This window comes from Eubalaena glacialis, chromosome 19 (assembly GCF_028564815.1).
Source record: "Eubalaena glacialis isolate mEubGla1 chromosome 19, mEubGla1.1.hap2.+ XY, whole genome shotgun sequence".
Lineage (NCBI taxonomy): Eukaryota > Metazoa > Chordata > Mammalia > Artiodactyla > Balaenidae > Eubalaena > Eubalaena glacialis.
The window spans coordinates 8,237,030-8,378,752 of record NC_083734.1 but is presented as its reverse complement, the minus strand read 5'-3'; the positions used below and the strand labels follow the sequence as shown (position 1 = coordinate 8,378,752).

At 47.3% G+C, this 141,723-nt stretch overlaps 5 protein-coding genes across 7 annotated transcripts in view; 2 read left to right on the top strand and 3 right to left on the bottom strand.

Moving 5' to 3' along the window:
- Positions 1–23,183, top strand: part of USP43 (ubiquitin specific peptidase 43) — a 61,494-nt gene extending 38,311 nt beyond the window's left edge. The window contains exons 9-15 of one of the 2 annotated variants that reach the window (XM_061175063.1): positions 1,550–1,653; positions 2,774–2,851; positions 3,646–3,772; positions 3,885–4,221; positions 6,343–6,501; positions 7,462–7,626; positions 21,498–23,183. In XM_061175063.1, coding sequence (XP_061031046.1) covers positions 1,550–1,653; positions 2,774–2,851; positions 3,646–3,772; positions 3,885–4,221; positions 6,343–6,501; positions 7,462–7,626; positions 21,498–22,543 — 2,016 coding nt within the window. In that variant the 3' untranslated portion in view covers positions 22,544–23,183. Of the gene's footprint in view, positions 1–1,549; positions 1,654–2,773; positions 2,852–3,645; positions 3,773–3,884; positions 4,237–6,342; positions 6,502–7,461; positions 7,627–21,497 lie in introns of both variants that reach the window. The other variant, XM_061175062.1, reaches the window with a different exon arrangement.
- A 6,732-nt stretch (positions 23,184–29,915) lies between these two features.
- Positions 29,916–47,149, bottom strand: DHRS7C (dehydrogenase/reductase 7C). 2 transcript variants are annotated; one of them, XM_061175064.1, is made up of 6 exons: positions 46,996–47,149; positions 38,387–38,499; positions 35,971–36,184; positions 34,206–34,298; positions 31,125–31,280; positions 29,916–30,124 (listed from the first exon to the last, which is right to left on the bottom strand). In XM_061175064.1, exons 1-6 carry the CDS (start codon positions 47,147–47,149, stop codon positions 29,916–29,918), a joined length of 939 nt encoding a protein of 312 aa, XP_061031047.1. The 2 variants fall into 2 exon arrangements, with proteins under 2 accessions (XP_061031047.1, XP_061031048.1); XM_061175065.1 differs by having other exon boundaries at positions 35,971–36,181.
- Positions 47,150–53,374: 6,225 nt separating this feature from the next.
- On the bottom strand, positions 53,375–69,183 carry GSG1L2 (GSG1 like 2). The gene is made up of 5 exons (XM_061175197.1): positions 68,889–69,183; positions 59,555–59,602; positions 58,372–58,524; positions 56,495–56,606; positions 53,375–53,633 (listed from the first exon to the last, which is right to left on the bottom strand). Exons 1-5 carry the CDS (start codon positions 69,181–69,183, stop codon positions 53,375–53,377), a joined length of 867 nt encoding a protein of 288 aa, XP_061031180.1.
- Positions 69,184–72,863: 3,680 nt separating this feature from the next.
- GLP2R (glucagon like peptide 2 receptor) lies at positions 72,864–120,132 on the top strand. Its single transcript, XM_061175925.1, has 13 exons — positions 72,864–73,057; positions 79,439–79,526; positions 81,475–81,579; positions 84,130–84,251; positions 89,379–89,485; positions 91,686–91,839; positions 93,856–94,015; positions 95,052–95,112; positions 97,720–97,789; positions 107,250–107,338; positions 114,482–114,620; positions 118,733–118,774; positions 119,797–120,132. The coding sequence occupies exons 1-13, from the start codon at positions 72,869–72,871 to the stop codon at positions 120,130–120,132; spliced, it is 1,662 nt and encodes a 553-aa protein (XP_061031908.1). The 5' UTR covers positions 72,864–72,868.
- Positions 120,133–126,615: 6,483 nt separating this feature from the next.
- RCVRN (recoverin) lies at positions 126,616–133,061 on the bottom strand. Its single transcript, XM_061174901.1, has 3 exons — positions 132,681–133,061; positions 129,707–129,818; positions 126,616–126,731 (listed from the first exon to the last, which is right to left on the bottom strand). The coding sequence occupies exons 1-3, from the start codon at positions 133,059–133,061 to the stop codon at positions 126,616–126,618; spliced, it is 609 nt and encodes a 202-aa protein (XP_061030884.1).
- Positions 133,062–141,723: the final 8,662 nt, after the last annotated feature.

Sequence of the window (141,723 nt, the reverse complement as noted above, 5' to 3'; positions counted from 1 at the left end):
TGTAGGTGCCTTATTATGTTGCCATCCAAACAGCAAAGCTCCGTTAGGGGTGCCAGGAAAAAGAGCTTTCCCCCCTAGATTTAACTAACTTCTCCTTGGGAAGTACACCCTCGCATGGCCAGCCCTGAATCCAAGCCCCTGAAGTCAGCTTGCTTCCAGCCATCAGTTTTGTGTTTGTTGAAGCGGCAGGTCAGTTAGAGTATAGGTATAGTCCAGTGAGGCGTCCACACTCCCCAAATGTCACACTTATTGCCCCTCTCCCCGTCAGCTGCCACAGCCCAGGAGTCGGCTCACAGCTCCCTGAGTATGTTTTGGGTCACACTGTCTTTGCCCTATTCCTGTTTCTTTGAATTATAATGTTTTCCCTCTCTTCTGCCTGAATTCAACCTACATTTCATCACTGTTTTTTAAGTAGAGATTTCTGCCACTTATCTTTGCCAGAGTTTGTAAGAACATTTCATTTTTTTCTAGTCGTGGCCAGGGTCATCAGTGACAGTTTTAAGAACTGCATTTCCATTGCTTGAAGAGACCATTGATTTTTTTTTTTTTAGACATTATGGTAAAATGTGTGTAATGTGTATTGTAACCGTTCACAAATGTACATGAATTATATTCACCATGCTGCATAACCATCACCACTATACTCCCCAGATTTTTCACCATACCCACAAAAATTATACCCATTAAATAACAACTCCCTGTTGCCCCAGCCCCTAGCCCGTGAGAACCTCCATTCTACTTTCTGTCTCTATGAATTTGGCTACTCTAGGGACCTCATATAAACAGAATCATACAATATTTGCCCTCCTGTGTCTGGCTTATTTCACTAAGCAAAATATTTTCAAGGTCCATCCATGTTGTAGCATGCATCTGAATTTTCTTCCTTTTGAAGGTTGAGTAATATTCCATTGTGCGTATATACCACATTTTGTTTATCCATCCATCTGTTGATGGATACTTGGGTTGCTTCTACCTGTTGACTATTGTGAATAAGGCTGTTTAAGGCTCACTTCAATTTCAGAAAAGTTAAAATATGAAAAAAATGTCCATCTTAGAATAACAACATAGGTGGTATTTCTTTTATGCAGCTTATTTTGACATGTATAAGTACTTATTTAGCATTTGAGACATAAAATGTACACTAACTTGCTTTTAGATAATTGCCTCATTTTGGTAATCTGGTGACGATAATAATCATCTTAATAAAGTAAATTAGCTGTTAATAATTAATGAACAGAATTGGTTTAATTCCCCATTAACTGTGCCAACATTTGCCCCAATTAAACCTGTGTTATTTTAAATCACAATGTTCACTGTTTTGGAGAATTTAACGTGTAACACAGTATTAGATCACTATGTTAAAAGGTATAGGGTGTATCTTCTAAAAAAACTGAAGCCTTTATATCTCTGGATTTGGAATAATTATTAAGGGCATATTCAAAATACACTATAAGCAAAATGTTACATTTTCTGAGTAACTTCTTTGCACTTAACCGTCTGATTCGCACCAACATGTGTGATGACCTGCTTCCTGTTCTCGGCCTGGCAGAACCTGGGGTCACTGTTCTCCATCCGGGTTGTGGGGCTGTCCCTGGCCTGCAGCTACTTGTCCCCAAAGGACAGCCAGCCCCTCCATCACTGGGCAGTTGACAGGTAAGGGGATGCTCCAGACGTGGTAAGAGAATGCATACGTTCCCACCTGACTAGACTCCTTCAAGGCTGTGTATCAGTAAGACTGATGACAATCTTAGCTGCCCTTGGTCTTCAGCACCAGCGCCTGGGTTAGGTCCTTATACACATTCTGTGCTTTCAACCCTCATGTCTAGAGCGGGACCGACGGCCACTTCAGAGATGGGGAGACACTGAGGTTCCCAATGATTAGTGAATTTACGCACATTCACGCGTCTGGTTAAGGACTGTGTACCTTCTGTGAGCTCAAAACCTGTTTTTGAATCATCCTGGTGACAGTTAGGGACGCATGTGACATCTCCACTTTTTTCTTGCAATACATTCAAAACCTTCTTTTAGGTGCAGACCCTCCTGTCTGTCACTTGTATATATGCGTCTTGGTTGTTTTTTGTTGTTTTTTGGCCACGCTGCGCGGCTTGCAGGATCTTAGTTCCCTGACCTGGGATCGAACCCATGCCCCATGCACTGGAAGCATGGAGCCCTAACCACTGGACCGCCAGGGAAGTCCCCATATGTGTCCTGTTGATTTCACATCTTCCACTCCCTCCTTGTCCTGTCTCTTCCGCATTAAGGCCAGACAACCTCTTCTGAAATGGGCTGAGCCCAAAAAGCTGGAGAGAGCGATGGGTTGATTCACGCTGAGATTTTCTGGGCATGGGAGGGTCTGGAAGGGGAAGCCCTTTTAGGTCGTGGAGGCGGAGCGGCAGCTGCTCCTTTCACTGTGCAGTGGAGGAAAACCTAGCAGCTCCTTTGAGGCGCCGGCAGAACTGGGTATTTGCTGAGGACGTTCAAGCAGAACGGCCCCCTCGACACTGAGAAGATGGCTGGGGCTGCAGTGGGAGGGCTGAGTCGTGGCCTTGCAGCCACCAAATCCTCGGAGCTCACCAGCTCCCAGGGGAGCAAGGACAGAGGCTTCAGGGGTAGATTAAGGACCAAGTCTTCTGCAGACAGCACCTCCCCAGACCCCCGACCTCGGTTTCCATGCAGCTTTGGACATTTCTGTTGGGAACATCAGTCCTGGGGGTGGAGGAGAGAGTGGGAAGCAGGCTGCACGCCTTTGATGGGCTCCCTGTTCTCTCATCAGGGCTCTGCACCTCAGGAGGCCGGGAGGCCCCCCGCACATCAAACTGGCCGTGGAGTGGGACAGTGGCACCAAAGAGCAGTGAGTCCAGCAGAGCCCAGCTCTGGCAGAGGAGACGGGGCTGTCCGTGCACACGGACCTTCCTGCGCCAGTTCCCCTGATGCGACAGTGGGGTGTACGATGCCCCCCGGATGCCGTGTGGCCCATTCCTCAGAGAAGCCCCAATGGCAATTGTCTGTATATAAACAACAGCGACAGGAGTAGTAATAACGGTGGCTGTGGGTGGTGTGAGTGGTGGTAACAGTCACAGTTGGAAATGGTGAGGTGACACTTACCCACTCACCCCGTGCCAGCCACTGCTCCGAGCACATTACATCCATGCAGTTTATTTCATGCATCAGTTCCTGTGCGGTAGGTCCGACCCGAATCCACATCGTCAGATGTGGAAACTGAGGCACAGAGAGGTTAAACGGTTGCTCAGTGTCACACAGCCCCTGCCTGGCAGAGCCGGGCTTTGAACCCAGACTGTCGCCTCAAGTCCATGCTCTTAATCACTCAGCGTGGCTGCTTCTCTAACACCGAGTGCATCTGCCCGACTTCGGGAAACGACACTGTTCAGCCCGGCGAGTGTTTATTAATCTCCTACTAGGTGCCAGGCCCTGCAACACGACATGAAACAAAAATGAGTAAGCCAAGGGCTCGGTCCCTCTCTGGGTCCGTGGGGGGACTGAGAAGTCCAGTAAAAGCGAGTGGGTGCCCCGGGAGCCCTGGAAAGGGGGCCTTTGCCTCCCGGGCAGATGCTTTGCACCCCGTTAGCTGGGAGTAGGGCCCCCTCAGGGGTGAGACCCCGCATGACCTGTGTCTGCTCCCTGCAGCCTGTTCGGGAGCATCCAGGAGGAGCGGGTCCAGGACGCGGACAGCGTGTGGCGGCAGCAGCAAGCCCACCAGCAGCAAAGCTGCACCCTGGACGAGTGTTTCCAGTTCTACACCAAGGAGGAGCAGGTCCCGCCCTGGGGGTCCCCGCCCCATCCGGCCCGGCATCCGGGGCCTGTCAGTGGGTGGGTCACGACCTCGGGAGGGGTGTGGCTTACGGTGCCGGTGGCTTCCCTTCCAGCTGGCCCAGGACGATGCGTGGCGGTGTCCCCACTGCCGGGCCCTGCAGCAGGGCGTGGTGAAGCTGAGCCTGTGGACCCTGCCCGACATCCTTATCATCCACCTCAAACGGTTCTGCCAGGTGGGCGAGAGGAGAAACAAGCTCTCCACGCTGGTGAAGTTCCCGCTCGCCGGACTCGACATGGCTCCCCATGTGGCCCAGAGAAGCACGGGCCCCAAGGCCGCCCCGGGCCCCTGGCCTCCTTCCTGGAAGCAGCCGGTCTGCCTGCCCACCAGTTACCCGCCAGACTTCCTGTACGACCTATACGCGGTCTGCAACCACCACGGCAGTTTGCAAGGTGGGCATTACACAGGTGAGCCTGCCTCGCGGCCCGTGGCTGCGGCCCGGGCCTCCAGATGCTCGGGGAAGGGGCACCCCTGGGATGCCGAGCTCGCTCGGGCACTCGGCACCAGCTGAGCCCTGACCCGCTGCACACCGGGCACCTGCCGGGGGTGGGGTGGTGGCGTCTGGTCCAAGCGTCGAGCGGAGTTCCGTGGGGGGTTGGAATAGAAAGTTAGTTACAGCCCGAGTTTTTGACCGTGTCGGATACCAGAGGGTAGCTGTTGGAGCCCAGAGAGTGCCATTTATCCTCGTCTGTGATTCAACGCAGGGACTCCTACTTACCAGATTCGGTATTTTTTATTTCTACGGGGTACCTTTAATTGTTAATCCCCCGGAGGAACTTGGAGAGAATGAAGGCTGGAAGGACAGAAACAAAGAGCTTGGCAGCTCGTTCGGTTGTTCATAATCGTGTACCTTGGTCTCTTCTAGAATAATATAAAGTATTTCATTTTTGAAAAAATGCTTGAAAATATTTCATTTTTTTGAAAAATGCTCTGTTCCTAGTGTACTAATGAACCTGCAATTTGGAAAGCACCAGACTATAAAAATTCAGGATCATCACTCATTCATTCATTGAACAAATATTTATGAAGTCCCCATTCTATGCCAAACCCTGGGCTAGGTGCTGGAGTCTCGGTGATGAACAAGACAGATAGAAGTCCCGCCCTCATGGGACTAATTTCAGACACAGACAATAAAAAGGTGCTTGTCCCTTTAGTACTTTCCCTACTTGGTATCATGAAAAGGTGATAGGTTGATGTGTCTGAGATACAGATAAGGCCTCCCTGAGGATGTTACCTTTAGGTCAAGATCTGAAGGATGAGGTGGAACTAGCTGTGTGAATAAGGGGAGGAAAACATGGGTAGAGCTACTAGCCTGTGTGAAGGCCCTGAGGCAGAGTTCGTGTGTTTAAGAATTGATGAAAGCCTGTTGTGGCTGAAGGGGAAAGTGACATACGATGGGGCTGGGTCCGAAGGCCCCGTGGGCCACGGACAAGAGTTTGCACTTTTTTCAGAGGGTGATGGGAAACCATTAAAAGGTTTTAGGCAGAGGAATAAAGACATAATCTAGTTCACAAACTGAGGTCTTAGCTCGAGCAGAGAATTGGGCGGAGCAAGAGTGGAAGTGGGAATTCCAGTTAGGAGGAAGTTTCTGGGGCTCAAGTGAGAGATGGTGTTGGCTGGGACTTGGGTGATGACAGGGTATTCAAGACATATTTTGGAAAGGGGATCAGTGAGACTGGCTTTTGGACTCAGCGTGGGGTGGGAGAGAAAAGAAGGAGCAGAGACGAACTTCTCCGTGCCTGCCTTGGGCTGGTGCAGGAGCCAGCAAAGTGTGGCTTGTGGGCCACATCCAGTCTGGCACCCGCATTTGTACAGCCCATGAGTTAAAAATGGTTTTTACATTTTAAAAAGTGGTTTTAAAAAACCCCACCAAAACAACAAGAATACATGGCAGAGACCGTACGTGGCCATCGGAGACCTGCAGAACCTAAAACATTGTCTATTTGGCCCATTACAGAAAAAAGTTGGCTGACTTCCAAATTAGTAGGTCATGGAGCCATTTACTGAGGTGTGGAGGGAAAGGAGAGGACTATTTCTCGTACTTGTTTAGAAGGTGGTGAGAATCTTATTTATGAACATTTTCTTAAATGTTTGACTGCAGTTCTTAGGTAGGAAAGAAGTGTACCATAATCCCAACTGCTTATTTTCCTTGCATACTGAATCAGAGACATGCATTTTGAAGGTCCTCAAAAGAACGGGGGTGAACATTGGTCTTATTGCCTGGGTACTCCCATAAATATTATAAATCGGGACTCCCTCTTATTGGAGATTTTGCCTGAACAAGCTCTACCACGTAAGGATTCAGCTTGTGTGGTAACAGATCAGTTGATCAGTGAGCATCTGGGTGTGTAACTGGTTATCCTTGCTGACTCTGCCAGATTCATTTCTAGCTAAAAATGGTCCAACGTTTCTCATTCTATTACAAACGTCCGTTTTTCAGCCATGCCCGTGGGAAATGTCTTTCTGCTTTGGGGGGCTCCAATAATGGGGACTTGGGCTTTGGACCTTCGCAGCCTACTGCCGGAACTCTCTGGATGGCCAGTGGTACAGTTACGACGACAGCACGGTGGAACCGCTTCTAGAAGATGAGGTCAGTACGCGAGGGGCTTACATCCTGTTTTATCAGAAGAGAAACAGCATCCCTCCCTGGTCAGCCAGCAGCTCCATGAGAGGTAGGTTTTGCGGCTCCTTACAGGAGAGGGGAGGATTGGGAAAGGGGAGGATGCTGTGTCAAACATCGAGGACCTGGAGAGGTCCGCAAGGATCTGAAAGAGGAAGCTTTGCTGCTGCAGAGCGTGTAGGGCCCTACAGACTAGTGTCCCATTTGCAAGGACGTGGGAGGGACATACTGAAATCCAAGAACAGGAAAAGGAATAATATTTTGTATCTGTGGCAGGTGGCTCTTGGGAGCATGGGATTCCATATTTCCGCTGTCACCCATATTGAGCCAGATCTTCATTAAGCTTGTGCAGTATAACCCTGCATTAGTCCAGGTAGAAAGGGAAGGGCGGTTATACGGGATGAGGGACCTTAATAGGAAATAGCTACTTAACCACACCCCAGAGATACGTTTATTAGACAACCTCAAACTTGCTTAGCAGTCTGGAGATGGAAAAGAAGGGTCAAAACGGACCTTTTTGTGTGACAGATTTCACTCTGCGAACTAGCCATCCTTACTTTGGAGTGAAAGAACATTTTTTAAAAAATGACTCAGATTTTCTGCGCCCAGATTGTTGGAAAATGGCCAAGTAAAACCAAGATGCCCCAGCAGGTCTAAACCCACCGTAATGCAAAGTCTGCCTTCTCTTCACAGAAGGTAGACATGACGAGAGTGAAAAACATGCCATATTTAGAAAACTGGACTTGGCGACCAGTAATTTCACGAAAAGCCTTTCAGTTCTCATCAACATTCTGTCCTTTCTGTGCCCGAGTGCCTTCCCCTAAATGTGTCAGCTTGGTCTCATGGTTCGTCAGTTACAGGCTCTCCTCCAGCGAGTCACTCTCGTTTCTGTAATTCTACTCTGGTTCTGTAGCTCCGGGCTCGGGGATGGGACTCTGGCCGTGAGAGGCGCCCGGGGGGCCCCGAAGGATGGAGTTGGGTCCAGCCTGCCCTCTCTGTGCTCCGTCTACAGGTTCCACCAGCTCCTCCTTGTCCGATCACTGGCTCCTCCGGCTCGGGAGCAGTGATGGTAGCACGAGGGGCAGCCTGCTGTCCTGGAGCTCCACCCCCGGCCCTGCCCGGCCCCAGCTGCCTGGGCCTGCCTTCTGCACCAAGAGCCTCCCCAGCCAAGAAAAGGGTACGTTCGATCACGCTGGTTAAACTTGCTGATCTTCCTTTCATTTTCTGTAACGACCGTCACTCCTCAACTTTATGAAGCACTTCATGGCTCGGAGTGTATAGAGTCCCTCGGTATGAGAGGTTTATTTATTTCCCAAATCAGAGCTCTCAGGACCTGGTCCGCCCCCTGCCCACTACCCTCTGGCTGCAGGTACCTTCCTTCTGTGCTCCCTGGAGCTGACCATCTAAAGGGGGCCGACAACACATCAACGAGTGAATGAATTTCATGACGGGATGTAAAGCAGGGATAAGGGCGAAGAGGTAAATCATCAAAGGAAGAAGGTATCTAGGCCAGGGGTGGGGGAGAAGGGATGCAGAGGGCCCGTTAGGCAGGGCGGGTGGGTAAGGCCTTTCCGAGGAGGTGAGTTTGGAGCAGAGGCCTGAGTGTGAGTGAGTCATGTAAAGTCTGGGCATGTGCTCCGCACTATCAGGGTGAGGGCTGTGAGGTGGGAGTGAGTGTGGGATGGCGGGTAGGGAGGTGCAGGAGAGACCAGAGCTGCGGCCAGAGCACAGTGAATGAGGAGGAGAGTGATAGGAGGTAGTTGGGAGCGTGCCTTTGGCACACGGTACCAAGTTTGCATTGTATTCCAATTGCGGGGGTGGGTGGGAGCTACTGGGAAATTTGAGCAGCAAGTAATCAATCTGATACTTTTACAAAGCCTACTTTGGCTGCTGTGTGAGTGCATCACAGGAAGGGTAAGAAGCCAGAAGGCCAGCTGGGAGGTCTGGCTGCGGTTTTCCAGGCGAGAGCGGGTGGTGGCTTGGATTAGTGTGTTAGGTACGAGGTGGTCAGATTCGGGGTATATTTGTCCTTGATTTTTTTTTTTTTTTTAATAAATTTATTTTATTTTATTTATTTATTTATTTATTTTTTGGCTGTGTTGGGTCTCCGTTTCTGTGCGAGGGCTTTCTCTAGTTGCGGCGAGCGGGGGCCACTCTTCATCGCAGTGCGCGGGCCTCTCACTATCGCGGCCTCTCTTGTTGCGGAGCACAGGCTCCAGACGCGCAGGCTCAGTAGTTGTGGCTCACGGGCTTAGTTGCTCCGCGGCATGTGGGATCTTCCCAGACCAGGGCTCGAACCCGTGTCCCCTGCATTGGCAGGCAGACTCTCAACCACTGTGCCACCAGGGAAGCCCAGATTCGGGGTATATTTGAAGATAGAGCTAACAGGATTTGCTGGTTTGGGGTGTGAGGGAGAGAGGAACCAAGGAGGACTCTTTGCTTGGTGTCTACATAACTAGGTGACCAGTAGTAGTACAGTTCATGAGATGGGAAGGGCTTGGTTGGCTAGGATGCAGGGTCAATTTTAGAGGGAAATCAAATGTTTGACATGGTCATTTTGAGACTCCGGTAAGACATCCAAATCAAGATGATAAGTAAGGAGTGGAGAAAAATATTTGAGGGTCATCAGCACACGGATGGACTTTAAAGCCACGGGGCTGGCTGAGCTCTCGTAGGGAAATTATACAGATAGAAACAAGTAAAGACCTAAGACCAACCCTGGAGCTCTCCTGCATCTAGAGGTTGAGCAAAGGCAGAGAGAACAGCAAAGAAACAGAGAAGGAGTGGCCTGTGAAATAGGAAGAAAACTGGGCAAACATGGGTCACAGATGCAACAAAAAGGGGAATCTTTCAAGGAGGAAGAAGCCAACTGTGTCACATACTGTTGAGAGGCTGAGTAGGATGAAGATGGGTAAGTGACCATCGGGCTGGAAGGTCACCAATGACTTGCCAAGAGCATCTATCATGGTTTGGAAAGAATGGAAGCTGTCAAGTAACAGGTGGAAAAGATACTGGGTTAAAGAATTGACAGTGGATATGGGTTCCATCAAAGACTGTGATTAAAGAGGCAGTAGCTGCAGAGGAATGTGGGCTGACAGCACTTCGGGGTTTTCTTTGCCAAATAAGAAATAATAGAGCATGTTAGCATTCAGATGATCCCAACTAGAGGGAAAATGTGATGATCATGCAGGAGGGAGAGGCAATAACTACAGAAACAAACGTTTTCATAAAAACACGTGTGTGTCTGTCTGTCTGTGTATCTTTAGCCTGTGTTCCTTCCATCAGAAAGTGGCAGCACATTCTAATTACTTTTAGTTTCCATGTTTCCTATTAGCTCCTGATTTAGTTTTTTAAATAAAAATTTTTTAATTGAAGTACCACGTATATACAGTAAAGTGTACTGATCACAAGTGTACATCTGATGAATTATCATACCCATGTAACTATCACTGAGATTAATCAGTAGAAAGTTCTAGGTCATCTCTATCTCCCCACACCCCGCCCTCATATCCTTCTCAATCTTTACTGTTCCCCTCCTTTCCAGCAGGAAGTATTATTCTGACTTCTAACACATTGATTAGTTTTGCCTCTTTGGAAACTTTATATAAATGGAGTCACACATTCTTTTTTCTTTGACTTCTTTTGTTCAACATTATGTTGGTGGGATGTATATTTGTGGTATGTATCAGTGCTTTTTTCATTTTATTCCATTTGTCAGAAACAAAAAACAAAAAAACACAAACCAACCCAAAACAGCTCAGACACATAAAGTTTGTTACCAAGTCCAAGCTTGTACTGCTCACCGCATGACAGGCCAATAAATCAAGAGACATAGTGTTGGCGCAAGGAGTAGCGACTTTATTTGGAAAGCCAGCAGGCCGAGAAGATGGTGGGTTCGTGCCCAAAAGAACCATCTACCCAAGGTAGAATTCAAGCTTTCCTTATACTAAAAGGGGAGGGGGTTTGGCTAGTCCTTGCAGACTTCTTGGGGCAGGAATCCTTTGTTCTTGCAGCTGCCCAGATAGGTCTGGTCACAGTGTTCCTATAAACCTCCAACAAGAGAATTGTCATTCTCTGTTCTGCAATGTTTTATCTCTACATGAATGGGAAAGTGTTATACCTTTAAAGGTCAGAGCCTTGAAAATGGGCTATCACGTATATTTCAGGCTCTAGGCAACATTCTTTTACAAAAGGTGCAGAGCCAGCATGACTGAGATAGGCAACAGAGCACAAGGGATACGGCTAAAGAAATAGATCCAACATGGAGTCATGTTTGTTCTCTGTTACAGGTTCTCTGCACGGAAGTTTAATTGTACATATGAGAGAGAGAGAAAAAGAGAGATTGTTGTCTGTTGACTGTTGACCATTGTCAATAAAAAAGCAAAAGCAGGCATTTGGAAAAGAAATAATGATGGGTAGGGTGGGGAGAGCCACCTTATTTCCGAGGGGTTCACGGATGGGCTGGATTTGATCTCAGAGGCTGACCTGGAGAAGTTTGGCTTGATCGTCAGGGGAAGCACTTTGAGTTGTTATAGATTTCCGGATTCTTGAGTTATTTGTGGATTCTCCAAAAATCCACACAAGTTTTGTGGTGAAGACATGTGATGGATTGTCTCTGGGAAACGTCTGCTGGGGTCCTTCTGCACCCTGATGGGATGCTCCACTTCCCTCATCAAAACCTCCCACATTGCAGGAATAGATTACATTTTGCTTATTTATTCTATTGTGGTTGGTTGGATATTGGGGTTGTTTCCGTTTGGGGCTATTACTAGTAGTACGGCTATGACCATTTTTGTTCATGCCTTTCTGTGGTACGTATGTCTGCATTTCTGTTGGCTATTTACCTGGGAGTGAAATTGCTGGGGTGTTTGTGTGTTTATTCGTCAGCTACTTATTTCTTTATCCTTTAAGTTACTGTTCTATCAAAGTAGCTAACACAGTTCCTGGTGTGTCCCAGGCTCTTGTTACATATTTGGGAGGGAATAAATATGATGATATAATTTTTTTTTAATAAATTTATTTATTTTTGGCTGCATTGGATCTTCATTGCTACGGGCAGGCTTTCTCTAGTTGCGGCGAGCGGGAGCTACTCTTCGTTGCGGTGCGCAGGCTTCTCACTGCGGTGGCTTCTCTTGTTGCGGAACACGGGCTCTAGGCGCGTGGGCTTCAGTAGTTGTGGCACGCAGGCTCAGTAGTTGTGGCGCACGGGCTTAGTTGCTCCACGGCATGTGGGATCTTCCCAGACCAGGGCTCGAACCCGTGTCCCCTGCACTGGCAGGCAGATTCTTAACCACTGCGCCACCAGGGAAGCCCCCTGATGATAGAATTTTAAAGCGGCAGGTGGTTTTAGATTGTCATGGACACCAACCCTCTGGTTATTATGGTTTATGTATCAAATTTTGGTGAATTATTCCTCCATGTTCAGCATTTTGGCTCCCAACATCTCACTATTAGACAGAATGCTGATTGCACCACCGCCCCCTGCAAATCACAGTGTCTGATTTCCTTAGAATCCGCTCTGTGTTGGCGTACTGTTTCATGCATTATATTCTGACTCACCCTGTCTGGGCGTTTCTTTTCCCTTCACATTTTTATGACTGCACATTAAGGGTAGTGTCTGGTGAACAAAAAAAAGGCATTCCTTCCCCAGCTTGTCCATCCCCCCTCAGCATGAGCCACTGACAAGCTCATAAATTCATCCCAGTTCTGTCCAGAGGCATAGGACCTTGGGCCATTTCTCAGTTCTCCCAAGAAGAAATGTGTTTCACACCCCTTAAGGAGGCAACTTGAAAAGATGGCCAACTTTTCAACAGGGTACTCAGACAGGCGTCAGGCATAGCTCCAGAAAACTCCCCAGAGAGACAGAGAGGGCTGGGATGGGAGGAGAAGTAATATTGCAGAATAACTGTCCTCCAGACCCTTGCAGGCATGTTACTTATCTCATCTCCTCATTCAGAACTCTGGGAGAGGTGAAATGATAGCCCTTTTACCAAGGAGAAAGCTGAGCCTCGGACGTAACCAGTCACAAGCTCACCTGGGAAGTAACCGGGCTGCAAATAGACCCGCTCCCTCTGGCTGCCAGAGTCCTGGCTCTGTGGCTCTTAGATGTAAATTCCAAATTCAAGGCTATTCCTTTCGGACATTGCCAGAGCCTCCCTTCCAAAGGGAGCATTCCCTCTTGGAGTCTGAATATAATGGTGATAGATTTGAAACCTGTTTGAGAAGCTCTGAAATGGTTGAAAATCCAGCTTTATTTTAATGTTAATACTAAGCCCGGGGCAAGATCAAAACCAGCACAGAGGCTTTCAACAATGATTGGTACTAACTCCTCTCTTCACGAGTATGTGGGAGACGTTTTTTTTTACTGTCAAAATGAGTAGAGGGCATGACTGGCATTTAGTCCCCAGGGAGCAGGGATGCTAAATGTCTTGCAATGCCCAGGGATGGTACCATGCGGTACAGACCTGTCCTTCCCAAATGCCAGCAGTCCCCTGTAGAGAAACACTGATAGCTTGGCAACTTCATCCGTCTGGTAGCTCTGGTTATGGGACCTCATAATAACGAAGGCATTTTAAAACGAAAATGAACAGATCCAAGTTTTGTGGGGTATGCAACTTAAATAATTGGGGACGGGTATTGGGAGAGGCTCTATAAGAAAAGGGACGAAGAAATACCTTACTTTTGCAATTGTTATAAAAACATGACCATGTGAAAAAATTGCTAAAGTCCTTTGCAGAGGAGGGGCCCTGGGACTAAAGCGTTTCAGTGTCGGTGCTCCTGGTGGTAAATTTCCTCTATGGCTTTATTGAGCCTCAAAGGTTTTGTTTTTCTTCTTCAGTGCTTTCCAAATAGTATGTTATTTCAGTTTTGATTTCTTCTTTGATCTAAAGGTTATCTGGGTGTCAAGTATTTAAGAGTTTTTGGTCACCCTTTTATTCTTTATGTCTAATTTTATGGATTGTGATCCAAAAATGTGGTTTTCAAAAATGATTCCCTTTTTGTGATCAAGTAAGTACATGATGATTATTTTGTCAGTGTTCTGTGTATACACAAAATAATGTACATTGTCTTTTGAGGAATGTGAGCTTTATTAAATTAGGTGAGTTGATTGTTGTATTCAATTTCCCCATGTCTTTTTTTTTAAATTGAAGTATAGTTGATTTATAATGTTGTGTTAGTTTCTGGTGTACAGCAAAGTGATTCAGTTTTATATATACATATATATATGTTCTTTTTTATATTCTTTTCCATTATTGAATATAGAATAAGATACTGAATATAGTTCCCTGTGCTATAAAGTAGGACCTTGTTGTTTATTTTATATATAGTAGTTTGTATCTGCTAATCCCACACTCCTAATTTATCCCCACCCCTTTCCCTTTGGTAGCCATAAGTTTGTATTCTATGTCTGTGAGTCTGTTTCTGTTTTGTAAATAAGTTCATTTGTGTCATATTTTAGATTCTACATATAAGTGATATCATATGATAGTTGTCTTTGTCTGACTTACTTCACTTAATATGATAATCTCTGGGTTCATCCATGTTGCTGCAAATGGCATTATTTCATTCTTTTTTATGACTGAGTAGTATTCCATTGTATATATGTACCACGTCTTCTTTATCCATTCATCTGTTGATGGACATTTAGGTTGTTTCCATGTCTTGACTATTGTAAATAGTGCTGCTGTGAACATAAGGGTGCATGTATCTTTTCAAATTAGCTTTTTCTCAGGGTATATGCCCAGGAGTGGAATTGCTGGATCATATGGTAGTTCTGTTTTTAGTTTTTAAAGGAACCTCCATACTTTTCTCCATAGTGGCTGCACCAATTTACATTCCCGCCAACAGTGAAGGAGGGTTCCCTTTTCTCCACACCCTCTCCAGCATTTATTAACTTTTTAACGATGGCCATTCTGACCAGCGTGAGATGATACCTCACTGTAGTTTTGATTTGCATTTCTCTGATTATTAGCGATGTCGAGCATCTTTTCATGTGCCTCTTGGCCATCTGTATTCCCCATGTCTTTAAATTGACTTTATTTAGGGCCGCCTGGTTACAAAGGAGGTATATGGAGACCTTCCTGTATAGCTGTATTTTTAATCAAGTACTCCCAGAACGTTAATAATATTTGCTTTATATTGTTAGCCGTTTTGTTAATAGGTGTCTGTAAGCTGATGACCGTTCGATCTTCTTTATAAATGGGGTCTTTTCTCATTATACTGTTTCTCTTTATCCTGCTTAATGCTTTTAATCATAAATTCTACTTTGTTTGAGATGAATAATTCCACCCTTTCTTTCTTTTTTCTTGCTTGCATTTGCCTGGTATCATTTTGCCCTTCTCTTTTACTTTATAAACCTCTCTTTTCGAGTTAGTTTTAAGTGGTTTCTGAGAAACAGTATGTTGCTGTGTTTTGTTTTGTTTTGTTTTTTAAATGTAAAAAATTCAAAGCCTGTCCTACAAAGGGAAAGTTCAGTCCATTCATACTTAAAATCAACTACCAAACTTGATTTCATGTCATTTTATATTTTTTTGTGTATTTTCTCATAGAGATATTTTTTATTGAAGTATAGTTGATTTACGATATTGTGTTAGTTTCAGGTATACACAGCACAGTGATTCAGTTATATATATATTCTTTTTTAAAATAAATTTATTTATTTATTTGGTTGCGTTGGGTCTTCGTTGCTGCGGGTGGGTTTTCTCTAGTTGCAGTGAGCGGGGGCTACTCTTCGTTGCGGTGCGTGGGCTTCTCATTGCGGTGGCTTCTCTTGTTGCGGAGCACGAGCTCTAGGCACGCGGGCTTCAGTAGTTGTGGCACGTGGGCTCAGTAGTTATGGCTCGTGAGCTCTAGAGCCCAGGCTCAGTAGTTGTGATGCACGGGCTTAGTCGCTCTGCGGCATATGGGGATCTTCCTGGACCAGGGCTCGAACCTGTGTCCCCTGCATTGGCAGGCGGATTCTTAACCACTGCGCCACCAGGGAAGTCTTATATATATATATTCTTTTTTTTTTTTTTTTTTTAATATTTTATTTATTTATTTATTTATTTATGGCTGTGTTGGGTCTTCGTTTCTGTGTGAGGGCTTTCTCTAGTTGCGGCAAGTGGGGGCCATTCTTCATCGCGGTGCGCGGGCCTCTCACTATCGCGGCCTCTCTTGTTGCGGAGCACAGGCTCCAGACGCGCAGGCTCAGTAATTGTGGCTCACGGGCCCAGTCGCTCCGCGGCATGTGGGATCTTCCCAGACCAGGGCTCGAACCCGTGTCTCCTGCATTGGCAGGCAGACTCTCAACCACTGCGCCACCAGGAAAGCCCTATATATATTCTTCTTTAGATTCTTTTCCCTTGTAGGTTATTACGAAATATTGATATAGTTCCCTGTGCTATACAGTAGGGCCTTGTTGGTTATCTATTTTATATATAGTAGTGTGTATACATTCATTTCATTAAAAAAGAAATTTCTATCACTGATTCTTTTTTCTTACTTTTACTGATTTGATCATGTTGCTGTGTGTTCCCTTTTTTCCCCTTGTTCACTGGGAAATGCTGTTCTTTTCCATCTTGTTAATTCTTACCTTATGCTTCCCTATATTTAAAATCAAAGGCATTTTCCTACTATTTTATGGATACGAGAAGCCTGCTATTTCCTGCGAGTCATTCTGTTTGATCACTGCCTTCTCTCTTTCCCCTGATGAGACCTTTTAATGCTTCCGTGTCATTCCCCCCAAATGAGAGCTTTGGGATGCTTTCCCAGGTTCTCTCTGGTCTGTTTCAACAGCACCCCCTCGTCAGTCCCCAGTTCTTAGATTTTGCTGAGATGGTTTCCTACTCTGTTCCAGACTGTAATCAGAATTACTCTTGCTGTCCCTTTCCTGTCCCAAACACACCAACTTAACTTCATGTGACACATCCTAAGACCATCTGTCCCCTGTGAGGGTGGATGGTACACGATTGCACTGGACACCGCTGTCTGTCTTCTTTTCTTCACCTTCTATCTTCAGGTCTCGGTGCTGATTTTTAGTGTTTGGTCAGAATTCTTTTCAGGTATGCATAACATGCTCTTCCTCTGCAGAGCCAGAAATATTTTCTTTTCCCGGGGAGTGAATGGCAGCTTGACTGGTGAAGGGCTCTTGGGTTGCAATCCTTTTCTCTCAGGCATCTGTGGATGTTTTCCCACGGTCTACGAGGCCCCAGGGTTGCAGGTGAGAAGTTCTTCTTTTTCACATGAGAGTCACTTGTTCTTTCCGGCTGGAAGCTTTTAAAATTCTGTCTTTGACCTTGGAGTTTAGAAATTCTACCAGAATATGCCTGGGTCTGTGTTTTTTCATCAACCCTGCCTGGGACTTGTGGAGGCCTCTCCTTCTACAGATGCAGACTTTTCTTTAGGGAAATGCTGTTTTTGTTTAATTATTGTCTTGCCTACTTTTAGATTCCTATTATTTGCCTCTTGGGCCTCTTAGATCTGTTCTCCAAGTCTCCTAGCTTTTCCCTGTGATTTCTATCGCTTTGTCATTTTGCTCTATGGCATGAAACATTGCTTTCACAATTATAAAATTTGTGAAATTTACCAAATGTCTTAAATTTCAAGATCATTTCAGGCCACTAATTTGGGTCTTAACAGTGACCCTGCATACCTTCAATTCATTTACTGAATTTTAAAACCTGAAAGTCACATTCTTCAGTCTCCTGTTGTTCTACACTTGAATCTCCTTGACCGTTTTATTTTGTTAGTTTTTCTTTAATGGCTCAAAAGGGCCTGTTCTGATGGTTCTGTTTATTCTTATTCTCTGACTGCCAGACCCCCTTAGGTGTGTTTTTATTTTTCTGTTTCTGCTTATCGGGGCTTCCTTCCATCCTCTCCTGAGTGGCGGTGGTTCTTGGAATGATGGACGGGGCAGTGGCCTTGGCTCCTGAGGCAACCTTTCCCCTCGCCAGCCTTGTCCTGCCAGCTCAGTCACAGAAGTGGACAAGCCTCAGCTGATCTGTGCAGCTTCTCCTTACTTTCTGGGGGACCCGAGAAAAGTTTAGGGGTCAGTCTTACTCCAGGTTGCACTGTGCAACCAGAGACAGAGATGTCTCCAAATACAGGTTGGGGCTTAGAAGATGAAGGCCCCTAGTTAGGGCCCTTTTCTCCCTTGGTTACAGCCCTGGAGGTCTCTTTGCTGCTGCCCTGACCCGCCGAGCTTGCCTGTGCCTCAGGGCCTTTGCACTTGCTGCTCCCTCTGCCTGGAACCTGTTATCCCCAGATCTCCACGCGGCTTCCTCCCTTCTCTCAGGTCTCTCCTCACTGAGGACCCTCTATTTCCCCCTTGCCCTGCCTTCTTCATCCTAGCTCTTATCTCTACATCCCATGGGATGTAGTTTTGCTTTTTTGTCAAGCCCAATAAGGAATAGGCACATTGTACTTTATCCACAGCTGTATCCCCAGCACTGCAAACAGTCCTCGGCACCCAGTAGGCTCTCATTAAATATTTATTGAGTGCATAAGTCGGGGACACCCTTGACGGGACGAGGAAAAGTCTTGTCCTGTTGCAGGTGGGCTGAGGATGGCGAGAAGAGCCCCCACCCCCTGCTCACAGCACACGTAGTGAGGCCGGTGCCCGATTTCATTAGCCCAGGAGAAAAAGGCACAGAGGAGCAGATGTGGCATTTCTCAGCGCAGCGTCCACCGGCTCCAGGGCCCCTGTGTGGTGGGGTCTGTGCCCCCAGGCTGCCCCGGAGCCATCTGTGTGAGCAGGGCTCTGGGGGACCTGGGAAGCTCCTATGTATGCCCTGGGGCTTATACAACCTCAGGAAGCACTTAACCATTCATGTCCTCAATGTGGCTTCAGATTCTAGGCCCTTCCGCGTTCTCAAGCCAGACTGGGGGTGAGCAAGGCCACGGATTCCATGGTGGGAAAGGCAGCATAGCTCAGGGGTCTCTGAACACCACCTCTGCCTCTAGCTCCCAGCATCGCTGGAGGTCTGGCTCCCCAGGGGAAGGGCAGTGGGGCTTACCATCCCCCACCCTCCTCCTCCCCCAGAAGCAAGATACTTGGTGAACAGTAAGTGCTGCAACTGCTTGGGTGCTTTCCCATTCATTTCTCCTCTTAGCCAAAGCTCTCGCTCCCTCTCAGATCCAACAAACAGAATGAAATAAAATCATGATGGCCAAGGTGCTTTCTCACTGCATCTTGAGAAAGAGGAGCCGGGCGCTGCTGGGCACCTGTGTTTCCCGTGACATGAGCTGCTGCCCGGTGCTGGGTGCCCGGACCCCTCCACCCTGGGAAGAAGGATGGAGAGTGGGTTAAGGCCATGGCCAAGTCATCTGCCACCTGCCAGGGCTGCAGGCTTGTCCTCCCGTTTTTTTTTTTTTTTTTTTTTTTTTAATGGCTATATGGGTGCTTTCCCTAGATATCCTTTTTTTTTTTTTTTAACTTTGGGTTTATTTATTTATTTATTTATTTATTTTTGGCTGTGTTGGGTCTTCGTTTCTGTGCGAGGGCTTTCTCTAGTTGCGGCAAGCGGGGGCCACTCTTCATCGCGGTGCGCGGGCCTCTCACTATCGCGGCCTCTCTTGTTGCGGAGCACAGGCTCCAGACGCGCAGGCTCAGTAGTTGTGGCTCATGGGCCTAGTCACTCCGTGGCATGTGGGATCCTCCCAGACCAGGAGGATCCCCCGCATTGGCAGGCAGACTCTCAACCACTGCGCCACCAGGGAAGCCCCTGTCCTCCCGTTTTGCAAGGCTGAAAGTCACCGCTTTGTGACTCCTAATACAAAGCTCCTCTTTCTGCCCTTCCCAGGGCTGTGGACCAGGAACAAAACCTTCCCACATGTCTCCGCCCCCAGAACAGTTTTGTTTTGTTTTTTTTCCTTCCGAGGTGTGGGAATTTAATGATGGAGCAACAACGTCAATCGGGACTGGAATTACAAAGTATTTGGGGTGAGACTGTGTCTATTGATGGCTAATCTGAAGAAGTACTTTAAAGAAAAAGAAAAATACCAAAGATTATCTGTGAAAAACCTGAAAGGCAAGATCCGCGGAACCTCAGAGATGCTATCAGACGCCTCGTGGAGTTGATGGGCTTTCTGCGCCCACGCCTTCTTGGCACCTCTACTGGCTGACGTCTGTGCGCTTTCCCTGCCAGCGCCTTGGGGACCCCTTGTACCTGCTCCTTTGACCTCCTGAGCCCCCCGCCTGTGCCTCCGAGGACCGCGGTCCCTCTCCATACAGCTCAGAGGTTGGCTTTGGTGGTTGTGGTCGTGGCTCATTTTGGAAGCTGACTTGTGCTCCGTGATGAGAGTGGAGAGGCTGGTGCCCTTGACCCAGGCTGACTGTCCTTGTGCCACGTGGGCTTCAGCTGAAGATTTCTTTCTCTGTGGTGGCAGGCATCTCATAAATCAAGTGTCTTAATGGTACAGTGGCCAGTGACTTTTTAACTTTTTTTTTTCTTTTTAATTGTGTTAAAATACACATAACAGAGAATTCCCTGGCGGTCCAGTGGTTAGGACTCTGCTCTTTCATTGCTGATGTTCCCGGGTTCAATGCCTGGTCGGGGAACTAAGATCCCACAAGGCAGGGGGGAAAAAAAAAAAAACCAAAAACACATAACAGACTTTGTTTGCCATCTTAACCATCTTTAAGTGTACAGTTCAGTGGTCTGAAGTACATTCACGTTGTCGTGTGGCCTATGAGCACCACCATCCCTATAACTCTTTTCATCTGTAAATCTGAAACTCTATCATACCTGTTAAACACCAACTCCCTATTCCCTCCTTCCCCAACCACCTTTGTACTTTCTGTCTCTCTGATTTTAGCTGCTCAGAATACTTCATAGCGTGGAATCATATAGTATGTGTCTTTTTGGTGACTGGCTATTCAGGGTCCCTTGAGATTCCATATGAATTTTAGGATGGGTTTTTCTATTTCTGTTCAAAACCTTACGGCGATTTTCATAGGGATTGCATCGAATCCATAGATCGCTTTAGGTAACATTGGCATTTTAACAATATTAAATCTTCCAATCCACGAACACAGGATGTGCTTCCATTTATTTACATCGTCTTTCATTTCTTTTGGCAATGTTTTCTAGTTTTCAGTGTACAAGTCACCTCCTTGGTTAAGTTAATGCCTAAGTATTTTATTCTTTTTGATGCTATTGTAAATAGAATTTTTTGGGGTAACTGATTGACTGTGTCTTAAAAAAAAAATACACAACCTGGGTATATGTCTGTTCCCTTTAGAAATGTTGAGATTTAGGAAAGAATTGAGAAGAAAATCAGAAATACACAGCACCCCCATGGTTCCCTCTACACCTTCTCATTTTATTTATTTAAGTATGGAGTATTTATTTCTCCATACTTCTTTGTATGTTTTCACATGCACACATCATGCACATACACACACATCTACACATATACGTGTGTATATATTTTTGCAAGTTGGATTACTCTGTGTTTTTCTAGACTCTATTTCGCTCTTAGCAATATATATCAAAAACATCTTTCTAACTATATACGGGTGTTGCAAAACACACAATGGAGGTATAGCTGGCAGTTCTGATGGAATGAAACACACAAGACTTTTCTTTTTCTCGTCTTTCCTTTTTCTCATTTTTAGCCCAAGGTAGAATATCTGAGACTTGTGCATTGGAAAAAGTACAAGCACCTAATTTGACCTGAAAAAGCAGGGACTTTTGCTGAGCATTCTGTTTCATGGCCATATATAAAGATGAATGAAAATGATGTTGAATCTTAGGCTAGCTGCCTCAGAGACTGAGTTTTCTCGGGAGTCTGCACTGCCTGGCATGCAGCTACCTTCGTTGGCACTGGCTTGCCCTGTGGCTTCAAATATATAAATGGATTCCATGGAACTGTGGGTGAAAACAGTGATGCTCCCGAGGGCAGGAACCATAATGTCTTGTTCACTGCTGTGTCTCCAGCACCCAGGACAGTGCCTGATCCATCAGACATGCATGGTCAGTGCTTGTTAGACGGACTGGCCTTGCAGCTACTCTTACTGCAGCCGGAGGGATACTCGGGCACTGATGCTCTTGGTGTCTCTTTCAGGAGGCTTGGAGTCCAGGCCTTTGGCACGGGGTGTCCAAGGCCGCAGCATCAGCATGAAGGTGCCCACCCCTTCCCGAGCCAAGCAGGGGACCTTCAAGACCATGCCCCTCCGGTGGTCTTTTGGCCCCAGGGAGAAACCCCTGGGTGCATCCATCGAGCTGGTAGAGTACTTGGAGTCCAGACGGAGACCTCGGTCCACGAGCCAGTCCATCGTGCCGCTGCTGACGGGCACTGCTGGTGGGGATGAGAAGGCAAACGCCACCCTCTCTGCTAAGGGTGAAGATAGCGGGCGAGCCGACGACAGAGAGCTGGCCGAAGCGCCCTGCCCCTCGGCCCACCCCGGCCGCTGCACGGTCCCTGGCAACTCAGATGGCCCGAACGCAGCAAGGAAGCTCAAGGAAAACGCAAGTCAGGATATCACGCTGCCCAAACAGTCTGACCTGCCCGTCACAGTGATGTCCTCAATGGAGGGCGGGAAACGAGCCCGGCCGGAGGGCCAGAGGACCACAAGCTCTAAGGGAAGTGGCTTGGCGGGGAGCAGTGGCCAAACACCCTCTCCCAAGGAGGCTTCCGGCGCTGCGACGTTATCTAGAAACAGCGCAGACAGTTGCCCAAATACCTTTGGCAAGATGAGGGCTAATGTGGAGAGAAGGGACCCCGAGGCAGACAGATGCCCACAGGGAACCCTCACCTTTCTGAGGTCTGTGTTTTGGAAGAGGGAGAGCAGGAAGAGTGACAGGGCAGAGGCGGTGAGTGGCAGGCAGAGCCCAGCTGTGGCTGAGCAGGCCCGAGGCTCGTCTCCATCCCTCAGGATCCGAGAGAGCCTGGCCAGGGGCCCCGCCAGCCCCCTGGAGAGGGATGTCCGGTCAGCGCCCAGCTCTCTGCGCCTCCCTCGCAAGGCCGGCAGGCTCCCGAGGGCCACTGCCCTTGGCACATCACAGAGGAGTGTCCCCGGGGAGCAGACGTCTTTCGGCACCTTGCCAAAGGTGAAGTACCACACGCTCTCCTTAGGTCGGAAGAAAACGTTGCCCGAGTCCAGCTTCTGATGGTGTGTGTTCCAGTGACGTGTGGAGCTGGCATCCTCGTGACTCTGCACTGAGCACCTGTAGGCAGCCTGTGTTGAGAGTGAGATTTGGGGAAGACAGTTGTCTTGTGACCCCTGAAAATAAACATTTTTTGGTCTCCGCATCTAGATTTCCAACACCTAATTCCAAAAATACCTTGTTGGCTGCTTTTATGCCACCAGACCACAAGAGGGCGCTGGTGGGTCAGCATAACCATTTCGAGGCAAGAACTGCTGTTTCGTTTAAATTTCAGGGCCTGAGTACTTTTACTAGGGAATGATTGGATGTGGGCAAAACATAGAGCATAACTCTGTGAGGAAGCCTCGTTAATAAGAATCTTCAGTATCAAATCAAATATTGTCATTGGTTTCTCCTATTTAAACTTTTTTTTTTTTTGGGAAATAGCAGACTTAACAGGAAAATCTTCTTTTCCTCTTGATGCTTCTCTGGGATAAAGCATTAAGGATGCCAAAAAAAAAAAGTGATAGTGACACTAAAGCAGGATTCTAGGATAATGAGGTGGGAGAGAAATGATTGAGATTTTAGGAGAGTATTTAATATATAACAAAATAATTGTATTAAAGTTTTTCAAGGTATTTAAAAAAGATAACTATTTTGATACTGGGGAAAAAGGAAGTTCTTTTTTAAAAAAAATTAACTATGAGATCTATGTACAATTTTAATAAAAGCTCATCTGTGAAACATGCAAATGACTGTCTGAATTATTCAGGTTAGACAAATCTTGTTTTGTTTCTGCTGCATAAACTTAGCTCATTGCTTTTTTTTTTTTTTTTTTTACCATTTAACCACTTTTTAACATTGAAGTATAGTTGATTTACAATGTCATGTTAGCTTCAGGTGTACAGCACAATGATTCAGTTATACAGATAGATAGATGATAGATAGATGGATAGATAGATAGGTATATTCTTTTTCAGATTCTTTCCCCTTATAGGTTACTACAAAATACTGAGTATAGTTCCCTGTATATACAGTAGGTCCTTGTTTGTTATCTAAACTCGTTGCTGTTGATATCAGAAAGCCATTGATTGAGTTGTCTCTGAAAATTTTAAGTGCTTTTAATTAAAATGATTTGCTGTTCTCTAAGGAAATAGAAGTCTCCCCAGGTCTCTGGAGGGCATGTACTTTCAAGGACTAGAGAGTCTGAGTCTGTATCAATGGACCATCACTTTGTTACCGACTAGGGTCCTTGGACTCCTTAATCAATAGAAATTGATGAGAGGCTGGAGGAGGAATTCAGGCAAGGCTTTATTGGGGCTCGTGCAGCATCAGGAGGGAGCGAAAACAAGCAACAGATGCCCTTGCTCACTCTCCGAGGAGGGTGGGCTGGTCCCTTAAATGGGGTGAGGGTGGGGACGGATCAGTGGGTCAGGCCGGAGCGGTGGCTCAGGTGGTCTGCCCACCCCCTTTGGTGGTGGCGTGTGCAGGGGTCATGCACAGGACCCTGCTTTTCCTCCCCGCCCCTCAGAAGTGGCAGTTGGGTTTTGACCTTTTTGTATCTTCTTGTTCATAATTTGCGTAAACTGCGCATGCGTGCAGGTATTTTTAGCCCCTTATAGTTTCTTTGTATTCTGTTGCTGGAGGAGACGTTTGTCCAGGTGCAAGCACTGCAGTAGAGGGTCCCGGGTCCCAGCCTGTCCCAAGTTGACTGTCCTCTGTTTCCTAGCGCTTTGCACACTTTTCAGTAGCTCTTCTAACAAATATCCCCTCACTTCTTACAGGGAAGCTGCTAAAGCTGATCCCAATCCTGGGGCTCGACAGGTGAGGTTACTGGTGAGTCTGTAGTTCAACAGTCCATTTTCTAGAAATACTTCCTTTCTGATAGGAACCATTTGTTTAAGACACCCGACTCCAAAAATTAAGTTTTTCCTCATATACACAGCATGACTCATTGCTGGGTCTCTGCTACTGTTCTTTTCTTAAGAAGGAAGAATGAGGTTCTTTTTTATTCCCCATGAGAAAGGCTACGTAATTTTGAGCAACAGTTCCAAGATAGAAGGAACCGAGATGACAGAAGGAGAAAGCACGGGGACCTGCCACCTGACCCCAGAGGGCAATGTGTGTATCAGCAGACCCACGTGCTTGCATTTCAAAAGAAGTCCGTGTTTTCTTCAAGTTGTTTTTTTTTTTAATTATTTGCTTTATTATTTTTTTTTAATTTTATTTATTTATTTATTTTTGGCTGTGTTGGGTCTTCGTTTCTGTGTGAGGGCTTCCTCTAGTTGCGGCAAGTGGGGGCCACTCTTCATCGTGGTGCGTGGGCCTCTCACTATCGCGGCCTCTCTTGTTGTGGAGCACAGGCTCCAGACGCGCAGGCTCAGCAATTGTGGCTCACGGGCCTAATCGCTCCGCGACATGTGGGATCTTCCTAGACCAGGGCTCGAACCCGTGTCCTCTGCATTGGCAGGCAGATTCTCAACCACTGCGCCACCAGGGAAGCCCAAGTCTTAACTGATGCTGGGGAAGACGTAGCTGTCCGTGCCCTCTTGGGTGATGGGAGTCTAGGAGTCCTCCTGCTGTATTTGGTTCTTTTTCCTCTGTTGACACTCATTTGTCATCTTTCACTCCCATGCTCTTCTTAAGCCTAGCCTCACTTTCTTTGTCCCCTAAGGGATTGGGTTGTGACTCAGATGTGCATCCCCAGGCTTCTCCCTTTCGAATACCCTTGGATATCATGAGCAGGTCCCAACTGTTAGCAGCTTTCTCTGTAATACACCACAGATTGGAGCATTTGCCCTAGGCTATGAATTTGGAATAGAAAGAGGCAATTACACATAGACGCTGGTAGTTATATCTGCCATCCCACATCTTCAACAAGGATGCCTGAAGTTCCTTGGTAACCCTTTCCCTGAGGTTGCTTCCCCGTCTAGAGGGACCTGGTAGGGAAGGCTGGGAGAACACAGCATGGGAAAAGATTGGGTTAGATTTCTGCCCAGATTGGAGGCATGGTTCCAACCTTGACCGTGCATCTGAGTGTACGCTGTGGCCACCTGGTCAAGGGATGTTTCGGGAGGAAGCATGGCAGAAATACTTGGATGCTTTTCTCAAACTACAGAGCTGCTCTTGGACATTTGTAAATTGGAGTTTGAGGCAGGTTGAAAGCCACTGAGTCAGATATAAGCATGGCCAGCGATTGAGTTAGCTCAGCGTGGCAGAAATGGTCTCCCATCCTCCTCTGGAAGCCCAGGTACCCTGCCTGGACCTTTCCCTGCTCCTGAGGCATGGACCCTGGTCTGGTGGTGATAACTCCCTCCTGACTCCCAGCGTGTCCTCCAGGTCTGGGACTGCTTTGCTTTATCCTCCACTCCACTCTCTTCCACTAGCGGAAGGAAGGGTTTGCAAGTCCAGAATCTTGGGCTGGGAAGTCATACTGGGGGTGTCAGAAGCTCCAAGGGCCAGAGGAGAAAGAACATCTAGTGGAGAGGAGATCGTAATCTATACAGGTTACAGAATTACAGTTCTGGGAACAAACAGAGGTATATGCTAGCTCCATCCTGCTTTCCAGATCCTGTCAGCAGGACACCACCTGTCGTGAACAGACACAGGGATGGTGAGTTAACCGAGCTCCTGCTGACTTGATTACATCTTTTACTGCAAACAATAACATGTAATAGTTGCAGCTAACGAACATTTCGATAGCACTTGCTGTGTGTGCAAAACACTTCTTCTAAGGTGCTTCAGATTTGTCCTCCGAAGTGTGAGAGGTTGGGTCATTGCCCACCAACTCCTGTCCCCTGCTGGGTGAACAATGCCCCCGGAGGGACATTAACTCTTGTGCAATTCAGGACTGCACCTGCAAGGGTTGAAGGGACCCTCAGGCTTTAGAGAAAGCCCCGCAGGGCAGAGAAGTGGAGAGGTGAGCTGGAATGCTGTCGGCAGGTGTGGGAGCCTTTCGTCATAGCTACCGCTGACACTGGGGACAGGGGGTGGGGGGATGGGTCACAGGGCACCAAAAGCATCTGCTAAATCCTCCAGATTCCTCTACTGTTTATATACTTGGACATTTCCCTTTTGGGCAACAGAGCACCAGCCAATCCAGACCAAACTTCCCCACTGTACCTCAGCCTTTGTAATGGAAACTCCTTGACTGACTTTGCAACCCAGAGTTCCCCCAATACCACTGTTGACCAGGGTACACCAGGAAGGTGGGGGTGATCTGACCCTACATTTGGAAACCTCACCCAGTTCTAAGATGAAAGGGACTGATAGGTTATTGGTCATCTTCAGCTGCAAGGGCTCCAGCCATCTCCACCCACATCCCAGCTCTGCCATTGACCAGCTCTGTGATTTGGGCTTGATTACCTACCCAGCTTTCTGAGCCTGTTTTCTTCACCAGTAGAAATGGAACCATTAATGTTGGTCTTGGAGGCTTGCTGGGAGCATTGCATAAGGTGACGTGTTAAAGTTCCTCGTAAGGTAGCAGGTAGGTGGTAAATGCTTAGAAGTTCCCTTGTCTTCTCCAGAGATGAGCGTTTACAAAGAAAGGCTTGTTTTGCCTGTAAGTGTGTTCTCCCTTTCTTCTTGTAAGAGCATCTTAATTTTCTCTTGGGAAATCACTCCCTCCCCACTCTGTCCATCAGACAGAGCTGCCCCACCTCTCCAGCCCTGGAATGGGCACGTGGCCCGGGCTTGAGCAATCAGACACACGTGGTGGTTTCAAGATGGCTACATGACCAGGTGGGTGTTGGAACTAGGGGGAAAGAGGAATCTTTTGCTATCTGGCTTCTAAGTCTATAGGATGTGAGCCTGGAGGTATTGGTGTCCATCTTGTCGTGAAGATGGGGAGAGCCTGTTGAGAATGAAGCCCACCCAGTAGAATATGTTGTTGAGAGATGGCAAAACAAAACAAAGAACAAACAAAACAAACAAAAACCCTGAATCCTGGTGGCATCCTTTGGACGCCTAGATCTAACTATACCTGAAATAGGACTTTCTTTACTTGGGTGAATCAGTGTTTTGGTTCACTCTGTGGTCTGGGGTGGTCACTGGCCTCTGAGGTCCAGTCCTTCTGTGTCCCAAGGGGCTAACCAACCGCCTTCAGGCTGCCCTCGTTCTGCCAAGAGTGTCCCACAGAGCATGACCACCCTCATTTTTCTCATCCGTGAAATAGATTTGTCGGCTGTTCCAGTGACTCAGGGTTGATGTGAAGACCATATGGGATCTTGGAGGGGAATGCTCGTTGGAGATGATGAATTGCATGCAATTTTGTGGGCTTGTTACTGCTCTGCTGTGCTGGATTTCTGTTCAGAGGAGGAAGCTATAAAATAGGTTTGGAGCCACAGTGACACCTGGTGGCCATTCCTCTTATTGCATGATGCTTTTCCCCCCACAACTTAAAAAAAATTTCCCATATGTTTCAGCCTAAGGGTTGTAGGTTTTCTCATTTGCTAGGCTGGTGAGATGCCCCATCCTGAGAGGGCAGCAGGCCTATGTGGACACAGGGACATCCTAAAGGCAATAGGGGGTATCCAGTCAGAGGGAGACCAAAGTCCACGGACAGGAAATTAAACTTAAGGGAGTTTGGGGGGGCCAGCCACTCAGTCCTGCTGTGGCTGCGTCCACCTGCAGGTCTCTGACCCTGTTTGGCTGCAGGGACAGCGGAGCAGACCCACTGACACGAAGGTCCTTCTTCCTGAGCCATCATTCAACGTGGCTTTTTTTGGGGAATCCCAGGGGTCTGAGGTCTTCCCCCACCTTGGAGTCTTCCAGTCTTCGCTTTCGCAGAATTCGGCTTGGTGGCCGTGTGGATGCTTCCCAGAGGCAGTCCCTCTCGGCCCGTCCACCCCTACTCCCACCACCAAAGGATGGTCCCCTCAGCCCCACTCCAACCTGAGAGGAGGCAGAGCCCCAAAGAGAGTGGGTCAGGACCCCAGGCCTGGGGCTGGGGTGTGGTGAAGCTAGACCTGGAGCCCAGCCCTGGTGCGACCCCAGGACTGGCTGCCTGCGGCCCTGGCTCCAGCCATTCTTGCCCCAAAGCTGCCGTCTCTGTCTCTGGCCACCTATCACATTTCAGTCGTTTTCCCGATGCTGTTGTCTGTCCCCCACCTCCCAGCCCCTACCGACCCTCCATCATTCTGGCCTAAGCACCTCTAGGATCCCAACACCCAACAGCAGTAATAACATAGAAGGTCATCTTGCTGACCCTAGGCCTGCCCTGCCTCAGCTGTCCCTCCTAAATTCTGGTGACGCATCCCAACCAGCAGCCTTATCCTGAGGTAGCCTGGGTTCCCTGGTGATCACGCGATCCTGGACATTTTGCTTTTTAAATTCAGGGATATATATATATATATATATATATATATATATATATATGCAGACGTGTACCGCGTGTGTTAATTTTGTAAATGGCTTGGGTTCAGGGAGGAAATTTGAGCCCTCTTTCATCTGTAAATATTAGAAAAGTTTGAATCAGTAGGTACAATTACTAGTGCAAACAATGTACCCTACACTTTCCAAGATTTGAAGAATCATTAACTCTTTTGTTTAAGAAACACTAAGAGAAACACCCACCAACAACAAGGATGGCAGTTTTAAATGAATTTTGCTTTGAGAATGTAAGAAGAGGCTTGAATGAGCTGGATGCCCTGGGGCAGAAGTTCTCAAGATTTGTTGCACCTTAAGCAGCTGTGCCTGGGCTCCTCTTTGGACCAATTAAGTCCAGGGAAAGGGCTGATTCTGATATGCTGCCAGGACCGAGGATTACAGCTCTGCTGTGTTGCCAAGCTGGGAACCGCTAGCCCCATGCAGCTATTTAAAGCTAAATTAATTCAAATTAAATAAAATTGAAAATTCTGTTTCTCTGTTGCACAGGCCACATTTCAGGTATTCAACAGCCATACGTGGCTGGTGGTTGCCATACTGGACACTGCAGATGACAGACTATTTCCATCATTCCAGAAAGTTCAGTTTCACAGGGCTGCCCTAAGGAGTTGCCAAGTTCAGCTTCTGTGGTTGGGGGCAGAGTGGGCAGGTCACCCTTGTGTAAAATGGAGGTGGTTTTCTGAGGTCCTGGGCAGGCTGATGGCCACAGTGGGAGTGCGAGTATTTGGGAGTTGGACCCGTTATGGTTCCTGTTTTTCTGCCGGGTTGTCACTCTATAGGGTCGAGAAGCTTCTGGAAGTGTGTCCTGGGAAAGTCACGTGGGAGACACCCAGGGGCCCAGGGCGACTGGGCTGAACGCCAGGCCATCCTCACTGGGATGGTGAACAACTCCCACAGGTGGTGCGCAGGTTGGGGAACTGTTTGGGGCCCCAAGTGCTGAGAGAATGGAGGATCCCGCAACTGCCCGTGAAGCCTTTATTCCCCGCGGGGTGACCCTTTTGGCCCCCTGCAGTTAACCCTCCTCTGGGACGTTGAGTTTCTCCTTCACCCCACAGGCCACCACGGCAAAAAAAACCTCAGGGAAGAAGGTGCGGATGTACACGGCGGCCTTGGGGATGGGGTTGGCCAGGAAGACCTCTTGCTTCTTGCGTCTCACGGTGTGCATCACCTCCTCCGCCACGTCCACGGGGTGCACCCCGTAGGTCAGCCTCCTGAAAAAGACTGAGAAGCCACCAGGAGGGGGCAGGGCTTATAGCCTCGGGAGGAGGGGTGTGGTCAGAGCCCCGCCCCCCACCGCCCCCCCGGGGTGGGGACGGGTGTGCGCTTCTGGAGTCCCAGTCTCGGGACCAACCCTGCCGTCTGCTGGCCGTGCGCCTTGGGGAGGCACTTTACCCGCTGCGCCTCAGCTTCCACATCTGTAAAGTAGGCGCAGTTTCCTGCCCCGTTAACATCCCAGGATGGTTATGAGCCGTCGGAGGGGATGAGAAAGAGCTTAGAAGATAGGAAGGTGCCGGATGTATGAAGGGGCTGTTGTTTACAATTGTTGCGAAGCTGTGTTTGTCCAGAGCCTCCTGGAACCTCTTGCCCACGTCTTGATTCATCTTGATTCCCTAATGTAGATAGAGCCTCCGGCAGGGGATAGCTGCTCTGTGTAGAGCATTCTAGAATACTGATCATAGGTGCCTTTACAGACCACTCAGGATTCTATGAGCTGCAACTTTCAGTCTTGCCTGTGAGTCTACAAGTTAGGTATCACCATCAGCCCTCATTTTCCAAAGGGGAAACGGAGGCAGAGAGATGAAGGGAGTTGCTTAATATGTGACTGAGGCGAACTTCACATGCAGGCAGTCAGGGCCAGACTCTTGAGTTTCTCTGTGCTGCCTTCTAGGGCAAGGGGAACAGGAAGTTCTCGAAGACCAAATCCTGGCTATTCCACATGGGAAACAGGCCCAGAGGCGGGCAGTCCCAGTGGCCAAGGTCACAGAGCCTGTGATTGACGGAGCCCAACCTGGCTTCGGTCTGCTGATTGCAGGTTAGGATTCCATCTACCTGGTGCCTCAGGACCTACGTTTTGGGGTCCCTCCCCACTGTTAGCTGGGTGCAGGGGCCCCACCGTCCCCAGTCTCATGCTTCAGGAGCGCCCCCCTGGACCCCGCCCCCCCCCCCCCCCCCCGGAGCCTTCCGCGGCCCCTGTCCCTCTGGCTTCGCTCTGAAAGCTCACATTTCCAGATGGAGGCCTCCCAGTTTCCTTGGCCTGGATGAACGTGGTAGGAGCGGATGAAAGCGGGGCTCACGGTGCTGACGACGACGTCGTATTCCTCCACCTCGGCCCGCAGGCAGTCGAAGAAGCCGAGCGCCGCGTGCTTGGCGGCGGCGTCTGGAAGAGAAACCAGCGAGGGGTGGGTGTGGGTCCCGCTGTGCTTCCCAGGAGGGGCCTTGGGGACACACATCCCTGCAAGCTCCGTTGGGAGAGGCCTCAAGTCACCTGCCCCTCGCTTCATAGATGAGGACAGAGAGCCCTTGTGAAGCAGTGGACAGATGCAGTGATGAGACGGAATCCAACTTAGCCACTTGCCCGCTGTGTGACTTTGGGCAAGTGACTCATTTTTACCTGAAGAGGCTCAGTTTTCTTATCTTTAAAATGGGCATAATACACAGGGAACTATATTCAATATCCTGCGATAAACCATAATGGAAAAGTATATGAAAAAGAGGATGTATGTGTGTAACCGAGTCACTTTTTGGTACAGCAGAAACTAACACAACGTTGTAAATCAACTATACTTCAGTAAAATTAAAAACCGATAAAATGGGCTAAATAAATAAATAAATAAATAAATAAAGTGGGGATAATATCACCCTATCCAAGTGAGAAAATATATATAAAACATTTCAGCCGGGAAGGCTGATTCCCTGAGAGAGTGATTTCTCCAAGGTCCTGAGGCCATCAGGGTTAAGAATGCAGGAGCTAGGACTTCCCTGGTGGCGCAGTGGTTAAGAATCTGCCTGCCAATTCAGGGGACACGGGTTCGAGCCCTGGTCCGGGAAGATCCCACGTGCCTCGGAACAACTAAGCCCGTGTGCCACAACTACTGAGCCTGCGCTCTAGAGCCCACGAGCCACAACTACTGAAGCCCGCACAGTGAGAAGCCCATGCATCACAACCAGGCATAGCCCCCGCTCTCCGCAACTAGAGAAAGCCTGTGGGCAGCAATGAAGACCCAACGCAACCAAAAATAAATTAATTAATTAAAAAAAAAAGAAAGAAAGAAAGAAAGGTTCCAAGGAAACCAGTGCATTGGGTTCCATGTTGGTTGGAGGCCAAAGGGCCAGTTCTGTTGCCTGCGCCACATTGTATCATGTCACTGCTGTCTGTGTCCCCAGCACCTGGTTCTAGGCATTCGATTGCTGTTTGTTGAATGAATGAAGGCAGCGAGCAAGTGGAAAGTAATCCACCTGCTGAAAATGACATGTATGTTTGTGAGTAGGAGGAATAGCGGTGAGGTTCTAGATGGGCTGGGGCAGAGAGGGAATGAGGTACGTGGCAAAGACTGCCCTGTGCGGACCCAGCTCTATGCTTCTCCCCATCCTGGGCCCACAGGCGGACTGCAATTCCCAGCATCCCTTGCAGCGAGGGGGTAAGCATGTGACTGGCTTCTCGACAACAGGATGTGAGCAGGGCTGTAGGGGCAGGATGCTCTCTTCTTGCCAGCAGGAACCCACGTGGGATGGGAACTAGCTTTGACCACGTGGAAAATGATGGCAAAGCTGTGACTTGGCACGACTCTGGGCCCCCGAGTGACCGTGAGGAGCAGTGATGCCTGCTGAGCTGGGCCATCCCATTTAGACAGTTATATGGAGGAGGAATAAAGGTCTTTATGGCACCGTCGGCTTAACCTAACTAATGCAAACGAGAAAAGGAAAGTAAAACACTATGAGGGGGATATGATGGGCTGAATTGTATCCCACCCCCAAATTCAGATGTTGAAGTCCTAACCCCAGTATCTCAGATTGTGGCTGTATTTTGAGATAAGGGCCTTTAAAAGGTAATTAAGTTAAAATGAGGCTGTTAGGGTGGTGCCCTAATCCAATCGGACTGGTGTCCTTATAAGAAGAGCAGGAGACGGCAGGGGTGCCCACACACAAAGACCATGTGAGGACCTGGGGAGCAGGCCATCAGCAAGCCAAGGAGAGAGGCCTCGGGAAACATCAAGCCTGCCCACACTTTGATCTTGGACTTCCAGCCTGCAGAGCTGTGAGAAAATACATTTCTGTTGTTTAAGCCACCTGGTCTTTTTTTTTTTTTTTTTTAATATTTATTTATTTATTTGGTTGCACCAGGTCTTAGTTGTGGCAGGTGGGCTCCTTAGTTGCAGCTCTCCGACTCCTTAGTTATGGCATGCGAACCCTTAGTTGTGTCATGCATGTGGGATCTAGTTCCCTGACCAGGGATTGAACCCGGGCCCCCTGCATTGGGAGTGGGGAGTCTTAACCACGGTGCCACCAGGGAAGTCCCTGTGGTATTTTGTTGTGGTGGCCCCAGAAGACTACATCAGGCCACCCCACCCACCCTTTCTTCATTCCTCTCTCCCTCTCACCTTTCTACCCACCAGACACTTACTTACCCAGCCCCGGTTTTGTGCATGGTACTTCGGGCCATAAGGAAACGTATGAGACATGTTCCCCCGCCCTCCCACATCCTACCTCACGGGAGGTGGGAATGTCTCCAGAATTCTCCCAGTTGGGTCCCAGGAACATACACCGAGTAGTCCCTCTCCTCCTTGGACTTTTTAGAGGAGTCTCACCTTTGGAATTCTCTCTCTCGCCTCCCCTGGAATTGTGTCCCTTTCCTTTTCTCATTCCTCCTTCCTCAGAACCTCTCCATCTCTCTCCCCTTTTGGGATGTGCACCCCTCCTTTCTTTCCCAGTTGTAATCGTTCCTGTCTCTCCAGGGGCATCTTTACAGAGCAGGGGGCATCTGAGCTGGGGCTGTGCACCCATGTCAGGAGCGTGACCTTGATCTGGCATTGATCGTGTCCAGCCAGGACGTGTCCTGACCGCCTGTGAGATGTGAGCTTCTGGGTGCTGAGGGAAGGGCTTATCTTTATCTCCCATAGTCACCTGTGTGCTGTAGATGGTCAAAAATAGGAGCTGAAGGGATGAAAGAAAAGCCAACAGATGCTTTCATCTCTGGACCCTCTTCCTCTTCCCCAGTGTAACCCCATGCCTAGTCCTAGACACACATCTCTTGTCTTATAAGACACATAACATAGGACGAAACACGTTTGTCTTAGCAACTTACAGGCTGTACGGAACGGGATTCCAAGCTTCCCTTGGATGTTATTCACTAACACAATTTGTCCGGTCCTCCGGGAGATCATGCTGGGGAGCAGGGCTGGGAAGCACAGGACAAAGAACCACGGTTACAAATCTGAGGCTGAGTCAGGCAACATCAGGCAGAGCCCTTCCCCTCATCAAGGAGGGCTCCTCTACCTCCCTGACAGTTAGGTTACAGTGGGACACAGTTGGAATGGACCCTGGTTACCACTTATCCAGTGTTTCCTAAGAGTGGGCTGGGCTCGACTGGGGAATTGCTGGGTTATTTTATTTTATTTTATTATTTAATTTTTTTGGCCTCGCTGCACGTGGCATGCAGGATCTTAGTTCCCTGACCAGGGATCGAACCCAGGCCCCCTTCAGTGGAAGTGCAGAGTCCTAACCGCTGGACCCCCAGGGGAGTCCCTGGGTGATTTTAAATGACCCATCCATGTGCATGGAGTGACACTGATTTCAATAGTGAGAAAGGTAATCCCTTTTCAATTGTCCTATTGCTTCCAGTAGGAAAGTTGGTTCCAATGGGTCTTTAATACTTCTCTGGCATGTGCTAATCTTTTTTAAAAAAAGAGAGGAAAGACCTCAGCCCTTTGTTTTGGGAGAACTTACTACTTTGTTCTGATTTCAGGTTTTCTTGTACTGATGGAGAGGGAAAGGGGTTTTTAATTTATGGTAAAGATTTCCTCCTGAATTGAATTAATTTACCAATGAGGAAATTTAGAAAAAGATATGGAGTAATAATAGCACAGATTGAATAGGGAGATGGCAAAAAATATCAGAAGACTTAAGTTTGCATTCCTCACCGTGGTGCCAGGGAACCTGAGCTCTCAGAGGTTGAGTGAAGGACACACCTTGGCTGGCCTGCTTGGTGTGTCCACAGTGACTGGGCTGGAGGAAACTGTGATCTCTGGGGCATCGTCTTAGAAGCTCTGGGGAGTCATCTTTCTGCTCCCAGCACTTCTTTCCCTTCAGCTATCACAGCTCTCAGAATCCCATTATCATGGAGATTCTGGCCGTAGAGAAGGCAGCTCTAAGATCATGCTTTCTCAGCCTTTGCCAAACACACTACTCCCTCCATGTAGACATTCTCCATGCTTATATTCTCCCTTTTGTGCTTCAGCTTCGATAAACTTTATTTGGGGTGGGAGGAGGGCTTCAACTCTTGCTTCTATTCCATGTCATCTCTAGCAACACCCCTAACCCCAGCTTCAGATCTGCATTTGAACTTGACCCTTAGAAATCTCCACACAGGAACCACCATTTTACCTTTAAAAGGGAGATGTCCTCCTGCCTTCCTGTTTCTGCAAAGGGATTGACAGTATTCTGGGTCTCTTGCAGATAAACTCTTTTTCCACCTTGGACCAACTGTCCTGATTAGGAGCAGATCAACCACAAGGTCGATATAGTAAAAGATTTGCAGGGGATGAAGACCATGGTCCAGAGATGTGGAGTGGGATTGGAGGGGAGCCATGGATATGAGTAAGAAAAGAGGAGAAAAGGGCAGGGCTTGGGGAGGGGGCTTAATGGAGAGGCAGGTTGGAATATACCAGTCAGAGACTTTCACAATCCCTTTTCTTTCATCAACATTTACAGTCAGATGCTAAAAGCTTTCACCAAATAAGCAGGGATTTTTCTGAAAGAGGGGCTGGAGGCTCCATCCAGAATTGGGTGACTGTCTGGAAATATAACAGAGCCCTTTCTAGCAGCCAGTGGGAAGGTCAAACTCACGAGACCTTTGGTCAGTGTGATGGGTCCAAAGTAATTGGCATCCATGATCTTTTTGTCGAGTTCCAGAGAAATGTTATGGGCAGGCCCCTTCACCTTCATGCTGGCATTGTTGATGAGGATGTCCACGCAGCCATAGCAATCCAGGACCTCTTTGGCCACATCCTGGACACAGCTGATGTCCGAGAGATCCAAGAGGACCAGCTTTGGGGTGAAAGTCTGCTGGATCAATGAGAGAGTCAAGGCACATGTGGGTACATCCCCGCAGACCTTGGGACCCTTCAATCTAAGAGCCACCCCTTTTGAAACTCAGAGCTCATGGAATGACTACAAACAAATGATGAGGAAGAAGCAGAGATGACTCTGGGAGGAAGGAAATTGATGGAGAAAATGCATCCTTGGGGACCAGAGCAACAACAACATTCCCAACACACAAACATGCAGTCATAAGTCTGAACTTCTGGTCAAGGGGCCAGACCTGAGAAATCCAAGTGGAGGCCATGCATCGATTCTGCTGGTGATGTCATTTCTTATAACACTTCTGAGCTCCTTTTTGGAAATTGCTTTCAGACTGGCTTCCAAGCCACAAGAGAATCTGCCCAGTACTTTGTAGCCACATTTAATTTTTGGCCAAAATCACACACTCAACACAATTTTTTTGGAGCACCATCTATGTGCCAGGCATTTGTGTTCAGCCCTAAACATTTGATATCGTCAAGATTCTCATGGGTTAGAAGGGATACAGATGGAAAAATTGATGTTACCATATGGTAAATGCAATGCCGGTGTTTGACAAGCACTAGCCCTGAGATACAGCCTTAAAAAAAGGTTCCCTGGTCAAATTTGCTTAGGAAATACAGACTATTATATGTTCTTCTTGGAGATAACACAATGCAGATTTGCATAGCAAAGGCTCTGAAAAGTTCTGCAGTAAAGAAATTAGTCAGACAAGCTTGGCCTAACTCAGTATTTCCCACACAATTGACTTCAGAACCTCGTTTTTACTACTTAATAACCAATACCTAATAAGATCCCAAGAAACATACCTTGGAGTACGTTGTGTTATCCTGGTTGCTCCAGCTCCTCAAATACCAGAGTTAGTTCTGAATGATTTTTGGCTATTTCCAAAATCAAATTCAACATCAAGGGAAAAGATTTTAAAAAAAAAATCCTGAAGAGAACTCTCTGAAGGCAATGTCTTTTTCTTTTTTTCAAATAAATTTACTTATTTATTTTTGGCTGCATTGGGTCTTCATTGCTGCGCACAGGCTTTCTCTAGTTGCGGCGAGCAGGGGCTACTCTTCGTTGCGGTGCATGGGCTTCTCATTGCCTTGGCTTCTCTTGTTGCGGAGCACCAGCTCTAGGCGTGTGAGCTTCAGTAGTTGTGGCACGTGGGCTCAGTAGTTGTGGCACACGGGATTCGTTGCTCCACGGCATGTGGGATCTTCCCGGACCAGGGCTCGAACCCGTGTCCCCTGCATCGGCAGGCGGATTCTTAACCACTGCACCACCAGGGAAGCCCCTGAAAGCAATTTCTTAAACAATGCTCCAGAAATGCTTTGAAAACCCCAGCTGCATTGAAATGTGTTCACCTCCTGTGTAACTTCATGGAAGGGGACTTCACTTCCCTGATTTCTTTGAAGGAAATTTTTTTTTTTTTTTGGCTTGCGGGATCTTAGTTCCCTGACCAGGGATTGAACCTGGGCCATGGCAGTGAAAGCGCCAAGTCCTAACCACCGGACTGCCAGGGAACTCCCTCTTTGAAGGAAATATTATTTGAAGTATTATTTAAAAAATCAGCCATGAGTGTTTATAAACAGAGCCCATATCTGTGACATACCATACTTTCTGGATCCTCTTTGAGTCTGACTTAAGTAGAATGGGGGGTGGGGAGGATCAGAGGCTAGAGGCACGATGAGGAGTCAAAATGAGCCAACCCCCAAGTGGGCAGACTTACCTGTGTCAAGATTACATTTCCCCAGGACTTCCCTGGTGGCGCAGTGGTTAAGAATCCACCTGCCAGTGCAGGGGACACGGGTTCAATCCCTGATCCAGGAAGATCCCACATGCCTCGGAGCAACTAAGCCCCTGCGCCACAACTACTGAGCCCACGCGCCACAACTACTGAAGCCCGCGCGCCTAGAGCCTGTGCTCCGCAACCAGAGAAGCCACTGCAATGAGAAGACCGCACACCGCAACGAAGAGTAGCCCCTGCTCGCCGCAACTAGAGAAAGCCCGTGCAGAAACGAAGACCCAACACAGCCAAAAATAAATAAAATTAAAAATTTAAAAGTACATTTTAAAAAATTACATTTTCCCAAAGCAAAATTTCACCCAAATTTCACCGAAAGAGCTGCTCTGTAACAAGCAATGAACGCTAAGGGTGTCCAGGGGTTGCCCATGCCGGCTGCCAGAAGGCCTTACCTTGCTGGGGTCAGCCACGCTGATCAGGGCATCGTATAGACTCTGAAGCCTCTCCCAGCTCTTTCCGCACAGCACCAGCCTGGCCCCGCCGGTATGGAACACCCGAGCACACTCTGAGGGGAAGAAGGAAGGAGGACAGGACACACTGTGGGTGAAACCACTGATGGGGAGCCCCTCTTTCTTACAGATTCAAGGATTCAAAGAATTCAAAAGCCTTAGAGCCATGAGTTCCTTTAGAGGTCATTGCATTCAACTGCCTCTGGAATTTCTTCTTGTTTCCAGCCTCAGCATGGTTGCCTCCTGTGAAGGGCATCTCACAGGGGTGTGAAATAACCCCTCCTCCATTGGGTAGTTCTGATTATTAGGACATTCTTTCTTAAACTGGACAGAAAGATGACTCCATCAAACAAGACCCCCAGAAGCACAGCTCTAAATATATGTCAATCTGAAGATATTGGAGACAGCTGCCACGTTTTTTCAGACCAAATGTCACTAGTTTCCTCCACATTTTCTCTGTGGGTCGATACTCCAACCAGGGTTCTTTTTATTAAGAAAGGAAACCTGCCTGCTGTCTAGTAACTTTTACTCTGGACGAATTTCTGACTCACCCAATGTCCCAGTGTTCTTTTTTTTTTCTTTTTTTGGCCATACCGCTCAGCATGCAGGATCTTAGTTCCCCAACCAGGGATTGAACCTGTGCCCCCTACAGTGGAAGTGTGGAGTCTCAACCACTGGCCTGCCAGGGAAGTCCCTCACCCAATGTTCTTAACTGGGAAGTAGTTGGTAGATACAAGTATTCTTATGTGGCAATAACAGTGATATTTAAGAACAATAAAAGCTAACAGATTTTGACAGTTTACTTGCTTGAGGAGCTATTGAAAGGGATTTACATATATTAGCTCATTTAATTCTCACAGTCATCCCATGCAGCAGTTTCTTAGGTTGGGTTCCCTAAAAGCAGAATCTAAGACAGGGATTCAGGTGGCCAGGATTAATTCAGGGAGCGCTCTTCAGAGAAAATCTGTCAGGGATTAAGGGCATGGCATAGGTGAAGGGGAAGGATGTGGTCTCAGGTAAAGTCTAGCTTTGGCTGGACCCAAGGAAGGCTCTGGACTGTAAACCCAGCTGCAAGGCTGTCCCACCTGGATGCAAGGGGACTGTCTTTTGTACACGTGTGTCAACCAGTCACTGATGGTGTGCTGCCTCCCTCCGGGGGTGGGTACAAAGGGTGTCCACTGGCAGAGGGCAAGTCTATGAGCCATGGCCACCAACACTCATAGGACCTGGGGATGGATGAACTGGCCAGGTACAGGAATCTAGGAGGGGCACCAACAACACCTACTACAGGGGAGTAGCTATTACTGTCCCATTTTTACACCAAGCACTGGTGACCCGGGCTGCCTGGGGATGCCAAAGGGTAGTTGGGCAGCACTGGGTGCCCACTAGAGGCTGGAAATCCTGTGTGCCATGGCTCTAAGTGATCTTATGTTTGTGTGATTTTCTCCTGCAAGTCTGAACAACTGGAGCAGGTGGAGAGAAGGGGGCCAGCTGGACAGGACAGTTGGCAGGGGTTTGATAAGTAGGCATTGTGGGCAGGGGAATTGTGGTATTGGAGAGGGAGCAATTGATGTGCTGGACCATTCAGCCTAAGCCAGATGGGAGCAGGAGTGAAGGCAGGAGGGGCTGATAGAGAAGGAAAGGAGAAGGCTCTAGGGAGGGGAGGTCTCAGTGAGGTCTAGAAACAGATGTGGTTGGGGGAAGCTGCGGTCAGTTCTGCTGACAAAGGGAAACTTGAATCAAGAAATAACTGTGTGGGGCTTCCCTGGTGGTGCAGTGGTTAAGAATCCGCCTGCCAATGCAGGTTCGACCTCGGGTTCGAGCCCTAGTCCTGGAAGATCCCACATGCCATGGAGCAACTAAGCCCGTGCGCCACGACTACTGAGCCTGCGCTCTAGAGCCCGCGAGCCACAACTACTGAAGCCCGCGTGCCTAGAGCCCGTGCTCTGCAACAAGAGAAGCCACCGCAATGAGAAGCCCGCTCACTGCAACGAAGAGTAGCCCCCTCTCACCACAACTAGAGAAAAGCCCGCGCACAGCAACGAAGACCCAACGCAGCCATAAATAAATAAATAAAATTTATAAAAAAGAAATAACTGTGTGAACAATGTCACCTTGAATTGTTAGGATCATAGAGAATGGAAGATTTCTCTAAATGTAGGTGTTTTATTGAGAAAAGGGCTGTCCCTGACGATTGTGGCTGGCAAAATTCAATACAGATGTCAATCCATCTCCAAGTGAATTTGATGCAGTAAATCAAGATCCCAGCATGTCTTGGAAAATGACAGAAAGATCCTAAACTTTATTTGGAATAACTTACAAACTTTACTTGGAATAATAAATATGCAAGAAAACCAAACAACATTTTGATAAACAATACTGGGAGTGGACTATCAGTTATTAAAATATATTACAGAGCGGCAGAGATGAAAGCGTTGTTAGTGTTTCCAGTATAGATAGAAATATGGATTAAAAATAGAGCCGAGTGGGCTTCCCTGGTGGTGCAGTGGTTAAGAATCCACCTGCCAATGCAGGGGACACGGGTACAAGCCCTGGTCCGGGAAGATCCCACATGCCGTGGAGCAACTAAGCCCGTGCGCCACAACTACTGAGCCTGTGCTCTAGAGCCCATGTGCCACAACTACTGAAGCCCGTGCACCTAGAGCCCGTGCTCTGCAACAAGAGAAGCCACCGCAATGAGAAGCCCGCGCACCGCAACAAGAGTAGCCCCCGCTCGCCGCAACTAGAGAAAGCCCGCGCGCAGCAACGAAGACCCAAAACAGCCAAAAATAAATAAATAAATAAATAAATTTATAAAAAAAAAATAGAGCCGAGTATTCATAAGAATTTAGCATATGGTAAAGTTAGCACGTGGAATCAGTGGGAAAAGAGCATATTATTTAAAAGAAGTTTTTGGCCCACTGGATAACTATTTGAGAGGGAAAAAATCTAGGTACAATATACCAAATGTATTAAATAACTAAACGTAAAAATAGAACCATAAAAGACCTAGAAGAAAACAGAGATATATTGCTTTGGGGAAAGATCTTTTAAGCACAGCACTGAAGGAAGAAATAATACAAATTATTTACAGGTTTTTATCCTTAAAAAAAAAAAAAACCTTCCTTACAGAAGAAAACATAAATAAAAATTAAGAGGGAGATAAATTGAGGAAACCTATTTATAATACATATGTCAGAAAAGGGGTTAATTTATTTAATCCACAAAGAACTCTTGTAAATCAATAAAGGCCCTAATAAAGAAATTGGCTAGTGAGATGTGTAAGCAATTCACAAAAACACAAAGAGCTAATACACAGAAGATAGAAGTTCAATGCCAATAATAAAGAAGTGCAAATTAAAAGATGACAATCAAAACAAAATTGGTAATAATCACATATTCACTGCTGGTTGTAGTGTAAATTGCTACAGTCTTTCGGAAGAAAAATTAAAAGAATCCTTAAAAGTAAGCATGGCCCAGTTATTTTATTTATGGGCATTTATTCTAAGGAGATAATTAAGAATGTCTGCATGGAATAGTTAAAATATTATTTATCTCAATATCATAATAATAAAGAGTTGGAGATGTTGGTTAGGTAGATGATGGTGTATCTATATATCAGTTATTTCAAAGGCTTTAAAACTGATGTTGCAACTACCAAATGTAAAATAGATAACTAGTGGGAAGCAGCCGCATAGCACAGGGAGATCAGCTCGGTGCTTTGTGACCACCTAGAGGGGTGGGATAGGGAGGGTGGGAGGGAGGGAGATGCAAGAGGGAAGAGATATGGCAACATATGTATATGTGTAACTGATTCACTTTGTTGTAAAGCAGAGGCTAGCACACCGTTGTAAAGCAATTATACTTCAATAAAGATGTTTAAAAAAAAAAAAAAAAAAAAAAAAACTGATGTTGCAGAAATGGGTCTACCGACATGGAAATCTCACAATATAGTAAGTTTTTTTAAAAAGACTCAAACAGTGTGTCTAACACAGTGCCATAACACTTGACTCTGTGTGTGTGTGTTATTGGATGTTAAATTGCACCCATGATTATGTAACAAGATTTAAAATTGGAATTTCCAAGATCAGATATAAAATTCCAAAGTGACAGTCCAAGATGCAGATATTCAAAGAAAATGACTGAAACCCTGTTTCATGAATACCCTTTACTCCTAATAGGATGCAAACGGATAAGGCAGAGGAGAGAGGGGACTTGGAAAGAGGATGTTTGTGGAGAGAACACTGTTAGGTGAGTTTTTGCCCCTTATCTCCATCCTACAGAGAAGAGATGGACCATTTGAACACACACTGTGAGTTGCCCAAAGCCGGGAGCCCAGAGTGATGTCTGAGTTGCACCTGGGAAATCTCATGGGCGTCGCCAACTATCCCAGAGCAGGGGGAGGAGAGCTGGGGCTGCCCCAGAGGTTGGTCTCTTTATTGAAGAACCCTCCCATCCACCACAACCACTTGGACCAGAGGCAGATCATGAGCTGGCTGGGAGCTCTTTTGAATTCTGCCCAAGAAGACCTCTGAGAAGGGCAGTGGGAATGTAACACAGGGCGTAGGTGCAGCAGACTGCCCCAAACCAGGAGTGGCGTGGGGACTGCGCGAGGGGAGTGCACCTGCCCCACGGCAAGTGCAGGTGAATATCCCAGGGAGCGCCTCTGAAGGACCCACGGTAGAGCCCGTGGGAGAAAGAATCCACTCGGTTTTAAATGTGTGCCAGGCATGGAGCTCGAAGCCAGCTTCTAAGAAAGTCAGGTGAGAATTTTTCCTGTCTTCCTTCTCTCCTCTCCTTCCTGCCCCTCCACCCCCAGAGGGGTCAAAGAGCAGCAAACTGGCTGGCGACTCGCCCTAGGTGGGCTGGGGGCAGCTACGGGAAGGGAGAAGGAAACTTGAACTTCAATGAAAACGGACACGTTTATCAATGTATTGGACTGGGCACTGCAGTTTCTGAATCAAAGCTATGTTAGGGAATTTATCATGACCAAAGGGTTTGGTATAATCTAATAGTGATCAGAAAAGCTACGAGACTATCTGATTTTTTTTTTTTTTAAATCAAGATGCAAAGGAAGACTTTCCCTTCTGCATGAATTTGAGAGACCGGGGTGGGCTGTCTCCCTATACCCCTCCCCCCCCATGTGTGCTTGCCCCCTGATGGTTATACATCTCAGCATCATAAAGTTGCTGGAAGGAAATAGGATGAAGAGTTCCCGAGTGGGTGGGGTTCTGGGTGTGCTTTCGGTTCTTTTTTCTTGAAAAATCCTCTTTAATATATGTGGTTCCTATAATGACAGAATTCGCTAAAAGAAACTTCACCTGGAGGGAGAATGCCTAGCCTCCCCGCGTTTGGGCTGTAATTCTGAGTGGCGGCTGCAGCTGCGCTGGGTGTGGGCATTCGTGGAGGTCATGTTTCACAAACCAGAGGGGCGTGGTTCAGTGAGCGGAGCGGAGTCACCCACACCCCACCGCTGGTGAGTGGTGAAGCCAGGAGGGACCCCAAGTGGTGACATTCCTGTTGGGTCCCTTGTTCCGCTGCTGACAAAGGAGCAGGTTGGGGCTGTACTGTCCCTGATGACGGGCACTCTTACAGGCTGGCCACTGGGGCAGGGTGAGGGTCTGTGGCCAGGAGCCAGACCAAACCCCTGGCCTTGACCTCCTTAGGAGAGGCAGCCATGGGTATTTGTTACCATCACCCATTTCCCCCCCTTCTCTGCTGACACCTCACCTTTGCCAGGTGGACCCGGGAGGCTGGAGCCCAGTGGTGCATCACTGCTTTGGTGCAGCCCAAAGGCACACACCCAAATGGGTCCTTTCTGCCAAGGCCAGGCATTAGGTATAATACCCAGGTGTTCTTATTTTATTCTTTATCAGCTCAGCACAACCTATGTCTTGTATCAAGCACGTGGGCACCAGGCTTGTTCTTTTTCACTTAGCAAACATATTAATACATGGAGCCCTTACTTCCATAGTTCCTCAAACCTAAGATGCCACCCGCCTGCAAGAGGCTTTCTGATTTCAGAGATATTAAAATGCACAAGGATGGCCCGTGACAATTGTAAGATGCCGTTGACTGAGAGACAATTAGCTCAATTTCAGAAACGTTTAAAGGGGAAAAACCGTGCATCTTAGAGGTGATGAAACATAGGCAGGGTCTGTGGTCTCTGAAGCAGTTCAAGTACAGTGGTTAAGTATTTTGAGAGTCACTCTCACTGCAGACACAGTGGGTCCAAGGTGACCGCATCCCTGACTTGGCCGAATTGTGTGGGTTTGGGGTGAGGGTTAGCAGTCCTGATCTCTATCTGTCTGGTTTCCCTAGGAGACAGCTTGGAACTGGGCTCCTTGATGCTGTCCAGAGCTACCCACTGAGTTCAGTCAGGTTCTGTGGGACTGGGCATGTACTGTGGGCTGTTGTAGCCTACATCATCCGCTTGGTGCCCCCCACTTTTTTCTTGCCTTGGACCTGAGAAACGGAGCACTTTGAACCCAGAATCGCTGTGGTCAGCAGCATGTTCTGGCTAAGCGTTTATTTAAGGTCACCCGTGCCCAGCTTCTCAAGTTACTTCTAAATACTCGGACTTTATTTTCTTCTGCTTTGCATTTCTTTCTAGGGTGAGTCCGTAAGAGACAGTGAAAAAGAGCAGTGACATTAGTCATGACAGAGACTAGACCGTATTCCTCTGAAAATGCCGTTGTGCTCCTGAGATATATTTCCTGGGCACCTGATTTGTACAATGTTTGCTTATAGTAGAATGAGACTTTTAAAAATAAATAAACAAGACTACTAAACCAAATATACATCTCTCAGCAATAGATAGAAGTCCTGTCCAGTAAGACAGAAAATCAGGACAGTTGTAGAACAGCCTTCTCAACCAACAAGGTCTAATCGACGTTTGTAATTCACTTCATTCATGAGCATAAGAATGCACATGCCTTTCACACACCCGTGCATCATTCACCAAGAGCGTCCGTGCCCTGGACCAACTGAGAAATACCCAGATACGCCACTAACGGTAGCATATTTCTGTGAGGAGCCATGGAACCCAGAAACCAGCACCTTAGGGACCATCCAAAAGGAAGGAGCAATCGAGGTGCCAGGGAATGAAGGCGATGAAGGGGTCTCGGGTTGGCAGCTGTCCTGATGCTAGACGGGCGTGTTCTGATTGAAGAACGGTCTTCCCCAAAGACTGACTGCATGTCTCTGGGTGGGTGTCTCTGCTCCATTTCCCCAGGGCACCCACTACTCCCTGTTGTCTTGTGTCTGGTCTGGCTGGCAAACGTGTGTGCCTGGTTTGTCCCTGTGGAAGATGGAATTTGTGTCCCTTGTGAGTATTGAGTCTAGTGATGTTGGATATCCTCCTTGGGAACTGCTTCTGGGACCCACGTAGGGGCCACATAAGAACCTAGTTTTACTGCCTTACTCTTTGTTTTTTATCTCATGTGGTGAACCCAGGTCGATCACCCACTGAAATGGAACCCATTCTTGAAGGATGCAGATGGGCTGCTGTTGGGGATGCCCAGGGGAAGGAGAATCCGAGAGAATTCCCGGATGGGAGGTTACAAATGTTCTCATAATGGTAGCACCATGGGAGTGGGTGCCCAGCCCACCAGCGGGCCTCTTTGGAAGGGGCAGTGCTCATTTCAGGATGTAGAGGACTCAACAGATACTGGTTGAGTGACCTAATGAGTGTTTGGCTAGTGGGTTCAACATTTGATTAGAAATAACAAAAACAACAGCAAAAATGATACCCAAACTATGGGACACATGGGGCTGCACTACCATTGTTAGGGATGAGAGAGGATCTTAAAAACCTAAGGGCATTTACTGTCTCTTATGTCACACATGCCACCAGCAGAAGGGCCCTCTGAGACCATCTAATTCAGGAGTTGCAAACGTAAATGCCTTCAAGGCCAGGAGGTGATGTGGTTGAGAGAATCAGGCCGAGTGTGAGACAATAGGGATTAGTGGGGTGTGTGGCACACTGGTGTTTGCACGTTCTGCATAATTATCACCGTTGCTGACACTTGAGGGGTGCCCACTCTAGTTCCAGGCACTGTTCTAAGTGCTTTCCATCTATTAATTCGTTTATTCATCACAACAGCATTATGAGGCAGAAAGTATTAGTATCCTTGCTTTCAGATGAGAAACCCAAGGCTGAGCAGTGCATCACCAGCTGGTTAGTGGTGGAGCCAAGACTTCAACCCCACCCCCAAGTTTGGCCTCTTCACCAGTTCACTGCCCCAGCTGAGGGCTTTGCATTTCAAAATTTCTAGAAACCCCCCTGGAGGCTAAACAAATCATGTCTGCAGACCGATGTTGGCCCTTAGACTGTGAGTTTGCAACCCCAGATATTCCAGTCCCCTCATTTCTCAGGCAAGAAAGCTGCAGCCTCCAAGAAAGAAGACACTTGCTGGTTAATGACAGCTGCTGGGAGAGAACACAGCCTCGATCCACCCCCGTCCTGCCCAGCGGGCTCACCCACACGCCACCCTGTTGCCTCTCATCCTCCAGGGCAGGAGTGGGCACGAGAGGGGGCAGAGCTCGCTTACCCTTGCCCAGTCCTGAGATGGCATCAGTGATGACCACCACCTTGTTCTGCACGGCTGACTTGGACCACAGCCTGGACACCTCCTGGTAGATGAAAAGGAGACCGCTGATCCCCAGGAGCAGCAAGGGCAGCATGAGCACAGCTAGGACCCCCATCTCGTGCTGGGGGAAAACGGGAAGAAGGAATCCGCTTCGCAAAGAGGCTCTGATCGGGACACGGGGCAGGGGGAGGCCTGAGGCTGCCGGGTGCGCTCGTGCCCCAAGCCCGGGGCCCGCTGTCCAGGGAGCCGGGCTCTGTGCAGACTCCCAGAGGGCTGCTTCCTAGAACACCTGGCCGGCACGCTAATCCCCAGATGGTCAAGGAAGAGAAAATTACTCACCGTGTCTCCAGAAGCAAATGGAATCCGGCCTGCCCTCCCAAAGGTTAATTACAAATTTAATTAAAATGGGTCTGCATTTTTGGAAGGAAAGCCATGTGTTAAGGCCACCTGCTTGGGCCCTAATGGCTATTTATAGCTGTCTGTGCACTAAAGGGCTTTCGGGGTAAATATAGTGTCTCTTCTGATATTCAGGGACACATGCTGGCCGGGTCTGATTTCAGAGTTCCTGCCAAGCCTTTTAAAGCTCTCCCGGCTGCCTCACCATTAGAGATTCCTCTGCAGTTTGGGGCTGGGCGTTAGGGATTGGGACCTGGGATTTCAGCACGAACACCCTTGCCTTCTCTTCCTATAACCCTCCTATCAGGTAGCTTCCATGTAGCTCAGACCCGTGTGGCAGTGAGCCATCTGGCCTTCCCTTTCCGGTTGGGGGTGAAAAGCACAGAAAATCTGTTAAACGGAATGGAGCCTGTTGCAGAATGAAACACTTGGAAGTGTGACGTGAACTATGAGAAAGAGCAGTTTGGAGCTGTTCCTCTTTAGTCAAGGGCTTCCACATTCCTGAGCCTTAGCCTCCTTATCTCTAAAATGGGCACAACAGTTCTCATCTTGCAGGATGGGAGAACAAAATAATATATTGCATCTCGACAACAGACTCTGAGAGGATCACTCTTGTTATCTTTAGTGATTGAGAATACTAAGAATGTATCCCAAACCTCAAATATTTTAATGACTTAAGGAAACTCAGTAGGATTATAAATGGAGAGAGATAGTAGCTACTATGGAAAACAGTACGGAGGTTCCTTAAAAAACTAAAAATAGAGCTGCCATATGATCCAGCAATCCCACTCCTGGGTATATTTCTAGAAAAAAATGAAAACACTAGTTCGAAAAGATACATGCACCCCAAGATTCATAGCAGCACTATTTACAATAGCCAAGACATGGAAACAAGCCAAGTGCCCATTAACAGGCGATTGGCTTAAGAAGATGTGATATATATAGAGAGAGAAATATTGCCATTTGCAGCAACACGGCTGGACCTAGAGATTATTATGCTTAGTGAAATAAGTCAGACAAAGACCCATACCATATGATACCGCTTATATGTGGAATTTAAAAATAATACAAATGAATGTGTATACAATACAGATTTACAATCCTGGAAAACAAACTTGTGATTACCAAAGGAGGGGGGGAGGGACAAATTAGGAGTATGAGATTAACAGATACAAACTACCATACATAAAATAGATAAGCAACGAGGATTTACTGCATAGCACAGGGAATTATATTCGATATCTTGTAACAACCTATAATGAAATAGAATCTGAAAAAAAAACCCAAAAAACCCACAACTGAATCACTGTGCTGTATACCTGAAACTAATGCAATATTGTAAATCATCTATATTAAAAAAACAAAAGAAGAAATGGAGAGACATAAATAGCCAAAATTCAGTTCAAGTACTCAAACCATCAAAAACCAGAAGACAGATCATAACAATGTCCTATTTTGTGTGGTAAGGACCAGGAGGTGGGGCAAGGAACAGTACACTGGAGGTGGGGACAGAGAAACTGCATTTCTTCCTTGGAAATGAAAATGTCCAGGAACATTTTTAAACACCCAACTTTTTTTTTTTTTTTTAAATAGACACTATTTTCTTTTTCTTTTTCTTTTTCTTTTTTTTAAAAATTATTTATTTATTTATTTATTTATTTATGGCTGTGTTGGGTCTTCATTTCTGTGCGAGGGCTTTCTCCAGTTGCGGCAAGTGGGGGCCACTGTTCATCGCGGTGCGCAGGCCTCTCACTATCGCGGCCTCTCTTGTTGCGGAGCACAGGCTCCAGACACGCAGGCTCAGGAGTTGTGGCTCACGGTCCTAGTTGCTCCACGGCATGTGGGATCTTCCCAGACCAGGGCTCGAACCCGTGTCCCCTGCATTGGCAGGCGGATTCTCAACCACTGTGCCACCAGGGAAGCCCAACACCCAACTTTTTAAATGACACCTGATATACATATAGAAGTATGTATATATCCTAAGTGTAGAGTTTCCTGGATCTCAAACTGAGCACATCCCTGTAACCAGCACCCAGATCAAGAAACAAAGCATTGCCAACATCCCCCCATTGTTCCTCTTTCCAGTCTTAAGGGTGACTACTTTCTAACTTTTGATAGCATATATGGTTGACCCTTGAACAACACAGGTTTGAACTGTGTGGGTCCACTTATTTTCAACAAATACTGCAGTACTTCATGATCCGAAGTTAGTTGAATCTGTGAATGTGTAACCGTGCATACAGAGAGCCAACTTTGAAATTATGTTGGGATTTTCCACTGAAAATTGGCAGCCCTGGGCTTCCTTGGTGGCGCAGTGGTTTAGAATCCGCCTGTCAATGCAGGGGACACGGGTTCGAGCCCTGGTCCAGGAAGATCCCACATGCCGCGGAGCAACTAAGCCCGTGCGCCACAACTACTGAGCCTGCGCTCTAGAGCCCACGAGCCACAACTACTGAGCCTGCACGCCTAGAGCCTGTGCTCCGCAACAAGAGAAGCCACCGCAATGAGAAGCCCGCGCACCGCAACGAAGGGTAGCCCCCGCTCGCCGCAGCTAGAGAAAGCCTGCGGGCAGCAACAAAGACCCAGTGCAGCCAAAAATAAATAAATAAATTAAGTTAATTTAAAAAAAAAAAGAAAATTGGCAGCCCTAACCCCTGTGTTGTTCAAGGGTATTAGCAATGTGGAGTCACTGGTGCTATTGACCGGAATGTCTGTGTGAAGGTTACCATGAGGATTCAGTTCTCCTTCAAACTTACTGTCATTGGTTCTGTAATGAGCAACCCTGCAATGTGGTCCATGATCCACCCAACTCTGATACTTTGAAAGCACAACCTTCTCTCCACCTTGATCTTGGACGACAGCCTCGCCAAATCCGGAAGATGCTTGAAGCCACCAGCCTACAAGATCCTCAGAGCTTCGTTGAATAACGTCAGGCAGCTTCAACTTTGCCCCATGGCCCTGGTAATGAGGAAGAGGCAGGACAGGGCGTGGGTTCTCTGGAGCAGAATTAAGTTTGGACTCAAAGTTCTCACGGGAGCTTCAGTTGTACCTGCAAGGGTGTACCTGTATCCACTAAGGGTGGTCGGAGTTTCCTTTTCTTTCAACTTAATTGCCACAGACAAGGAATATTCCAACCCAAACACAATCTTTAGTCTACAAAGAGATTCTTGCTCCAAATCCCTGTCTACTTTACTGCCCCACTTAAGAAAGATGCCTGAAGCTTCACCTAACCCTGAAATAATGGTATTTTCTAGTCTAAGAATTGAGAACTAAGACCAGTATGAATGCATTTATGGGGTCGGGGACCATTCTGGGAAACCTGGGATGTGAAAGTCACAGTCTAGATCAGAGCTAGTCCCAGCCTGCCTTCACTTCTGGGGCCTCTTCAGTCTCCTCGGTTCGAAGTAGAAGCCACACTTGGAACAACATCTAGTTTCAAGCCGAGTGTAGCTTGCACTCACCCTAATCGATCTGTGAATCAGAGAAGAGGGCTCCCTCCATGGCTTCATCCCAACGTTTACAACCCCTTTACTCCTCCATAAAATGCCCCAGCGCCCTGCCCTCTGACAGCCTCACTTAGGGAGGGAGAAGGGGAGAAAAGAATTTGGCTCCCACTACGCCTCCAGAAAGGCAGCATGATGGGTTTGAAGTTGGACAGCCCTGAGTCTGAACCTCAGTTCTGCTTCTGACTTGCGTGCAGCCTCAGGCACACACGTAAACCTTCTGAATGTCATGGCCATCATCTGGAAATGAGGATACTAATGCTATTCTCTTCCTTGCTGCACCGCTGTGTAGAGTTAGACTATAAGAGGTGACGTGTGTATAACACCCAGAATGGGTCTGTTCCGTTGCTGTGCCTCATGGTTTCGGTTTCTCTCTTCTTTCTGACAATTTTTTCCTAGTCTGTGTTGGTTTTCCTTGTTGCCTTTCCTTAATGCATATCAAGACCCATTCCTGAGGACTCTGGACAGGATTCAGAGGTGAAGGATGCCAGGGCTAAGTCAGGTAATGTGTGTGCACATACTTGTATAAACATACATGTGTATGTATACACATACATATACACATATGTGTGTTGGGGGTTCTATTTGCCGACGATCGTTTTAGATGCTGGAATGTACAGAGGACAGTTCATATTGCAAAGAAATAATTTATAATTCATAAGAGGGGAACAGACCTGTAAACAGATTATTTCAATATATGGAGGAATTAAAATCCACCCGAATTTGTTTTATAATAGCAAAGATAGATGGAAGTGAGACGCCTTGAACTGAGGGGTGGTTACACAGCTGTGTTCATTATCTAAAAGTTCCTTAAGCTGTACACTTAGGGTTTGGGTACTTTTCTGTATATATGTTGTACTTGAATAAAATCAACACAAAAAATATAAAAGGAGATATGGGGATATATGTATATGTATAGCTGATTCACTTTGTTATAAAGCAGAAACTAACACACCATTGTAAAGCAATTATACTCCAATAAAGATGTTAAAAAACTATATCTATAAAAGGAAGCAGAGGGCCTTGGAAACTCAGAGAATGTAGCAAAGAATCGGTTTTGACCTGAGCTTTGGGAACCAAGCGCCTCCTGCCCTGCCCGGGGTCTAGTTGATCACTGACTCCCCCCACCCCAGACATCAGCGACACAGGATTTACCTCCATAGACACCCAGGGGTGACAAATCATAGAACATGTACACTGTGGAGGGCAGGGGTCACTGGGTACAAACCCTTCTACTCCAGAGGATCTCAGCACGGCTTCTCTGCATTGGGCTCATTCCAGTGAAAATCCGTTTAATACCACTTCAGATATGTGTGATTCAACAAAACACAAAATTCCATGGGACCATCATTCATTAGGCAGGTACTCATCTGGAGCCCCAAACATGAAGAAGTTAGCTGAACTGTCCCTTATTCTATGACAATATAAATGTTACAGTTCAGCATAAGGAGATGGAGTGATTTTATTTGAAACATTCAGGGGTTTTTTTCTTCAGAAATGATATATTCACTAAACATAAATACATTTTTGAAAAATGAGTCTAAGCTAGGATGCATTTAGGGTTGTTAGAATATGACAGTCCTTTTTTTTTCAACAACCCAAATTATGTGTCTAACAACCTGTGGCCTCAATAACATGTTAGTTTAAAATACAAGATAAATTTATATAAAATTGTAACTGACCAAGTTAGGAAACATGCAGCACACCACTGTTTCACACAAGACTTGCATGTTTCACAATGTTTATTTTTAGAAGCAGAAGTGCCTGGCAATTTAATTTAAGCACACCAATTCAAACATTTGTTCCACTTAACTGTGACAAGATGTCATTCCATTCAACCGTTCTCATTTTGTTTTATCATTTGATTATCCTTCCAAACTGATTTTCCTGTAGGTGGAAATTAGAAAGTTTAGAAGAAAATACGTTTTAAAAGTAACACAAAACTAATTTTTAAATTCATTTCTTCTGGATTAAAACAAAAAAGAAAATATGGGATAGTCACACATACTATCAATTTGTGTGTGTCAGTTAAGGAAAAAACTTTCTGGACTCTTCTATCAACAAAACTGTGTGGGCAACAAATTTACATCCTTTGTAGTCAAAGCCTGTTTTCCCTTTTCTTCAGCTTCTCTTACTCTTAGCACCCACATGCTCCCTCTTTTTTTTTTGTCACCCTTATTAAACTGTCAGGAAAGCGTGAGATGCTCATTTATACTAGAGTGTCAATGGTTGATATAGTCTATAAATATTATCTCACTTAAAGATACCGACATTTTAACAGGAATCAGAAACTGAAGCCAAAGGTGTTTAGTGAAGGGTAAGATGGCAGGTGGAAGGTTTACTTGGACCACAGCTTTGTGAAGCCCACTCCAAAGATGTTCATTGTGGACATAAGTGCCTGGCTTGTCTGCCTGTGCAGATCTGGCAGCCATGAACCCTGGCTAGCACATGGACACCTTGCCTTCGGCATCTGATGGCAGGTGCTCAGATATATTGATGAGGGCACACCCAGCAGGGCTGGGAGCAGCTTCTGTTTCCCAAACACTTTCTGAAGACTTGGGTTCCTGGAAGTTGTGTTGAGAGAGCTGACTGCCCTTCCGTACGCTTTTCTTCTCTGCCAATTCCAGGCGGGCTGCCGTGTATCTGCTCGTGGCCGTGACTGATGCAACCATGCACAGGGCAAAAGAACCCCACGCGAGGCTGTCAACAAAAGGCACAGTTAGGAAAGGGTGTAGGGCTCTGATTCCAGGGCTTGCTGCTGGGGTGGAACATTAGCTGCTGATTCTACCCAATTTGGACCTGGGTTTTGCGGCACAGATCTCAGAGAGCAACCAATGTGTTGTTGTAGGCAACGTGTTGATGGTTAAGAGAACAGGTTCTGGAGTCATTGTGCTGAGTTTGCACTGTGGGTTTGTACCCATCTCTTATTAACTGTGTGACCTTGAAGTGGTGACTTCATCTTTCTGGATCAGTTTCCTCATCTGCAAAGCTGGAATGATAGCAATGCTGCACACCAGATGGTTGTGAGGAATTCACATGGGCATGGGAAGTACCCAGCATAGTATCTGCTAACATATGTATTACTTTTTGTTGTTGTCTCTAACCCAGGACACTGGCACTGAGCATGGTTATTTTTATATCCCTATCCTCTGGAAGCCTATTGCATTCTGAGCTGATAGTCTACACTTTTCATCTTTCACAGAACCCAGAAGAGTGGGTGCTGAGAAAGAACCTTTACAAACTGACATGTGTGTATGTTTTCATGGGGTGGAATTCCCAGGTAAAATAAATGGCTCCATATCCAATCAGCTACAAAAACCCTACCAGTTATTAAGTTCCAACCCCACTCCAGGGTTTCCAATCATCCTTAAATATGACTTGACAATCAAGGATACCAAGATCTAGGAGAAAGGCCCAACAACAAACAGAAAAGAAAGGAATCTGGGGACTTCCCTTGTGGTCCCGGGGTTAACTCTCTGTGCTTCCAATGCAGGGGACGCAGGGTTCGATCCCTGGCTGGGGAACTAAGATCCCACATGCCATGGGGCACGGCCAAATAAAAAACAAATTCCCCCCCAAAAAAGAAAGAAAGGAATCTGAAGGAAAAAGATAACACAAGGAACAGAAGAAAACAGCAACAAAAAGAAAACTCTTTGATTAATATCCTCAGAGAAATATGAGAAGATATTGCATCAATAAAGCGATATCAGGGTATATGAAAAAGGAACAACTGGAAAACCAGGAAAATCTTGGAAAGTCAAATAAGATTCAAAATAAGAATTCAATAGAAAAGTTGGAGACAAATAGAAAATTTTCAGAAATACCAAAAGGAGAAAGAGATAGAAAATATAAGGGGTGCAACAACATCTAGATAATTAATCCAATAGACGCGATATCTAACTCATAGAAATTCTCTGATAAGAGAGCAGAAGACTGAGGAATGGAAAAAATCAAAGACATAATACAAGAAAAATTCTCAGAATTCTAGGACGTGAATATTCAAATTTAAGGGCTCACCAAGCACATGAAAGAAGAATGAATGTGAAGGAAAGAAGATCCCCTTCAAGGTACATTATCATGACATTTCAGAACTCCAGAAATAAAGAGTAGAAAACAACAGATTACCTATAATAGAACATGAATCAGAATGGTGTTGGACTCTTGATGGAAACAATACATTCTAGAAGGAAACAGAGACATCTTCAAAATTCTAAGGGAGAATGACTTTCAACAAAGATTTTACATGCCACCAAACTATCAATCAAGATGGAGCATTGAAAAAAATACATTTCCAGACATGCAAGGAATAAAATAATTTATCTCTCATTGAACCCTTTCTTCAAAAGCTACTGGAGGATGTGCTCCCACAAAAAGTGGATGTAAACTAACTAGGATAATGATACAGGACCTAGGACACAAGGAAACAAGGGACTAGCAAAGGGAAATCTCCACTCGACAGCTCCATTCCAGAGCGGAGCAGGAAGACAGAGGGTTTTGGTGGGTTGGAAGAGTAGAGCAGGGAGAGATGGGACTGAGAGATTGTTATGTTTAGTACCGTTTGATTTTTAAAAACTAGTTGTATGTATTTCTTTTATTGAAATTAAGAAATTGAAAGCAATAGGAAACAAAATGATATTGGAAACAAACAGACCATTTTTCAAACTCCTATGATGTTTGGGATTTGCTTACATCCACAGCAGTAGGACCTCAATATAAATTGGCCACAGATCCTGACCCACCTGACATCCCTCTCAGCTCTAGAGGAGCTGGACTCCTGACTGTGTGCAGTGCTGGTGAGGTCACCTCAGGACCAATGGCACCTGCTCAGAGGGAGACAACTCAAGTGACAGACAAGTGGAGGAAATGGTGTAAAGAGAAACATTTGTAAAAATTAACTTCTTCAGATTTCGAAGATGAAGAAGAGTTCAAAATCTAATAAATCATGAAGTTTATGGATAGTCATAACATAGACGTATTTGCCAAACCCTGGTATAGTAGGATGAGGGAGTGAGCCCTGAACATGCCACTTGTTTTACAAAGAGAAAGTAACACAAGAGGTTGTTATAGAGGAGGAAAATGTAAGTATATGTATATATATATTTTAAGATGCAGCCAGGATTCGGAGGTCCACATCAAAGAGAACCCCTGTGGTCTTGTGTGACATGGTCGAGTCTTTCTAGTAGAGCTAGAACTTCTATGTCATGGCCTGTCTTTCCATTAGAATCAGGGGCTGGGTCTCTCCTCATTGAAATATTTATTAGGAATTATTGCAGGACTTTTCCCCTTAAGCTGTGTTTAAGAAAGTAACAGCACTATCTCTATTTCTTGAGCACTTTACTCTGTGCCAAGAATTTTATAAACATAACCTCTTTATAGTCCCATAAACACAACTGAGACAGGTATCATCATTTTACAGATGAGGAAATTGGGCTACAGAAAGATTACGAAAGTAATCCAAGAGTAGCAGGTGGCAGAACCATGACCAAGGTCAGTGGTCCTACAAAACCTGTGTGCCTCCCTGCTGGTCCTTCGGGACTTGAGCACCATGGCCAGCAACTCACCAGTATGACCAGCCATAGTCCCACGTCTGAGGCTTCCAATCTTCTGGTCCAATGTTCACGGTGATTTGAAAAACGGTTGTGTACATCATGTGGGCCACCATGGCTAGGAGCCCTGCACAAGGAAAGCTTGTGAGCCACAGTGAAGAATGTCGTTTCTCTACGGTACATGAGTTGGATGTCCAGAGCCCACTAGCATCCTCCTTGAGCCCTTCCAAGCAGCCTTCATGTTTTACATGTACACTAATTTCTTAGAGTCACTGATGTACACAGTGGTATAGGTTCCTTTGCCATGTCATCCCTCCCAAGATCACATCTTTCTATTTTATCATGTCCCTGTGTCACTATGCTCAGAGGCATCAATTTTCTATCCTCTCTTTCCCAGCACATAGGGGAGGTCCTTGAGCTACATTTGGCCTTAAGCCATACTTTACTAAGTTCTGTCACGTTATTCTTTAGAATGTGGATTGTTTGCTAACACATAAAAACTTTGCATAAAAATCTGAATATATTCTGGCCATAGTAGACTTACATGGCAAATAATTAGTGGGAACCGAAGTCAGTTGCCAATGTGGTTTTCTGTCCTTTGTAGGTGAATTAGTCTTTTTGCCTGGAGATCCAGAGGATTTTTTTTCCTTTAACAGTTTTAGTGGGATATGTCTAGGACTTGAATGTACTGTGTAATTTTCTCAGGTATTTGGAGGGAGTTTTCTGTATACAGATTTTGGTCTTTGGTTCAGAAAATGTCCTTGAATTTTGCTTTTAAATATTAGTTGTCTTATTGTTTTGTCTTTCTTTTTCAGGGACTCCCATTACATCTATGTTTTTATTTAATAAATGTATGGCAGGCAGGCATAATAAATGTATGACCAACTGGGGATCATCTTCAGTGGTCCAAATAGAAACTAGTTTTAACTGGTGGGGCCAGATATTTATAAGTCCTTATGATGTATCTGCATTTATAAATCCTTAAACATTCCACCTGAGGTCACATGCACACAGATGAAACTAAAGAGATATCCAGAAAGAGGCATACTCATGATTGGGTGATTTGGAGGATGCTAGGACCTGGGGAGAAATCTCCAAGGCTCTTTGCTATGAAGATCCAGAAACTGGATTCTATCATCTTATTCACTAATAATGATAAGAGTTGGGAAAGATGCGTTATACAAACACAGAAGTGATCTACAAACTGGGCTGATACACTATGAACTTAACAGTGTTTTATGTATCCAGCCAGAGAAATGAAGGAAGTTATTTGTTCAGGGTTCTTTCCTTGGTGGAAAGGCCCACTTAGGGGACCAAATTAAGTTGCTCTAAAAGTTGCTTGGAGAACACAGAAGTAAGACCAAAAAGAGGAGTTCTTTATTCCTATGGGATATTGACCCCAAACTTGGATAATAATTTTTAACAAGCTACCATTTTTTTTGAGTACTTACTATATGCTATGTGCCTTCTTATTTAGTCATCACCATAGCCTTCTGAGGTAGCTAGCTTGGAGAAGTTATGCCACTTGCCCAGGGTCACACAGCCATTAAGTAAGAGAGATCTGAACGCAGGGAGGATTTCTCCACAGACTCATGCTTAACCACTGTACTAAACAAAGCGATCTCTGTTCTCAGAGCCAGTAGACCCCCTTCCCAGGGTTGTGACAAAGACATACTGATAAATTTTATTCTCCATTTGTGCCTATCCCCCTTTTTTTCCATCAGTCACCCATTGCTTCCACCAGTGGGATTAATTCAGTAGCTTCTCCCGTGGACCAGATGTCCTGCTGAATGGACTAGCGACAGGAAGAGCCAGCCTGGAGCTTTGCCTGTTCCCTCTGGGGCAGGCTGTGGGGAATTTGCCTGTTCTCATGATGCTCCTGGGAAAAGTACCTGCAAGCACCATGAGGATGGCTACAGAGGCATCCACCTTGAGCCAGTGGAATCCAGAGCTGTGATAACTCACTCTGGAGCCCAGGAGGATAGCACTGGTCAATGTCAGAAGGATATTCAGGACCTCAGCCCCAATGCACAGCCACAAAACACCTGCAAAATATAAGGATGACAGAGACGCTGGGAACTTAGAAGTACTAGGATATTTAATCCTTTGATTTAGTTCACTTCTAAAACAAAAAATAAAAAACCGGCACCGCAGGGTGAAAAACCACAGATACCCCTGCAGAGTCTTGGAAAGCTGACAATGAAAGGGGGGGTCCTGGGGCTTGAAAGAGAAGTTTGTAAAGATTGTCGTTAGCTGGAAGGGAAAAAGCACTAAGCAAAGTTCTGATGTGGGGACCTGAGGGATACTGGAGGTCCCATGGCCTAGTTCAAAAGTTAAAGTGTTATTTTGATTCCACCAGAAGACATATCTTTGTCTTTTAAAGGAGAGGATCAACTTAACCAGGTGGGCAAAGGAATCTGAGCATTGAAGAGCCCTGATTCGAGATACCAAAATCTCATTTGTTTCTGTGTGAGCCTATGATTTACCCTTTGGGTGGGACTTCATCTGCAGCTTCAAGAAACTGGGTTGGATGTGGAAGGGAGTGAACAAAGGGGGCAGGGAGAGAAACTATTATTTGCAAAAGGCCTCCTATAAGGTAGTTAGGTACTGTGTAGACACAGCAATGAATGAAACAGATGTGGTCCATGCCATCACAAAAGCTATATTCCAGCTGGGAAAACAGATACTAAGAAAGTAAGTACAAATTTGATGAGTGTTAGAGAGAAGAAAAAACGCTATAGGAAGTGACGAGCTAGACTCATCTTTTCCCTGTTCTGTGGTCACCTCACATCGATAGCTTGAAATCGGCCATGGTGGGAGCATTTACACCCTGGAAAGTTGCAAACACTACTGATCAGGGCTTCCCCTCTCCTCCACAAAGTGAGTGGTTTAACATTTTCTAGCATTACTGACTACAGGGCACATGAAAAGAGCCAGTGGTTCTGGCTTTTGGACTCGACTTCATAGAAAAACCATAAATAACTCTTTCCTCTTTTCCCCCAACCCAGCCAAAACCATAGAAATTGTCCAAAGTGCGAGGAGGGCTGGTGGACAGAACGTGAGGAAGGTATTTACCTTGTTCTTCAGCTGGTATTATACTCTGGAAACTCCTACACTTTTCACCTAGAAGGAAAAGAGGACAGAAGCCCAAGTAGGGTGAACCTTGACCATTAGGGGCAAACTGTGTTTCTAGATCCCTTGAGTGTATCCAGGTCATTTTGAACAAGGATTGGGGAGTGTGGCTTTCTTGCTCCCCAACAGGTGGTGTCCCTCCCTGGGGGATCATGATACAGTCCTACCCCAGTGAATCCAGGCTAGGCAATGTGCCTTTCTTTGGCCAAGAACTGGGAGTGGAAATGGGGGGAGGAGGTCACTTCTGGTCAGAAGCTTTAAGAGCCAGTGTTTTGTCTAAAGGTTCTCATCTTCTTGCTTCCGTGATCACAGAAGCACAAGTCCAGATGGAGTCTCTGTCCGCCTAGATCCCTGAGTGGCTCCAGTCAGGAGACACTGCTTGCCGACCTGAAAAGTACAAATAGCAAGAGCTAGAAATGAATTTGTTGGCTTAAACTGCTGGGACTTGTGGGTTGTCTGTTATTATAGCATAACTTAGCCCATCTGGACTGATGCTGCAAGCCTTAGACCAGGGGTACTTGACTTCCCAAACAGCATCCATGATGATGTGAGTCTCAAATAATTTCTTTCTGGGTAGAGGGAAAGTGACAATGTTTGTAATCATTAGAAAAGATGAATTAGAGCAGATACCAGAACTATCTCTGCTACCGAGTGAGGCAATTATTCGTACTCCATTTTGCTTTCTGGAAGGGAAAGGAAAGGAAGGAGTTATTATGTGTGTACCAGGTATGGGGCAGAACCCACCACCAGACTTATTCTGTGCCCTGGGGGGTGTGCTTTGCCTGTATCATCTGTCACGTTGCACATATTGGCTAGAAAACCTTGCGTTGCTACTTCTGATGTGTAGTCCCTTTGAAGGAGCTAAGTCCTTAAATATCTACTGAGTGGACGGATGTCACCAAATTCTGGGTTGGGGGTGAGTGACAGATGGATGATTGAGACCACAGCAAATCACCTTCTGGGATCCTGTCCCAGGTGGGTGCCCCAATTCCTCCATACTTCAGCCCCGAAATGAATCATGGATGGCGGAGTGGGAGGAGCCCGGGAAATTGCCTGATTCTTCTCTGCACAGTTAGGAAGAGTGGGTCCAAGGACATCGGAGAGGAAAGAATGGTAAAGAAGACACAGGTAGAGGCATTTTCAGCATTAGAACTGGGCTTGCAGGGGCCCCGCCTATGCGGTCCAGCCATATCACTGATTTAATGCAACGCAGCCGGCTGTAGCGGAGATGCGTCCTCTGCTCCCAGTCTGGGCTGGTTGGAGCTAAAAGAGGCGAAGTTAGGGGCATAGATCATTAACTCTTCAAAGGAATGGCTTTCCTATTTCTAAAATCTGTTCGACAGTCCCCACACTAGCCTTGCTTTGAAGATTAAATGAGATACTAGGTAGGAAGGCTGCTCTCCTGGTTACCGTGCACTTAAACCTGAATGGAATAAAATGAGTTCTGGGACTTCCTTGGTGGCGCAGTGGTTAAGAATCCGCCTGCCAATGCAGGGGACACGGGTTCGAGCCCTGGTCCGGGAAGATCCCACATGCTGCGGAGCAACTAAGCCCGTGTGCCACAACTACTGAGCCTGCGCTCTAGAGCCCGCGAGCCACAGCTACTGAGCCCACGTGCCACAACTACTGAAGCCCGCGTGCCTAAAGCCCCTGATCCGCAACAAGAGAAGCCACCGCAATGAGAAGCCCTCTCACCACATCGGGAAGAGCAGCCCCCGCTCGCCGCAACTAGAGAAAGCCCGCGTGCAGCAATGAAGACCCAATGCAGCCAAAAATAAATAAGTTAGTTAATTAAAAAAATGAGTTCTAATGAGGCCTTTTTGCATATGGTTAGCATAAATCATTATTTACTACTAGACTGTAAGCACCCTTGAGGGCAAAGATCACGTCAACTACCTTTTCTGGAAGTTTTCAGGGAGAGAAGTAACTTTGAGGAGCATCTTTAGACTTTAGAAAATATATTTTCTCTTATAGAAGAGAAAATTCCAGATCACTTTCCTATTCAAGAATTCATACAGCCTCCCCCCATTCCTCCAGCCTCACGTCTAAATCTCTCTTCTTCTTTCATGTCCTCTCTCCAGCAAGCTGACTTCCCAATGCAGAACCCATTTTTTGCTTCCTTAGCACAAGCCAGCATTCACCTTCTGCTTCATCAAGGATGCTATGTATGGCCAGGTGCATGCTTTTGAAGGTACAGATGCCCAAAGGCCATAAACCTTGAGATTTGCCATGCTCGACCTCCAAGTACCCTTGGGCCTCATTCCTTCATGCTTCTGCGTTGCCCCTCTGCTGGGCTATAGGAAGAAGAGAAATATAGTTTGCGTTTATGATACCGCCATTTGGCTGAGCTGCCCTGCTGGGATACTCTCTGGCTTGATTCGGAAGCAGGGATTCATCTGTCACCTAACTGTCCACAACAAGTGGCCCGAGGGAGCGTATTTACACCGCCTGGGACCAAGAGCCACAGGATCAGGGAGCTATCTGCTAATCTACAGCCACAGTGGCCTCTGCAGCCTTCTAATTAAGTCCATTTTGGATTGTGCAATGGGACATTTTTCCTGGTTGATTCTCTGCTTTTGGCGGCAGCAGTGGTGTGGACAAAGAATGTCACTTGCCGTATCAGTCAACAAAGGATGTTGCGGAAAACTGGGATACTGGCCCTAGATAGTGAAGATGCATATCAAAGGAAGAATTTCATTAAGCCCAGACTCTTGCATCTTCCCATACATAGAAAAGTGCTGCACTCATTTTCTTGAGATGCCTGGTTTTTCTTTAATTAGCAGTAATCTTTTGATGTTTGGTTACCTGGTTTTTTGCAAAAACTCCTATATATCCTGGCTGCCCCCTTACCTCCTTGGAATGGTCCCTCGGAGCTATCTGAGAGGCTGTCTCCCAGGCTTAAGTCCTCAGTAAAGCCCCAGATAAAACATAATTCTCACCTTTTAGGTTGTGCTTTTTTTTTTCCCGGTTGACAGCAGTGTTATGGCCATGGTAGCTCAACATTCATCCTGGTCGCCCCAGTTCTACTAGGGAGGTCCACAGCCTTGGGAAAATCTCAACACTCGCACCTGCTCTCTTGCAAGGCACTTTGGGGCTGATGGGGGTCCTTTTTTCACATCATCTCATTAGCTCCTCACTAGAACCCTGTGAGCCAGGCTGGGAGTGAGAGTAGCAGATGGACATCATGGACAGAATGCAGCCTTTAAATCCAACAGGACTGGCTTCTATGCCAGTTCTGCCCCAGTCAGGAATCATAGGAAGTTCCTTGACTTCTCTGTGCCTCGCTTTCTTCATCTGCAAAATGGGTATTATCAAAGTCCTCCAATGAGGAAGTTATGAAAGTATTTTGAGAACAGCCTTCCACTTTTTGGTGTGTTTAATTATTGATAAAGGCAAGTACAGATATCCACAGTTTACAGGTTTGGAGGCCAGGCTCAAACAGGTTGGTAGAATCAGGAGTTGAAACTGGATTTTCTCACCTAGGACCCAGTCCCTTTTTCAACATCACCAACTGCTGTCTTTATGCTTAATGCACGGAGGCCTAAGGGTCTATCTTGTCTTCTGAAGAGGGCTGCCTTATCTCAACAGGAGTAAAGAGGAGGCCAGGTACAGAGCCAGGGGCAGGGCAAAGTGAAAACGGAGGCCGGCCAAGGAGATTAAGAGAATTCCCAATAGCTTAGGAGGGTGAGTTTAGCCTGGGCGAAGGGTCAGACCACAGTGACCCCTTGATTAATATGAATCCTCAGAAATGATGTTCCTTTTGAATAAGCCCAGCAGGATTAAAAGGAAAAATCTTTATAAATCCCACAAAGCCAGACAGGCAGGTGTTACATAGCTGGACAGAAGTTTACCAGCCAAGCCGTACGGCCAGCCAGCCTAGGAAACGGTGTCGTAGTCCTGGGGACAGACTCTGGAAACCTGTCTGCTGTTCTCCCTAAGCCCCCACCCACTATGAGGTGCCCAGGTCCCTCTGTCCTTGAACTTTCTGAGTTTAGCAGAACAGCATAGTATTGGAAATCAACACATCTTGTTGACTAATTCATTCGTGCAAGAAAAAGAACATTTAGTCGAGGCGCTGCCCAAACCAGGAGTTTTTGTTTTAAATCTTCATTTCGGAGGGTGCTGTCTCTCTTTAAAGGCATTAGGAAGAAGGTGCAGAGCTATTCGGTGTGACTTAACAGAGGATGACCTGAAATAGCACTCCAGGTAGGGGATTCCCCGGGAGGGTCAACTTTTAGGGGGAGGGAGATGGAGCTGATTCAGAAGGAAAATATCCAGGAAGCCTCACGGGGCAGCAGAGCTGGGGGTGGCCGGACAGCCCGAGGCTCCTCTCCTATGCTTGTTCAGGGCCAAGGAGCATCCTCCCCAGGCTGGAGTCCTTACGGCCAGGTCTACTCAGCCCCCCTCGCCTCTCCTGACCCTCTCTCTAAAGCCCCAGGTGGGTGCCTTCCATCCACCTCCAGTTGCAGTCTTTTCCTTTGTTATGCCCCCAACGCTCCCAGGCACTTGTGCTAAATTAGACTAAATAGCAGATGTTTGTACGGAGTAATCTCCCCGAGGGGGCCCCAGGCTGCGGTCTGCTGCAGGCATGCTTTCTTGGGCCTGGGCAATGTGTTTTCACATGGAAAGCCAGATAGCTTGCTTCCCTTGAACAACCAGAGGAGCTGATGACACTGAGCTCATAAGCCCACAAGCCCGTAAGGCTGAGCTGAGCAAGACGTGCCCCCTTCAGCTAAGGCTGAGGCTTCAAGGTCACTGGCATTCCCCGCTAGCCCTTACCACCTTCTGTAGGCATTTGTTTGCAACCTAATGTAGGCCTTTTGCTTTATTTCCTTATACGTTTGCTACTATTTTAGTTATTATCTAGTAAAAATTTAATTCTAACCTTTTTTGATTTAGGGGCATCTTGTAGCACGGTGATCACGTTTCTGGGGGGGGAAGGCGTTCTGAGGACAACGTCCTCCTTTCTTCCTTCTTAATAAAGTGATGACAATATTTAAAGACCTCGGTTTACCTGGATGACCTTATTATATTAAGAAATATATAGGATGTGAGGGCGATCTGGCTGCAACATCTGTCACCCCATTGATCACCAGGGCTGATTCAGCTGATCTGGCTGGCTAGGCGGGTGTCCCCTTCCTCCCTCACCGCTCCATGTGTGTCCCTCCCGAAGCTGCACGCTCTGTCGAAGAGGACGACCTTCCCCGATAGAGGAGGACCATCCTTCGGTCAAGGGTATACGAGTAGCTGTGCTCCCCTGCTAGAACCTCCAAACAAGCTCTCAAGGTCCATTTGTAGGAGAACGCAGGGTAGTCAAGCTTCCAAGACTCCAGACACATCCAAATGAGGCGCTGCACGTGGCAGTCTGCCTTTAAAAAAAAAAAGAAAGAAAAAGAAAAAACCCCCAATATATAAAAGTGTGAGTGGAGTATTATTTTTAGATTGATGGGCACAAACTTATTCATTGACAATTATAAGACCATTGCCCTTCAGTTAAGTTTTGGGTATTGTGGGTTTGTAGGGAAAGTCTGGGGTCAGGGTTAAGAAGTTTGAGTTGCGTGTGTAGCTCTATCAGAATCTAGCTATACAATCCTCAGTGGGGCCCGTCTACCTCTAGAACTAAGTTTTCCCATCTGTGAAATGAGTCTGATGTTCTAGATCAGCCTTTTCCAAAGAGTGTTCCACTCAACACTAGTCTCACAGGATATTAATCCTTATTCTACACAGACATTTTTTTTTTACTACTTCAGCTAATTTTAGGAAACACTGGGATATGTAAGATTAAACAGGTTTCTTTATTGAGATTTTAATGTGCTGATGTGCATTGTGAATTTCCAAGAAGGAAAGGTAATCTATGATATTTTCCAAATTTGTTTGACTATCAAAACATTTTATTTAATTTTACAAAGAGTACCTTAAAAGGCATCTCTGTGGAGTAATCTTTGAGGAAACCCAGCGAAGCCCTTGATAAAGCCTCCTTCTGGTTTGACATCAAGTATATAAGATAAACATAAATCAGAAAAGGGTCAAGAAATACATTCTTTACTTTTCCTTGGCTTTGTCCATGAATCACTGAAAACATCAACCCTCCTTAGAATTCAGCATGTGTTCCTGATCATATACGAAAAACCTTTCAGTCCTGTGACCCGTGAGAAGATGGGTGTGTGTGTAGTAAACACTCTGTGTGTTGACAAAAGTGCCAAGGGTTCTCCTGGTCTCTAGCGGTCCCCACACATTCCCTTAACTGTGCTTCCAGCCCCTGTTTTAGGTTGAGAAGGCCCCCCTCCCTGACTTGCATAACACTTTTTTTATCAGAAAGCCGGGGGATGATTTACATCATCTGTCTCCGTAGTGTTGCGTGAATATGTGAGGCACACACCATATGCAGGTAGACAGTTTACAGCTGCTCTGGTCCTCCCTGAATCTTGTAGCTTTGACATTGTTGAAGAGATGAGGTTTCCAGTCCCACCCTTTTCTCAAGCCCAGCTCATGCGAAGTCCTTTCTCCTGGTCCCCTGGTCCCTGGGGAAGCAGCTCCCTTCCACCTAATTTTCTAACTCTTGTCCTCAAGTTCAGGTTCTACTATAGCCCCACCTCCCTGACATTACAAATAGTAAAGCTTCTAATTTTCTCCAGTTAGGCCTTTTCTTTCTAGGGAATGCTGTCCTGCTCAGTTTCTTGTCCTGGAGTGACCATGACCTTGTGTTGCAGGGGAGAAGAAGCTGCCTCAGGTGATGTCGAAGGGCTTTATGAGTTAAGTTCTTCTGTAATGAAGCTTCCTCATCTCCCCTGTCTTGTGTTCTGATGCAAATACCTGGACCATCCTGCCTCAGACCTTTGCTCACTCAGTTCTGTCTGCCTGGAGTATCCTCAGCCCCAATCTCCATCTACTAAAATCATAGCCCTGCTTTGAGGCCTGGCACAATGGCCGCATCCTTTACAAAACCTTCCCATGCCCAGAGCTGTTAATAGCCTCTTCCTCCTTTCCAATTCTATATCACATTGAGTCTTTGTTATATCATTATCACAGTTTTCCTTGTTTTAATTTTATCTCTGTTCTCACCACTGTGGCTCACTCACCTTTGCACCCACCCCTGCTCTCGTTCTCCTAGTCCTGTGCCTGACACAGAAATGGTTTTAGTGAATTCATTCCATACTTTCCCCTTTTTCCAGATGGCTTTGCTGTACCCTGGGGCATTTTGGTGTGTGGTGTAATCATCAGGGGAGCTTATTAAAAATACAGATAACACCAGATAGAAAAGAGAATTGAGGAGAATAAAAAAACAAATGTTATGAGGATGGGGAAATAAAAGGCAATTAGAAACTACAGGAAAAGCAAAAAGCTGTATAAGAAGTTTAAGGTAATGATAGCACCCTTCTTGATTCTGTGATGAACAATATGTATATAGTGTAAATAAATTATTGGTTTATTGATTTAAATAAAACAGCACTATAACTATATTAGAAGGATGGCAGATATGGGATGTGGTGGTGAGAGAAACTTATCCTTGTCTATGATGACAGGAAGTCAATAGATACTATCTAACATGAAGATAGCGGTATCAGCATATTTTTTAGAAATGCAGAGGCAAATACCAGAAGAAACAACTAAGCTAAGAGTGGTTTCCCCTGGATGTAGGACTAGGTTATGGAGTAGGAAGGGGCAGGAGACTGTTAGTTTTTCTTATAAGCCTTTCAAAATGATTTGATCTCTTATCTATGTGTAAATATTACCTTGGTTAAATATTTTTTTAAAAGGAATGCAGGTTTATAGACCCCATCCCAGATCTGCTGAATCAGAAACTCCAGGGCTGGGTATCTGGATTTTTACAAACTCCCTGGGTGATTGTGATGTGCACCATTTGATAGCTGGTGTGATGCTTTATACGCAACTGTGGAAATAGAAATAGGCGACCCTCAGATGGGGACTTGGAAAGGGACTGGTAATTCTCAAGCAATTTGCCTATGGGTATGATGATTGTATTTTCCAAACCACAAACCTGAGACTATCTTGAGGACCCTTTGGGATGCAGGGTCATGAGCCTCCTGTGTCTGTCCGTGAGGGTAGAGAGAGTGGACTGATAGGAAGATAGTGCACTTCCCAGAGGAGAGGGGTGGGGAAAGCCCCTCCAGTAGCCTTAGCTCCTTGTACTGCTGCAGTGTCCTCACCACACTTAGAGCAAAGACCACAGGCACTGGCCTGTATACATGGGAGAGCAAGGCTTGGCACTGCCCCTCTTCAGTGACCACTGGGGCAGGGATGGGGAGGGGCACACAGCATCTTAGAGGGTTCCTTCTTGTTGCCTTTTACTTAGACCTCAGGAATAAACTACTAATGCTACGGGTATGGGAAAAGAAAAGGCAATTAGAAACTCCAGGAAAAGCAAAAAACTGTACAAGAATGTAATGTAATAAGCCTGAGGTCAGAATGGGCATGTTGGGGGGTGAGGGTCCTCTCCTTTCCACCTTGAGGGCTGTGTTCTCCCAGCAGGAAGGGAAGAGCATCCTGGCCCCGAGCATGGGGTTGGGTTTGCAGCCAGGCTGCCGAATTCCTCCTTCCTCGGTTGCTCACGAGGTAAAAACACTGTTTTCTGAAATACGTCCTCCAAATTATAACTTTCTCTTCCCTCTCTCTGTCCTCTTCCTTCACCATTTCCCTCACCACCGCCCTGTCAAGCCCGTTGAAGTTCAAAAGACATCAACGAATCAGGGTTGAGTAATGGTGGTGGCGGAGGGCTTGCTGCTATGTAGCTTGAAACTCAGTTTCCTTATTTGTGAGCTGAGAAAACAATGTTTACTTTGCTGGGTTATTTCAAGGTTGCCTGAGATAAAGGTCTGACTTGTTCATGGTTTTACTTCTGGTATGTGCTCCATAAAGGGGATTCCCTCCCCACCAATGATGATAAGAGTTTGTTTTCTAAGAGAACCTTCTGTTCCAAGACCCCTTAAACGTGCGGGGATGCAGTTTAGGGTTGGGTGGGGGGGCCACTTTAGATTCACCAGAGACTGAATGACACTAGGAAATGGTAAAAGCTAATGTGTAGTAAACGCTTACCCTGTATCTGGTGCTGTGTTTTAGGGAATTCGGTCATTTCATCTTTGTGGTAACTCTAGAGATGGGTACAGCTATTGTTCTTGTTTTATAGATGAGAAAATTGAGGCTCAGAGTGGTGGAGAGCCTTGCTCGAGGACACACAGGTAGCCAGAGGCAGAGCTGGGGCTCAAACCCTAGTGGCCATCCCACACCTGTCCCCCCGGGCGCCCCAGGCCATGCTCACCTGCGCTGCCGAGGCTCTCCTCGCATGACTGCCAGAGCCCCAGGTGGAACCTGCGCCAGATGAACTTGTCGTCTCCCATTTCCCAAATGTACTGGACGGCCTGGGTCCCGTTGTCCCTGCTGCCACTGCTGTAGTGGATGCAGTGCAGCACCCCTGGATGGTCCTGGCACAGCGGCTTTGCCACCCGCCGGGTCCCCTCACACCAGTAGCTGCTGCCCACGGCCGTGAGGGAGAAGGCGAGGGCGAGGCAGACGGGGAGGAGGGCCAGCACCCGCTGTCGCCTGGCCCGGTCCATGGCCGAATGCGGGGTGCAGAGGCAGGATGAGCAGTGGGGCCCCCCTCCCCTGCCTTGTCATGGTACCTGCCCCTCCTCAGCCCGCCATCTGGCATTCTTACATCTTCCCTCACATCCCCCTGGGAAACCGGTGCTCTCCAGCGTGTAGCATCCTCTGAGCACCTGTGCCCTGAGGAGGCAAAGAGCTGGGACGCGCCCTCTTCAACAGTGTCAGCCCTTCTGTCTTCCCCACGATGGGAGAGGTGCTGGAGGCGCCAGTTTTCTGTTTTTGTTCAACTGTGGTGAAATGCACATAACATAGAATTTACCATGTTAACCATTTTTAAGTGCACACTTAAGTACATTCGCGTTCCGCCACCAATCTCCAGAACTCTTTTCATCTCACAAAACTGAAATTCTGTCCCCATTAAATGCTAACTCCCCATTCCTCCACCCCCAGCCCCTGGCAACACCCATGATACTCTCTACGAATTTGGTCACTCTAGCTATACGTGGAATTTGTCTTTTGTAACTGGCTTTTTTCATGTAGCATAATGTCCTCAAGGTTCATCGTGTTGTAGCAGGTATCAGAATCTCCTTCCTTTTAAAGACGGAATAATGTCCCATTGTGTGGATACACCGCAATTTGTTTATCCATTCATCCACTGATGGATAGATACTTGACTTGCTTCCACTTTGTGGCTGTTACAAAGGACGTTGGGTTCTGACGGAAGTCCAGGGTGGTTTGGGTGAGTGTCTGGGTGAGACTGCCCCACCCTTGCCTTTTGCTTTGGGCCTGGTCCTCAGGCTGAGGCCTGCCCAGCTCTACAGAGGAAGAGACTGCCGCTGAGGACAACTTCTGGCCCAGGGACTCTGAGAGGCTCAGGTCTAGGCAGCCTGCTTCAGGGCCTGAGTGCTACGCAGAGGGGAGGGGGGCATGCACCCCACATGGGTGCATTCAGCACCACCCTGGGGCCTCCAAAGCTGGCAGGCAGAGGCCCTGGCATATTGTTGTAGGAGAAGGGCGGGGGCGGGGGGGAGGCGAGAGAATGGTCACATCCCAGGTCTCAGGGGAGTCCCAGGGATGGGCGGCCAAGTTAGGGTCCTTGGCTTCGCACAGGAAAGAATTCGAGAGCAAGACATAGTGAAATGAAAGCAGGTTTAGGTTTATTTAGAGGGATACACATACCATAGGCAGAATGCGGACCTTCTCAGAACGTGAGAGGGCCTTGGGCTGTGGGGTGGTTAGTTTTTATGGGTTGGGTAATTTCTTATGCTAATGAGTGGGAGGAATATTCTAACTATCTTGGAGAAGGGGTGGGGATTCCCCCCCCCCCCGCATTGGGGCACCGCCCACTTTTTGGCTTCTTATGGTCTGCCTCGGAACTGTCATGGCGCCAGTGGGCGTGTCATTAACATGCTAATATATTATAATAAGCATATAATAAGGCTCAAAGTCTGCGGGAAGTAAAATCTTCCACCATCTTGGTCCTAACCAGTTTTTGTCGTATGCTCAACGGCTGTGTCATTCTTTTAACGGTTGTGCCCTGCCCCCTTCCCTCCTGTCTCATTATCACTCATGCCCTTGCCCAGGGGGCACTGCAGGAGCGGTGATGCCGAGGAGACTTAAGCTGCTTCTTGGGCAGAGGACACTGATGAAACAGTGAGGGCCAGAGGAGGGTAGCAGAAGTTTCCACATGGCATCTGGAGCACACAGGTTCTCCATCCCATGTTAGACACCTCCAAAGACCCCCAGATATAATGGAGAATATGCCAGCCTGGGCAGGTAGGAGAAAAAGGCCAGTGTCATTTGGGTCCATATTACTCTGTCTGGACTTTCCTGCTGGCAAAGACCGAGGACTGTGGTCTGTGCTGTGGGTAGCCTGTGAGCTGTGTCTTGTTTGTCCTGGTTGCCAGCCAGTCTTGTGGGAAGAGGAGTTACCTCGTTTTATCACTAGATGGCATCCATCCAACAGGTTGGGAAGTCGTGTGCAGTCCCCCAACCCCTGTCCCTTCAGAAAAAGGATGTTTTTGAGAAAAAGTTCAAAGAGGTTAGATAGAATATCCTTATCAAACAGGCACTGTCTTTGCCAGCAGGCAACTTGGGGGATAGTCTGTAAAGTGCATCGTAGACTAGCTTTACAGCCCCACACAGGATCAGAGCTATCACGTGAGCAGTTTTCCTCCTCTCGGTCACTTCATCCCTCTCTCTGCTGTCCCAAAGAGATGAACACATGGATGCCAGAGGTCACATCATTATATGAGTCCATCTGGCGGGGAGTGGTGTCTATGTTCATTATGAGTGTTTTACTTCTGGCATTTAGAGTCTTGCCACTTTTTTTTTTTTTTAAGATTTCCAAGGATTTCCATTAAGTGACGCTCACCTGTTTTTCTCCAACTGTTCAGAATTCACTCACTTGGGTAAGTTAACCAGGTTAAGCTCCTCTGGTTCAACTTATTGGGGGGAAAAAAAAAACCCTAAATGGAAACATGGTCTTCCTGTCTCTTGCTGACCAGCGTTTCATCCAGTCAGGACATCTTCTGCTGCGACTCCAGTTCAGGAGGCTGGAAAGACTTGGAAGCGGCTGCCGGGAGCTAGACAGGGAGGGGAGGGAGAGAAGGGCCAAGCAGAGCCTCTCAGAGACACAGTGCTGAGCCTACTAGAGAAAAGGAACTCACCTAGAGGGTTAGGGTCAGATATGGCACCTTACCAAGTAGCTGTGGTCAGGTGACTGGTCAGAAGACCTGGGTATCCTGGCTCTGCCATTTACTTGCTGTGTGGCCTTGGGCAAGCCACCTAACCTCTCTGAAACTCAATGTTGCAGCTGTCAAGTGGAGAAATAATCATACCCTCACAGGGTTATCGTGAGGATGAATGAAATAGGATGCCAGGCGAAAAGATTTTATATATATGAGGTGTGGTGAGAAAGTACACACACGTTAGTTGGCAATAGTGGATCATGGGTTCTGACAAAGGATCTGCCAGGTGGACTGAGCAACCTTTGCTCGCAACAAGTAGGGGCAATCCAGAGGCGTGCACATTTTTGAATTTTTAGGATGTTGTTTGGCTGTTGTGTAGCAGGAACTCGAGGTGCTGAGTGAGGTTTTGCTTCAGGCCCTGGGTCAGGAGCTGCTATCTCCTGGGCTGGGCAGCTGTCTTTCTGGAAGTCTTGGCATAAACAGGGCCCAGAGGAGACTCTGCCTTTGTGGCTGGGCTCAGCCCAACCTGGACAAACTTAAAGCCTTAGCAAGAATTGTCCCCCTCACAAAGCTGCCCACCTCAGAACTGGCTAGGGGCCCATCCTCCCTGCCACTGGTCCTCAGCAGCTGGAACCCAAGCCGGTCCCACCCTGGTCCTGTGCACAGAGTGGGGCTTCGGGGGTGGAACCCACTGACCGCTTTGCCTTTTCTCCTGAGCGGCCTCTGTCCAGGAAGTCCTAGGAGTACAGCTGACTTGGGGGAGGTCTGGGAAAAATCTCCTTGCCTTTTGGGGGGGCCAGGGCGGGGGATGAGTCGTCACAGATGAGAAACTTTGGAGATTTGGTAGATGGCTCTAGACTGGGGCAGACGCTCTTGGGGCGGCGTCCAGAGCGTTTGTGCAAACATTTTTTCGCCGTAGGAAGAGGAATGCAAGAGGAGGCCGCCTGTGGTACATCTTGGACCGTTCAAGCAATGTGCCAGCACTTGTGACTGCACAACGAGGAAGATGAGGCCGGAACTGAGCCGGGCAGGGCCCAGGAGTAGGAGAGTGGGACCCCTGCCCGCAGCCCACACACTGCCCACGGGCATCCCTGCCACCCGGGGGGCCAGGCCTCCCCCCTCCCCTGGGAAGCGGGCTCTCTGGACCCCTGCGAGGCCCTTCCTGGCCCTGCTGCTTCTGGTTTCCATCAAGCAAGTAAGAGCCGTTTGTATTATTATTGTTACTGTTATTATTATCAGTTGTATGTATTTTCTGACTGTAGAAGCACTTCAGGCCTCTTGTAGGCAATTTGGAAAATGTGAAACAGTATTAAGACAATAACGATCAACCATAATCCAAGCATTCAGAGGTAATCACTGTTCATATTTTGGCATATGTTCCTCAAATCCTTTTTCTGTGCTTTTTTTTTTTTTACACTGCTGGAATTAGGATGCAGAAAACATTTTGTATCCTGGTCTCCCCTTTACATCATGTTATAAGCATTTTCCCATGTCAGCGTAAACTCTGCAAAGAGCATTTAGAACTCCTGCATGTTTCCTTCTTTCCACTTTCATCATTCTTTCAGGTTTGAGTTATTTAAATTGAATGGGTGAATTTTTTTTCCCCTTCCTTCCTTCCTTTCTTCCTTCCATTTCTTCCTTCCTTCCTTCCTATTATAAAAATACAGAATGCTCATTTTTTACAAAAATAAACTTACCGAATCCAGAGAAGCATAAATACAAACTACACATCACTGTAATCCCACCATCCAGAGATCACCCTCATTCACATTTTTTGACTCATACTTAAGACATTTTTCTACCATTTATTTACATATAGTTTTTTAAAACAAACATAGACTCATCCTATAAATATTTTCTTGCAATATGCTTTTTTTCTTAACAAAATACACTAATATCACAAACTAACACTTTCATGAAACAGTTACTATGCCCCAGGTCTGGTGCCAGGTCTGGGGCCCTTATTATCTCATTTCATGCTCTCAGCAACCCTGGGAGGGAGGGTCTCCTGTTAACCCCATTTTACAGATGAGAAAACTGAGTCTCAAGGAGGTTGAACTTTTTTACTACATCAGAAAATGTAGCTCCATGGCATGATGTTTAAGGTCGTTAGGGATGTATCATAATGTATGTAACTATCTTCTTTAGTTGGGCATTCTTGGTAGCTTGTTTTATTCTTATCCAAGGAGACGAGACCTTTGCCCCTTCCCTTTTAGAGGTTCCTTTTTTATACCGGGCCACGATGTGAAGGAAATTCAGTTCCATTCACCTGAGTAAGGAAGTGTCTTGAGAAATGCTTCTCTTCTTCCTTTGGTCCATGGACAGAGTTAGTCTCTGTTTGCAGCCTCGGAATTCTGAATGTCTGCTGCTCCCATGGAGGGAGGGCTGGGTGCCGGCTCTCATAAGTGTTCACCTTATCAGACTTTCTTTGGTGCTGGTCCAGAACCAGACAGGCAGAAAACCCCTACCAAATTCTCTATATCCAAGTCCTCCCAGAGGCTGGCTTCAAACCCTCACAAATGGTAGATGTGAGCGCAGACCATGGTTTCATGGGATTCTTGCCATGGTGGCTGCCTCTCGTGAGTGACCAGAACATTCCTGAGGGGACGTGGCCTGGCCTGCCACCTGCCCCGGGACTTACTTAGTGGCAGGGCCGTTGTTGGGAGAGTTGATACAGGTCTCTCACCCTTGCTTCAATTCTCTATCTCATATTCAAACGGAGTATATTCAGCTAATTGCCTGGTTTTGTTCACCTCCTATCCACAACCATGTGTCAACTATTAGGTACCAAGCTCTCCTGCAGCACTTGGCATTTTATCCTAAATCATCTTGCCCAAACCCGCACAATGAGCCTATGAACCCATTTCACAGATGGGGAAATTAAGACTCACAGGAGTTACACAATCACCTGCAATGGTATAGCTTGTGAGCAGTGGAGCCGTCGCACCTACCCCCATCTATTTGCAGTCCTGTGTTCTTTCATCCCCAGCATTCCTTGGAAGCTGTTGACATACGAATATTTCTATGTGACAACAGCAGAATCTGCAGTGCCTCAGGCTGGCTTATGACGCTGACCAAGCCACACCTTGGTATTTTCATAATTGATAACGTGCCTGTGAGCAGTGTCCCCTCCCCGCCTCTGCCACCCCGTCTGTTTTCAGAACCTCTTCCCTCTGTCTGTCCTGTGGTGTGTGTATATAATCCTGAAGACCCTCCTCTTGGTTACCCATCTTAAAACCCATCTTTCTCCAGATGTTTATGTTACAAGGCTTTGCATAGATTGCCACGATGAGTTTTGCTCATCGACGCTGGCCCTGCATGGATATAAATGACCGCGATGTATTTTTTTGGCTGGAAGTCTTCATAAAATTCACTTAATGAGAAATTCTCAGGGATAGTTTAGTTTCTAAATTCGAGCTGGGAAACGGTGCTATCTTCTCACTTCTCCTCCCCCTCCCCACAACTCAGTTAATTAGCAGTTGCTTTGGCATCAAAAAATATAAACTCTCTAAGGCTGTTTAAGAAGTGAATGTGTGGCTCTTTCATACTTTGCTGATGAGAGTGTAAAAAGGTGAATATTTTTAAATAAAAATTATTTTTTTGGCTAGGATAGATAGTTTGGCAGTACATTGTCAAAACCTTTTAAGAATGTGTAGTCTATGACCCAGAAATTCCAATTCAGAGAATTTTTCCTAAGAAAACAAAGATGTGCTCAAATTTTTAGCTGAGAATATTTTCATTACAGCATCATTTATATTACCAAACATCTAAAACAATGTAGATGTTCAATGCTAGAGGATTTAAAAAATAAATTATATCACATTCATCCATAGAAAATTATGGAGCTCTTAAAATGGTGTTTTAGAAGTGTAGTTCTTGAAATGGAAATGTAGTCACAATATATCTTCTAGTGGGAAGAAAGCCTACAAAACAGTATGATTTCCTTTTGGGTTAAAATGAAAAAGAAAAGAAAGAAGAAAGAAAAAGGATGTATGTGAGTGCAGAGAAAAGAGTCTGGAAGGAGATGGTTATTTCTGACTAAAAAGATTAAGATTCCATCTTCTCCCCTTTTTGCTTGTCCGTTCATTTTTATTTTATTTACAGTGAAGTCTATTCCTTCAGTAACAAAGAATAATAGAAGTTTTATTTTTTTTTAATTTTTATTTATTTATATTTTATTTTTGGCTGTGTTGGGTCTTCGTTTCTGTGCGAGGGCTTTCTCTAGTTGCGGCGAGCAGGGGCCACTCTTCATCGCGGTGCGCGGGCCTCTCACTATCGCGGCCTCTCCTGTTGCGGAGCACAGGCTCCAGACGCGCAGGCTCAGTAGTTGTGGCTCACGGGCCCAGTTGCTCCGTGGCATGTGGGATCTTCCCAGACCAGGGCTCGAACCCGTGTCCCCTGCATTGGCAGGCAGATTCTCAACCACTGCGCCACCAGGGAAGCCCTAGAAGTTTTATTTAAAGCAAGTCAGCAGCGGCTTTTCCCCCCTTTTCCTTACTCCCTTCTCAGCAAAGTGTGTTGTGATGCTGGTTGCCCATGCAAGGAAGAGAGGAATCGAGATCAAGCTGAACTTTTCCAGTTAGAAAACATCCACTCGTCATTACTTTATTTGGATTTGGCTGTGATTGAACTTGGATTTGCCGCCTGTGTTTTTGGTGTCGTTAGAACAAATACCTGGGAAGACAGTCTGAGTCTGTCCAGCTCTTCTAGACTGACCGGATTCAGGGCTTCTTAGGTTTTATTTTTTTCTTTTGACCATGGCTATTAGTCATGGCAAAGAGCAGGGGGACAGGAGAATGTTAGTCCAGGGACAGCTCACTATACAATTGATTTTATTATCTCTTCCTCTGCCGGGTCCTGGTGGATATAAACAGCACTTTATCCAAGAAAGGGTCTTTCTTTGGTGACGTGGAGGAATGTGGAAGCTGATGATTTGGTTATCAACATCTCTGCTGAATTTGTAAAAATAATATAGTCAGTTATGGTCCCATTAGGATGTGTATTTCTTTAAACAATGTGTTCTTATGTTCCATTGTGCCTCTTGGGCCATAACTGAGAGAGAGATTATTACTGGAGATTTAAAACTCACTGGAAACTGAAACCAAGGGATAAATGCCAATTATTTCAGCATCATTATCATCATGATGACTACTTATTGGCTAATCCCATGGTTCCCAAATTGTGTGCTAAGGTGCCCCAGGGCACCGCTGTGAACTCGCAGGGGTGCTGTTAGATATTTTAATTTTTTGAGGGAAGCAGCGCTTCATTATTATTATCCATTCCTTTGGATGATATTGTATCTTTGCAAAGCTGGGCTTCTTTGCAGTTGCTGTGATAAAAAGCAAGCACTGCACAAAAATCAGTGTGGGACAGGAGCACAGGTGGTGATGGCCAATCTGATTCTCAGGTCTGAGACGTTTTACAATCCCCAGCAGACACTAAGTTTGTTCGGGCCTACCTACTTAATTAGTGGAACTTTAGATATTTCTTTTGGCCTGGGGATGCTGTGGAAAAATTATCGAGACACGAAAGGCACCGAGAGCTGAGAAAGTTTGGGCACCTCTTGTCCAATGATGGCCATACTAGCTCTTCTTCAGAAAGTTGGCTGTGTGATTCTCTGGAAAAATTACAAAGCAGCTACTCACAGACCCTAATGTGAATGCCATGAGATTGGGCAGGGGGGCATGGTGGGCAGAGGAGGGAGGGGGTAGACAGGACTAATTACTCAGGAGGTAAAAACTAGCTATCTGTGGGGCTCATAGATGGTTTTTGTTTGTTTGTTTCGTTCTCTCTGTGTGTGTGTGTGTGTGTGTGTGTGTGTGTGTGTGTGTGTCTGAATGCCTTTTGGTGGACTATCTCCCCAATTTACAATAGCCCCACCATCACCTGTCCCACCTCATTCTTTCAGGTTACCTACCTGGCCCAGAAAAGCACTGAGTTTGTTACCCCTTGTGAGAGGAGACAAAGCCACAAAGCTGACTGATTTGCTGGGTGATCTTAGCCCAGATCACATATTTAACCCCTGCCGGGTTCCTCCCAGCCCCCTCCTCGCTCCATCTCTGAGCCTCTGTTTCTCTAGCTGGACAATGAGGGAGAAAGAGGACAGTAGCCCCTGTGCTAAGGGCTGGTGTTCAGAGATGAAGGGCTAGCTCGGCCCTCCAGGAACATACGGGGTGGTGAGCGAGATGAACGTGTGACCCGCCGATGCCAGTACAAAGTGATGGGTTGTGTGTGGGGTCCTGGGGCACCGCGGAGGGTTACTAGCTCCAGGCTTCAGTGAGAGATGTGGCCGAACGGGACCAGCGGCCATGAGCTTGAGTTGAGCATTGACACATGAACAGGGAGTGAGCCAGGGGAAGCGAGTGTGGAAGGGAGGTGCCGACGGGAAGGGCAAAGATCCCAAGTCATGGGAGAACAGGATGGGGGTTGAGAGACTTGGGACGGGTGTGGCTGAGAAGTTCAGTCTTGAGTCAAGGGGTCCTGAGGGGAAGACTAGGCAGGGGAGCCCCCGTTCTCAGGTCAGCCCTGGGGACCAGTCCCCCTAGAACAGCATGGAGGGGGGACGTGGCACCAGTGAGGAGGTGAAGGGAATGGGAGGCCGGCTTGGAGAGGAGAGAAACGCAGGAGGACAGACTCCGGTGCATAGGTGGATGTGGTGGGGGGGGGGAGGGGAGGAGTGGGGGACGACTCCTGGCTTCTGGTTTGTGGCTGAGAGGACGATGGTGCCAGAACTGAGCCACTAGGGTAGGGGCCTGTTTGGAAGCAGAGGATGACAGGGTGAGACTGTCACCCGACTTAGGCCAGCTGCTTGTATAATCACCTTATCTTTAGCAGACGCTGAGTCCTTTAGGGCAGAGACTGTGTCTTGCCCATCTTTGTACCCCCTTAATTCCTTCCTAATGGAAAGCCTGGCACACAGTTCTCAATTAAAATGAGTAAATTGAAGAAGGGAAAGCCCCTTTAAAACCAAAACCAATGGTTCAGCTACACAATTAGAAGTTGTTAGACAACCCAATTATCTGGAAAGCCCCCCAAAATGTATGCTGTATATCCAAGGTTCTATGGGATGTTGGAAAGAAAAAAGATCCCGAAGCCTCGGTACAGTAGCAGAGCATCTGTGACCCAATGTCTTCAACTCTGGACCCACAGCCACCTGGGCGGGACAGCACAGGCCCTGCAATTGTTCTGGCTCTTCTCTGACCACCGTCGAGCCCTCTTAGTGCACTGCTCCCCTCTTTGAGATCCACAGAGTCTTAGAAGCATGCAGCTATTCTTCTGGCTGGTTGTGAAACGTCAGGATGGGCACATTGCGTCCTCTTGAAATGTCAAGCTCATTGAAGATTTTGAAAAAAATCTTTTGTGTTTGTTTCAAACCCAATATGATTAGATTATGGAGTGCATGTAAAATGTGTATGTATCTTGAAGATAAGACATAAGTTACCAAAGAAATTGTTTCGAGGTGCAGGCCATTATGGACTCATCAGTGGGAAGGTTTGAGAATCATGGTGTGAGATGATAACAAGGCCGCCTCTGTGCTTGCTGCTAACTGGGGGTCACCATGGTTTTCTCTGCTCAGGTTACGGGATCTCTCCTTGAGGAGACAACTCGGAAGTGGGCTCAGTACAAAGAGAAGTGTCTGAGAGACTTACTCAAGGAAACTTCTGGTAAGTACATGTATCAGTTATCTATGGCTGTATAACAAATAGCCCCAAAGCTTAGTGGCTTAAAACAGTAATAACAATGATTTATTATCTCTCACAGTTTCTGTGGGTCAGGAATTCAGACAGAGCACACTGAAGATGGCTTATGTCTGCTCTACAATGTCTGGAGTTTAGCTGGAAGGCTCAAAGGCCAGGGGTTGGATTCATCTGAAGCCTGGTTCACACCCATGTGTGCTGGTTGATGCTGGGAATCAAGCTGGGGCTGTTGGCCGGAACACTTCCATGTGGTCTCTCCATATGGCCTGGGCTTCCTCACAGCATGGTGGCTGGGTTGCAAGGACAAGCATGACCAGAGGCCACGTTACCTTTTGTGACCTTGCCTTGGAAGTCACTTCTGCCATGTTCAGTTGGGTCAGACAGTTAGAAAGGCTACCTGCCTCCATTGTAAAAGATCATGCGAGATGGGATATATATGTGTGTGGCCATCTTTGATAAAAGCCATCTGTCACAGCACACTGACCACCTAATCACATGACGTGAGCCACTGTTGTAGATTAACCCAGGAATCTACTGTGTGTTGAGGGGGGTGTCCTTCAGTCTCCCATGGTGTTAACACTTCTCTTATCCTGGTCTACGTTAGGTTTAGAGCATTCTAGCTAATAGGTTAATAGTTTGGTCAGCCCACAGCCTCTCCTGCCTACATGCTGACTCTTTGGATACATCCAGATTCTATTTTTCTTTTTTTTTTTAAAGAAAAGAAAGGAATAAGGAGCCTTGGCCCACTGCCTCTGAGACTGGGGACTGTGGATGAAAGTTGCCTCCTCCTTGTTCTCCTGGCTTCTTTCAGATCATTTCATTCAGGGACCCGGAGGTTGACAGGACACTATAAACTCTCTCTGCCTTTTCCTGACCTGAAGGCAGTCCCAGCCTCCAAGCTATGCCCTCCTCCCTCTAAATAGTCCTTCAGCCAGGTGGGTGGCCACCAAGGCTTGATTCATTACAGGAACCACTCCCACCTAGAGGAATATTGCTTTCTGAGGTCAAAATAGGGCAGGTCCTCCTGATCAGGTGCCACGCTTTGGGCAGCTCAGCCAGGTGAGTGCCCACACACTGGGTGCTGACACTTGGCAACCAGATCCATAGGGTGCCCCGAGCCAGCCCAGAATCCAGCAGATCTGCGCTTGCAGGGTCCCGATACCAGCAACCTGGCTCTTCACCCTGAATGGCCCCCAAGTTCTAGCTTAATAGGGAGCCAATGGTAGGAAATGATGCTTGGTAACCAGGAGTGAGGAGCTTGCAATACGGATGTTTGGGGACCAGCCTGAAACCCCTCATTTGACTCTGGGGGCCCATAAGGGTGGGGCTAATGTCTGTAGCATCTCATTGCCAAGTGCCAGGGTGTAAATCATACCCTGAGCTTGAGGTGCCCAAATATTTCATAATGATCATTGGATTAGTCTTCAAACAGAGAAGTCTGACCAGGTAGTGCTTGCGTCAGGTACACATGACCAAGAACCTGGGTCCTGCAAATCCCCTTATAGCCACTGGTCATTTTGCACATTTCATATTAAGGGTGTTCCAGGATCTAACTGGTGAAGGTTTGACAATTATTTAGTTAATTATGGGACAGAAGATGCTGGCTGAACATCCAAGTGTCCTCCTGACCCTGAGTTTCTGTGAGAGTTCAGCTCATGTAAAGTAAACCAAAATCAGTGTGACGTGCACATTGACATAAAAGACTGGACCACCGCCAGGGGTCAAGTTGGGTAGACAGAGCCACAGTGCGGGGCTGCATAAAGGATTCCTGTCCTCTCCACGTGGTTCCTCATCCTTGACCCGTCTGGAGAGTGCGACGCCCCTTGCTGGTCCCTATGCAGCCTACACCAGCTTCTGATGCCAGGGAGGTGGGTTCTGGGCTCCATCAGTTTATTTTGTCCTCTTCTTTCTGCAGGCACGGTTTGTAACGGGACCTTTGATCAGTATGTGTGCTGGCCTCATTCCACTGCAGGAAATGTCTCTGTTCCCTGCCCTTCATACTTACCTTGGTGGCGCAAAGGTAATAAGTCTTATTTTACCAATTTCTAACGCTTCCTTTATGGCTGGTCCCTCCTGGGCAGACCAGCCAAGGGGCGGTTAGCAGAAGGCTCCAACCAGGTTCTTTTCTCCAGCCCTCTTCTCCCACGAAAGGTCTCCTTCTAAGCTGTCAGTAACACATCTTCCTTTTCCTCTCTGCTTCTTCTCTTGTCTTCCTGCAAGTCTTCTGTGTCTGGAGGTTCTGTTTATATCAGAGCCCTCTTTTCTTTGAAGAGCTGAGAGTCCAAGTCTGGCTACCACAGACTTTGCTGCAGTGAGAGTAAGAGTTATCACCGTCATGGAGAGGAGAAAGAGATGCGGAGCAAGGCTGGGATGCTGACATCCATGCGGTTTTTGCTTCTCAGAGGGAGAGGAAGGCCATCAAGACTACCCTTGCAATAGCGTTGGGACGAATTGGTGCTTTTCAGCCCCATGGGACTTGGATGGGGAATTTTACCCTTAGCTTGCTCTGAAGTGACCCTTACTTAGAACCCACCTCCACCTGCCCCAGCAGCCCAGCCTCCTGGTTGTGTGCTTTTGGACGGGTGGGGAGTGAAACAATTCAAATCTAAGAACAGACCGCTATTCTCAAGGAACATCAGTGATTACAAAGTTCCAGGCCAAACAAAATGAGAATGGGTTTCTTTCTTTCTTTTTTTTTTTTTTTTTTTGGCCACACCGCGCGGCTTGCAGGATCTTAGTTCCCCGACCAGGGATCAAACCCAGGCCCTCTGCAGTGAGAGCATGGAGTCCTAACCATTGGACCGCCAGGGAATTCCCGAGAATGGGTTTTTGAGAAGGCGAGATGGTGATATTTTGTACTTAATTTCAGCCCAAGAAATCATCACATCAGTTAAAATTTGGTTTCAATATTTTGATGCCTTCAGTGCAAAGAGAGAGAATTTCGAAGGAAGATGCATTTCTGGATGGGAGCAGTAGTGACATATTCTATGGAACCGTCATCTGGGGAAATTCAGTGGGAATTAGCCCAGAAGGCCTGAGGATGTGAAGCTGAAGGGAAGATACTAGAGAGTTTGCTGGACCAGCGGGGTCAGTTCAGTGGGGGAGGAAAGAGCTTGCTGAAGTCAGAAGCCCTAAGGGAGGGCTTTATACTCTGAGACTTTGGGAAAGTTCCCAGAGCCCTCTAAGCTGTGGTTTCCTTGTAAAGTGAAGTGAATAACAGCCGATTCTTAAGGGCATTTTGAGGCATGAATGGGAAGGCACACATTGGGTCCACCACACAGTAGGTGCTTCGTAAGTGGGAGATGAGGCCGAGCCCCACCAAGGCCCCACACCCCTTGGATTCCTTCAGGGCTTTAAGGACCCGAAAGTCTGCGACTCCTTGAGGGCACATGGAACAGATCAGCATCGCCCAGCTCTACCGTCTACCTGTTCCTTCCCAAGAGCTAAAAACACAGGTCGATTCCACTTTAAGAGAAAAAGTGATCAAAAATCCAAACTTACAAAGAAGTTGAGTTAAAGGCCTTTTAAAAAAAATTTGGGTTCTGGGCTCCTGAAATGTACTCAAGGGAGTGTGAGTCCCAAAAGGTAGGAAGTTACTCTTCCCCTCGACATCGTGTGCATCGAATTTTTAGAATCCAAATGGGGTGCCTGATGTCAAAGGAGGACGTGGCACGAGTGGAGGGATTTGGAGAAGAAAGGATGGAGCAGAGTTCTTGCGGATGAGATTAGAGGAAGGAGCATTAGAATATGAGAAGGGAGAGAATATACAGGCACAGAAGACTGACCACGAGGCTGGGACCTGATCGCGAAGCAAACTGTGCTTTATGCTACAGGCTTTAAACTCCCCTCTGTAGAGAAAGATTATGTGGAGCCAGTGAAGGTGTTAAGGCATGAGAAGGACATCGTAGCGTTTGTGGTTTGGGGAGATGAGGCTGGTAGCCTGTGGTTGATGAACTGAGGGATGGAGGGGGATCGGAGAGGCGAGTTTGGAAGCTCCTGCAGTGGTCCAGAAAAAGAGAGGATGAGGATGTGGATACAGGTAGAGGCAAGAGGTTGGGAAGAAGAAGAAAGAGTAAAGAAAAATATTGGAGGTAGGATAGTCAAGACTTGTCATCAGAAGCAGGAATTGAGGGACAGAGAGGGGTAAGGCGCTGCCCAAGGCCACAGAGCTCATAGGTGGCAGAGCTGGCTCGGTCCAGCGCCCTGTCTTCTTCATGGCACACGGCCTCTTGGGCATCAGGAAGCCCCAGGTCTGCATCTCCCAGCTGGGCCACACCTTGGAGGGCTGTCACATCTCTGAGTCACGAGGGACCGTTCCAGCTCCGGGGACTTTGGGTAAACACAGCAGACATTAACGGAACATGGTTTGTTATGAGATGTAGAGGCTTCCGTGTTTTTCTTTCCATCCTAAATAAACAGCAAGGATGCTATGAGCCCCCAGAAGGGGAAGTGAAAATTCCTTTTCCCTGGGATTTTCCACAGCTTTGCGGTGAGGATGAGGGCCTTCCCACGTGCTCGGGGAACGGGCTGCATGTTCTGACCTTTCCCCCAGAGCTGTGTTTACTTTCAGAGAACTCCGCAAGGGCCTACAGATACTGCCTTTCTCAGGGCACTTGGCAGACGCTGGAGAACTCCACAGATATTTGGCAGGACAACTCCGAATGCGCTGAGGACCACAGCTTCAAACAAAAAGTGAGTCAGCTGGGCTCGGTGAGGACGGGCCCTGGGGCCCAAACCAACCTCTGCCGGGGTCCCCGCAATAGGGGCCACACAAAGAGCCCGCCCCCAGTGCGCCTGCCCCAGACTCACCTGGGAAGGTCCTCCGTCACCCAAAACAGCAACCCGGACGGCAGCCACAGAATCTCTTCTGCTGCTGGGATGACATGTGAACCTCTCAAGGAAGGCGCCCCAGCCTCTGTGCTTGCTGTTCCTTCCGCCTGGAACACTTTCCCCAGCTCTTCTGTGGCTTCTCCTTCCCATCAGTCACATTTCAAGCTCAATGTCTCCTTCCAAATGAAGTCTTCCAAGGCCACCCCATGGAGAATGGTCTCCATGGTCACTTTCTACCATTCCCCCCAGCCTTTACAGCACCTGTCACTCTCTGACATTCTCTGGCATCTGCCCCCTCGTAGAATGTAGACTTGGTGGTGGCAGGAGACAGTGTGTCCTGAGGGACACACACCTAGCAGCCGGGGTACAAGCTCAAGGCCAAGGGCCTGGCAGCCCGACTTCACGTCCAGAGTCTTTGCTCCCTAGCTGTTTATACCCCACCCTTCACTGCTCTGTGCCTCTGCTTCCCCGTCCATCCCCAACAGAGTGTGTTTATTGCATGTACCGTGTGAGGGTTGAAAGAGTTGACAGACATACAGTTCTCTGGAGAGAGCCTGACCCCTCGTCACCACGACGTAAGTAAGAGTGCTGGCTCCGTCACCAGGATCCAGCCTGTTTGCTGGGCAGTAAATCATCATATCATGTCTGTGGTTCCTTCCCAGTAGGAACTGGCCCATCCTTGGCTCTCTTGTCTATCACATCTTCCCATGAGGCATGAAGAACCTTCCATCAGATCCTCTACCTCCGCAGGGAATTTTTTCTCAACCTCTTTTTAACTTTATTACTTGAGTTGGCAGAAGTCCGTGTTCCCTAGACCATGTGACAGGTCACACCTCTTAAAGGTATTAAAATCATACCTGTGGTTGGGTTGGATTCAGCTTATCTCAAGGATTTGCCTGACTTTTCTCACAACACCAAACTCATGCTAACTGCGTGCTGTGAACTGGGCACTTTGTATATATTTCTTATCTTCCCTCCTGGACGAAGCTGCTTGAGAACAATGACAAAGTCAGAGTTATATCAGAATACCTGCCACCCCTGGCCTAGTGCTGCTAAAGGTGCACAAAAGCCTTTACATACAGTGGGCACTTAGTAAATATTGAATGAATGATTTCACAGATTCTGAGTCAGTGGGCGTGTGGTGGGGGTCTAGGTGTCAGTACTGGTGGGAAAGCTCCGCAGGTGACTCTAAAGAGACGGGAAACAGAGGTGGTGACAAGGAATTCACCAGCAGGTGTGAGATGCCTGCTGCTTGCTCTGGGCTGAGGTCTGCCGACAGGGACAGCAAAGCAAGATGGGAAAACTGCACTTTCCAAGACAGGAAGTAAAGTTTTCTCTCTTTAGAGCAGTGAGAACACGGGCATTGCCTCCCCCTCTCTGCAAATGGCCATATTTCCAAGAAATCAAATACTTAAAAAAAAAAGTTTCTGGCCATGTTTACCTGTGTTTCTAGTAGAGGGTTGAATTTTTGCCCAAAAAAGGCTAGTGTTATTAAATCTATGCCCTTTGGAGTTTTGGCAAACAAGATATGTTATGTTCTTCCAACTGACAACTCACTGGGGGTCCTTATGCATGTTAACTGGTGCTTTTTTAAGGAGATTGTGTGTGTGTGTGTGTGTCTGTGTGTGTGTGTCTCTGTCTTTCAAAATTGTACACACTTACTGTCTTTTCCATCTTCACTGTGCGTTCATCATGCACTGTGGCCGTAACTTTTGCAGTTTGAAGTGTGACAAGACTAGCACGCTTCTCTAAAATTTCACAGGTAGAAGATTGATTCTTACTGTAGATCTTAGCAACCTCGGCATATGATTTTTTTTTCTTTCCTTATTAAGTTGAGAGCTTTCATCTTTTCACTTAAAGGAAGCACTTCGTGGCTTCTCTTTGGCACATCCGAATTGCCAGCATCACTACTCTTTGGGGCCATTATTAAGTAAAATAAGGGTCACTTGAACACAAACACTGCTGTACCAAGACAGTCTAGCTAATAACCAAGAGAGGTACTAAGTGACTGACGGGCAGGATATGCTGGACAGAGGGATGATTCATGGCTCAGGAAGGACAGAGCGGGGCGGTGTGAGATTTCACCACGCTACTTAGAATGGCACACAATTTATTTATTTATTTATTTATTTATTTATTTATTTATATTTTTAAAAATTATTTATTTATTTATTTATTTATTTATTTATGGCTGTGTTGGGTCTTCGTTTCTGTGCGAGGGCTTTCTGTAGTTGCAGCAAGCGGGGGCCACTCTTCATCGCGGTGCGGGGCCTCTCACCATCGCGGCCTCTCTTGTTGCGGAGCACAGGCTCCAGACGCGCAGGCTCAGCAATTGTGGCTCACGGGCCTAGTCGCTCTGCGGCATGTGGGATCTTCCCGGACCAGGGCTCGAACCCGTGTCCCCTGCATTGTCAGGCAGACTCTCAACCACTGCGCCACCAGGGAAGCCCAGAATGGCGCACAATTTAAAATTCATGAATTGTTTGTTTTTGAAATTTTCCATTTAATATTTTTGGACCGAAGGTTGACAGCAGGTAACTGAAACCACAGAGAGCAAAACTGCAGATAACGGGAAACGACTGTAAAAGAAAAAGTTGATAAATTGGACTTTATCAAAATTAAAAACTTATGCTCTGTTAAAGACACTGTTAAAAAAATAAAAAGGCAAGCCAGAAAATGAGAGAAAATACTGGCAAAACATGTATCTGACAGATTTATATCTAGAATATATAAAGAAGATTTACAATTCAAAATTAAGACCAACAATCCAATTTAAAAGGTGGCCGAATATTTCAACAGATACTTTACTAAATAAAATATACAGATGGCAAATATGCACACGGAGTGATTCTCAAATCATTAATCATTAGAGAAGTGCAAATAAAGCCACCATAAGGTACTACTACACACCCCTCAGAATGATTAAAATTTAGAAGACTGATTGTAGGAAATGGTAGTAGACCCTCAAGCAGCTGGCACTCTGGTGGGAATGTAAATTGATACAACTTATTTAGAAAACAGTTTGGCAGTTTCTTGAGAAGTTAAAACGTACACCATGCTACCACATCATTCTATTTCTAGATGTTTATCTGAGAGAAATGAAAACCCATGTCCACATAAAAAGTTGTACAGAAATTCTCCAAGCAACTTTATATGTGAGAGCCAAACCCTGAAAACAATCCAAATGTCCATCAGTGGGTGAGTGCATAAATAAATTGCGGTGTATTCACAATGGAATACTGCTCAGCAATAAAAAAGGAATAAACTATTAAATTTTTAAAAATTTTAGATTTACTCTTTATTGAGGTAATATTGGTCTACAGCATTATTTAAGTTTCATGTAGACAACATTCTATTGCTACTTCTGTATACCCTACAGCGTGCTCACTACCAAAAATTTACTTTCCATCCACTGCCATATAGTTGATCCCCTGTACTCTTTTCACCATCCCCCTGCCCCTCCCCCTCTGGTAACCACTACTCTGTATATACGTGTTTGGTTTTGTTTGGTTTGATCGTTTATTTTGTTTTTTGTTTTTGTTCATTTTTTTATATTCCACATATGAGTGAAATCATACAGTATTTGTCTTTCTCTGTCTGACTTATTTCACTCACGATAATACCCTCAAGTTTCATCCATGTTTTTGCAAATGGCAAGATTTCATCTTTTTTAATGGCCGAGTAGTATTCTTGTATATATTTACCATATCTTCTTTAGCCACTCAACTGTTGCTGGGCACTTTGGGTGTTTCCATATCTTGGCTGTTGTAAGTAATGAACATAAGAGTGTATATATCTTTTTGAATTAGTGTTTTTGTATTCTTTGGATCAATATCAAGAAGTGGGATAGCTGGATCAAATGGTAGTTCTAGTCTTAATTTTTGGAAGGAATCTCCATACTGTTTTCCATAGTGGCTGCACCAGTTTGCATTCCCATCAACAGTGTAGGAGGGCTTGCTTTTCTCCACATTCTCACCAACACTTGTTATTTCTTGCCTTTTTGACAATAGCCAAGGAATGAACTATTGGTATATGCTATGACATGGATGAATCTCTAAATAATTATTCTGAGGGAAATAAGCCTGACAAAAAATAGAATATTATAAGATTCCATTTATATAACATTTTAGAAAATGCAAACTACTCTCTAAAGGCAAGGGATAGTGAGAGGGGATGAATTCCAAGGGGTCACAAGGAAACTTTCAGGAGGTGATGGAAATGTTCATGGTCTTGAATGTGGTGATGAAATGTGGTGATGAAATCACAGATATATTCATGTTCAAATTCACCAAGGTTTATACTTTAAATGTGTGCAGCGTATTGTACCCCAATTATACTTCAGTAAAGCTGATGAAAGAGTTATGCAGAGAAGTTTAGGCATAACCTAGCAGGTAATACGTATTTACTGTGGGTTCTTGTGCAAAAATTTATTCAGAAACATAATCTTGATGGCTATATGCACAGTGGATTGAGTGAAAAGATGGGATTTCCTTTGGAAAATCACACTTAATAACAGAATTGCCAGTAAACTAACCTCTGTTCACAATCAGGGTATCCTGGGACTCAGGGAAAATATTCCAGTGTTTAAGTGGGTCTTTGTTGAAGAGATCATCTGTGAAAAGTTACTTTAGGAAGGAGACATCCAGATGGAAACCCGGCCCTGTCTTCCAGAGACAGGGACCCCGATGCTCTAGGGACAGCACGTTTGGGGGCAAAGAACCTGTCCTCATTCCCAAGATGTCCTCTTGTCCTGGGCACGATGCTCCTATGATATTGTGAATCTCAGTGCATCACTGCTGGGCAGTGGGACCAGCCATGGAGGTGAGACCCCCCCCAGTGGGCTCTTCACTCATGAAGGTTTCTCGAACTCTGAGATGTGCCAGAGAGCTGTGGTATAAACAGGTCTACTAGGGTTCGAGGCATGGAGAGGGGGTTGGACACCATAGCTGCCTGGCTTGGCGGTCACACCTGCTCTTTCTCTGCGTTCAGGTGGAACACCGCGCCTTGCTGTCGACCTTGCAGCTGTTGTACACTGTGGGGTACTCCCTCTCCATCGTCTCCCTCTTCCTGGCTCTCACCCTCCTCTTGTTTCTTCGGTGAGTGGAACTTCTGCTGTCACATGTTCAGACAGGTACCCAGGCATGTGCTCGTTGGCTCCCTTTAGAAGGCAGGAGACTGGGCTGGATGATTTCATGGCTCCTCAGAGCTGGAAGGGATCCGAGAGATCCGTCCCATTTTGTAGGCAAAGGAAAGGGATCTCAGAGGTCCAGAGAAAGACACTGGGTCACCCCAGGTCGCAAAGCACAGCTAGGACTGGAATCTGGGACTCCTAACTCTGCTTTTGCCCCTTTTGGATTAGATGACCTCTGCCCAGCCCTGGTCTAAATTCCTAGTTACACCCATTACTACCACAGCCCCTTCTCACCACAACTCTACCAGATGCATTATTTTTATGGACAAGATTAAGAAACTTCCCCGAAACGAATTAGTGAGTGGGAGAGCTGGGGTTTTAATCCAGGGCCCTCGGACTCCAATTAGCCATCAGTCATTTGAGTGCTTCCTTGGTGCCAGGCACTGTTCTAAGCACGTTACCTGCATTAAGTCATTTAAGTCTCTTTCTAATCAGAATTAGGATGAATTCCAATCCTAGGAGATTAGCCTTATTATTACCCCATTTTATAAGTGAGTTAACTGAAATATGGAGAGATGACGTGACTTGCTCACAATCACACAGCTGGCAAGTGATGGAGCCAGGATCACACCGGGCGGTCCAGAGCCTGAGCATTTTCACTCCCTTCTACCGTCTTTCAGAATCCAAAACCTGGATGCATTTTACGAAATCACGTTTTTAGAAACGACCCGAGTGAGATATTTATAGACCCCCTAGGGAGCCCTCCAAGGCTGTCTCCTGGTCTCGGTCCATTCAGGAACATGGCGTCCTGGTCTCGGTCCATTCAGGAACACGGCGTCCTGGTCTCGGTCCATTCAGGAACATGGCGTCCTGGTCTCGGTCCATTCAGGAACATGGCGTCCTGGTCTCGGTCCATTCAGGAACATGGCGTCCTGGTCTCGGTCCATTCAGGAACATGGCGTCCTGGTCTTGGTCCATTCAGGAACACAGCGGAGTGTAATGTGGCAGAGTGAGCATTCGACGCAGCTGTGGAGACCTGGATGGGGACCCTGGAGACCTGGATGGGGACCCTGGAGACCTGGATGCTAACTCCAGAGCAGCTCCCACCTGGGCTCTGTGAGGCCCAGGGCTGGCCCCACCTCACCCCTCAATCCCACGATGTTCTTGAGGTCCTAGAGCAGAGAGCAGAGTCATGACCACTTACCCGACTGGGAGAACAATGACTGAACAATGGGAGAGAATTCCACAGCCTGTGCCCTCTGCTATCTGTGCCCTCCTCCACGCACCTTCCCAAAGTCCCAGAACCAGGCCAGGAGAAAATAACCGCCTGGCCCTGGAGGAAGTAACTTTAGCAGAGCCTGGGTCGACCACGTGTCCATTTTGTCTCTGGCTCTGGGCCCAGTCTAGGGAGAAGGATGCATAAATAGTAAAACACAAAGACCCGCTCAAATCTTTTTGGAAACTAACAAAGTAATACTAGCTCTAAAGCAAGGCAGGACTGGACGGACATATGCTGCACAGGGGCATAGGCAGGGCTCTGACAGCACAGTGATGGAAAAGGGTCCTTTCGCTAGAGAGACCGAGGATGCAGTTTTACATCAGCCGGCACAGGAGGCTCCAGCTGGGTGAGGGAGGTCATGAGAGCTGATATTTTCCAGGCACTTAAGTGCCAGGTACTGTGTGAGCACTTTTCACCCATTAACTGGTTGAATCCTCCTGCAGCCCTCTGTGGTGAGTGCCCTTGTTCTTACAGGGAGTAGAGTCTCGGAGAGCCATATATTGACCTCAGAGTTTCTGGGTCTAAATCTCAGCTCTGCCGCTTACTGCTCTGGGACTTTGGACTTAAGCTTTCTGCCTCAATTCCCCCATTTGTAATGTTGGGAGCTGTAAGGAGTAAGGATACCCATAAGTACCCACAGGCAAACAGCTTGGAACATAGCCTGGCATGTTGAGCATTCTATAGATGATAGCTGTTATTCTCTCCATCTTACACATGAGGAAAATGAGGCACAGAGAGGAAAGATCCTTTAAGTCAGCTATCCAGCTCTGGAGACTACACTCTGAACCTGTGCCCTTCAGTGACAGATACACAGGTTTCAGGCACACACCTGTTGGTCTGAGCCATTCTTTTCTGAGGGAAGACACTCGGTTTTCTCCTTGCACAGAAAACTCCACTGCACACGCAACTATATCCACATGAACTTGTTTGCTTCTTTCATCCTGAGAGCCCTGGCTGTGCTGGTGAAAGACGTCATCTTCTACAACTCTTACTCTAAGAGGCCCGACAGTGAGAAAGAGTGGATGTCCTACGTGTCAGAGGTATGTCCTTCCTTACCGTTGGCCTCGACCTGGTGCATCAATACTGGGAACTGCAAGAAGGTGAGGCTGGGGAGGAGAAGAGAGAGAGAAAGCGGTGTCAGTCTCTCTGGTTAGAGATGCATCACCTAACTTTAAAAACTCAACTTCCCGAGAACGGGGCAGGTAAAGGAAATCAGTAGCGGAAAATTTCACTGAGAGGCTGCTTTATACCCAATGGGTGGAAAATTTCTTCACCTGTAGACAAAAGAAATGGACCAGATCAACCTTTTAAAATTATTACTGTGCTTTACAACAGTAAAGCATTTCTACATCTGTTGAGATGGTTTTTCCTTTATCCTGTTAATAATGAATGCAGTAACCTCTCAAACTACCTTGCACTCCTGGAAGAAATCCAACTAGGTCCTGATATAGTCATCTCTCTCCCCTCCTGCTGGACTGTTTGCTAACACTGTGTTTTGTTTAGCAGTTCCTCATCTACATTCAGGAATAATTTTCTTTTCTTGTACAGGCATACCTTGGAGATACTGTGGTTTGGTTCCGGACCACTATAGTAAAGCAAATATCGCAATAAGGCAACTCACATGAATTTTTTGGTTTCCCAGTGCATATAAAAGTTATGCGTACACTATACTATAGTCTGTTAAGTGTGCAATAGCATTGTGTCTAAAAAAATAATGTACATACCTTAATTTAAAAATACTTCATTGCTAAAAAATGCTAGCCATCATCTGACAACATGGGGTTGCCACAAACCTTCAGTTTGTAAAAAACACAGTATCTGAGCAGCCCAATAAGGCAAAGTACAATATACGAGGTATGTTTGTACTGCCTTTATCAGGTTTTATCAGGTACTGCCTTTATCAGCATAAAGTTTATGCTGACTTCTCAAGACAAATTATCTCTTTCTCACTTCTCTGGAAGAATTTGTTTAAGATGGGTATTATTTCTTCCTTAAATGTTTGATAGATTACCCTAGTGAAGCCATTTGGGCCCAGAGTTTTCTTTATTGCAAGGCTTTTAATTATGGATTAATTAGGACTATTACATTCAGATTTTCTGTTTCTTCTGGTGTCAGCTGTAGTAATGTGTTTTTCTAGGAATTTGTCTACTTCATCTAGCTTTTCAAATTTATCGGCATATTGTTTATATTCCCTTAAGATCTTTTTAAGGTCTGTTACATCTATCGTGGTATTCCTTTTTTCGTTCCTAATATTGATTATTTGTACCCTCACTCTCTTTTCTCCCCCCTTGATAATCCTTGCTAAAGTTTCTCAATTTTACTGGACTTTTCAAAGAACAAACTTTTGGCATTGTTGATTCTCTTTATTTTATGTCCTCTATTTCATTGATTTCTGCTATTATCTTTATTATTTCCTCCCACGTACTTTCTTTGGCTTTATTTTGCTGTTCTTTTTCTAACATTTTTGACATATTTAAGGTAAGTGACTTTCAGCCTTTTTCTTTCTTAATAAATGCATTTGAGTTTGTAAATTTCATTCTAGTTGTAAAATTCATCCTAGCTGCATGCCCCAAGTTTTGATATGCAGTATTCTCCATACATTCAGTTCAGAAATAATTTCTAATTTCTATTATCATTTCTTTTTTGATTCATGAATTATTTAGAAGTCTATGTCCTCATTTCTAGTTATATGAATATTTTTAAATTATTGGTACCTTGCTTAATTTAACTGAGATCAGAAGACATACCTTTCAGTGCTTTCTTTTTTTAATTTTTAAAAAATTTTTTCAGTGCTTTCTTTATGGAAATTGCTGATGATGAATTCTCCTTGTATTTGTCTAAAAATGTCTAGGATGTCAAGAAGCTGGGCTTTAAAACCTACATGAAGCCCCCATATTTTTATATTGTTGCCAACCACTCTGAGATGGTCAGCAAGGGTTTGGGAGAGAGGGGAGCTCAGAGGGAGGGGCTGTGCATGTGGAGGCCCTTCTCCACCCTGGTGGGGTCCAGATGCTGAGGGAGCCTGGACTCACCCCCATGTGCTCTGTCCTCTGCAGGTGTCCACTTCCTGCCGCTCGGCCCAGGTTCTCCTGCACTACTTCGTGGGTGCCAATTACTCATGGCTGCTGGTTGAAGGCCTTTACCTCCACACGCTCCTGGAGCCCATCGTGCTTTCAGAAAGGCGGCTGTGGCCCAGATACCTGCTGGTGGGTTGGGGTGAGTGACCTGAACCCCCAGCCACTTCTCCTGGGGACCTATCAGAACGTGGGAGCCCAATAGAGCTTTTGGTTGGAGTTAGGGACCAACTGGAGTGAGGTTTCTGGGACAGATAACCCCTCAATCACAAGAGACTCTGAAAAGAGGGGTGTGTGTGTGTGAGTGTGCACACACTCCCATGCACACGTGTACATGCATGTAGACATAAGTGCTGTAGACCCAATGCGCATGTTCGAAACTTGGGAAGGTTTTGGTAGAATCAGATGACATTCCTCCTACCCTGTCCCCAACTGTATTCATCTACTAGGGCTGCCGTAACAAAATGCCATAGTCTCTGTGGCTTGAAACACAGATGTTTATTTCTGGAGGCTGGGAACTGTGAGATCACAGTGCCAGGATGGTTGAGTTCTGATGAAGGTCCTCTTCCTGGCTTGCAGACAGCTGCCTTCTTGCTGTAGCCTCACATCATGGCGGGGGGAGAGAGAGCGAGAGAGAGAAAGAGAGCTCTCTGGTCTCCTCTTATATGGACACTTATCCTATCACGATGACCACCCCCTACACACACCTCATCTCAACCTAATTACCTCCAAAGGTCTCATCTCCAAATGTCATCACGTTGGGGGTTAGGGCTTCAACATATGAATTTGGAGGGGACACAGACATTCAGTCCATGTGTCAACTAAGTCTCCAAGATGAGGTCTGGAACCCCTGTTGTCACAAACTCTTGGGGAAGTTGAGGCTGCAGCATTCAGAGGGCATAACTTTGGCCGGTGATTCAGGAGGTTTGATAATTGTCTTTGGATTTACTCTAAGCTGCTCTGTGACGTGTGGCAAGTCTGTCCTCCTCTCTGCTTCCTGGTTTCTCAGTCAACGGCCCTGTGCCACTGTAGGCCTCTCCAGCTCTCACTGTCCCCAATTCTATGATGTTTGGGTTTTTATAAGTTTCAACCAGTTGTGCTTGGCCCATCAGGGTAGTGTAGGCAGTAGGCAAGTGTGGTCAGCCAGCCCTTGACTCCATTTCCGTGTTTTCTCCCAGCCTTCCCAGTGCTCTTCGTTGTACCCTGGAGCATCGCCCGTGCTCAGCTGGAGAACACAGGGTAGGTAATTCACCTCTTTTTACATTTCCATGAGCTAGCCATTCCCAGATAGGCCCCAATATAAGGAAATATACTATTTTCCCAAAGAGAATATCCACTCCCTTCCATTTTGGCCATCTAGAATATACTTAAGTATGTAGATAAAAGAATCAAATACCTTTCTTGTAGAAATTAGTCTATTAATTTAGTTACACATGCAAATAAGCACAAAATTAGCACAAATTAGTACAAAAATTGGCTGCTTAGGTTAGCAGCGACCCTGGGTATATACAAATATAGGTACAAGAATGGTTATTGCATTCACAGTGGGGGAAAAAAGGCAAAACCAATCAAACAAAAAAAAAAAACCCTGAACATCCATCAGTAGGGGAATCATCAAACAAATTGTGGCATACCTATATAGTGGACTATTATAAAACTACTGAAAGAACAAGTTAGTTCTGTACCTTTTGGCTTTTAGGGACTAAACCTCAACAGCGTGTTGTTAAGCTTGTAGCTGAATAATGTGTGTCAGTAATTCCATTTCTTTCCCTCCAAATAGTTACCACCAAAAATCCCCTACACAGACATACCTTGGAGATATTGTGGGTTCAGTTCAGGCCACCATAATAAAGTGAATATCTCAATAAAGCGAGTCACGTGAATGTTTTGGTTTCCCAGTACATGTGAAAGCTATGTTTATACTATACTGTGTATTTGTTAAATATTTGTTAACTATTTGTTAAATAGTAAGACTTGAAAGTAGCAATTACTCCTTGATCCATGGGCTACTGTATACTATTAAGTGTGCAGTAGCATTATGTCTTAAAAAAATCTTAATTAAAAATACTTTATTGCTAAAAAAATGCTAACCGTCATCTGAGGCTTCAGTGAGTCATAATCTTTATGTTGGTGGAGGGTCTGGATGGCTGCTGACTGATCAGAGTGGTGGTTGCTATAGGTTGGAGTGTCTGCAGCAATTTCTTAAAATAAGACAAAATAATGACATTTGCCACATCTATTTTTCCTTTTATGAACGATTTCTCTGTAGCATGCATGCTATCTGATAGCATCTTATCCACAGAAGAACTTCTTTCAAGATTGGAGTCAATCCTTTCAAACCCTGCTGCTACTTTATCAACTTATTTTATGTAATATTCTAAATCCTTTGTTGTCTTTCCAACAATCTTCACAACGTCTTCACCAGGAGTAGATTCCATCTCAGAAAACCACTTCCTTTGCTCATCGATAAGAAGCAAGTCCTCATTGGTTTAGTTTTATGATAAGATGGCAGCAATTCAGTCACACCTTCAGGATCCAGTTCTAATTCTAGCTCTCTTGCTATTTCCACCACATTTGCAGTTAGTTCATCCACTGAAGTCTCGAACCCCTCAAAGTCATCCATCAAGGTTGGAGTCAACCTCTTCCACAGTCCTGTTAATGTTTCTTTTTGACCTCTTCCCATGAATCATGAATGTTCTTAATAGCGTCTAGAATGGTGAATCTTTTCCTGAAGGTTTTCAACTTACTTTACCCAGATCCATCAGAGGAGTCAGCATCTACAGCAGCTATAGCCTTACAAAATGTATTTGTTAAATAGTAAGACTTGAAAGTAACAATTACTCCTTGATCCATGGGCTACAGAATGAATGTTGTGTTAGCAGGCATGAAAACAACATTAATCTCATTGTAGCTCTCCATCAGAGCTCTTGGGTGACCAGGTGCATTGCCAATGAGCAGTCATATTTTTGAAAGGAATCTTTTTTTTTCTGAGCAGTTGGTCCCAACAGTGAGCTAAAAATATTCAAGAACTGTTTGGTGCAAGAACCCTAGCTTTCAGCTAATCTCGGCTTTCGACATGCCTTCCTCACTAAGCTTAATCATTTCTAACATTTGATTTAAAATGAGGGATGTGTCACTCTTCCTTTCACTTGAACACTTAGAGGCCTTTGTAGGGTTACTAATTGGCCTAATTTCGATATTTCTGTGTCTCGGGGAATTAGGGAGGCCTGAGGAGAGGGACAGAGATAGGGGAACGGCCGGTTGGTGGAGCAGTCAGAACACACACATTTATTAAGTTCACCATCTCATATGGGCACAGATCATGGCACCCCAAAACAATTACCATAGTAACATCAAAGATCACTGATCACAGGTTGCCATAACAAATCTAATAACAATGAAAAGCTTTAAAATGTTGCAAGAATTACCAAAATGTGACACAGAGACACGAAGTGAGCAAATGCCGTTGGAAGAGAGTGCCTACAGACTTGCCCGACGCAGGGTTGCACAAACCTTCAATTTGTAAGAAAACGCAATATCTGCGAAGTGCAATAAAGTGAAGCACAGTAAAATGAGGTGTGCCTGTAGAATTAAGAATTCATGTTTGTATGAACACGGAGAAAAATGTGGAAGGATACACACCAAGCTATTAGCACGAAGACCACTTTCCTGGTTAAAAAAAAAAAAAAAAAAGTCCACAGTATCAACCTAATAGGAAGGGACTTGGGCCCTCCCTCCCCCCTCCCAAGTGAGTCTTGAGTGTGAGCATCCTTCTTCCAGAGGGTACTTTACCTTCAGCCTTGTCTCAAACGCAAGTCTTCTTTTACTGCTTGCTCTTTGCCATAGGTGCTGGGGAACCAACAGGAATAAGAATATCTGGTGGATCATCCGAGGACCCATGCTGCTTTGTGTAACGGTGAGGACCATCCCACCCACCCTTTTTCCTCTCTCTGAGCTCAGCAGCTGTGGAGGACCCTGTCCCCTCCTCTGCCACCCACCAGATTCTCTGGCTCAGAGTGAACCTGGGCCAGATCCCTTGAGATGGAGACGCTGAGCTGTGAGTAGGATCTGTTGAACGAGAAGAAGCAAGTAAGAAACTCCTCCTCGGTGTCATGTCATGGCAGAAGTAAGTGTGCCATATTATCCCCCCTACCCCCCAAAAAGAAACTTCTCCTTGTTCTGGTTCAGTACCTAAATCCAGGCTTACACTATAAGCCTCCTTCTTTCTGGGTTTTCGAACTATGTAGAGAAACCCGTAATCAGCTCAGTGACCTCATGTCAACTGGCTGTGATGTGCACAAACCCTGGGGATGCAGGTGCCTTCGGTCATGGACGAGCCCGGGGACAGCAAAGCTATGGGCTTGGATTTACCACCATCAGCAGGAGGGAGGGGAGACTAAGGAAGCGTCTTTTAGAGGAGGAAAGCATGCGATCGCTATTAACCCAAAGCTGTGATGGGGGTTCGAGTCAGGAGGTGATGCTGAGACCTTGTGGAAGAAGGCCCTTTATTCCTTAAGGCCCAGAATTTGGGGGGTGCAGAGGGACTGTTCAAGCCGGAGTCCTAAAGCTCCTTTAGATGGTAGCATGTGAGGAAGACATCTGCCAAAGAAGTTCGGGGGAGGGGCAGGGAGCTAGCAGACAGTTGGAAGGTTGAGCAAGATCCCAGAGGAGGCGGGAGGTCTTCCTGCCTGGACGCAGGGCCAGCAGCCCTGGGCGCCCACCAGCCAGGCACCGCCCACCAGCCAGGCACCGCCCACCAGCCAGGCACCGCCCACCAGCCAGGCACCGCCCACTCTCTTCTCCAAGGGGTTGCCGGGCATTCCGTTTTTGCCATTTTATAGAAATAACCTGGCATTTGTGGTTTCGTGAGAGCAAAAAGGCTTATTTTTAGAGAAGAATGTCAATATTTGTCAATAATTGAAGGGCACTCTCCGCCCAGACCTGAGTGTGCCTGGGAGGGGAAGATGTTTGTAGAAAGGGCAGGAAAACCGAGAGTGTGGAGACGCTCTAAGCGGTGGCCTGGATGCTATTGGTGATGTCCCCTCCTGTCCTTCCACACGCAGCTGAGAACGGATGCTCAAAATGACCCCTGACCACGCCCACTGCAAGCGCGGCCTCCTGCCCTGCCTCACCCACCCCGCTCCTCCCTTCCCCACATCCTCTCCTCTCCAGCCACGCTGCCCTGCTGCGGTCCCAGCCGCAGCTCCTGGCTGGCCACCTCCACCTCCAATGGCCGGCTGACATTTATTGAGTGCCTCCTACCTACCTACTCTTCTAAGCGCTCTGTGCATATTAACTCATCTCATCTTCCCAACAAACCCATGAGGTAGGCGCTACTAATATGTTTCTTTTATTGGTGAGGATGCTGAGGATTGGTCTGAAGTCACAGAGTTCGTCAGTGGGGGCCAGATCTCGGTCCGATCGGGTGACACCAGCACTTGTAACCACAGCATCGTGCAGCTGCCCCCAAACACTTATTGCCTCCAGCCCCCATGCCTGGAGGACTGTGGGCTTTTCACGTGTTAGTACCTTGCTTTGGACCCTCCTCAGGTTGGAGCCGCCTCCCTCCGCCATCTTATCCACCTGGACACCCACCCCACAAAGTAGAGATGGTCACACCCTCCTCTGTGTCCTTCCCAGATCCTGTACCAACTTCTGCTATGACCCCAGCAATGTTTTATTGCAAGTATTTGTCTAAAGCCTGTGTGCTGTCACTATAAGCCCTGTGTTTTATTCATCCTGGTGGCCAGCCCAAGCATACAGCAGGCTCTGCAGAAACTTAGTAAATGCTTGTGACCCACACTCCTGGGCCCTGGAAGGTTCTCATGAACCAGGCAGAATGAAGCAGGATGGTCTTCCCTAGGATGGAGTTCAGACTCGCTCCAGCTGGATCCCTGGTGCTTACCCTGCGTGCAGTCTTCCAGAGGCTACATCACTGGTTCTCCATCTTGGTTGCTCTTGGGAGCACCTGGGTATCTTGAAAAATTCTTCTTGCACGAGATTTGTGTTTCATTTATCTCAGATGTGGCTTAGGGATTCTAAGGAGAAGCTCGGGTGTGGTCTCCTGAGTGCTTGTTCTGAATGCAGGTTCCCAGGCCCCACCCCGGACCTGCAGGATCAGAATCTTCATTGTAACAGGATTCCTGGGCAATGGGTGCACAATCATGTTTGTGAAGCTCTGTGCCCACACACCAGCGGTTCTCAAAACTGGCTGTGCATTAGGAACATCGTGGTGGCTCATACCCCAGAGGATTTCATCCGAAATTCTGGAGGTGGTACCCGGGCAGTGATTCTAATCCGTGGCCAGGGCTGGAACAATTGCTCTGGACCTCGCTGCTTGGTTGTCCATGGCTGGCTGAACTGTGTGCTGGTTTCTCCAGGTGCTTCCTAGTTCCTAGAGCCACCTTTTCTCCTGCCGGGACCAGAGAATGTGCTCTGTCTTTTCATCTTGGATGAAATGACCTTCACATGCTGTTGCTTCTACAACTCCAGTCGTGGCCAGCTCCACAGAAATGGCCAGAATCACCTTAGCTCACAGTGGTTCCTTGTCCTCCCATCCACACGCCCTCTTCCTCCTGTTCACCCCACAGTGAATGACACCACCATCCATCTACCAGGCACCCAAGCCGGAAACCTGGGCGCCCTCCTAGCTTCTATCTCCTGCCTCACTACAGCCTCCAGCCAGACTTCAAGTCTTGTCAGTTCTTCCTCTGAAGGTCACTCCAAGCTTTCTCCTTCTCCTCAATCCATTGTCATTGTTCTTCTTCAGCCCCTTGGGGTTTCTCATGCAGACCTTTGCAAAAGCCTTCTATTTGGTCTCCCTTCCTCATTCCTGCCCCTGGCAATGCATCCTCTTTATTGCAGCCAGAGTGGTCTTTCTTGAGCAAAATTTGGCTATGTTTCTCTTCTACGTGTGACTTTTTAATGGCTCATTACTGCCCTTGGACGTGGTTCCAAACTCCTTCATATGGTACGTATTGTCATTCCCATCCAACCACAAGCACCCCGTGCTCCATTTATATGGAGAAATGCACAGTTCCCCCAAATCCATCCTGAAGTTCATGCCTCCCGTGCCTTTGCACACGCTGCCTCTCTGCCTGCAATGCCCACCTGATGGCCCTACATCTGCCTGGTGAGCTCTTCCTCCTTGCAGACTGAACCCTTTATTAAGGCTAAGTGCATGTGCCCTTCAGCAGGGCTCTTGGGGATGGAGGGTTTTAACCCAAAGGAGTAGCTCTAATATAGGTATTTTCGTCTATATAGCGGGCCAGGGGAGGAGGGGCTTGGGGGGAGATGGAGGAGTTAGGGGTACACGAGACCTACCTCTGAGTCCCCACCGTGCTGGCAACCACCTCTGCCAACTTGTAGACCCAGATATGAGCATGGCAGCTGGGGTGGTGCCAAAGAAATGTCCCCAAGAATGGTACATCTGATCATATGCATTCTGTATCATCTAGGACCTGAAAAGGAGCCTTACATGGTTGGGGTCCTAAGTGCCCCACATCTGGTCACAGAATCCAAGAGGAGTTGGCTGGGTTCTTTAAAAATTTCCAACGCTTGCGCGGAACGAGGATTTTTGTACCTTTTTCTAATCACCTTTCTGCGCACTTCCCAGTCCTCAGACTGCCCTGCTTCCTTATTGGTTATCCTGTATAAATACCCCAAGCTTCTTGCCTTGGGGAGGTGGATTTGAGATGTGTTCTCCTGTCTCCTTGCTTGGCTGCCTTGCAAATAAACCCTCTGTTTGCTGCAAAAAAAAAAAAAAAATTTCCTCCTTCAGCCCCTTTCCTGCTGGTACACAAGTCATGAACAGCCCCATCCAAATGTGATTGCCGACCCCTGTCTTCTGGGGCACCTGGATGGATGGAGGTTCTGTGGTCCACCAGGCTGGTGTTTCATTCCATGGCAGTGAAGAAGTGCTTCCTCCATATAGCCCAGTGGTTGATGCCCATTTTCTCTTGTCTGGTCTCTGGAAGACACAAAGAACAGTGAATCAACACGCTTCTCATCACAAGCCTTCATTTCCTAGGAGACAGTCCTGGTTGAAATTAATTTACTGAAATATGTGCCTTTCCCGTGTTAGGCTTGCTTTGTAAGAAAAACGCCTGTGTTCAACAAGTCGCTAAGCCAAGGACACAACGTTTTCTCTTTGTGATGAAAAACAGATATCCCATTAAATGGGATAAATTACTTGGTTACACTTAGTTTGTATTTAAGTGTTCTGTTACTAAATATTTTTGGCTGGGGATCTCCATTATCCCCGTTGGCTTGTGGATTGGATGAATAGCCTCTTGCCTGAAACTCTATCCTCTTAGCTTTGCGCATTGATTCTCCCGAGGCCAATAAGACAAGTAATAACAGGTACGTGTTGGATTCTGCAGCTCGTGTTTCAATCTGTGGTTTAAGACAAGGACATCAGTATTGTGCTGGTTCAATGTCTGTAGAGACTTTACTCCATTAATTGTCACCCAACCACCGTCTCTATGGGCTCTTTCTCCATTGCATAGAGGCATTTTTAAGTCTTTTCAATTTTAAAAACAACTGTAACCCAAAATCACTATTAGCCCTACAATTAAGTTGAGAGATATTATCTCCATTCCGCAGCCCTTGCCAACTACTGTTCTATCAGTCTGCTTCCTTTCGCAGTCGAGTCTCTTCAATGTGATCTGCACTTGCTGTCTCCTGTCTCCTGCAGCTTCTCTTAAGTGAGCTCCCTGTTGCTAAGTGTGGTCTTATTTCGCCTTAAATTTATTGTAGCATTTAAACCTTTTTAAAATTCTACCCATTGTGAGCTTCCAGGAAACCACTTCCTTGTGGTTCACTCTGACTGCCCTGGCTACTCTTTCTCAATCTCCTTTGATGTCTCCACTTCCTCTACCTTTCCCTTCATTACAAGGTAATTCTCAGAACCCTCTTTTTCTCCCAGTCTCCACAGCCTCCCTGGACAATCTCACCAACTCCAATGGCTCCATGCTCTGACTGGGACCTCCTTGCTGAGGTCCAGACGTAAATATCTCACTGCCTTGGGACATCTCTTGTGTCCAAAACTACTAGATCCCCCCTCCTCCCAATGCTCTTCCTTCTCCATGTGGTCATTCTCCTGGTGAATGGCACTACCACACATTGAGATCTACCATGAAACCTTGGGGTCATCTTTGATCTCCCATCCAGCCCGTAACAAAGGTCATCTGACTCAAACTCCTTAATAATTTCTAATCCATCTCCTCACCATCACTGAACCACCAGGGCTGCTCTTTACGTCACCTCTCCATCATCCTCCCCAGGAACTCTGAAACCGCCTCCCAGTTGGTCTCCCTTCCTCCAGCTTTGCCTCCATTCAATCTAGTCTCCACGCTTGCTGCTAAAATGATCTTTCTGAAATGCAGAAATGCAAATCTGATCAGGTCACTTGCCAGCTTGAAATCTATCATCCCTGTTTTCAGAAGAAAACCCAAACTCCTTAGTGTGACCATGAAAGGCTCTGCAGGACCTGGCCCTCCCTCCCTCTCCAGTCTCACGTCTCATAAACCCTGTTCTCATTCTCCAAGCCCTGCTTACGTTTGACCACTTGCTGTTCTGTGTTTCCAGTGGTCCATGATCTCTCATGAGGTTGCTGTCTAGAGGTTGGCCAGGGCTGCAGCCATTTGAAGCCTGGGGCTGGAAGATCAGCTTCCAAGGGGCTCATACACATGCTGGCAAGTGGTGCTGGTTGTTGGTCGGAGGACTCAATCCCCCCACATGGGTCTCTCCATGGGCTGCTTGGGCGTCCTCACAACATGGTGGCTGGTTTTCCCCAGAGAGAGAGGGAGAGAGAGAGAACCAGGTGGAAGCCATCCTTTTGAGGACCTAGCCTCAGAACTCACAGCATCACTTCTACCATATTCTTTTCATTAGATGCAAATAACTAAACCTAGTTCACATCCCAGAGACAAAATGCGAATTAGGCTCTGCCTTTTGAAGGGAGAAGTGTCGAAGAATCTGCAGACATATTTTAAAATTTCTACCAAAGCTGATAATCAAGGGTCGCATTTTCCCAGTTCATGACAGCTGTGGAAAGTCATCTAGAGAGTGGAGAACGTGTGCTTTCCAGTGAATTCCATGGCAGCAACAGGTCCTCAAGTTCGACACCAATAGACCTGGAGTTCTTTACAGTGGGAGGCAGTGTGGGATTCTGTTTAAGTGAAGGGAGGGTTGTAATTAGACAAATCTGAATTTAATTAATTACCAGCTCAGCCACTTACTAGCTGTGCAAGCTTGGAAATAGTACTTGTCTCCTCTGTGCCTCTGTTTTCTCATTGTATCATGGAATTAAAATAGTGTGGCTTCCTCAGTGGGTTGTTGTGAGGATTAAATAAAATAATGTATGGAAAGTTAGCCCAGTGCCTGACATGGTAAGTACTCAGTACCTGTTAATTAAAAATAATAATGTAGAAAGAGAAATTAAGGAAACACTCCCATTGACCATTGCAACAAAAAGAATAAAATACCTAGGAATAAACCTACCTAAGGAGGCAAAAGACCTGTATGCAGAAAACTATAAGACACCGATGAAAGAAATCAAAGATGATACAAACAGATGGAGAGATATACCATGTTCTTGGATTGGAAGAATCAATATTGTGAAAATGACTGTACTACCCAAAGCAATCTGCAGATTCAATGCAATCCCTATCAAATTACCAATGGCATTTTTCACAGAAGTAGAACAAAAAATTTTACAACTTGTATGGAAACACAAAAGACCCTGCATAGCCAAAGCAACCTTGAGAAAGAAAAACGGAGCTGGAGGAATCAGGCTCCCTGACTTCAGAAAGCCACAAAGCTACAGTAATCAAGACAGTATGGTACTGGCACGAAAACAGAAATATAGATCAATGGTACAGGATAGAAAGCCCAGAGATAAACCCACGCACATATGGTCACCTTATCTTTGACAAAAGGGGCAAGAATATACAATGGAGAAAAGATAGTCTCTTCAATAAGTGGTGCTGGGAAAACTGGACAGCTACATGTAAAAGAATGAAATTAGAACACTTCCTAACACCATACACAAAAATAAACTAAAAATGGATGAAAGACCTAAATGTAAGGCCAGACACTATAAAACTCTTAGAGGAAAACATAGGCAGAACACTCTATGACATAAATCGCAGCAAGATCCTTTTTGACCCACCTCCTAGAGTAATGGAAATAAAATAATAAACAAATGGGACCTAATGAAACTTAAAAGTTTTGGACCGCAAAGGAAACCATAAACAAGACGAAAAGACAAGCCTCAGAATGGGAGAAAATATTTGCAAACGAAACAACTGACAAAGGATTAATCTCCAAAATATACAAGCAGCTCATGCAGCTCAATATCAAAAAAACAACCCAATCCAAAAATAGGCAGAAGACCTAAATAGACATTTCTCCAGAGTAGACATACAGATTGCCAACAAACACATGGAAAGATGCTCAACATTACTAATCATTAGAGAAATGCAAATCAAAACCACAATGAGGGGACTTCCCCAATGGCACAGTGGTTAAGAATCTGCTTGCCAATGCAGGGGACACGGGTTTGATCCCTGGTCTGGGAAGATCCCACATGCCGCAGAGCAACTAAGCCCGTGCGCCACAACTACTGAGCCCACGTGCCACAACTACTGAAGGCAGTGCACCTAGAGTCCATGCTCTGCAACAAGAGAAGCCACCACAATGAGAAGCCTGCGCACCGCAATGAAGAGTAGCCCCTCCTCGCCACAGCTAGAGAAAGCCCGCGTGCAGCAATGAAGACCCAACACAGCCAAAAATAAATTAAATAAATAAATAAAATAGATATAAATAAATTTATTTGAAAAAAAAAAACCACAATGAGGTATCACCTCACAACGGTCAGAATGGCCATCATCAAAAAATCTACAAACGATAAATGCTGGAGAGGGTGTGGAGAAAAGAGAACCCTCCTGAACTGTTGGTGGGAATGTAAATTGTTACAGCCACTATGGAGAACAGTATGGAGGCTCCTTAAAAAACTAAAAATAGAACTACCATATGACCCAGCAATCCCACTACTGGGCGTATACCCTGAGAAAACCATAATTCAAAAAGATACATGAGGGCTTCCCTGGTGGCACAGTGGTTAAGAATCCACCTGCCAATGCAGGGGATTGGCAGGGACACGGGTTCAAGCCCTGGTCCGGGAAGATCCCACATGCTGTGGGGCAACTAAGCCCGTGCGCCACAACTACTGAGCTTGCCCTCTAGAGCCTGCGAGCCACAACTACTGAGCCCACGTGCTGCAACTACTGAAGCCCATGCGCCTAGAGCCTGTGCTCCACAACAAGAGAAGCCACTGCAATGAGAAGCCCGTGCACCACAACAAAGAGTAGCCCCTGCTCACCACAACTAGAGAAAGCCCGTGCACAGAAAGAAGACCCAATGCTGCCAAAAATAAATAAAATAAATAAATTTAAAAATATATATATATGTACCACAATGTTCACTGCAGCCCTATTTACAATAGCCAGGACATGGAAGCAACCTAAGTGTCCATCGACAGATAAATGGATAAAGATGTGGCACATATATACAATGGAATATTACTCAGCCATAAAAAGGAATGAAATTGAGTTATCTGTAATGAGGTGGATGGACCTAGAGTCCATCATACAGAGTGAAGTCAGAAAGAGAAAAACAAATACTGTATGCTAACACATATATATGGAATCTAAAAAAAAAACACGGTACTGATGAACCTAGGGGCAGGGCAGGAATAAAGACGCAGACGTAGAGAACGGACTTGAGGACACGGGGAGTGGGAAGGGTAAGCTGGGACTAAGTGAGAGAGTGGCATGGACATATATACACTACCAAATGTAAAATAGATAGCTAGTGGGAAGCAGCCGCATAGCACAGGGAGATCAGCTCGGTGCTTTGTGATCACCTAGAGGGGTGGGATAGGGAGGGTGGGAGGGAGACGCAAGAGGGAGGGGATATAGGGATATATGTATACGTATAGCTGATTCACTTTGTTATACAGCAGAAACTAACACACCATTGTAAAGCAATTATACTCCAATAAAGACGTTAACAAAACAAATTAAAAAAATAAAAATAATAATGTAAATGTCCATCTGCCTTTCTCAGACAGCTGCTGGGTCTCCTGGAGGCAGAAGAATAAACTAGGTGGCTTTTCAGGGTCTTTTCTAGACTCTCAGTTGAGATGGCCTTAGGGAGAGTGGGGATTACCCTGACCACTTGCCACCTGACCAGCTGACTACCAAACTGCCCCTGATTTCCCTGGACAAGGATCTGATGGCGGGTCCAGGGTGACCTTGACATTCTTAGCCACATGGAGTCCATCACTTACTCATATCTGTGTTTTTTTCAAGGTCAATTTCTTCATCTTCCTGAAAATTCTCAAGCTTCTCATTTCTAAGCTCAAAGCTCATCAAATGTGCTTCAGAGATTATAAATACAGGTGAGTGGCCTGAGGTCAGTACCCAAGAGCCCAAGATTATTTTTACCCCTTTTGGCTGTTCTGGCTAATGTCCCAGGAAGGGGGGAACACTGCATTAGTATGTTTATCTCCTGACACAAGGGTGTCAGCAAGAGCCCCTCTGAAAAAGGTGTCGTGGGATCATGTAGGGCTTTTGCCAAAGACGAGGACCTTCTGAGCCCATGAAAATGAAGTCAGTGGTGAGTAGTAAAGGGCACACACATTCCCCAGCAGGACACTGTTAAAATGCTCCTAAGAATGGGTGGTTTACGGGAACAGGAAAGAGTCACATGAAGGGCAGTTTGACAGTTGCCTTCCTTCGGGAAGGAGTTGAGGCAACAGAATAAAGGATACATTGTAACTCAGAAGAGAGTATTTGGGTATTTTTAAGGCCTTGAGTAATACAACCACAAACTTTTGGAGTCCAAGGGAATACATTATTCACACAGTCACGCTTTCTTTGTGACTTGCCTTTGCTGCATCCCGTGTTCTGCTTTCCATGGTGACAGCGGTCCCATCGCAGAGTAAGTCAGATCATGGGTGTTTGTTGAGCTCTGCATTGCTGTCAATCAAATGATGAATGAGTGAGAGAGAAAGGGCTCCCTCCCACCTTTCCCAGTTACTCTGCTTTCTGTAGGATGTGTGCACTTCTTGGGGACAGAGGGTTTTAACCCAGAGTTCCTCTCCCATGGTAGAGATTTTAGTCCTTGTGGCAGGGGTGGAGGTGTGAGTGAGGGTGGCTCTACCTCAGCTTCTCCCTCTCTAAGGCCAGAACGGGCCCCAAGCCAGGTGTGCTGGGAGAGTAGTTTTTCCATTTATCTGACAAACATTTAATGAATGTCTAAAATGCGCTTGGCACTGTGCTTCAAACAAAAGGTAAATAGGATGGGGACCCCATCTGTGAGGAGCACACATTCTAACTCGCCAAGGACCGGGATGTGGGTGTGGAACATGAGTCAGGGGGGCTGATGCTGGCGTTGACCCCAGACTGACCTTGGGTAAGTTGCTTGGCCTCCCTGGGTCTGCTTTCTGGTATGTCACATGGGGTCGTCACCCCAGAGCCATCCTCTGCCTGCGATGAGGATTAAAGGAGGTCCTAGTTACACCTCTCCCAATCTAATCAGATGTGGTGAGTGGTATTTGCCCCGGGTGTCCAGACCCCAAATCCTATCAACCTAACCCCCACCACCCCCGGGAGTTCCAGAAGGGTAAACACACACCGTTCAGGACCAGGCAAATATGTACGGTATTGGCTCTAATATTGCGCAACCTGCCCCTGGCCCTGGGACACTTGGGCTGGCCTGGATCACACAGAGCTACGTACCGTCTTTCTCGGCGCCTCTGGCCGAGCCTCCAAGTGGCTGACAGCCTCTCTGGCCCTTTTCCCAAGGCTCAGCCTCCCACCACTCTGTGAGGATGGAGGTCCAGGGCCAAGAGCAGGGCTTCTCCCACCTACCCTGCCTGGGTCCATTTAGGGAGGGAATCCTCTCACTAACCAGGCACAGGGGAAACCCAGGCACCATGGAAACCCAACAGAGGACAGCACTCCTGGGAGACAGAAACGGGGCAGATGAATGCCAAGGCACCTCTTTCCACACAGACTGAGAGCCTAAACCCTGCCATTTTGTGCCTCCAAAGCCCACCATGTACTGCTGGGGCCATCCCCGAGCTTCAGACCCACAGTGGCCCCTACGATAGTTTTCCATCCTGGCTATTTTAAGCATCACCAGACAGCCGGCCAAAAGCCCTGATTTGTGAGCTCTTCTACTGGATATTTGATTCAGTAACTGAGGGATGGAGCCCCACACCGGTACTTCTTACAGGAGAGTTCCTAGAAGATTCTGATACACAGCCAGAGTCGCGGCACCACAGGACCAGATGTTGTAGTGAAATAATGCATGGAGTTTTCTGGTCACGCCATGGCAAATGTGTTTCTAAGCAGCCTTGACATCATCTTTTCCAGGTTCTTCTCTAGAGTTATCCAAGACGGTGGCTCTCACACTTTTTAAAATAATTAATTAATTAATTAATTTTTGACTGCGTTGGGTCTTTGTCGCTGCGCACAGGCTTTCTCTAGTTGCGGCGAGCAGGGGCTACTCTTTGTTGTGGTGTGCGGGCTTCTCATTGCGGTGGCTTCTCTTGCTGAGAAGCACGGGCTCTAGGCACGGGACTTCAGTAGTTGTGGCACGCAGGCTCAGTAGTTGTGGCTTGTGGGCTCTAGAGGGCAGGTTCAGTAGTTGCGGCGCACGGGCTTAGTTGCTCCATGGCATGTGGGATCTTCCCGGACCAGGGCTTGAACCCGTGTCCCCTGCATTGGCAGGCAGATTCTTAGCCAGTGCGCCACCAGGGAAGTCCCTCTCAAACTTTTCTGATCACATGTCTCTATTAGTAAAGAATGATGTCACTCATCATATATATACATGGTCTACTGAACTACTACATATGCGATACACCAAAATAAAGAAAATTATAAAGGAAAGATAAAAATTTAACATACACAGAACTTCTATTATCCTCTCTTATTATATATTCTTCCAACACCAAATGGATTTCCTTGTACAGTCCTGAAGTGTGCACACCCAATTAGGAGGCAATTATCTCAGGAAGTGTAAATCAAGATACTGGGGAGACCTTCATGGCTGAGCGGTGATTCAGGACAGCTATTTTGGGGAGAGACAGAGTAACCCTGCCTGGCATAAACGATCTGTCTGGAAACTTCCCCAACCTTATTCAAGGTAAAAGCTTGAAAAGAGGAACCTGGGTGCCTGCCTACCTGGAGGCCTCCCAGCGTGAGACACCTCACCTTGGCGAGTTTGATATCTACCACCTGGGGACTGTCCTGGGGAGACTTTGGCTGAGAGTGGCCCAAGTGGCTGAGGCTTGGAGGGCTAAGTCTAACTGAACTCACAAGAGACTGATATACAAACCAGACTATACAATTATTCATTCTTAGATTCTGTGAAAAGTGGGAGTGGGACGTTCCTGCTAGCGCCTGCACTCCTCATAAAGTTGACACCAGAAGATCCAGAAATCCAAAGCAGTCACCAGAATGTTGCTTGGTGATCACGTCATCAAAGTAAAGTGGTTGGTGTTGAAGGATCACTGATGGTGGCCTGAGAAACCACCACTGCCCTGTGGTGCACCCGTCCCGGTGAGAGGGAGGTTCATTCCCCAGAGTCTCCACCCATAGGGCCGGATGAGTACTGAGAACTTCCTGCTTCTTTGTGACTTTTCCTGCCATTTTGGTTGGCCATCTGCTTTCTGTTTATTCTTTCTCCATGCAGAGTGCAATACAGTTGATTAGTTTATGCTTATTAATTAGCAAAAAGGGCTCTGTCTCTTAGGACACACCCAGGCCACCTTATTTTACTCTCTGGGCCAGGGAATCCTACAGCGTCGAGAAGCACATTTGCCCATCTCTCTGTCACAACAGTGCTAACTTCCTCATTTCTAAGTTCTGGGAAGGCTGCTTCCCGTCACCCCAGCGGGTCATGAGCACCCCCAGCTCACACTGCCCTCCTCCACGTTGAAAGGTTCTCCTCTTCCACATCCCCTTCCATTAGGGCCCCCTGCTAGGGTAAGGAGGAAGGGGCAATGGGGCCCAAATGCATTTTGTCCTAACTGGTAGGAACAGCCCGGCCTACAACTCTCCCAGATTTTGAAAACTTTCAGAATGTAGTTCTCAAGATTTGCGCCCCCCCCCGCCCCACCCAGGAGTATATTTTAGGAAAGTTTAAACAACACACTTAGACCTTGACAAAGAGGCAAGTGGCTAGGAGCTGGAGAACCTTTTGTAGTCCTAGCCCTCATCCCCCGGCTTCTACCATTCAAGAAGGAAACTGTAACCAGCCCAGCTGCCTGCCTGGTCTGGACAGGGACAGCTGAGCCAGGCCTGGAGAAAGAGCAACGTCCCCGGATTGTGGACAGACATCAGTGGCCCCTCAGCTTGGAGGGAGCTCTCTGTCCTTTGTGGTTCCCAGCATGGAGGTGGCTCTCTCCTCCTAGATAAACGATCTTAACTTTCCGTGTGATGCATGGGGCAGAACTCTTAAGGAACCTATAAAGGAGAATCATTTCTTAACATGCTAAACCCCAGACCCCTTTCTGAAAGAACTTTCAGAAAAATGTCACACATGGAAGGAAAATAATCCAAGTCACTGAGGTTGTGAGCAACTTGAGGACAGGGACAGATTCTTTAAAAATGGTGATAGCTACATGCTATTGATTGCACATCATGTATCGGGTACCATTTATTCTGAGGGTTGGCCTCATGTTATTTAATCCTGACAATGACACTGTCAGCAGTTATTACTAATAATATTTTTATTATTATTTTAACATTTCATATGATATTATTAGTAGTATAATCCTCATTTTTACAGATAGAGAGGTTAAATAATTTTCCCAAGGCCACATCGCTAGTCATTGGCGGTGCTGGGATTTGAACCCAGGCCCCAGGTACTGTCTGTCCCCGTGTCTCGTTGCCTTTGGCCCCAGCTCCTCCTCCTCACTGTACTCGCTCATATGTCCAGAGCAGATGCCCAATATTTGTTGAAGAGCTAACCGACAGCAATAAACTAAACCATTTAAATAAACAAATGACTGTAGATGAAAAACAGGCATAAACACAGCTCATAAGAGGATGCCGCTATAGATATTTATGGATTTTCATCTGAACAGAGACGCAAATAGTCCTTTGTCCAAGGAGAATTTAGAATCAGGTGAGGAGAGGGAAATTCCTTCTGACATCCACCCAGAGAGGTGGCAGTTACTAAAATGGCCCAAAACCTCATAAAAAGATGGTCATTCCTTAAAAATTCTCCTGTACTAAGTGTGGGATCCTGGATTGGATTCTGGAATGTGAAAAGGACATAAGTGGGAAAACTGGTGAAATCTGGATAAAGTCTGGAGTATAGTTACTGGCCATATGCCAACGTTAGTTTCTTAGTGTTGCCAAAGGTACCATGGTTCTGTAGGGTTTTAACATTAGGGGAAACTCAGTGAAGGGTATGTGGGAACCCTCTACATGATCTTTGCTACTTTTCTGTAGATCTAACATTATTCCAAAATGAAAAGTTTATTTTAAAAGCATAAGGTAGTAGCATGGCCCCAAGAATAAGCTGATGGTAAGACATGGGTCTGCATGTAAGTATGTGTCATTAAAACCCATATAACGCAGAGCAAGGGTCGCAGACTCACACACTTGCAAGGGCCAAGGAGGCTGGTTGGGTTGGAGAACACGTGTTCCCTCTAAAGGCTGTAGCCGACAATTGCCAAGCAGGAACTGGGGCCCAGCATGGCCAGATCTCCCCATTTTTCAAAGGAAGCTGAAGATCTGAACCCCTTTGCTTGAAATCACCTTAGTTTCAAAGGATGGCTCCAACAGCAAAAATCACTACCTAGCATAAGCAAAGACTGTCTGCAGGTCAGCTATAACCCATGGTTGCCACTTGGCAACCTCTGAGCTACAGGGTTTTAAAACACTCCTGGAAATTAGACAAACAAGCAAAACCCAGAACTCTTGCAATAGTCTCTCCTTGGGAACACCTTAATGTGCTCAGCTGAGTGTGCACGGCTGAGTGTGGGTGTGCAAGTAAGTGTGAGCTCGGCTCAGGAGAACCACGTAACCAGGGCCTGTGTCTCAGACTCCCCACTCCTCGGCTTCCCCTTGACCATCGAGGCCCTGGGACGCTCAGCCCATATGCTCGGGGGGAGTCCCTCTCCTTGGTGACTCCTGCTCAACTCTTATAGGCTTTAGGTCCTTCCAGGGCACAAAGGTGAGGTTTTTTGTTTCATTGATAACACTGCATCTGAATGACTCTCACAGATGCAAGTTTCATAGTAAGCGCTTTCTCTTGCATGAAGTTAAACCTTCTTGAAGATACTGCCTATGAGGGGCTGCTGACCCTCTCTGTTTCCACATCTTTAATTCCATGGGGCTTTTATTCAGTGGGGAGGAACCTTCTCCTAGTTTGGCCCTTTAAGACAAGGACTTGGGCTAAAAAAGTCATCAAATTTAAGCTCTTTTTTTCCCAATGTGTATCAGACAGTAGCTTTGTTTATGCCCTGAATATGAGTCACCTTTGCTAATGTAGTTAGTTTGAAATCAAGAAGCAGCTCAATGGTGAAGAGCAGTTGTTCCCAAACGTGGCTGCTTGTCAGGATCCTGTGGGGAGTCCCTTAAAGATTCTCACTCCCAGAATCCAACCTCCAGAGGTTTTGATTCAGGGGGTTGACATTGGGGCTCAGGAAGCTATAGAGAGAGAGAGCCAACCAATAAAAAAATATATATTTTAAAAGCTCCATAAGGAATTCTAATAGTTGGTCCACTTGGGAACCACCAGTATGCAGTATGGAATGTTTGGGTCCCAGCTGTGCATTTGCACGTGGGTGGTACAAAGGAATGTTTGTCTTTTTTATGTAGAGTGTATACAACAGCAAGCTTCCACACAGCGCTTTTTACGAGGAAGATCAGTTTCTCATTTCCTGCTGCCCTTGCTATCACCAGGGTTGGGGGCAGCTTGGGGGCAGATGATGAAATCCTGCTTCAGGATTCAGAATCCTGATTCAGAATCCTGATTCAGGAGTGTGCAAGGCCTGAGTGTGAGGTCAGAAGCCCCACTTCCAGGCTAGGAGGTACCACTTAGTGGCTGCGTGACCCTGGGCAAGTCATTTTCTTTCCCTTCTCAGGCTCCGTAAAGCACTGACAATGGAAGTCCCAAATAGAGAAAGAGATAGAGGCACCTGCTAGCCAGGTAATGGGAAACTTGTCAAACCTGGTAGGGGATGTAATGTCCTACGGTGACAGCCATGTGCATGGAACTCTATCCATCAAACAAAACGTTAAGATCTGTAGGTATATCATTATATGGAGGAATCCATTCATTCATTCATTCATCCAATTCATGTTTTCTGAGCATCTTCCATGAGTCAGGTGTGGGGATGCATCAGTGAACAAGACCACACTGGCCCTTCAGGCATTCGACGTGTAGCCAAGGAGACAAACGGGAAAATCAACTATTTATCAATGCCATTAGAGCTACAATAAAGGATGCACAGAAGAGCAGGAAATGTTGCCTGTTCCCAAGGTGGCTTTCATGACACATATTTGATTGCTATTTGCAGATTGGCCAAGTCCACACTGGTCCTCATTCCTTTATTGGGTGTTCATGAGATTCTCTTCTCTTTCATCACTGACGATCAAGTTGAAGGATTTCCAAGATATATACGACTCTTCATTCAGTTGACTCTGAGCTCCTTCCACGTAAGTAGACGTCTGAACAAGGATGCCTTGGCTTTGGAGGAAACAAAATGCCCTTGATCCAAACACACTCGAAATTGCGAGAGCCCGAAGATGGAAAGAGAGTTCTGGTATCAGTAGGATTTATCGGCGAGGGCCTTTGGCATTAGAAGGGTGTGGAGATGGAAATGTTGCTTTAATCCTGCCAGCGTGACTCGGTGACTAAGAAGGGAAAAGTGGTTTGTTTCCTGCACTATAATAGTTGGTGTGACTCACAATCATATTCACCGTGTCAGCATGAAGCCTTTTATTAAGCGCCTATTTTTGCTGGGTTCTCTGCACAGTTTGTGCAAAATGAACAGTGAGTAGAGACCAGGAGGCTCTCGGGACTTTGACAGATGTGTGTGGGCTGAAACTAGGAACAGGAGGCCACCTGTGGTTAAGGTACCTTGGTGTTTTGGTTATCCGTGGCTTAAATTGTCATCCATTACTTAGCAGATTAAAATGACACTAATTTTGATTATTTCTCATGATTCTGGGGGTCAAGAATCCAGGTAGGACATAGTAGGCATGTCTCACCTCTGCTCCAGGGATGCTTGCCGGGGCTGAACTTTCTAGATGACTTCTCCACTCATATGTCTGGAGCCTAAGCTGCGAAGGCTCAGATGGCTGAGACTGATGGAGTGGCTTTATTTGGGTCAAAATAAATTTCATCGAATCCCCACACTCACCAAGGGCCCAGGGGACAGAGCCTGAGGTATGGCGGGGGCAACTGGACGATGGCTCTTTCCACCTTCTGTTAGAGCTGAATTGCATGTGGCTTTGAACGGAGACAGAGCACCCACTGGTAACGTTTTTTCATTTTGAAACCATGTTTAATTTATTTCAATCTTTTGGGGGATTTCAAAGGCTAAAGTTTAGTCACTTGGGTTTCCTAGGTTGCTTGGTCTTAATCTTCTTTAAAAAGTAATCCCAAATTGGAAACAACAACAACAAAACAAAAAATTACAGCTGTTATGTCAGTAGTATTTGGTGGCCTTTTTTCCTCTGAGGACTTGATCGGTCATGTGACCCCCCTTGATCAGCTGATCTCACACACCCAAGGCCAGCTGAAGATAAGACGCTCATGCAAGCTTTGTGGGACAGATTTCTTTGTAGGACAGATCCTAGCCTATCAGACTCCCTGGCAAGGGAGCATGTTTGGGTCACCCATTACTGTGTAGCAAACTCCCCCCAAACTTCATGGCTTGAATCAGTAACTATGTTATTATCTTGAATGATTCTGTAAGCTGGGCTGTCTGGACTCAGCAGGATGAACCTTTTGATACATGTCATCTTTGAATGGGGCTGCAAACATCTGAAGGCTTGATTTGGGCCAGAACGTCCAAGACAGCTCATTCACACGGCTGGACGTTGACATGGGCTGTTGGCTGGGAGCTCAGCTGGGGCTATCGATTAGGAACCTAAGTTCTCCATGTGGCCTCTCTACGTATCTTGTGCATCTCAGAGCATGGCAGCTGGACTCTAGGAGTATCCCAAGAGCAAGTGCTCTAAGAGGCAGGAAGCAGACACTTCCAACCCTCTTAAGGCAAAGGCTTGCAAGTCCCAGAATGTCACTTCTACCACATTGTGCTGGTAGAAGGCGTCACAAGGACATCCCAGATTCAAGGGGAGGGAAGATATGGTCCATCTCTTGATGTGAAGGGTCACATACGCCTACCAGGAGGGGAGAAATCCTTGGGGCCATCTCTGGAGACCAGCTACCACACTGACTGTTTGGTCCTGCAGGAGCCTGAGCTCTGCTTCCCACCAGGCACCACCGAGGAAGGCGAGGAATCAGAGCAGCTCTGCAGATGGAGCTAGAAACACACTTAGGAGCTTGTGCCCGGACAGAGGCCACGCACCTCTGAACACCCCCGCGCTGCTCCCCTCCAGCCCGCCAGGCAGAGCTGAGAGCACGGGTGGGCAGATGTGCAGGTGCACATTCAGTGGGTCGTATCTTAGTGACTCCACCTTAGAAATTAGCACTGGACCCAACAGCTTCCTTTCCTTGCTGCTTTAGGGGACCCTTCACTCTCCCAAGGGCTTATTGCTTAGAGAATTTCACCAGCCTCCTGCTGTCAAGGGATCTTTGGAGAGACTGCCAAGTGGTGGTGACATACGGAGTGACAGCCATCTGTTCGTGGGACCGCTCCCTTCACACTCGCTTCATCTAGAATGAGAGTCAACCAGACTCCAGGATGTTCCTCAAACCATGACTCAAGAACCTGAAGAAGTGAAAGACACACTTGTGATGAGGAATCCTATTTTACCCAACTCATTTGTGAGACTTCTGGCACACCGAAAGCACGCCCACCCCCTTCCAATAGCTGGCAGTGAAAAGACCAGATAAAGGTGGTCTTCTGGTTGGGGGAAGGGGGCGGGGAGGGACAGATAATAACCAAGTTGACAAATAAAGAACAATTCTGGTTATTTATATTCTGAAGACTATAAAATAGAGAAGTGTGATTGTGACTGGAACGGCTACCAAAAATTGAGTGGCGGGGAAAGACTTCTCTTTTAGGAGATATTTGAGCTATGACCTGAATTTTGAGAAGCCAGTTAGGCAGAGATTTGAGGAAAGAATGGTCCAGAGAACATAAAGTGTGACAACGGGACCTGAGGAAGAAATGAGCTGATAGCCAGTCTCCAATATGACCCCTGGTCATCTTCGCCTCCTGGTTTCCACAGACTCGCGTAGTGCCCTCTCACACAGAATAGGGTTGACCTGTGCGACCATTAGAGTATCGTGGACATGAAAGTGTGTGATGTTTGAGGCTAGGACATAGAAAGGGTTGCAGCCTCCGCCTTGCTCCCTTGGGTCACGCCCTCTGGGTGAAGCCAGCTGCCACGTCGTGAGGACACATAAGAAGCTCTATGGAGGGAGATGGAGGTTTCCTACCGACAACCAGCACCAACTTGCCGGCATGTGAGCTGTCCTGGAAGCAAGTCAAGCCTTCAGATACCCGAAGTTCCAGCCAACAACTTGAGTGCAACCAGAAGAATGACCCTGAGCGGGAATACCCAGCTAAGCCATGGCCAGGTTCTTGGCCCACAGGAAGTATGTGAGATGATAAATCTTTATTGTTTTGACCCACTTAGTTATACAGCAACCTAATACATTAGCTTGAGATGCTGAAGGCGCCCAGAAGGTCCGTGTGGCTGGAATACAGTAGCTGAGGGGAAGCGTGGTACAAGGTGAGGTCAGTGACACAGACACAAGGCCACATCACCTTAGCTCCTCCTGTGGTTAGGATATTGTATTTTAATCTAAGTGTGATGGTAAACCCCAGGCATGAAATGATCTATCTTTTCAAAAGAAATATTCTGACAAGAGAAAAGGGTATTTACTATCTCACAAAAATGAAAATTTCAGGATCAGGTATAGCTGGATCCAGGTACTCGAACAATATCATCAAAATCTGTCTCTGACCATCTCTAGCCTTTGCTTTTCTCTATGTTGGCTTTATCCTCAGACGGGCGCTCTCCACGTAGCTGGGAAGATGCCCTTGAGTGTCTCCAGACTAACTTTGACTATAAAGTTGGCAAAAGCAGGGAAGAGGGTGCAACTTTCTCTTCTTTCCTGGTGAAAAGAACTGAGATTGGGCCTGCTTGGGTCACATGACCATTTGGGCTGTTTATTGTGGTGATGGCCCTCCTAGAACATGAGGACCACATGATTGACAGCCCTGCCAGAAGCCCAGGGAGTAGGGGAGGGTCAGGAAAGGATGCAAATCAGGCAAAAAAAATTAGCCATTGCCCACTATGGACAAATAGAAATGGGACGGTCACCTTGTACAGTATTTATATAATTGAATGAATGATGCAGAACCTTTAGGGTTTAATCATCATTGACCTGTGAGCATGTAAGCAAATGCCTAGGCTGATGTGGGTGGTGAGTGTCAAAGTAGGAAGAGACCCCATGGAAATCCGAGTTAACGTAATCATTATGATTCACTCTAGTTAGTACAAGCAAGTAGCTGCCTGCCTCTTGTAGGGGCTACTAGGACTAGGGCCGGTCTGTGGACTTTCCAAGTAACCGTCAGACACACCTTCTACTGAGTCGAGCTTCACGCCACCTCTTCCTTTCATTCCAGGGACTACTTGTGGCCTTGCAGTATTGCTTTGCCAATGGAGAGGTACGTTTTCCATGCTGCCATCCTAGCTCCCTGCGAGGCTGGGGCCGGCATCCTACTGCCCCTGGAGAGTTCGGTTTACATGATGGTGCCATGGGGGGGTGTGCAGTGACCAGCACGTCCTGGGACAAATGGGTACCATAGACATCCAGTAGAGAGAGCAGCAGGCATCTTAGACTGATGGGGAAAGGTACTGGGATGAGTTTTCTTTCCAGAACCCAACCATGGCCCCGCTGGAGCTGCACTGGGAGTATCAAAGTGTGATACAGTTACCAGCTGTAACTCTGGAGTCCAAAAATCTGCATTCAAGCCGTGACTCACCCACTTAGGAGATCTGCATTAGTCAGGTCACTGTGGCTCTTTGAGCCTCAGTTTCCTCGTCCGTAAAATGGGAATAACAATGGTCCCTACCCTGCAGTGTTACCCCAGGGATGCATGGTAAAGGTCCTATGCATGATAACAATGATTATTTTTATTATTAATATTATTGCAGAGCCCCCAACCAACTCTCTGCTCCCCCAGAAAGAGGCTTGAAAGGGGGAGGGGAAGAGGCCAGAGCAGTTTTCTCCTGACTTGAGGAGTTGGTGGAATTTCTGGCTCCCTTTCATCTTCCCCTCCCCCCATCCCAGGTTTAAATATGGATTTCTATCTCCTTCCGCTAGAATGTAAGCCTCTTGACATCAAAACCTCTTCCGTCTTGCTCACTGCTGCCTTTTCTATATCTTCAAGCAGGGACCCGTGATCCACCAGGCAGGTTTCAAATGTCACCTCGACACAGCCCTTTTCTGAACACCCTATCTCAGACTTTAGTCTCCTCACCCCACTGTCCTGCTTAAAGGCCTCACGGTGTCACTATCATCTGCTCTGCTCACATGTATCTGTTTGCTTCTCTTTGTTCGTTTCCCCTAGTGAGAAGGTAGGTTTCCCAAGGGTGGTCCAGAGTAGCCACTCAATACACATTTGCTGAGTGGACACATGACTCAGTGACTCCCAGGCAGTAACCCCGCCCTCTTCTCACCTGGCAGGTGAAGGCCGAGCTGCGGAAGCAGTGGGCCCGCTTTTTGCTAGCCCACCACTCGGGCTGCAGAGCCTGGGTCCTGGGGAAGAACATCCGATTCCTAGAGAAATGTCCCAAGAAGCTCTCGGAGGGGACCGGCTCCGGCAAGCTGCAGAAGGCGCGGCCCTCGCCCCACGGTGGGCGTCTCCTGCACTTGACTGCGGAGGGCCTGGGGGCGGCGGGCGCCCTGCCCCGCCAAGGCCACGCAGCCTGGCCCCGGGGCAGCAGCGTGTCGGAGAGCAGCGAGGGGGACTTCACCCTGATCCACACCATGGAGGAGATTCTCGAGGAGAGCGAGATCTAGGCAGGAGCCCACCTCTCTGGCTCCGCTCCCTGGGGACTCCTGAGGTGGGCGAGGGACGAGGCGGCCAAGCTGCACGTTGTTGACCTTGCGGGCGCAAAGTCGGCCCGCTTCCCGCGCACCTCGTCCACTCGGACGTGATGGCGCCCCGCCCACTCCGGCGTGACGGCGCCCCGCCTACTTTGGACGTCTCTTCCAGGCTTGTCCTGCTCTGTACGACAGAGGCTGCGTACACTCACCGCCTCTGCGTGCCCTGTCATCTTCATCACCCCCGCAGGTGTGTTTTGCAGAATGCCACCAGCCTCCCGGGCTGGGCCATATTCGAGTGAATGGACCCCTAGGATACGGAGAGATGTCTGCTATGAAATAGAGGCCAGCCGCTATCCTTCCTTTACCCTTCATGGTACAAGGTGTCTATCTGACGTCGGGTTCAGTGTGTCCAAGGACCACCTGCGAAGTGTTGTAAATGCAGAGTCTATGACTCATGGCAGAGATTCTAAGAGGGTGTATCTGGGACGATGGCCGGTGATGGGAATTGTGTAACAAGCGTCCCAGGTAATTCTGATGCGAGCCCACATTTTGAAAACCTGGGGCAGGATGCGCAGGAGCCAGAAGCCCCCTCTGAGCTGGCCGCTGGCGGGAGAGACCACCGGAGTTCTGCATTCAGCAGTTCAGCTGTGACACGCCTGCCCTCCTCTGACAGGGTGGACCGCACTTCGCCCCCCAGAGCCCTCTCCTTCCCTTCTCTCTTCTTCCTCTCTTGTCATGTCTTCCCTCCCTGTCTCCGTCTCAGGTCTCATCCGTGGGCAGCAGCAGTTCTGTTTGATCTGTAACGAGCCCATCCTTCCTCCGAGGGTTGGCCCCAGCACCCAGGGCCCCTCTGAAAGTTGCTGTTGGTCATCTTCTCACTTTTCTGGCTCCACCTGCCTTTCTGAGCTTGGCTTTTGCAAGCCTTACTTGCCTACCGTTCTCTGCCATTTTTGGTTTGCCGTTGATACCTGGATGGCTGTACCGTCTGCTGTGGGAGGTTTGCCCACTGTTCTCCCGGCCCTGTTCTCCACTCCTCGTATGAAATTGGATGCTGAGAGCTGGAGGGGACCCAGCTGAAATGAGAGGACTGTGGCTGATCTGGACACGCCGAGGAGGCACCGAGGGGGCCGGGGCTGTGGACCTGGTCTGCAGGTGGGGAGTAAGTTGTGCCCAGACCCTGAGTGGAGGGTGCTTCTGGAGGCTGAGGAGGGCCCAGGCAATTAGGGTCAGGCTCAGTGGCTGCAACTGTAAGGCAAGAGGCTGAGGAAGGTCAAGGGAGGAACGTCCTATGGAAACGGTGTCAGTGCTCAGGAGCGTCGCTTTTATAGCGTGTAAAATGTATGTGTACATGGGTGGCCGGGGTATGATGCTGTGGGACTAAGTCCTGCCTTATATTAGGGGGCGGGGTGATATAATACTTATCAAGTAGAGGTGCCAGATTTTGCAATTAAAAATACACAATTCGGATATAAGTATACATATAGCTGATTCACTTTGTTATACAGCAGAAACTAACACAACAATGTAAAGCAATTATACTCCAATAAAAATGTTTAACAAAAATCCACAATTCTCAGTTAAATTTGAATTTCAGATAAATGAATATTATTATTGTCTAAGTATATCCCATGGGATATACTTTACGTGAAATCCAAATCCACTGCACATCCTGTATTTCACCTGGCAACTCCATTGTCAAGGACACTTTGCAGCAGGACAGAGACCAGGGTGAGGCAAGCAGACCTCAGTTCAGGTGCAAAATTTAAGAGAGTACTAAAAAACCCACAGTCGTCAAGATAAGTAATATTTTAATGCAATATTAAAAAAAATCAAATCTGCAAGCTACAGCCCACGGGCCATTTATAAAAATGACATTTTAGTCAATATTATGACATAATATGAGTGTGTTTCGTGTTTGGTAATTGCAATCATTGTTGCTTTTGTTGTGGTCATCCATTTACAATGCTTGGTGTCAGTCTATTTATCTCTTGTAAAAATAAAATATAGTGTGTGTGTGTGAAAAAAAAAAAAAAATGACATTTTATTGGAACCAAGGCTGGGATGAGGGTGAAGCAAGTGAGGCCATGAGATGCAAATAAAGGGTCTGGTCCTGACTGTATAAAATTTTGATATTTTGCTCATCATGGACGTTTTAACATTAATTTTTATTTTTAAACGATTGCATGAAAATATTATTTATCTTGATTACTGAGCTTTTTGTCGCTTACCTTAAATTTCGCACCTGAGGCCGGTGCCCATCTTCCCCTCCCCCCAGTCCTGGCTCTGCTCTGCAACAGGGGAAACTGAAGCAATGACCTTAGGCAAGTACATAACAAAGCAAAGGTTTGTTTTTTGGTGTCCAGATTGTCCACAGTTCAATCATTAAAATATATGTCCTACTTCTTCCTTTCTGCAAAAATCTCTGCCGTTTCTCATCAACCTATTAGCACCTAGAAAGCTGGGCCGTGTCGTATTCCCAGCTAGTATCCAGCATAGCCAGTTCAGAGCAGGTTCAGAACACATTCATCAAAGGAGACAAGACAGAAGCGTCTTGGGAGCATCAGATGCTGTCGAGGGTCAGTTATCCAGGACCCGGCCACTAACAGAAGAAACTTTTTTTTTAAGCACTTGTAAATATGCCCTCCCCACTCACTCCACAAATGGGGTGGCGCGCGCACACACACACACACACACACACACACACTGCTGCTTGCTCTTGTTCTGCTAATGATTAACATAAGTTTATTTAATTTGATTTGTATTTTGTTGATTCTTTTACATTGGTTTCACACTGGAGCTGAAGGTCTCTGCCCCTGGAGAATCTGGTGCACTGTTCCTGGCCAGAAGTGGGAAAAAGAGCTGCAGTATTAAGCCTGGGAACCTGGGTGGTCCATTGTCTCAGGGACCAAGAAGAGTGGGCAGAGAGGTCAGAGAGAGAAGCAGAGGTCAGAGGTCAAAAGGGTGGAAGGCAAGTGTCTCCCTTCTTCTAGACCACTCCCTAGATCATTCACTTTGCTGTTGCTTTAAAGATCCAGCCTGTGGGTCTCAATCCTGGCTTTCCAATCACCTGGGACACTTTCTAGAAACATCGATGGCTGGTGAGGCCAGAAAGCACACCAGCAGCCCAGCACACAGCTTGGACACGTCAGAAGCACTGTAGCCTTGGCTGTGGTGGAAATGTGACTGGTGGCAGCAATGGTACCTGGCACTGAGGGACCTATTGATGAATCTGTCTGGGGTGCCTCCTGGGGATGCTAAGAAATGCCCAAGGGCCACTGCACAAGAGGCTGGGACCCTGTGAGAGCAGTTTGGGTTATTGTTCTTGAAGAGTTTGTTTCTGCCCTTGAGTTTCCATGTACATGAGGAAGCAGTTCAGAGATGTGAAGTGACCTCCACAAAGTCTCTATAGTGGACATCTGTTTTTACAATCCACCCCTCTTACACTAACAGCACCAAAATTTTCCTTTTGGAAATCACACATCTCCCACTCTCAGTCCCTGAAGTTTGAGTCATTCCAACTCCATCCTCAGCCCCAAGGATGGGCATGAAAATCTGCTTGGCCAGCCTGAGCATGGCATCCTCCTGGCACCAGATACTGGGTCAGGGATGGACATAGAACCAATGAGAGCCAGTGAGAGACAGTCCTGGGACTCTAGACAAAAAAAGCATTTTTTCTCTCTTGCTGAAATTGGAACCACAAAGAAGTAAGCCTGGATCTGCTGGTAGCCCTCTTGGGGGAAAAGCCTGGCTGGGAATGGAGACTCCACAGCAGCAAGCAGAACCAGGAGATGGAGAAAGAGCCCTGAGACCTTGTCGGAGCCCCTGGATTAAGCCTGACCTTAAAGTTGGTGCTACTCCTGGAATTTCAGTTACATGAGTCAATAATATTTGTGCCACAGCAACTGGTGTTGGGTCTTCCGTTCCTTGCATCTGGAAGAGTCTTGATGACATAGCTCATTACCACCCCTACCTCCTTCTCTTCTCTTCAGTCAAGTTGGACTTTACACTGCCTCTAAGTTCTCTTAGCATCTTCCTCACAGAGTGCCCTAGAGCTGTACAGGATCCCAGCCCAAGTGGCCCTGCCACCCCAAGCTAACAGAAGATGTGCTAATTAGGTTATGACTCTTGGGTCCTCCATTGGTCAACAGAAGGTCCAGTGGCCCCTTTATGTCTCTTATTGAACCACAAACCAACAAGGTTATTATGCAGTGTCTATCCTTTTAGACTCGAGTGACAAGGATACCTTGACCTCAGAGAGAAGTGAAAAGCTCCCAATTTCACACCCCAATCAACCAGATTCACTCATGGAGGGCAGTGTGTGTGGAAAGAGCACTGGAGTGAGGCATTGAGCCCTTTGGTTCTATCCCTAGACCACCCTGGGTCTTTCTTCTCCCTCCGACATGGCTCCTGGGTGGCCCGCTATGTCTGATACTGGAGGGGTATCTTGGGCAGGTTATTACTGTCCTGCCCCCAGAACTGCTGGACCAGAAGCTGTGTAGCCCCCTCCCACTTCCAGCTCAGATGCTGTGCAATCCCAGAATTCTTTGTCCTGTCATGTCCAGGTGAAAACTATTGAGGCAGCCTGGTGTAATCAAAGGGACTCCGGTTTGAGTACCAACTCCTACACTTACTTCGTGGCCTTGGTGTCCTCATCTATACTACGGGGATAATAACACCTCCATCAGTGAAATAATGCCGAGCATCCAGCAGGATGCCTGGCTCATAGGAGACGCTCCATCCTTAAGTGTTATGATGACCCTCAAGTTTCCCCTCCACAAAGAGCAGCACTTTCTGGCGGCGGTGACTGTGCCATTGCTGTTGCTAAAGCTGGGGTGATCCCCCCCACACCGGCAGATGGAGACGCCCCAGCCTCAGAGGGTTGCACACAGGTTGCTCAAGTGTCCAGGACATCTGCGTGTCCTGCATTTTTCTGACCTCATCTTGGAACTTAAGCCTGGAGAATAGATGAACTTTCAAAACAATGAACACAATGCTCTTGAGAGCCCGCCAGTGGAGCTCTGAGGTGTCCCAGGCCCTAAAGCTCTGATAAGGCAGTGTGGGCCAGTGGGCAGCGCTGGCCTGGCCTCTGCTCATTAGCTGACCCCGGGCGAGCTGCTTGCTCTCTCTGAGTCTCCTTTTCCTTGTCCCTAAAAATAGGGGCCTCAGGGACATCTGTCTTCACCTTGCAGCGTATCAAAACTGAACTTGTCATTATCTCCTGAAACCAGCATCTCTCCCTGGTGTTTCCCATCTCGGTGGATGACATCACCACTCACCCGGCACCCAAGCCACGAACCTGGCTGCCATCCTTGCTCCTCCCTCTTCCCCTGTACCAGTCAGGTGGATTCTACCTCCTAAATATCTCCCGAGCAGGTCCCATTCTCTTCATCCCACTGCTGTTCCCCTGGCCCAGGCCACCTGGGCGACTGTAAGAGTGTGATCTCCAGGCCTCGGTCTTGCCCCTCTGATTTATTTCTACCCTGCCAGAGGGTCCTCTTACAAACATAAATCCCTCCTACTTGAAACCCCACACGGTACCCACCACCCTCACCTCCCCTGGGCTGCAGGGAAGGCCTTGCATGGTCTGGCCCCGGTCTGCTTTGGAGGCTTACTCACAGTCCGCTCTCCCTCCTCTCTCTGCTCTCTGGCTCCACTGGCCTTCTTAGGGTCCTAGAACTCGAAATGCTCATTCCTGCCTGAGGGTCTCTGAGACACACTGCTTCCCCACCACCACCTTTCCCCCACGACAATCCACTGGGTCTTAATTGAAATGCCTCTTCATCAGGAACACCTTCCCCATCTCTGGAAAAGTCGGCCCCTCCCCTTGTGTCTTCCCACAGTGCTTTGCGTGTCTCCCCACAGTGCTTTGCGTGTCTCCCCACAGTGCTTTGCGTGTCTCCCCACAGTGCTTTGCGTGTCTCCATGGTAACCTCACCGCCTCAACCGACTCCTTCAAGGTCTATGGTCCCCTCTGCGCCCTGAGTTGCACGAGAACAGGGCTGTGCTGTCTCTCTCCTTCAGCACCACAGCCCCCGCACCCTGGCCTACGAGTGCGACGCAACCTTGTCTTTGAGGCTGAGCCGACAGAAATCATTTCTTTTTCCAGTTCGAGAATGACCAGTCAGCTGTGTGCCCGGCTCCTCTTGCATTTATTGGAACCTGCTTACCCAACAATCCACAAAGGAGCTTACACGGTAGGTGGTGGGGATATTTAGGGTTCCTGTGACCTAATCCTGGGATTACTACGGAAGCCTGGGCTGGCGGGCAGGTGGAGGGGAGGCAGGCAGGTATAGTAGGCGGGACTTGGTGAATTGCTAAAGACACTTTCGTTTGGCAGGAAGCTGTGCTGCGGGGTTAATGTGCTGCGGGTTGGAGGCTCTCCCGCCCCGGGGGCGCGTGTGCACATGCGTGTTTATGTTGGGGCGGGGGACGGGGAGGAGACCTGAGCAGTTGGCGTCAGGGTTTCTTTTCCTTAAACTTCTCCTTCACTTTTTGCGGCTCAAATTGGATCAGTCGCAGAATTTCCATATTGGCTAGGGTTCCCTCGATGAACTCTTTCTCTGTAAGTTTATCTGTGCACGGGGGGAAAAAATTACTACAGTCAGGATAGGCTGCGATGAAGCTGACGTCGGCCAGCATACCCAGTACGGATGGATCTATTATGCAAATACTGAGTCTCAGTGCCCCTGAGGGTAACCCCACCCCTGACTCCACCCTAGGACCCCTGGACCTCCCCAGGAACCAGCAACAAGAAGGTTAAGTTCAGGCACTGCCGGGCCTCCCGGAAGTGTGCTGTGTCTCTTCTGATTGGCTGGTGATCCTTTCCTAGGCGTCTCTGCATCCCTGATCTACCTTCCCATTTAGGACAAGAGAGAGCCTTGTCCCCAGCTATTGAATTCAGTTCTATCCAGTGAAATGCACTCACTAAGCCCTTCCTCTGTGCCAGGGTCACTGTGTTTGGGGCTGAGGTCATTGCAGGGGGCAGAGGGCAGGGTGTGGCGTGGAAATGAGTGAGATAATGTCCCCTGGCCCAGGAATCTGTCTGATGGGGAGACAGTCACCTGTAGAAATGACCCTAGAATGAGGCAGGTGTTCCTTCCTGCTCATGGCTACACTCATAGTCCTGCACGTAGTAGGTGCTCAATAAAGCTTGGCTGAGCTGATTTGGGTTTCACCATTGGCTTATGTTCCAGGCCTTTTCGGCAACCTTAATCCTTCCTGGATTAGGATCCAGGCTGTTTCCCTGTGCAGGTCAGGATGGTGAAATTTGGGTTTTAAAGTCCCAGCCGCCGACTTCCCTGGTGGTGTAGTGGTTAAGAATCTGCCTGCCAATGCAGCGGACACGGGTTCGAGCCCTGGTCCAGGAAGATCCCACATGTCACAGAGCAACTAAGCCTGGGCACCACAACTACTGAGTCTGTGCCCGGGAGCCACAACTACTGAGCCCGCGTGCCACAACTACTGAAGCCCGCGCACCTAGAGCCCGTGCTCCGCAACAAAGAGAAGCCACTGCCATGAGAAGCCCGGGCACCACAATGAAGAGTAGCCCCCACTCGCCGCAACTAGAGAAAGCCCGTGCGCACCAACAAAGAACCAATGCAGCCAAAAATAAATAAATAAATTTATATAAAAAAAAAAAAGAAGTCCCAGCTGCCCTATCAGCCTCACACATAGCTTGAAACTCCTCCCAGGAGTGAGGCGTTGTCTCCAGATGGGCCATGTGAAAACACAAGTCACATGGTAGGAGTACTGTCTCAGCCTCCCAATACCACTGCCCCCTGTGACATTCACATGGGTCAGTTTTCAGTTTAGCACATAGCAGAACAAGGGACTCAGCACATGGCAGACCCAGAAGGGTGTCACGAAGCAGGTGAAAGAGCCAGGTGGGTAAGGTGCCACCAGGCGGCATTTAAGCAGCCAAAAGAAAGTGCTCAAAGGGGAGGTGACATCTGAATGAGGCAAGGGAGATGCCTACCCTCCAAAATTTAAGGAGGCTCTCACTTTCAGGGTCCTGCGAGCACAGGGCTGGCACCTGAGAATGGGTGCCTCCTTAAATTTTGTGCCAGGGCACCTTACTTGCCTCGCCCTAGTTCTGGCCCTCGCGTCAAAGATCTGGTTGCTAATCTGCCTTCTTCCTAGACTGCAGATTAGCAGAGTCCTTATTTAAAGCCTGCTCAGGCCTGTGCCCTGGAACCTTGGTAAGAGACTGCCCCAGAGATCACAAAAGGGGCCAATACCGGTTCCTCAGATGTGTTTGGACCACGCAGTGTTTCATCAATTGAGGCACTTTGGATTTTAAAAATCTTGATTGCTGGCCTCTCTTTTTAACAAATCAGATGGTGGGGCCCCAGTGGCTCTGTATTCCAGCATGGCAACAATTGACCAGAGGCCGTAAGACCAGACAGACCCTCACGCCCCACACTGTTTGCCAGTCCCTATCTATCACTTAGTAGGGCCTCTGTCCACTTCTGTCTCGCTCATCATCCCGGCCCCTGTGGTCATTCAAGTTTGCAGCCCCCATCTGACAGCAGCCCCTCTCCTGTGTCCTCCCCGAGGTGGACATGGGCCTCATGCACCAGCAGCCCTCACTGCCCAGTTGTGGAATCCATCACCGCTTACAATGCAAGACCGTGCTCCCCACGGGCTGCTCCCAGCCAGATTGAACAGGGCAGGGAGCCAAGACAGGCCAGCTCCTGGAAGAAGGGGGCTTGAGGACACCCCCTCAGCTTTGCCAAGACTGTCCTAGCCCAGCATTGCAGTCTAAGACTTTTCTTACCCAACCCGCTTTCCTTGCCTCTGCGCATAAATGTTTCATCTGCTTTGCAGTCTGATGGCTTATCCCTGCCTCTTCCAGACCCCTCCCTATTTTCCCTCATACGCCTTCCCCCCATCAATATCTTGGAATCTAATTGAAATCTAATCCCATCTGGCCATGCTTCTCAAGGGACCCAAACTAACTTCCTAAAGGAAAAACCATGTAAATTGAGATCCCACTTACTTGGGACTCCATGCTTTCAGATTATTCTGAAGTGAGGTTTACCCTGTCCCAACTGTGCCGAAGGCATTTTTATAAACAAGTAAACCAAAGTGTCTAAAAAAAACAGGCACTCCATTGAAAAAGAAAGTGGTTTGCTTGCAAAGCCTCTAAACTTGCTGTTTGCATACAAACTGCTAATGGGCTGTTGCCTTGACTTTTTACTATTCCTTCAATGTGGGTTAACTCTGTCATAACAAAAGATGTTTTTTTCCTTCCAAAGCACACCATCATTTAGAGCCTCCCTCCTCCCCCCAGAGAATCTCAGGCAGGGATGGAGTTTTATGAGCGGTGGGATGTGGTGCCATTTCCCATCAGCTCCAGAGGGGTCCCACAACCGCCCGCTGACCATTCTGCTCACTCCCCACAAAAGCCCTTCCGACAGCCCCGCAGCAGGAGGAGGGGTCCTCGGTCCTGCGTGGGCACTGCACTCGGAAGGGTCAATCTTGTTGGGATCTCTAGGACACAGCCCATGACTGTGAAATCAAAGGCTAGGAAGGAGAAGTAATTCACCATCATCCTTCTTGCCAAAGAAACCCCAGATCTTCTCAGCTCGCTTCTCCGGGGTGTTCTCATCTTCCGGAAGATGCTTCACGTCATCAGGACTGATCATCTTGAAAATAGCCTGCACCGAATCAAGAGGGAGAACCCATAAGAGGAAGTAATTCTGGGGGAACCCACACGTCGCTTACCAGGATGCACCACAGCAGAGGTTAAAATGCAGATGCTCAGGCCCCAGCCCGCCCTACTGAATCCAAGTTCCTGGGGGTGGGGAAGGGGCATCTGTACTTCTGAGATCCTCAGAAGAGACAGGGAATGTGGGGGAGGGGTGAAGACGGCTTTCCCTTCTTATTTTGTCCCTTTCTGCACTGTTTGTATTTCCTGCCCCTGTAGACATATTACTTTCATCTTATTAAAAAAATGAAAATAAGAATAAAAAGCTTCCTGATGATAATCCCATAGCAGCCCCGAGGCTGCAGTTTGGGAACTGGTACCTTTAACCCCACTCCCCAGAAGTTTTAGAATATCAAACGGCTTCTTCTGGGTCCAGGTGGTACCTTGGTTGTAAGGGCTAATATTTGTTAAGTGATTAACGCGTGCCACTTTTCTAAGCGCTTTTACCTGTAAACTCATGACAAGTTTATGAGGTGGGGGTTATTGGCCCCATTTCACAGAGGAAGAAACTAAGTCAACTAACTTGTTAGAAGTCACCCAGCCAGAAGCAGAAGAGTGGAGATTCTAACCCAGCCAAGTTTGGTTCTAGAACCTCTGTACTTGCATCGCGTGCTATTCTGGAATGTCTTGGAGAGCATTCTAGGGGCTGGGGAAGGTCTCGGGAAGCCCCTCATTTACCCTCTGCTCAGGGAGGGATCCACAGAAAGATTTAGCCTAAAGCTCAAGGATCCGTCTCACCTCCCTCTAGTCTCATTAATAAAGGAGTTGGATGGACAATATCCAGCTGAGAAGGAAGTGCCTCCCGACCTGTGATCAGGTTAAGGTACAAGGTGGTCTCGATGTGCCCTTTCAGCTCCAGGTTACTAGGATTCCACCAGGCCTTGGAGACATCGGGGAGCCAGCCAGGCAGGGGCAGTAATGCCCGTGAAATTAACCTGGAGGGAAGATCAGCAGCTTTAGAAGCTCCCTTTCAGCTCCCTGTGCTGTAACAAGAGAAGCAAGGAAACCAAACCCAGCAGCTGGGGCAGCAGCCTTGCTGACAGCGCTCAGAGCTCAGAGGTTCCCTGCGCTGTAGTGCAGCGGCTCCCTTAACTCCTCCGTCTGTCCTGAGCCAGGGAACCATGTTCAGGCTGGACGGCTAAAGGCTGGGAGTGACTGGCTGCCGGCCAACCCCGCTTCTAACGCCAAGGACGGACTGTCAGGGCCTTGGTGAATGGACCGAGAACGAACAATTGCATCCTCACCCTGGGCGCTGGGAGATGATATGGTTTTCTCGAGGCCATGCAGTTTGGTGGTGAAGTAGTTGGGACTAGAATCCTTAACTTCTGACTCCCAGGCCAGTGACCTTGAACCTGGTGAATAGTAGAGGCTCGGCATCATCTTGCATAGCCTCAACTGTGGATGCTCCCCTCCTTCTCTCCTCCCCCAACTCCTCCTTTCCCTGAAGGAGCACCAACTTGTAGGCCTCTGCTGGGCCTGGCATCCTTTAGGTGGTTCTGAGGGAGTGGTCCCCATCGCAGGCCACCTGCCAATCCAGGGGAGCTTGCTCTACAGGCCGCGCCCAGAGGCCAGCGAGGTTCCCACACACACCTGCCCCTAATGGGGGGCCCAAGCAGAGCCCACTTACCGCAAGCTGCAAGCTTAGCTATTTTATTTATGGTTTCTCCTAATAAGGGTGGAAGAACTGTGCAAATGAAAGCAGGATTGCAAATGCATCAAAAATTATATAAAATATGAAAAATATTCTCTCTCTTAACAGGAATGGAATTAGAGAAATAAAGCAAGTGGCATGGGGTAGTGGGGCAAAAAAAGATCCTGTAAAACGATACTAACTGAAGAGAAATAGAAATGATATAATAGGAAAAAATAGAAGCATCTTCATTGTCCAAAAATATAGGGATGGTTAAATAATTTTATGGCATGTCCATAAGATGGAATTCTAAGCAGCTATTAAAAACAGTTTGATATTGAAAACATTCATAATAAAATAGTGGCTGAAAAAAAGTATACTAAAAACCGTATGTGAATATGTCATGGTTCTAAAATTATTTTTAAATCTACAGATAGAAGACTGGAAAGGTATATGCCCATATGTTGACAGTAGTTTTCTCTGGATAATGAAATTAAAGGCGATTTTCATTTTCTTTTGTGTAGGTTTCTAAATTACATGAATTACTTATATATTAAATGAAACTATTTTGCAGACATCTAAAAATCTTATCGGATGATCTTATCCTGGGCCAATGTATTTGAAACATGTGTCTTTAAAATGACTTGTGAGGGACTTCTTGGCGGTCCAGTGATTAGGACTCAGAGCTTCCACTGCCATGGCCCTGGGTTCAATCCCTGGTTGGGGAACTAAGATCCCACAAGCCGTGTGGCTATATATATATATAAATATATATATATATAAAATATATAAATATATATATATTTATATATATATAACGACTTGTGAAAGAATCTGAGTACATCCTGTGGAAGGTTTTGAAGGACATTTTAATGAAGAAAGGAAGGAAGGTGGGAAGGAAAGAGGGAAACAGTAAAGGTAAATAATAGGAAATACCCAGATTCTTCTTCTTTAGGAGGAAAATGAAGCTGTGGGAACGCGCCCAGCCCTCTATTAATATTGGTCTTTTAGAGACCCCTCCTGACCACGCTGTCAGAGCCACTGACTCACAAGGCCCGGGTCCCCACTCCCCCCTCCAGCCCCACCCCCAGCCAGGCCCCCTGTGCGGAAGCAGCAGCAGGGGGTCCTGATCCCGGGTGACCCCCGTCCAGCTCAGCCGAGAGCGCAGAGGCTGACACTGACCGTGATGATCTCCAGCACCTCGTTCTTGCTGATGCTCCCGTTGCCATCTACATCGTAGAGGGAGAAGGCCCACTCCAGCTTCTGGTTGGTCTTGCACGCGCTGGTCATGTGCAGGGCGATGACATACTCCTTGAAGTCCAAGGTGCCATCGCTGTTGGCATCAAAGCTGCGGAACACGTGCTGGGCGTAGGCCTTGGGGTCGGCCTCAGGGAAGAACTTGGAGTAGATGGTCTGGAACTCCTGCCGGGTGATGCGGCCGCTGGGGCACTCCTTCAGGAAGGACTGGTACCAGGTACTGAGCTCCTCCTCCGTGAACCTGGTGTTCAGCCGCAGCTCCTCCAGGATCTCCTTGGACAGGGCTCCGCTTTTGCTGTTCCCCATGGGTGAGGTGGTGCGGGCCCAGCCGGTCAGTGACCGCTGGGTGGGTGGGTGTGTGGGAGCAATGGGGTCTCCTGGCTGCCTGTCTGGGTGCTGCTGGAAGCGGCTGCACCCTGAGATACTGGTGGATTAGGAGGCTTTGTGGCTGCTTCACCCCAGTACTTGGAGGGAGGAGGGGCCTGGAGCTTGAGTGCGGAGGCGAGCTCCCAGAAGCCCCCTGAGATTAAAATAAAGAGCTGACAGCAGGGGGTCAATCCATCTTGGCCTTCTGGGAGGATAGGGCAGGTGATCAGAATCTTCAGAGCCGAAGCCTTGAGCCGAGGCCTTTCCCACTGCCCCTCATCCATCCCTGCCCCAACTCACCCCACCAGCTCTAGCTCTGTAAGAGCAATGATGTTCCCTGCCTGTCTTCTGCCCTAAATCTGAGGGTCTCAGTGACAGGGATGGCCTTGTAATGCAGGGGTCAGGAGCCAGGCTCTGGAACCAGCCCAGGTTCAAATCTCAGCTTTGCAATTTACTAGCTGTGTGACCCCAGGTGCGTTTCTTAACCTCTCTCTGCCTAGAATTCTCTTCTCCTAATCTTTCACCTCCATCACGGCTTTCCTTAAATGTCACCTTCTCAGCCAGGCCTATAGTGACCATTCTGTTAACAAGAGCACCCCCAACTTTCAGCACGCCCCAGACTGTTTATCCCGCTTGATCACTCTTCCTTGCATGTACACCTTCTGACTTACTGTTTATTTATTTTGCCTGCTGCCTGGGATCGCACCAGAATGAAAGCGCCATGAAGGCGGGGATTCTGTTTTTGTCTGTTTTGTTGCCCACTGCATCTCCATTGCCAGAAGGGTACCTGGCGGGTTTGGGCCCTCAGTGACTATTCTTTGAGTGAACAGGCATAATAATAGCATCTCTCCCACTGTTATTGTGAGGCTGAAACGAGTTAATACGTGCAGTGCATTTAGAATAGAGCCTGGCACGTAGTAAGAGCTGAACACATGTTAGTTTTTGCCATTATTCTTCTATGACAGGGATCAAAAACGAAACTGCCTACAGGGGCCAGCAAGTGGAGTGTGTGAGTGAAGCCAGGGGGCCAGGGAGGCAATAGGAGTGGTGAGGCCCATGCCTACATGGCAGGGGCTGCCAGCGTTCGACTCCATTTGAATGTGGTCAGACGGGATTATGGCCTGGTGTTACTAGATTTTTTGGTAAGCCAAAAGAAATCCAGAAATCAGATTTTCAGAAGCAATTTCCAAACTTTAAGAGTGATTTCCAAATTTTCAAAAACATGGTGTGGGATAAATATAACTTAGCTGTGGCTCAGTTTCAGCTGCAGGTCATCAGTTTGCAACCAAGCCTGGTGCCGGGAGCTGGCGGACAACAGTACGTGCTTGTTAAGTGAGTGAATGGAGAAGTGGGGGGACAGGGAGCGCCACCAGGGGAGGCTTCCACCCCTGCGGTCAGCTCAGTCACCAGACCAGGCCACAGGGAAGAGCCCTCGTGAGTAGGTTTGCACCTGAAATCTCATCACCCAAAGGAGAGGTCAGTGGTGCCCCGGCTTGGCTTGAGCGTAATGCCTGGAACCCCAGAATCGCCATCTTGGATGGGAGAGATGTCTCTTTTCTGTCCAGGGGTGGTGACTATAAAGAATAAAGCCCACAGTGTCTAGGCGGGTGAGTTGGGGTTTGGATCCTATTTCGGAACAGGCTAATGGCAGGGGAAAGCAGGTCCCCGCTGCTGGGAGAAAGCCACCTGCCAGCCTCCCTTGATGTTGCTCAGAAAGGACCCAGAAGTTCAGGCACAGATGTGCTGACCTATCCCTCCTGCCCACCCCACCCACTGCAGGCCCAGAGTGTTTCTCAGGAGGCCTTAATGTTAGGGGGTGGGGTGTGTGTGTGTGTGTGTGTGTGTCCTTATTATTTTTTCCCATCAGTTTGTGACAGCATATTATTTCTTGAAAGGAGCCCTTTCTCTTTGTCTAGACTTTCACTATCTTGCAGCAAGGCATTTGTTCTCCAGAGCAGTTAGAAACAGGACAGTCACCGAACTCAAAAACAAACAAACAAAACCCAGGCCATGAAAGTGAGGCCAGAGGCCTTCACCCTGGCCTCTGAACATGGCATGGGAGGTGATCAGAAGTGCCTCCTGGGTATCCACACCGAGACTGCAGGTGAGGCGAGGCCGATGTCACAGGAAGAAACCAAGCTCCAAAAGGATGTCACCTGCCTGTGTCACACAGTTGCCAAATGGCGAAGCCAGGAGGAAAGCCCAGGGCGGCCAGACTCCCCACTTAGGGCTCTTTTCAGGACATTACAGCCGCCTCCTTTCTCAAGAGGCCTGAGCAGAGCGGGCAAGAAGCTGCATTTCTGAAGGTGAGGAGCTGGGTTGCCATGACAACGGAAGAGGTGGGCAAGGAGGCAGGGCCCCGGCTTAACGCAGAAGGCAGCCAGAGCTCCCCCAGTCCCTTTGCCCTTCCCAAGGGCAAGGAGGAAGGAGCAGGTACTGTCCACATTCTTCAGGTTGCTGTGCCCAGGAGGGGCCCGACCCCGTGGGAGGGGACCACAGGCAGCTGTGTTGATGCTGCCGAGAGAGGGGTCATGACCTGGAGGTTTGTTTGAAAACCTGCATAAACATCTTCTATCAGAGGGAGAGTTTATGCTCCTTAGCCAAACAAGTTGTTGGGGATGATGTATTGTGAACGGATTTGTTAAGTCTGAGCCGGGGCCATAAACTCTCCCCAAACCCCTAAGACCACTGGGGAGAAGGCCTCGTCTCCGGCCAGTGACTCTGTGTCTCCCCCTCCCGGCCTGGCCTTCACTGAAAGACACAGGCTCTTCCCAGAGGCTGGCCCTGTCCCACCCCAAGCTGGGGGGAGTCCCCCAGCCCCCACCCCTTTCCTCTACCTTCCCCTGCCGTGAGCTGGAGGGCAAGGGGACCCTTCAACCTCGGCCAGGAAGCAGAGAGGAAAGGGGGTTTGGAGAGGGCGGGTGGGAGGCCGAGAATGGGAAGGAACACCCCTCCCAAGGGTGTCCCCATCGTGGTAAATAGCGATCCATCCTTTGGGTTGCTTGGACTGACATCTTCGGAATCATCACCAGCGCCTCTGTTTCTGTCACACCCCACTCCAATCTGGCTCGAAATCGTGCTGGCTCCACTTTCAAGGTACATCCAGAACCTGAGCATTCTCCCCACCTCCACGTGGCCACCCCTGCAGGCACCATCCCCTCTGCCGGCGTTCTGGCTGCCCTGGTCCCCTGATGCCCTAGCGAGCCCCATAGCAAGGAAATTAGGCTGCGCGCTCGCTGGCTTGGACCACCCCCCACTCCCAGAGTAAAAGTCATAGGCCTTCCAAGGCCTTCCAAGCTCTGCAGAGTCTGCCCACCCCGCCCTCCAGCCACACTGGCCTCAAACAATTAGGTGCCTCCGGCCCTTAAAGGGGTACCTCCTCCTGGAACATGCTTCCCCCAGCTACCTGCCAGGCTCCCTCCCAGGTCTCCTCGACTTTGGTCAAATGTCACCTTCTCAGTGAGGCCACCCCAATCACCCTATTTCATGTTGCAACTCACCCACCCTCACCCCTGAAACTACCCATCCCCGCCCCCCCGCCCTTTCTCCATAACACCTAACATCTTCACACACACTGTATCATTTCATTACTCTGTCTCTTTCAGCTAGAAAATAAGTTCCATGAGGTCAGGGTTCTTGATCTGCTTTCATCACTGATGTGTTCCCAGTACTGAGAGCAGTGTCTGACATACAGTTGTGTTCAATAATTATTGGATGGCTGGCTGGATGGATGGATGGATAAGAAAATAAATAACAGCCAGGAGCCTCTTCTGTTCACAGGGACAGAAGTCTCTAGGGGAGGGGACTGGGGCCAGGGGTGTGGGTCTGGCAGCGTGATACCCATTGGGGGGTGGGGGGGTCAATGCCCAGGTGCCCTTTGTCCCTCTGCTTAAGTCATCGGGGGTAAAATTATCACCAAGCCTGGGAGTATGGGAGGAACGCTGAGCCCATTTGCACAAAGGAGAGTGTGGCAGCCCTCCAGGAAAGAGGGTTGCCCAGTGGGACGACTCAGCGTCTCTGGACAGTTTATTTTACATGGGATGAATCTAAGCATCTCAAGTGTACACACAGAGCCGAAGAAAAAAAAAATGAGAGCATTTAACTTCCTGAAAACGCTTTATAATAATGCAGAACAATTATATATAGCAAACGCCTTCAAAATTTAAACCCTTTAAACATTTAATTTTTCAGCATTAATACACACAAATGCTATTACGGGGCTGGGGTGGGGTGGGGATAGGGTGGGAGGGGGTGGGTTACAGCCTCCATAGGGATCAGAGTTCAACAGTGTTACTTATAAATTATAGTACATCAATTTTATTTACTGATCTAGGCAGCCAGGGGATGGAAGGATATACAATGTGGAGTAAACACATTCATTCTGGGATGAGGAATGCTGGAGGAGACACCGCTTTTTAACGTTAAAAATGTATAAAGTATTTAGCAAAAGTTACAGAAAACAGAGCAAACAAGCAAGTTTGTTAGAAAATTCCGCTTTCATGGGGTTTGCTGATGTGCTCATGTTCGTGAAAGGGCTGCCCACCCCCTTCATCTCCTTCCTAAGGGCAGAGATGCAATTTCGGGGCCCCTGTCACCAAGGATGGCTGATGTCCCTTTGACTGACTGTCCCTGGGTCCACATGGCTGCCTGGAGGCCACAGTCCCGAGAGCCAGTCTGCTGCCGCGTGTGGCACCAGATAGGGAGCATCTCCACTCAGTAACACACAGGTCCCGGGAGGGGATGTGACTTCAGGTTACGGGACAAATGAGACAGCAGAGCAGGGCCAGTCTGGTGCTCTTGCCCTGGTACCATATGCTTTCCTTCCTCATCCCCATGTCACACTGTCCCCAAGAGAGCACGCATGTGCCTGACCCCCCGCATCCCACCGCTGCAATCCCATTAGGAATTTCCCTCAAACGCAAAGGGTCAATTCCCCTGAACAGCGCATAGAGATCCAAGTTCATCACAACTCCTCTCCCTCAGAGGCACCTCCCAACAAAGGCACCCAACAGCCACGCCCCAGCATCTAGAGGGTTAGGGGAAATGGAACATGGGTTTCTGTCACTTGTCTTGGTCTCACCCAAACCAGGAAAGGGGAGTTGGGTCCCTCACTTTCAGGAAAGGCCCGACAGAAATGACTTTCATGGTGTGAAAGTCTTTCATGGTCCCTGGCAGCGTGGGACCCTGTGACTTGGGCTCCACGGCCCATACCTTCACCTGGCCTGGACCCAAGAATGTCTTCCGTTTGCCTGGTTGCCTTCCGGGGCTCAACTTCCACTGAGCAGGCCACGATCAAGATGTGCTCGGGGGAGTTGTCACCTTGGGGGTCAGGCCCAGAGCTGCCCAGTGTCAGCTGGCTGTGGTCCTCTCTCTCACCATCCAGTACGGTGAGGGCACAGGCCAGGTGAGCCAGGCTCCGGCAGCGACAAGAACCTGAAGGGAGGGGGCTGTGTCTTCATGCCTGTTTTTGCTCTTGGAAGTGACTTTCAGGACATGGTGTCAAAAATCGGTGGGTGAAAGGTCATGACTTCTGCTTTCTTTAGGGGTCCAAGGAGGAACTACCTCATTCTCAACAGCTCATGAAACTCTAAGTTTTTGTGTCTGAACAGAGACGCGCCTGGGTACCCCTCTCATGAGGGTGTTAGGTGACATCACGCACAGCCGTGCTGACGGGACACAGATTAGGCATGACGTGGGCACAGGGTACAAAGTTGGAAGTGACAAGGGGAGGAGACAGAATGCAGCAGCTGGAGGAGGCCCGGGAGACCGTCTAGAACGAACACCTTCAGTTTGCCGATGAAGGAACAGAGATCCAGGAAAGGGTGGTGATGGGCTCCCTGTCTTCTCATCCACGCCCCCTCCTCCCACCTTCCACACCCCCTAACCCTCACCAAATGGCAGGGACTGGGCAAGTTGAAGGGAGGGTCCCCAGAAGCAAGTAGAACTGCCAGCTGAGATGCCAGCGGAAGTGGAGGGCAGTGGAGACCCTGCCCGCCCCCTCCCCCCGACCCCAGCAGCTTTCTGCATTGTCAAAAACCTAAAATGATCCGAAAGTGCAAGCGTGAGCCCCAAGAAGCACTCGTGGGCGCAGCTGGCTGAAAGCAGCCGTGCAAACGAGCTTAAGACCCCAGGCCAGGAACTTCGGGGGCAGACAACTCATTTTAAAAGCAAGGAAGCAGCGGGGTGCACCCATGCAACGGACCGGCGATATAAGGGGACAAGCTACTGACATCCAGCCACAAGGTGACTCAGAGGCAACGAGCCAAGTGACGGAGGCCAGACTCAAAGGCTACTGCAGTGTGGCTCCATTTCTATGACATTCTAGAAAAGGCAAATCTGCAGGGTCAGAAAATCCATCAGTGGTCACCAGGTGCTGGGGGTGGGAGGAGTGGATGGACATCAAAGGAGCCTGAGGGGATGTTTTGGAGTGATGGAAATATCACGTTAATTTCGGTGCTGGTTACAAGGCTGTGCACCTTTGTCAAAATTCACTGAACCGTATACTTCAAAAGGGTGAATTTTACTGTATGTCAATGAACCCCCAATACCAAATGTCAAAGATCTCAATAAACTTGTAAAAAGAAAAGGCAGGGGGACTTGTAGGGGCAGGGAGGTTTATGGAAATAAAGACAGTATGCTGGCTAAGGAAGCCTGCTGCTGACCTGCGCCCCACTTAACATTTGTCCAAGGTTTTCCCTACCTACATAATCACCAGCAGGTCTGCAGAATCCTGTTTAAACTCTCCTTGTCAAGGCCACTCACAGCTGGAAGTAAAATCACTTAAACAAGCTGAGGTCTTTGAGGTCCTTTGAATTTCATGGCTTGAATTTCCAAGAAGGGACTTTGGCTCTGCCAAGATTTCTCTGCACCCATCCCCTAATCTCGTAATTGATTGGTTTTCACAAAGGGAACAGAAACAAACCCTTGGTTCCTGAGTTGTATGGTTTCTATTTGCTTCGATCATTAATCAGCGCCAGTGAAGGGAGAAGTGTCTCCTACTGCAGAAACCCAATCCACCCTCCCCAGTAAAAGGATGCCCAAGGCAGTCCCACGGGCAGAACCTCGGGGCAGCTGTCCCTGTGGCTCAGCCGGCCAGGGCTTTGGAGCTGAGATCCCACATGCCTCCCGGCTAAAGAGCCAAAACATAAAATGGAAGCAATATTGTAACAAATTCAATACTTAAAAAAAATGGTCCACATCAAAAAAAAAAACTTAAAAAAAATAAATAAAAATATAAGAACGGCACTACTTTTTTCATCAGTGTATGCATTCTTAAGTAAATGTTTAAAAAATTTAAAGACATGGAATAAAAAAATCAGTAAAAAAAAAAAAAGCAATAGAAAAAAAAAATGGAGAGGAACAAGTAGCTTTTCCTGGAGGTTTTCGTGGCAACTCACTTTTGTTTTAGAGACTATTTTGTAAAAAACCAGGCTATCACCGACAAAACGAAGTGCCTCCGTGTCTCCCAGGTAGAAGAGGCTCACCTGTCCTCAGAAATGGAACAATGGATGTGCTCAAGGATGGCCTGGGGCCACTCACCCTGAATCAAGCCAGGCAGACCCTCCTATAACCTACACGCCAAAGCCCAAACGCAAACCACCACCGGGGCCGAGGGCCCCTACGAAGCACGCTTTTAGATATTCCAGACTTCATCCTAACTCTGATTTCACCCACATGCGGAGCCCTGTTAACATAGGGACTCCAGCCCTGCTTGTAATTCGCTGTTCATCTCATGGCTCTCACTGGCCATCCTCGGGCTTCATTCTTCCTCTTTGTACAGTGAGAAGAATTGTTTAAAACAAATCTCTGAAATTTGAGTTGGATATGAGCCGTTGAGGGTCTGGTGGACCGGGAGATTATACTCTTGTTGCTGCCTGGCTTTTCCGTCCTTGGGTAAATGCCACATGGCAGTAGTTCGTATTATGATTACAGGCTCCCAGTGGGTTAAATGTGGAAGGGGTGCAAGGTTCTCATTCCCCAGAAAGGTCTGAAAACATCCCCCTTCCACATGGAGAATAGAGGGGGGCCGGGGGCGGAGTGCCTGTCTGGTATGCAGCTACATTTCTAGTAGTGGCACAATGCCTGGCTTGCCCCAAGTGTCTGCTGATTAAATGAATGAATGAGTGAATGAATGAATGAATGAAAGAAGAGCTATCAGCACAACAGACAGTATCTCTGCAAACCTAAATTCTGCAGAGAGTACCTATATGTGAATGCCAAAGTTACTGACCTGCAAGACCCCTGGAGAAAAGACAAGTCTATACAAAACAAGAGACTGTGGGCTTCCCTGATGACAGGGCCATACCTTGTCCCTAGATCTTAGCACATTGCCCAGGCTCAGCTAAATGCTTGATGAATGAATAAAGGAGGGAAGAAAAAAGAAAAAGATGTGGAGGGACTAATGAAACCGAGGGAAAAGGATGAGGGGGAAAGAATGACTTCAGAAAATAGACTGGCCCACACGGGGCCAACTTGGGCTACCCTGAAAGAGGCAAGAGAGCCCCAGGGAAGAACGGAAGACTCTGGGATCCTCAGATGGGGATGAGAAAACAAAATCAATGAGCGATATCACACTCAAAAGTATCTGTGTTAATAACAAGGC

Bases quoted from the DNA above. Each gene is read 5' to 3' on its own strand.
- RCVRN (XM_061174901.1), bottom strand. From the start codon at position 133,061: ATGGGGAACAGCAAAAGCGGAGCCCTGTCCAAGGAGATCCTGGAGGAG. The intron at 129,819-132,680 runs GTCAGTGTCAGC...GATTCGGTGCAG, and splicing joins AGGTGCTGGAGATCATCACG to GCTATTTTCAAGATGATCAG. The intron at 126,732-129,706 runs GTGAATTACTTC...CCCCGTGCACAG, and splicing joins CTTTGGCAAGAAGGATGATG to ATAAACTTACAGAGAAAGAG.
- GSG1L2 (XM_061175197.1), bottom strand. From the start codon at position 69,183: ATGGACCGGGCCAGGCGACAGCGGGTGCTGGCCCTCCTCCCCGTCTGC. The intron at 59,603-68,888 runs GTGAGCATGGCC...TTTTCCTTCTAG, and splicing joins GGAGAGCCTCGGCAGCGCAG to GTGAAAAGTGTAGGAGTTTC. The intron at 53,634-56,494 runs GTGAGTTGCTGG...TTTTGTTGACAG, and splicing joins GACTATGGCTGGTCATACTG to CCTCGCGTGGGGTTCTTTTG.
- GLP2R (XM_061175925.1), top strand. From the start codon at position 72,869: ATGAGGCCGGAACTGAGCCGGGCAGGGCCCAGGAGTAGGAGAGTGGGA. The intron at 79,527-81,474 runs GTAAGTACATGT...TTCTTTCTGCAG, and splicing joins CTTACTCAAGGAAACTTCTG to GCACGGTTTGTAACGGGACC. The intron at 95,113-97,719 runs GTAGGTAATTCA...TCTTTGCCATAG, and splicing joins GCTCAGCTGGAGAACACAGG to GTGCTGGGGAACCAACAGGA.
- DHRS7C (XM_061175064.1), bottom strand. From the start codon at position 47,149: ATGGGGGTCCTAGCTGTGCTCATGCTGCCCTTGCTGCTCCTGGGGATC. The intron at 36,185-38,386 runs GTAAGGCCTTCT...TCATTGATCCAG, and splicing joins GCGTGGCTGACCCCAGCAAG to CAGACTTTCACCCCAAAGCT. The intron at 34,299-35,970 runs GTCTCGTGAGTT...TGTGCTTCCCAG, and splicing joins ACCCATCACACTGACCAAAG to CCCTGCTCCCCAGCATGATC.